The 144,179-nt window shown below is 42.8% G+C and overlaps 8 protein-coding genes across 11 annotated transcripts; 5 read left to right on the forward strand and 3 right to left on the reverse strand.

The window, feature by feature from the left end:
* Positions 1-1,463: 1,463 nt before the first annotated feature.
* LOC139664740 (solute carrier family 22 member 23-like) lies at positions 1,464-12,628 on the forward strand. Its single transcript, XM_071543681.1, has 10 exons — positions 1,464-1,892; positions 3,041-3,144; positions 3,598-3,752; positions 9,198-9,384; positions 9,667-9,794; positions 10,517-10,619; positions 10,818-11,044; positions 11,450-11,482; positions 11,793-11,916; positions 12,199-12,628. The coding sequence occupies exons 1-10, from the start codon at positions 1,464-1,466 to the stop codon at positions 12,626-12,628; spliced, it is 1,920 nt and encodes a 639-aa protein (XP_071399782.1).
* Positions 12,629-14,201: 1,573 nt separating this feature from the next.
* On the reverse strand, positions 14,202-15,951 carry psmg4 (proteasome (prosome, macropain) assembly chaperone 4). The gene is made up of 3 exons (XM_071543688.1): positions 15,672-15,951; positions 14,974-15,049; positions 14,202-14,645 (listed from the first exon to the last, which is right to left on the reverse strand). Exons 1-3 carry the CDS (start codon positions 15,846-15,848, stop codon positions 14,524-14,526), a joined length of 375 nt encoding a protein of 124 aa, XP_071399789.1. The 5' UTR covers positions 15,849-15,951; the 3' UTR covers positions 14,202-14,523.
* A 115-nt stretch (positions 15,952-16,066) lies between these two features.
* bphl (biphenyl hydrolase like) lies at positions 16,067-21,418 on the reverse strand. The gene is made up of 7 exons (XM_071543687.1): positions 21,236-21,418; positions 20,411-20,514; positions 18,138-18,304; positions 17,496-17,649; positions 17,191-17,322; positions 16,609-16,732; positions 16,067-16,477 (listed from the first exon to the last, which is right to left on the reverse strand). The coding sequence occupies exons 1-7, from the start codon at positions 21,316-21,318 to the stop codon at positions 16,387-16,389; spliced, it is 855 nt and encodes a 284-aa protein (XP_071399788.1). The 5' UTR covers positions 21,319-21,418; the 3' UTR covers positions 16,067-16,386.
* A 2,301-nt stretch (positions 21,419-23,719) lies between these two features.
* LOC139664747 (dual specificity protein phosphatase 22-B-like) lies at positions 23,720-30,280 on the forward strand. Its single transcript, XM_071543690.1, has 7 exons — positions 23,720-23,740; positions 23,938-23,971; positions 25,413-25,495; positions 28,156-28,205; positions 28,334-28,408; positions 29,562-29,733; positions 29,904-30,280. The coding sequence occupies exons 1-7, from the start codon at positions 23,720-23,722 to the stop codon at positions 30,048-30,050; spliced, it is 582 nt and encodes a 193-aa protein (XP_071399791.1). The 3' UTR covers positions 30,051-30,280.
* Positions 30,281-31,851: 1,571 nt separating this feature from the next.
* LOC139664739 (interferon regulatory factor 4-like) lies at positions 31,852-38,314 on the forward strand. 2 transcript variants are annotated; one of them, XM_071543679.1, is made up of 9 exons: positions 31,852-31,909; positions 32,108-32,309; positions 33,099-33,285; positions 33,770-33,846; positions 34,728-34,860; positions 35,139-35,240; positions 35,926-36,303; positions 36,980-37,092; positions 37,471-38,314. In XM_071543679.1, the coding sequence occupies exons 2-9, from the start codon at positions 32,112-32,114 to the stop codon at positions 37,630-37,632; spliced, it is 1,350 nt and encodes a 449-aa protein (XP_071399780.1). In that variant the 5' UTR covers positions 31,852-31,909; positions 32,108-32,111; the 3' UTR covers positions 37,633-38,314. The 2 variants fall into 2 exon arrangements, with proteins under 2 accessions (XP_071399780.1, XP_071399781.1); XM_071543680.1 differs by lacking the exons at positions 33,099-33,285; positions 33,770-33,846.
* A 1,958-nt stretch (positions 38,315-40,272) lies between these two features.
* exoc2 (exocyst complex component 2) lies at positions 40,273-75,790 on the reverse strand. Of its 2 annotated transcripts, XM_071543677.1 has the most exons (29): positions 75,738-75,790; positions 67,897-68,054; positions 65,158-65,334; positions 64,784-64,910; positions 62,629-62,742; positions 62,032-62,156; positions 57,718-57,798; positions 56,549-56,694; positions 55,941-56,022; positions 55,686-55,788; positions 54,550-54,668; positions 53,511-53,588; positions 50,986-51,105; positions 50,196-50,320; positions 49,648-49,716; positions 49,362-49,519; positions 49,094-49,215; positions 48,292-48,353; positions 46,375-46,455; positions 46,137-46,196; positions 45,507-45,568; positions 45,332-45,398; positions 44,299-44,415; positions 43,334-43,475; positions 42,148-42,203; positions 41,776-41,898; positions 41,486-41,547; positions 41,051-41,110; positions 40,273-40,903 (listed from the first exon to the last, which is right to left on the reverse strand). In XM_071543677.1, the coding sequence occupies exons 2-29, from the start codon at positions 68,012-68,014 to the stop codon at positions 40,810-40,812; spliced, it is 2,850 nt and encodes a 949-aa protein (XP_071399778.1). In that variant the 5' UTR covers positions 68,015-68,054; positions 75,738-75,790; the 3' UTR covers positions 40,273-40,809. The 2 variants fall into 2 exon arrangements, with proteins under 2 accessions (XP_071399778.1, XP_071399779.1); XM_071543678.1 differs by lacking the exon at positions 53,511-53,588.
* A 44,133-nt stretch (positions 75,791-119,923) lies between these two features.
* Positions 119,924-121,684, forward strand: foxq1b (forkhead box Q1b). The gene is made up of 2 exons (XM_071543682.1): positions 119,924-121,360; positions 121,391-121,684. The coding sequence occupies exon 1, from the start codon at positions 120,151-120,153 to the stop codon at positions 121,081-121,083; it is 933 nt and encodes a 310-aa protein (XP_071399783.1). The 5' UTR covers positions 119,924-120,150; the 3' UTR covers positions 121,084-121,360; positions 121,391-121,684.
* Positions 121,685-126,388: 4,704 nt separating this feature from the next.
* Positions 126,389-130,780, forward strand: LOC139664743 (forkhead box protein F2-like). 2 transcript variants are annotated; one of them, XM_071543684.1, is made up of 2 exons: positions 126,389-127,860; positions 130,104-130,780. In XM_071543684.1, exons 1-2 carry the CDS (start codon positions 126,885-126,887, stop codon positions 130,274-130,276), a joined length of 1,149 nt encoding a protein of 382 aa, XP_071399785.1. In that variant the 5' UTR covers positions 126,389-126,884; the 3' UTR covers positions 130,277-130,780. The 2 variants fall into 2 exon arrangements, with proteins under 2 accessions (XP_071399785.1, XP_071399787.1); XM_071543686.1 differs by having other exon boundaries at positions 126,389-127,837; positions 130,087-130,780.
* The last annotated feature ends 13,399 nt before the right edge of the window (positions 130,781-144,179 follow it).

Genomic DNA, 144,179 nt, shown 5'->3' on the forward strand with positions numbered 1-144,179 from the left:
ACACACAGAGAGACAGTGTTTGCTCCTCCCTCCTGGGCTGCAGGCTTTTCTAATGCTGAGCGAAGAATCTGTCACTCCCTTGAGCCTCAACATTGTATTTCAAGGTCAAAGACTCACAGACTCAGGTGGGACTACAGTCACACCAACAGACACATCAGTGTTACTGCATAAACTTAAAATCCAACTTTCAACTCTGTGGTAGGTCCGTTCTTTCCGTGTGACAACCCCACTGTGTATAGTTTATGTTTTTTGTAGCCCATTGTAAGAATGCTGATCATTATAATCGAGACAAATTGATGCAGAGGAAACTGTGGTCGTTTGTCGCCCCCTCGCGGTTGCAATGGCTGTACATCATCCAAAAAACATAGGCATCCACCTATTGTCTCCGGAAACGAATAACTAATTATGCCTATTTTTATGGTGCTAATAAAAAATCTGATATGACGCAAAACATCCTACGTGGGACCATCGGCAGACACAAATCGCCCTATAAACCTTCTCCACTATTTCCAGTTAATCCCCATCCTAAATCATCTCTAATCGATGCAAAACGTGAATTGTTGCGTATTCTCATAAGCTTTATATTATTCATTCGAGAGGGCAGAGGCTGCACAAAGGAGATCATTGTTGCCTGCAGATGCCAGTCAGTGGTGCAGTCGCCCTTTGAAGACTCTCCAATCCCAGCGCATAGCACGACCGAAGGAGGGCGGGGTTTGGTGTTCCTCCAGCCCCTGCTCCAAGCCCAGTTTTGGCACCGTAACCCATTGACTAGCCGGCGACAAACCAAGCAGCATTTCACCGTGCCCGACCGCGTCCCGCAATTGAAGAACTATCCCAAAATGGACCGGCGATGAGTGGGACCTGGGAGACCATGGACTTAACAAACTGCTTGGTTTATTGCGGTTGAGTGATGAGCACTTTGCGTTCGAGAGGTCACAGTTGGGACAGGTATAATACCTGTGGCGCACATGGATGAAGGGATAGTAGATGTTTAGTAGACCCTGATGTGGATGAAGTTGCTTAGATAGCCATCATATTCCACCTACATATTGCGTGCAGGCCTACACCAGTTCAGTCCCATATGGATGGATCCTGCAATAGGACTTGTACCCATGGAATACAAAGACCATGCTGGTGAGCATGCCTGCCTATCCGAGTCCACACCTCTCAGGCAGCTTCTCTGCAGCCCTCTCCTGACAGAGCCCCTTCGCTTGGACATCCCTTGGTCGGTTCGAGCACCCTCGCCATGAGGGCGACTGCACGGTGATTCGGTGCGTCTGTGCGGCTGCACGGTCCGGGGACCCCTATTTTGCACGGCTTTGTTGGCTACATATAGGATTTGACTGCGCTGTGGGATTCCTTTGTGTCAAAGGGTTTTACGCAGAGTGGACGGACGGCAACAGAGCGGGGGCTTTGCTTAGCCCGCTGTTGCGCCCAGCTGCTCTCTTTGTGGCCGGGCCGTGATGGCAGCCGGCCGGCCGGAGGCGCAGGACCACCCGCCCGAGAACGGCTTTACGCCGCTGGAGCACCCAGCACCCAGGCTGCTACCGCACATTGACTGCTCGGTTCTGCCGTCTCTCGGGGGGTTCGGGAAACATCAGAAGCAGCTCGTGGTTCTGACATGGATACCGGCGTTATTCATCGGGTTTAGCCAGTTTTCGGATTATTTCCTATTGGCGCAACCCAATGGCACATGTATACAACCCATTGTGAACGAGAGTAACTGGACAGTGGCATCCCCGCCGGTGGCCGTCACCGGTGGTGCGCCCGCGCTACATCTCAAAGGCAATGGCACCGGGGAGGGATACGGCGACGGCAGCGGTATGCTGTGCGCCTGCGAGGAGTGGAGGCTGGAGCTGCAGACGGGACTTAGTCAGAATGTGGTTACCAAGGTAACGAGTGTGCACCAGATAGGCCCACAGTGCAAAGCAGAGTGTTCACAGTAGGCCTACTCCTCCTCTCCTCATCCCCATCATCCCCATCATCACCATCCTACGGCTTCATCACGGCCAGTCTCAATTTAGTGCAGTGTTGTAGCTCTGCGGAGTCAGACCCAAACACAAACACAGTTGATTGACAATCAATTACCCACTGGCGTCATTATGAGAGGGCAACACTGTGTGTGTGTGTATGTGTGTGAGAGTACAGAGAAGACTGTAGTAGATGTCTAGAGCTATGCTGTAGCCTATGTGTTTTTAACAGGTCTTTGCATGTGTAGGCTATTCTCCCTCAGTGTGTGTGTGTGTGTGTGTGTGTACTGTATGTCTGTGTGTGTGCGCAGTGTCCTGCCTGTGCCAGATATCTGTTTTCTCAGATAATGCTGGTGCTAATAGCCCGCAGATAATAAACCCATTACTGGCCGTGTCTGTTTATCACACACACCACCAGCCATTTCACAACCAAAATGATCAGTCATAACCAATAATCATCTCTCTCTGCTCTCTATCTCTCTCTCTTTCCCTCTCTGTTGTACACAGCTGGAGGCTCAGTGGGGTGTAGTATAAATCATTGTTAAACAGCAATACTATTTCACACGCAACTGAATTGGCATGGCTGGATTCTTTGCAGATATTGCGCAGGCGTGCACACAGACACACACGTGTTTCAAATGCTGAGAGCTGTTTTAAATCAACTGCAGCAGTGTGCGCTGACCCATGGGCTTAGAGGAAAGAGTGCAAAACCATTGATTTCTGTTATTATAGACACACGCCCACAACCACACACATCGGCCTACTGCTCTCTCTCTCATTTGCTCTTTCTTCCCCTCAAGATGCACGTTTGAATATTTCACAAACTGCATATCAACCTTCATGAATTATCAAAACAGTGAGTGAGTTGGAGAGCGAAAGAGTTTGACAGACTTCTGAGGAGATGCTCACGTTTCCCGTTGCCCTCTTAACATTTAATGTCTTAGCTGTTGTGGGTGAAAATATTCTCTCTAATTTTACACTCTTTCCCTCTGATGATGAAGTTGGCTGTGTTTCTTCACGTTAATCTCTTTTTCTCTCTCTCATCCTGTCTCTCTCTCTCTCTCTTGCAGTGGAACCTGGTGTGTGACTCGGCCTGGAAGGTGCACATTGCCAAGTTCTCTTTGTTGGTGGGCTCCATATTTGGCTACCTAGTGATGGGTGTCATGGCTGACTGGTACGCTGCCTCCTCCACTTCCATTTTGTGCCTACATACAGTATATGTGTTAGCTTTAGGCCCACTGTTGTCTGCTGTATTCAATTCTCTCGTGTGCCAACTGAGCTGCCGTGTGGGAAAGAGCCGCTGCATTGTATTTAGGATCAGTAGCTATGGAAACAATGTAAAGAAATGTGCAGGACAGCGAGGCCTCGGCTCTGACCTACCCCAGTGACCTACTGACCCCCCTAAACCAGGAAGTCCACAGAGTCTGAAGGGAACAATGACTGGAATGGTCTCTTCCACCCGCGGCTACACATCAAAAGGTTCTCCCCTTCTTTGTCACAACCTTTTAACGTTTTGCTCCTTATGTCTCTCTCTCTCTCTCTCTCTCTCTCTCTCTCTCTCTCTCTCTCTCTCTCTCTCTCTCTCTCTCTCTCTCTCTCTCTCTCTCTCTCTCTCTCTCTCTCTAAGGTTTGGTCGTCACCCAGTGTTGATCCTCTCGGTGCTCTTCATGCTGGTGTTTGGTCTGACTGTTGCCTTCTCCGTCAACGTCACCATGTTCAGCACCTTGCGTTTCTTTGAAGGCTTCTGCTTGGCGGGTCTCACTCTCTCCCTGTATGTGCTCAGTAAGTAGACACCTCCAGCTCCTCATGCCTGTCTGCTTCTCAGCTGAAGGCTTTCTGATCTATCACACACACACTCTGCCCTGCCCTATCCCACTCTCGCATTTTCCCACTTCTATCTCTTCGCTTCTTCTCATTTTCTTACTTTGAATTCTCCTCTGTAACTCCCCCCCCCACCTTCTCCCTCCATCTCTTGCCTCTCTGTCCTTGTTGTTGGCGCTGTGGTGACAGTATTGTTGCGCTCCCGGCTCTTTTGTTGTCACATCCCCAGCTCTGCGCTGGTGTGCCCTGCCTCACTCTGCCATTGTGTTGACTAATCTAATCAGCGGTGACTGAGGAGACATTGGCCAAGGTGTTCAAAATGACAACTGTCACTGTCTGGTGAAAACCTTCTTTAAAGATCTTCAAAATGTCAACTTTTTGAGAACAAAGAAAAACAGCCTTTTTTTCAGATTGACTGCCATGCATTTTTGAGTTTAGTGGGTTTTGAAAGGGTTTCATAAGATCAGTTGGGTTGTAGAATTTTCTTAACCCATAGAGGAGCATGGAAACCTTCACCTGATGTTAAAACATGAAAATCACCAGAATTGGAGATAGGGTATCCATTTCCAGTTTTATGTTTCTTTGTTTTCTGAGCTATGGCTGGCATAAGGACATGTATCCCCAAACTCCACCCCCCAACGCACACCCCCCATACTACGCACTATCCCCTCTCCCTGCTTCTGTCCCCCTCCCTTACCCTTTTTAGGCCTCCTCTCTATGAACAGGCCAGAGAGGGATTAGTCATACATTATGCGTGGGGCAAGGGCAGACTCTGAGGTTGGGTGGAGGGGCCTGTTTTGTTCCTCTCAGCAGGAGTTCCCGATAAATCTGCAGAACGGCTTCTAAAAACAAACAAACAAAATGGATGCCTCTGAGGCGCGTGGTGAGAGATTCCCCGAGCTGAATTTAATCTCTGGTGTATGCAGCGGCAGACGAAATACACATAATGTTGTGTTTTGTGGTGTCTGCCCTTTAAATCCAAGTCACAGGGAGCTGTGCATGTAAGAGCGCAATGGGATTTTGTATCTGTACATAGCAGAGTGTGTGTGTAAGATGAAACTGAGGCTCTGTGACAGAACAGTGGTGGGAGCCATAAAGGGATTCAGTGTCAAGACTAAGATTAAGAGGAATTTTATTGATCCCCCGGGGGGAAATTGGGTCATTGCAGCAGCAAAGAATAAGGTATAGATAATAATACAACAATTGAAGATGAAAGATAGAATGTCCTTGTCATGTTGATATAGAGTTCCTATTGAAAGCTCTTGTTTAAGGCCTTGTCTCAGGTCATCCAACAAAAGCCCCCGAGCCTTATATTTTGTGTGTGTGTTTGAGGTTTTACTCCGATGGGAGGCTGACAAAGCTTTTTTTTTTAATTTAGGTTCCCCCCCCATTGGGTAGAAACTCTTTAGCTTGGCATTTTTTTCACTCGACCACGTTCGGTCACTGTATCAGCACGTTCACTGCACTTTTAGACCAGCTGACCAGTTGCCTCCTCTCTCTCTGTATCTATCTCTTTAGCTTGCTTGTTCACTCACTATCTCTCTCTTTCATGTACACACACAGACACGCACACACACACACTCGGCTCAGCGCGGTTGACAAATTTGTCTCCTGTTATTATGGTTAGTCTGTTTGCAAAGCGAAAAATACCTGTAATGGGATCCAATTTTCTTCTACATTTCACTCGCCTTTGTGTATGTTTTCAGTGTTGGCAGTAATGGGGAGAAGTGAATGTGTGTGTGACAGTGTGAGTTTGCTATTCATGTGTGAGAACAGACTGTATGCTTGTGCTTTGATGTGCAAAATACAAGGTGTTTGTGTGAGTTGAGCGAGTGCGCATAGAGTGGATGCATATAGTAGGATGGTGGGGTCAGCTCACTGCCGCAAGCTGACACACTTTGAAGTGAACTCAAACTATGACAGGTATGACAGCAGATAATAAAGGCACACTGTAGAATAGGAACACATTCCAAGCTTCCAGTCCACAGATCATCAAAGCTTGAACATATACTAATACATGACCTGGAAAGAAATGCAACCGTGTGTCTGTTTTTGACTGTTTATTCTGCCATTGAAATGAAACATTGCGAGCGCAGAGTGGACAGTGAATATGAAATGTCTTATTGCCCTGTTCCTCTCCTTATTGCTTGATAAGAGAGGAGAGGGACAGACACAAAAGAAGTAATGTTGATTAAGAACAGAGGCGTATTGTTCTAGAGTCTGTTATGGATCGGCTGCTGTGTGGTAAAAGGCTCTGGTAGGTTCTGGTAACTAGTTTGGGTCGGGAAACATACCAAAATTAAAATGTAGCATGCATACATATTTTTGGATGATTCTATAATGTGTGTGTTTTTGGTTACGCTTGTTCCATCTGCCTTGTCATCTCTGTCTCTCAGTATTTCTGTCACAGAAATACTCTCCTTTTACTCTCTAGTTTTCCCTCCCCCCGTTCCCACTCCACCACAGTTAAAGCAGAGCTCTCTGAATTTCTCTTTCTGAACTGAGCAGCTCTCTGACCCTTTTCCCCATTCACTCCATCCTTTTTCCCTGCCTCATTCATCCCACCTCCTTCTCTCTCTCTCTCTCTCTGTCCTTTTATTCCCACCGGCACTTGCAGCCTCACTTACTCATTTTTCCGAGGCTCATTTAAAATCTCTCATCGTTTCTGTTATCTCACTGCAGCACACAGTGTATAATAAACTCCGCTGGAGGTGGCAGGAATAGCGCTAGTTTTCTCTGCTAATGTAAATGTGTTTGCGTGTGTGTCGCATGTGTGTGTTGTGGATACTGTGTTGTTACACCAAGTTTGCATTGGTTTATTAGTTTGTAATTTAGCATCTCCGGTGGGACCTGGTAGGATGCTTTCCCTTGTTTTTTATTTCTCATTTGAGCACATAATATATGCATGTAGATCCTGTAATCCTGTAAATTTTACTATCATGCCTGTTTGTTATCCAAGCTCTTATGGAAGGTTCAGTGTTATCATGTTAGGTATCTTGTTCATACAAGTGGCTTTTGGGAGAGAGACTGTTTGATGATAAACCTTAATCTTGGTAGCTGAGGTCATGGGGTTTGCAAGGGCCCAAAGGAATAAAGCTTCAGCTGCTTTTCCAACAATATCTTTTCCTCATCCCCTCTCCTCTGCTCCTCAGAGACTCTTAGGTAATGATAGAGACATGCAGTGTGTGTGTGTGTGTGAGTTGTTATGAGGTAGGGGGATGGCTAATGCTGACTCAGCTGGGGAAAAGTACTGTCATGCTGTGCCCTTCTCAAGCCCTCTATCTGTTTCCCATCCCCATCTTTCTATGCAGTCATCCCTCTCTTTGTCACACACACACACACACACACACACACACTGCGTCTCTTACTCTGAACCCATGCTGTTAGTAAGCCAATTGTCCCTGCGCCCCATTCTCATGCCCCAGGCAAGGTTAGCCAGGGAGCAGCAGACACGCACAGTGCACGCATGTATGTGTATATGGATGCATGGGGGTGGGGGCGTGGGTTGTCAGCCATTTGATATGAAAGATTAGCCTGGCCATTAGATCACACCGTCCTCGCCATCATCTCTTTGTTATGCTTCCCTCCCCGTCTCCTTTTTATTTTCGCCTTTCTCACCCTCTGCAACTGTTCACTTTCAGCTGCAAGACAGTGGAAAAGCTGCTTGGTGAAAGGAGGAGGAGGAGTAGGAAGAAGAGGAGGAGGAGGAGAGGAACAAGGGCATGGAGGGGGTAGAGGTGGGGGATGGTGGCTTACAGAGGGTGAGAGAGCCACTTCAACCCTGATGAGCAGGAGGGTTGAAGAGAGGGAGAGAGGGGGGGGTGGATCAGCCCACGGGGGCGGGGGGGGGGGGGGGGGGGGGGGGCAGTGAGATAATCAACACAAGAAGAGCCATTCTCCCACTCAGCTGGAACAAAAGGTCCCTGCCTGTGTGTGTGTGTGTGTGTGTGTGTGTGTAGGTGTGGATGTGGATATCCCAGCAGAGTTGGCGAGATCAGACACCTCTCCAGAGAGTTTGGGAGTGGTTTTGTTTTTCGAGGTTGGTTTAGGGATGGGTTGCCATTGCCAAGGTACAAGGAGTTTTTCTCTAACGTGTGTGTGTGTGTGTGTGTGTGTGTGTGTCTGCCAAGGGTTTCCTACTGGATCTATCTGATGCCTATTGACTGCTTTAAACAGGGGTGCAGCAGAGGTTCAGCGCTATACTGTTTGGTAAAACAGACATGCTGACAGTCAGACACACACACACACTCTGTCTCTCTCACTCTTTCTCATCCAGTGCTTCAAGTCAGACAGAAGAGAGAGTATAGAGAGAGGAGCTTAAGGATGAGTCACTCTGGGGGTCAGTTTAATTTCCTTCCTCTGTTTTGGTTCCTGCAGGGAGGGTTTTGGAGACATTAACTTAGTCTCTAGCACTGTACATCTGGGACAGGAGAGAACAGAGGTGAAGGGAATAGACGGGGAAGGGATTTCCAGTAATACCTTCAATTTTTTCCCCTTTCAGCCTCCTGCCTTTTCACTAACTGATTCATTCTACCTGCTCACTGCCGTCTCCTTGCCATTTCTTTCTCTTATCTTGGTAGCTTTATCTCATCTCTCTGTCTGTTTCTCTCTCCTCCTCTCTCTCTCTCTTTCTTTCTGTCCTTTTCTCTCTCTCTCTTGCTAGTATTGGGCTTTATTATTATTCCTCCAGTGATTCCACTGATGAATGGAGGGAGTTTTTCGTCTCCTCAGGAGGGGAGTCTCATTTGTATTCTGCCCCTTGCCTTACTTTCTTCTATTGCCCCCCCTCCCATCTCCGTCCTCTCTCTCTCTCTCTCTCTCTCTTTTCCTCTCTCTCGTCTCCACAATAAGAAGTGACAGTACATGAGCTCTGGTTATTGAGTGGGCCTCCCTGCATCCCCGCTCCCCCCCGTTGGTCACCTTCAAAAAGACCTTGCCATCTGGACCAGGCCATCTGGACTGTACCATGTTACAGGCAGTAGGGGAGGAGACAGGAGCCCAGTGGGGAAATGAAGGGAGGGTTACAGTGAAGCGCTCTCAGACCAGCTGAACCCTTTAGGAAAGCTTGACAAGTAGTTTGTCCTAAGTTCATGAGAGGTCTGGTGTTTAACTCGTGCCTTCTCAAGGGAATGTTCAGCAGCGGATAGTGCTCAATAATTTACAGAGGAAATTCGATATTGGCCCCACCATTAAACAAACACACATCAAGTGCTTCCAGACCATTACGGTTGTCGTTTAGCTTACCGCAGTAAACAGACACACATTTACTTGTCTTCACTCTTCAACTAAAGCTGAACATATGAATTCATACCAACACTTTAAGGGTCTGTAATTTCTATGTAACATTCATCTCTCCCTCTGTCTGTTTCTCTTTCTTGTCTCTCTCCCTCTGTCTCTCTATTTTAGGGATCGAGCTTTGTTTGCCAGGCTGGCGTTTCTCCATGACCATGGTAGCCAGTTTTCTGATGGTGGGCGGGCAGCTATTGATGCCAGGGGTGGCTGCTCTCTGCCGCAATTGGCCAGACCGGGATGATTGGCAGGTCCTCCAGATTGTCATAATCAGCCCTTTCGTTCTGATGCTGCCCTACGTCTGGTAAGTCCCACCCACTGAGGGAAGCCACTGTGGGGGGGATTCTTTGCTATCAGAGCCAGGCAATGGCTTGTACAGTACACACTTGTACTGCACAGTAGTGCATAGTACTCGGCACACTCTGTTTCGACCAAGACACAATACTCCCTTTCTCCTATTGTCTTTTTTTCTTCCCCCTTTCTGTCTGTTTTTCCTTCTTGCTCTCACAACATATTCTGTTCTCATCCTTCTTCTGGTTCTTTGTCCGCTCTCTTCATGTCCTTCCCTGTCTCTCTCTCTCTCCAGGATTTTTCCCGAGTCGTTGCGCTGGTTGCTGGCCACCCAGCACTACAGCCGGTCCAAAGCCATGATGCTGCGCATCGCCAGGAAGAACCAGGTTGACATGACAACCGAGCCCAGTGGGGTTCTCACAGGTGAGGATCCATTATGTTTTTCAGTTTATCACATTAAAAGATGATTACGCTATTAATGTAATATTTTCTGCTGCTTTACTCATTTCATTATGACAATTCTCTTAAAGCATTTATGTTGCAGCTGCAGGCCTCATGGTGTGTGATGAAATGGACATGCAATGAACACACACATACACACACACTCACACACACTGCGACTCAAAGATGTCCTTGCCATATGCGCACACATGTAATACCTTTCATGCAGTATCACCCGATTGGATCATATGATGAAATATGTTTGCAATCATACATACACATACATGCTCCCCTGCAAAGATCATGAGCAATTTCTCACTGGAAGATCAATAAAGTTGGACTGTCAAAACCCCTAAAAGCCATTTGTAGTCTTCAAAGGCACGACTGATAATTGCCTTGCTGCTCATATTTTTGTGTTTCACTTACATCTGTCCTCTCTCTGCCTCCAACCCTTCTACTCCCCCGCTTTGATATATGATGTATTGCTCCTGCCTGTCCCAGTGGCCCAGGATACACTGTAACTGAGGTGTAATGTTGTGATAGACGGCCAATGAAGGAGAGCAAAGGGACCACCTATGCTTGTCTAGCATACTCTCTTCTCTGCGCTAGAGGTGTGAAGGGTGTGAAGTGTCCCCCGGTGCCTGGTCTCTCATTTCCTCCTGAAAGGAAAGGTCTCAAGGTGTGCGTTTCATGTTTCTTATCAGAGCTGGAGCAGGAGCTGCACAAGAAACCCCAGAGGACCTGCATTGTCAAGATGATGAGCACCAGGAACCTGTGGAAAAACATTGTGGTGCTGTGTGTCAACTCGTAAGTGTGCTGTGTTTGTGGGTGGGTTTGTGCAATCCCTTCGCTAATCAAAGCCAGCATCTGTTAAGAGAGCATGAATTACACATGAGCTCTCCTCCCAAGAGAGGAATATAGGCAGGCGTTTCTCTACTGTACATGTATGTCCTATGTACCACCTCACTGTGCTCTTGGTTACTGTTTGTTTGTGTGTTTGCACAGATTGACAGGTTATGGGATCCACCACTGCTTTGCCCGCAGTATGATGGACCCTGAGGCCCAGCCGACAGCTATGTGCCACACAGACTATTACACCATGGCTGGCATCGCCGTGGCAACCTGTCTGGCGCTGTGCCCTGCAGTGGGGTTGATGGGTCGTCGTGGAGGGCTGCTCACTTTTATGATCATCACTGCCCTGGCATCACTGCTACAGCTTGGTTTGCTCAACTGTAAGTACAACACACAGAAAAACAAGACAGTGAGATAAATAACAAAAGATATTCAGGAGTTCTGTAGGCTATGGACAAGTTGAGCTGAAATGCAACAGCAAACGTAGCTGCTGTCACAAACTCTGCATGCTGCCCTCATATGTACGTATGTATCCATTAAAACATTACAAATTGTAGTTGTAGTAACTTTCAGTCTAATAGGAGCGTATCCCCTTCCCCCCATTTTTGACCTACATCTGCTGTACTGTATGTGGTCATTATTTCAGGCTCCACTGGTAAACTGTTAACGGTTCTCCTTAAAGGCTGTCCTCATGCTTGTTTGCTTCTGCCTTGAGCCTCCCTTTGTACGCTCTAACATCATGTTCCCTTCTCTTCTCTCCTCCGATGCTCGCTAATGGAATCTAGTGATTGGGAAGTACAGCCTCCGCCATGACATAGGTACAGTTGGAGTACGGGGAAGAACCCACTTGCCATCTGTAATTGCCATACAGGATTGCTTTGTCTTGTTGTAACCTTGTGATACCTGAAGGAATTGTTGGATAAAATACTGAAAAAATAAATGATCCAATAAAAGAGTACATGATTCAAATAAATTGACGGTTGGCCGAGAGTAGCCTAATTTCAAGGTCACTTAAGCACTCCTACAAGCGCTAATTTGTTCCCTAGGCATCATGATTAATGTTGTTGTTGTTGGTGCGTTACGCTGTGATATTGGTATGCTGATGTTTTGTTGTCCTTGTCTGGATAGTTCTGCGCGACACTCTGAACAGGAAATTCTCTGTGGCCTTCTCCATCATTGGCATGTTCTCCTCCCACGCTGTCAGCACCCTCAGCATATTCTTTTGCGCTGAGATCACTCCTACTGTCATCAGGTGAGCTGGATGTGCACAACCACATAAAACCACATAAAACCACAGTTATGGGAGCCTCATGACTGCCATTATACACATCACTGTTAAAGAGAGTAAGGCAGAAATGCAGTAGCTGAGTTTTCGTACTACAGTTGCCTGTTGGCTCCATCTTGTGGTGCGATTTTGACAAGCGAGTACACTGCCTCTTGACCATAAGAGTGTCTACTGTTCGTCAGATCCTTTGTTTGTGGTACATCTAATCTTACATTTGATAATACATTCTCTCTCTCTCTCTCTGTGCAGGGGTGGAGGGCTGGGCCTGGTGCTGGCGAGCGCCGGCTTCGGCATGCTCACTGCACCCATCATGGAACTCCACAACCAGAAGGGCTACTTCCTGCATCATGTGATCTTCGCCTGCTGCACTCTCCTGTGCATCATCTGCCTGCTGCTGCTGCCCGAGCCGCGGGGCCAGCCGCTGCCGGAGAGCCTGGCCGACGGAGAGAGCTTCACCCGTCAGACGCTGCTCCACCCCGGGGAGCAGCACCTCCTTCTCACCAAGACTGACAGGGACTACTCCCGCGTTCACGACACGCCGCTGCACCTGTCGGCTACCGGGGGCGCCACAGTGGCAGCAGCCACCGCTCTGGCAGCGGTACCCGCCTCGTACGCCCTGGCGACTGGAGGAGAGGTGCTCAGCAACTGCACTGTAGCCAATGGGGTGCGAGCATCATAGCAATAGTCTACTACTGCGCTATTAATTGCTCAAGCATTAAATTGATTGGGTGGTACTGGGTTATTGAGCCTGTGAAAAACCCACAGGATCCTTTTTAGACAAAACCAAAAAAAGAAAAAACAGAATTGCTCAAATGACCCAGATGGACACTTGTTTAGGGGAAATGAAACGGTGATAATAGTAAAAGATTTGTGTAGTTTGTAGTGACTATGATTCACAGTTCATTCAGGATTTGCCAAAAAAAAAATTGTACTAGACTGAGTTTATCTCAAGTCAGTGTGTGTTAATAATATAAAATGGTTTCAGAGGTGTTCAAGTGGATTGCTTTCACTGTACTAGTTGTATCCGCTCTTTCACAGAGTGATTTGCAGGCAAAGAAGAGTAGACAAGTTGACAGGCAAAGAAAGTAGAGCAGACTAGCTTTCAATAATGTGTGCTCTATGAGTTTTCTGTTCGTAGTTTGACTTGAGGATTTCACTGCATCTTATAATTTTTTAATGAGTTTTTTTGCACTAAATGTCAAAGACACAATCAAGTGTTTGTGATTTTCAGCCAACACATTGGAGATCCAGGGATTGGCTAAACCACTACCACTCTTTTGCATGAAAGGGCACAAATGGATTTACACATGTATCTTTTTCTTCTGATTTGTGGTCCCTCTACCAGAAGTCCAATGTGGCACTTTATCCTCGGAAGAGAGGTCAGTGTAAACACTTTTGAAATTGCGAGCATTACTGCTGTTGGTATGGGTGTATGATGGTTGTCTGATGTGATTAACAGCCAGAGGCCTAGGCAGAATGCATGAATAGTCTATGGAGACTGTGGGTAATGCTAAATGAATCTGAGAGTTGAACAGACATTAGAGTGACCAGTTTACTATGTCTTATGACGCGTCTCAGCATCTAAATGGCTTTATCATGATGGTTCTGTTCTTAAGATACAATGTAATTTAAGAAAACCAGTATTTATTTTGTCATGCTGCCAAGGGCATTTTGTTGCTTGAAATACCTCCTTAACTTAACTAGCTAATATTCCACCCCAACTTTCACTCCTTGTTCTCTGTACTGTGGTAATGTTATTGGTTGTAATCCTGTTCCTAGGATGTGTAACTCTAGCCTGACAAAATATTGGTTGGCCCTGCCAGAAAGCACAATATTTATAGCAGTTTTGAAAACGTTTGTGAAGATTTAGAGTAGAGCAGCTTGGTCTGCATAGAACTGGCCTAGTTGTGATTAGTGTACATTTGTACAAGACCACTTTACTCTGTATGTATCCCTTAGGACTGAATAAAATTGTAAGGTATGTATTTATGTGCCATTCAATGATAATGTATGGACTATCAACCTTACTTTTTTAAGATATGAAGCACATCGAATACATAAACCATTTCATAAGCCATTTTTGTCCAATAATACCTGGACCCACAAATCCATGTTAACATCCTCCATATTTTTATCATGACATACTATTTAGTACATGGCACGTATTTTGAACACCTTGTATGGTTTGCTAGTTTGTATGTTTTCAACAATGGAATACTTTGAGAAAAAATACTCAACCACTAATGCTGTTTTCTAAGTGTTATTTTTTTAATATGATGCATTTGTACAAAAAGCCATAGGCCTACATGTTTTGATAATAAACCACTTAATTTATTGATTATGTCAATAAATGAACACTTGATGTGACCATTTGTGTTTATTGTGTTGGTGCATGATTACACAATAAGAGTATGTACGTCTGGAGTTGCTTAACTTTCTTGAAAAAGCATGTAAGTCCAATCAAGTAAGTGACAAAAGAATAAGAGAAGGACCAGCCATGTTGTCCTCCCTCTTGCATGTCTTCATTTCTATACAAAAGTGAGCGAGAGAAAGAACTCTATAAAGGATCAAATGTTAAAAGTGTTCGGGGTGAAGCTCCAGCTCCTTCTTGATCCTGTTTTCCACCAAGAGAGAGAGATTGGAGTCTGTCACTGGAAGACTGTAGCTCACAAATACTTGCTTTTTTGTCTTCTTAGCTGCAAACCAGAGAGAATGAGACAATTATTTCACAGTACAACTTGGCAAACTAACTCTGATAGGCATCATACTAAAATGTTTTGCTACAGTGTACTGCCAGGGTTATTTATTGCAAAAATCCCCATCAAACCAATCCCATCAGTCTGGGAAGTTGTGGAGACCCAAGATAATTACTTGCTCTCTCTCTCACTGCATCTAGGGTAATATTCCACAAAAGATGCGTACTGCAGGGACCATTTGACAATTTAAATGGCTCAGCCTTTTAATGACTTGTCATAGGCTGCTACATTAGGAAGCACAAACAGATACAATGTCATACAACATTACCTAATCTCTGTGCCAACGAGTTTGGAGCGGTATTTGATGGATCCCCCATGACTAATGAAGATAACGGCATTGAATCCTGCAGACGGAAAAACAAGCAGCTGTTAGTCTCTCTGCAAGGGAACGAATCATTAGCTTTGACAAACAAAATAATGTTAATTTTGACTCTTAATATTTTTTTATCTTAGCCCAAGGGTTCCCAAACTTTTTCATATCAAGGACATCATATCATTATATCATCATCATACATACCATTAGACCACAGACCCCTATTGGATAAGAATTTCTCCCAGTGGGCTTTGTTATTTGCCTCTACTGTTGGTGGGGAGGTAACAGTGGAGAGGGTGAAATCTCTTATAAGTTATTCCAAAACATTCTCTCCTGCTAATAGCGCTTAGTCAATGAGATAGGCTATTTTTGAACTAATCCTCATTTTGCTGGGGAACCTATGGAGCCCAATCCAGCACCCCTGGGTGTCCCCTTGACCCACTGTGTGATGTGACATTTGGACCCACACCTCGATACAGCCAATTTAGCAGAAATCCATCTCAGTTGTCTGAAGGCCCCCCTTTATCCTTTCCCCCCCCACTAGCAGCGCACCTACCTCGGACCCTAGTTGTGGAACCGCTGCTTTGTTAATGAGTTTAAAACATTCACACACTTGGGTCTAGCTACTTGTTTTGGTTTGGTGTTTTACTTACATATTTGCTGCTCATTGAAACCGCCAAGTTGGACAAGACTGGAGTCGACCCGACCCAGATGAAGAACCCGCCGCTAAGCTTCATGACATGGAAGTGTATTACTTGCTCCAAAATCTTCTCAGAGAAATTGTGCACCGTAATGGCTTCCAGCGCTGCTCCGTTTTCTGTTACATTCATGTTGTTGTAACGCTAGCTGTGAACATGAACACTACTTTAACTCGTGCGTCGCGCCAGTAAACAGTAAAGCAGCTACTTCCTGGTTTGTGTGCTGCTGAAAGAAAAACGGAAGCCCAAAGCAATCGATCAGAAAGCAATCGATGTTAGAGTTGACGACCGGCGTTACTAGGCAACACTAGCGCGAGGGGAAAATCCTGAACTATAAAACACACACTGCGGCCTGCTATGCCATCATATAAATTTAATTCAAAATTAATATATAAAGTAAATACTACATATAGGTGAGGAAAAAATCACTCTGCTTGTGATTGAGCTCCATGATAAATCTAATATAAAAACATTACAAATTCTAATTTAATAGGCTAAAGAAAATGTTATTGTTATAGAAAATGAAAAATGTTGCATCCTAGACAAGGGATGAAAAAATCACCCCGCTTATGATTGAGCCCCATGAAAGTAGAAGAAAGTACAATAACTGACAAAATAAGACAAAATCAAGTGTCCAATAAGTCATCCTGCTTCTCCTCCTTTCAAACTGTCAGTCATCCAGAAAGTCTTCCACCAGCTTGTTGAATTCAGCAGCAAACCTCAGGTGAAGATTGTGTTTTCCCTCTGGCATCAGATGTAATCTAGATTTGAAAAAAAAAAACTATTGTCAAGCAATGTCCTTCATGTAGAATTTTCTTGAGTGTGAAGTAATTAACTGAGTGATAATACTGTGTGTGTGTGTGTGTGTGTGTGTGTGTGTGTGTGCTCTCACCGTGAGCCCTTGATGTGTTTGAGGAGGTACTGTGGGTGGAAGCTGGGCACCATGGGGTCTTTCTCTCCATGAATGATGAGGGTAGGACAGCTGATCACAGGCAGAAGCTCCATGCAGATGCTCCCTAATTGGACAACATCAAAGTAAACATACATTTAGTTTGGTTTTTTGGCTCTTCTTTAAGTGACGTTTTGTTGAGTACTAATCTTCAACTTATTTAGGAGACTCACAGATGTATTTCCAATGTGTTCCTTGTGTGTAAAAGTAGTAGCAAACAGGTGACAGATGTACACGTTCATAAAATATTTTTCATGGGATAAGTTGCTTCAGTCCAGTGTTTGTTACTACACACCCCCTGTCTAAAACATTATAAAAACACAGTATTTATAGGTTACATAGTATGAAAAGAATATTCCAAATCTTACCAGCATTATCAATAAAGCCACATGGCATGATGCCTAGACAATGTTCCCAACATATTCCCCTTTATCCCATGGTTTTACCCTTTCTGATGGTTTCTGGTCTCTAAGATCACTCAGCTTGACTTGTGGTATAAGCTTGTAGCAACAATGAAATGAACACCTTCTGGTTTGTGGGCAAACTGTGCAATCCCATCCACCCAGGCCTCCCAGATCTTGGGGAAGAGCTCTGCACCATACATCTCCTCCATGGGCTGCCTCATCCTCGCACTCCACTTAGACACATCACGGATTGCTAGGTGTTCCCACACAAACCCATGCACACACACACACACACACACAATACACACATTATAAAACAGATTATATAACTCACAATTAACATAATTATTCAAGGTTGATGACTACATCAGCAGTTACCAAGACCATGAAATACACACACTCTTTACTGCAGTGGAGTTGTGGTACCATTGTAAATGCTGAGGTCCTGCTGGGAAACATAGGCGTTGGATCCCCACACTACCATCTTGTTGATCAGGTCAGGGCTCTTGGCTGCTGCAATCAGAGCGGTGATTCCTCCATCACTCCATCCCAGCAGAGAGAACCTTCCGAAGCCCAATGCCTGCCAGGGACATGACAAGCATACTGTACAACGCTAACTCACTGTATTTGTTTATAATCATAATAATGTGACACTTCATTGATCCTCATAGGGGAAATTAACTTTTTGTTTGTCCCTCTCGAGGTCAGAGTGCAGGGTCAGCTACAGAATAAGGCCCCTGGAGACAGTAGGTATTTAATGATTTGCTCAAGGACACTTTAGCAGGACGGATGCTGGCCAACACGGCCTGAACCTGGGTCCTCTGGGTGAAGGACTGTCTCTATAGTTAGGGGGTGATTTAGAAATGAAATGAAATTGCTTCCTATCTTCTCATTGCACATGGTAGATTGATCAAAGAGCCAATTTGCCAAAAGGTCACTATAATACTTTAATATATAATATTGAGTGCATCCTTTAGTAGGGCTTAGTAAACTATGCGCTTCATCATTCAGATTGGTATTTAGAAGGAGTTAATCATCACCCTTAGCTTGTCAATAAACTGACTAAACCTTCATTAGATCCACTGCATCCTTCGCATCCCTCTCAAAGAAGTCTGGGGGGAAGTCTCTGTCTGGAGGACGAGAGCGTCCATAACCGCGAGGATCCCAGCCCACCACAGTGAAGCGTTCCTTATTCATAGACTTCAGTTGAGGTCCAAAATCAGTCTGAGAGCTTCCTGCAGTAGGAGAGCCAAAAACAGCAACGGTGCATTTGTTGGTCTCACTTGGAGGCTGCCACCATAATGTGTTTTAAAATATATTTTACATGACATGAGACAGAGATATGTGTGTGTTTGAGAGAGATAGAGTTGTCACAGACTGCCACCAGGGGCCCGTTCCATAAAGCGCGCTAAGAAAACTGGGGATTAAAGTCCAAAACCTGACTTGAATGAACCTAACAAATCAGTCGGGGCTAAAGCGGTTCCATAAAGGTCGATTCAGGTTCACGCAATCAGACTAAGTCGAGACAGGTTCAAGTAGTCAGGATAATTGCGTGTGCACGCCATTCTTAAGCAGCCCGAGAGGTCGAACATGGATTACATCGATACACCATGGCAAAAAGCAATGGTAAAGAGAGAGCGGCGATGTTCACTGCCACCGAGCAGCGCTTATTAGGAGAAATACGGTATATGAAGGAATGAAACATATAATAACCAAAAAAATGTAATGCAGCTGCCATAAACAAAACAAGAAAGAAAGCCTGGCAAGAAATTGCTGATCGATTGATTGCGTAAGTAGCAACTAAGTTAAAATGTAATAAAATATTTTGATACAAACAAAATTAAATCTTGGGCACAATACATTCAAACAGATAGTAAGAACAGAAAACCTGTAGGTTATTAAAATATCTTATACAAGAATACATAGATATTAAACCTCAAGGCTGCAAATGTATTCATGTTTAATATATACGTATTTAGGGTGCGATTTGCCGGGGGGGGATTTCCCCCCCTCTGCTTTCGATTTCCCCACCTCTGATCATGAAATGCAATCGCAGGTGGGGACACGCTTTCCCCCACTCTCTGGCATGTTTTATTCTGTCAGTGAATTAAATACATGTATTTCTCCAATATGACAGTACATGGCGCAAACAACTTCCAAATAAAACGCATGGATTATAGAAGGTGCGTTCTTTCCAGCTCATAAATGTGCAGAGCTGTGGATAAAAGAAGGGCGACCGAATGTAAAAAGAGAAGGTCCGTCATCAACGCTATCTGTTTTGCTAAAAGAACGGTGCTGACTGGCACACAGCTGGCATCACCTGCGGGCCAGACGCATAAGCCAAAGCAGCCACTGTACAGTATTACGCACAGCCATTACGCACCGGCACCGCTGTATATTTTGAGCCATAATGGCCCGATTGATCACACCAGTAGGTCTGATTTATTATCTGATGTGCGTTATTCCTATTCCCACATTACTGTAAGATATGGTGACAATATGTAAACCTATTTACTCCACTAGAATAGAAATCACGCTTATGTAGAAAAGGGATATACAGTACTCATCAATGAAAGCACACGCCATGACTGACAAAGAACGACACATGGGTTGAGGTCCTTATTTATAGACCTTTACTGAATTGATTGAAAAACCATACACCCACTAAACACATCTTTACAAGTTTACTTTTTGACATTGTTTTAAATGTATTAATCAATACATTAACCAATACATTTTTAAACATGGTTTCCTATCGGGCAAATACAACATTTCTGGTCAATATAATTTTTTGCAATTGTACTGTTAACTATTTATGTAGCTATTGTCATTCTATTGGGGTAATTTGGATTGAAACATATTTTATGTAGCATAAGCCTAGACGTTTGATATCATATACCATATAATTAAACACGTAGGTCTATATCTTATCATTAATCATTGTATAATTTATTTAATTTATTATTTATTTAAGTTGATTTTCTATTAACTTAAATTTTTTGACTGATAGTGGTTAATAAAGTAAAATAATATGGCAGCACGCTAGAAAGTCAGTGGTAAAATCATGGCTTTCCCGTCGGGTCAGTGCTACAGGAACTCTGGTTAAGCAACAACTCAGGCTTAGCCTGACAGTTAGCCTGCCCCGGAGCAGGTTAGTTTCCCAGCATAAGTTGCCATAGTAACTGAGCTTGAGCTATGTTGAACTTGCTTTATGGAACCGAATCAACTGAAAATGAGTCAGACTAACCGAAAGAAGCCTGGCTTATTTGGTAAACTCGCTTTATGGAACAGGACTCAGGTCTCTTCTCTGCCCTTAAAAAGAGACATGTTGTTGTATTTACCCAGAGCTCCAGGAAGCAGCAGGACAGCATGCTTCCCTCTGCCGGTCTGCTCATAGTACAGATCCACTCCATTGACACGTTGTCTGCCTGAGGTCACTGAAGAGCTGTGGGGAAACAATACAAGTACAGTAGACTATGGCAGAAATGATCATGATGATGGAATAGAATAGATCAGAATAGAATCTCCCTAGTCAATGGCATCAGGTCGCATTTGACAGTCAGTCACACTGAATAAGACAAAACAAAACAATCCCTTACAACAAACAGCAAACCTACAATACATTTTAGGTGGATGCTGTACAAATATGACAGCAAAACTATAAACTATATTTAGTTGATATCCTTTTTTTTTTTTTTTAATAATATCCTAATATTATAATATAGGAAATACAAAAACATTAAAAAAAAAAAACATTTAAATATTATACAAACATCAGAGCAAAACTTAAACATATGAAGCAGTTACTATAGTCAAAAATGGACCACATACTATAGTAAAACAGTGGGATTAAAACAAATACCATAAAGTAGCCTATCATAAGGTCACTTTAAACTCACTGTTGAGTACTACAATAAGTCCCTATGGGAGAATTATAAAAATGTTATACTATTTCGTGCATGCAGAGTGTACAGTATTGTCTAGGTACACTACGCCATCTAGTGGATTTAAATCAAATAGCTGGACTGAGAGAAAATACTCATGCACGACGGGCCAACATGTCGTACAACGAATAATCCTACAGTGGCACTCAGTGGTCAGAGTCCATTTTAGAAGAAATGGTCTAAATATGCTCACTTTGCAGCTATCACATAAAAAACAATTACCAGTACGGCTGGATCCCTGTCATGACTGTCTTGATCTCAGCTCTGTACTTGCAAAGACGTCCTCCTAGTAATAACAACGCCATTTGTCAGAGGTGCAGACCGACACGGAGCAGTCCTCGTACGCAATCCTCCTGTGTAGTTTAAACGAGATTGAAAATCATTTACTTGCACGTCCACTTTGTTTTGGTGAATGCAGCCAGCACCAAAAACAGTTTGGCACTTTCCACAAAACGCTTATCGAGAATAAATTTCGTAGCGAAAGTACTAAAACGAACCGACAGGTAACATTCACATAAAAGCAAAGCTTACGTGAGTTAATAAATATACTGTAGGCTATAATATGGCTTACACTCACGTAGAGACAAGCAATTCCTTTAGAGACTCACAGTGTCTAGCCTACACAACGGTACTTTATAGTATTTTTTAAACCTCCTATGGTGTCATTATAATCCTATATATTATATACTGTATATATATTAATACTATCGGCCGATATTAGAAGTTAGTTAGTTAGTTAGTTTATTGTCCCCGGGGGGAAATTCTTTTCCACAAAACTGTACATCACAGGGAGAACCGACAACTCAGCAGCACATAGCCTAATAGTGGCGGGCAAAAACAACATAAAAAGACAAGACTCATAGTTCCCGTAGCGAGTCACCCTGTTTAGGGCTGCTATGGCTGCGGGTATCAGGCTTTTGCCAAAGCGAGCCCTACTGCACCTCAGGGTCCTGTACCTGCGCCCAGAGGGCAGTAGGCTACAGTGAAGTGGCGATTGAGTGGGTGTGTGATGTCCTGTGCTATTGTATTTGCAATGCACTATACCACAAACTGTCGCAGCAGAGTATGTGCCAAAAGGTACTACTATAAGTGGGACTTATAGTAGGCTATGGCAGTGGTTCTCAGCGTGGGGTCCGGGGACCACCAGGGGTCCTTGAGGGGGTTCCAGGGGGTCCCCAGCAAATTGATGAATTGTTAAACTTTCATTAGTTAACACAAATAGAGAATGTAGAAGAATGACAGATAGTGATGGAATTCTGGACAAAAACATATCTAGCAATAAATTTGGGTCCGAGAGACAAAATCTCATCAAATGGGGGTCCGTGGCCCTAATGTGGACTAAATTAGGGGTCCTCGATATGAAAAAGGTTGAGAATCACTGGGCTATGGTATAGTTTTGCTGTGCCATTTGTATAGCATGCCTATTTATTTTAGGATTAGTTCCTTTTCGAAAAGGTTGGACCCTGTTAGTAGGCTAGTTGCTACAAACTTGGAAGTAATTCCTGAGGTAATGCCTCTCCTTCCTCTTTTTACAGTCTAATTTAATCATCAATCATCTCTCACATCCTTAACTGTCTGTACAATACAGTAACTACCCCTCCCTCCCCCCGCACTTTCCCTGTGTCTCTCTCTCACACACACACACACACACACACACACACACACACACACACACACACACACACACATACTGAACTGCACTGATGTAAGTATTTATATGTATCACCCACTGAAGTGTAGGCCCTATTCTAGTGTTTGTGTTTATCAATGGGGTTGACCTGTTACCCACGATGAGTGTTCAGATCTAGTTCTCTGAGGCAGGCGGCTTTTTGTAAACGCCTCCACGCTCCTCTGCCTGTCAGTGCGTCTGTGCTGTGCCACACATTCAACCACACACAGGAACAGAAGACAAGACGGGGCTGAGCTAAAAATACCTCGCTTCACAGTGATGTGATGAAGGTATAGCAAAATTTACTGGAACTTAGATGATTGTTGTACATTCCATTGAATGTCCACTGAAATGATCAACAACAACAACAAGAGAAGCACAAATCAGCACATAAATAACATAAGATACATGGGGGAATTACTACTCATACGGCAGCTGAGTAGTATCAGCATCAGACTATTAAATGTATAGCCAAATGGGCATTTATTCCACATGGCGTGTATTTTACACCTTATATGGTATAACATCGCTCTAGCCAATGGGCTATATCGACCCTCTGTTGGATCTGTCCTCTGCCCTGAGCTGCCAGAGTGGAGTGGCCCTCAACCATCTTTGTCTGGTTGGTATGTGCCTGTCCACCGTCCCATGACTTACGCCTGGTCTAAATATAGGGTGTTCTGCCGCTAAGGTCACATTACGTCATCCCAACCAGCATATTCTCAATCAACTTGCACTCAGGCCGCGAGCTGCAGACTTGTCGAGAGCTTTATTATACCTTAGATCACACAAAAAGTCTTTGGAGGAGGCTTGGAAACTGCCTGCTGAGACACAGCAGCTAGTGACAGATTATCTCCCTGTTGAGAGGGCTTGACTGGAGCAACAGGCTGCTGGAGTGCTGGATCTTCCTGCTTTGTAGTATATATACAGTTTGAGCAACTTGAACAACTTGGCTACCCGGTGGAAAATGGCCAAACTGAGGTGTTAAATTGGTGAACTATACTAAACTTGATGTGTTTGCTTGAGATTTTTTGGTGGACATGGGTAATGGAATCAACAAGGTACAGTATCATATGAGATGGAATTGTATCACTACACTGTAAGGATGATAATATTTGCAGCTGTTTACATTTGTTTGCAGCATTAAAGATTAACTTCAACCATTCGAACCTCAATTACCTATTTTACTACTACATTCCTATTCTACTTTGACGACTTCTGCATCCTTTGCTAACCTCAATTTCTACTTCACTTTTAGGTCCTGCCGGATCTTTACCTCGGAAACTTCAAAGGTAAATTGTCTTGCTCTGTGTACTTTGAGTATAGAATTGATTTATCATCAGAAAAATGTAATTGAGTGTTTTTCAGTTCCTCATATGGAGGGGCATGTGGTGAGATGCTACACTGAGCTCAGTTTCTATAGAGTGGAGAAATCACAATATGGAGGAAAATGATTGAAATGGTGTATTTTGATGTAAAACGAATGGAAGAATCTTTTGTCGACTGTGTGTGCGTGAGTGTATTTGTGCATGTGCGTGGGTGTGGGTGTGGGTGATGTCTTTGTCAGCAGTTGGAGAAGATAAATTAATTTCAAGGGTTGCTGTTGGTGCAGTGTGGGAGGGAATGCCCCTTAGCATGGGGGTGTCCCTTATGTGAACTGTATTCCACATATTTCCAAATAACAGCAGATCAGCGATTAGGTTGTTTTTTCTGTGTGTACACGAAATGGAGACTGCACAGGTAATGTCTGAAAGCAACAGATACATTATTGTAGAAATGTAATGTTCAGGGAATCGTTGCCCTATAGGAAATCATGGTTCTTTATCCATTACCTTTCATGCTATCCTGATGGTTGAACTTCATGTATCGATTTTGTTGTACAATCTCCCTATTACTGTGTTAATTTGTGTTTTCTGTGTACAACAGCCAGAGTAAATATGTACGAAGAACAGCTTTGCGGTGTAAGGTGACGGAAATAGAGTACATCTGAAAGCCAGTTCTCTGTCACCAGCTTTAATGGGATATCAGCACCTCGAGTCCCGTAAAGAATATTCATCTCACACCCAACACACTGCGGGACATGTGCTGCATTATCTGACCTATGAATGAATGACTTAAAGTCTTACATAATCTGATTGTATTCCTCTGCAAGTATTTTAAACATTTATATTGTACATTAGCGTTCAGATACATATGCATTTTCCCATTATGTTGCAGGGTTTGATTTATATCTGACAATTTATATGAATTCCCATATGTGAAATGGGATTTTTTAAATTTTATTTAGTTGACAGGCAGGGTCTTTTGGAATAAGCTTTATTTTCATCCAGTATTTACAGCAAGTTTATACTCTTCCGGTCTTGCATAGGTCACATCAGACCTATGCAAGATCAAACTTGCAAAGCATGAGAAAAAATGCCCTAGGCACATCTGTCCTAGGTAGAAACATTTGGCTTCCTTTTAAGGAACAAAATTTGATTAGAACATTTACTGTTTCTTGCTTTTGGGCCAAGCTGTTGGACTGTTTTAGAAACACTGGTTTTCCGGTTTTTCTTTCAGTTCAAAACAAGAGCAAACTTATTAAGCCATAAGGTCATATTTGCTTGGGAGAGATTTGGGGAGGGGGGTTGTTGTTGGGTAGAAAACGCCTTATTTAGGCGGGACCTGTGTGGGGCGATTTGTGATTGACGGCAGAGGAATATTTGCGATTTTTCAGTTCTTTTCAATCTTCAGATGCACGAGACAGGGAGCTACTGGCACGGTACAACATCACCCACATCCTGTCCATCCATGACACAGCTGCACCCATCCTGGAGGTGAGCGTGTCTGTGTGTCTGTGTGTGTGTGTGTCTGCCTGCCTAGCCCGACCTGACCTCGACACCCGTCCAGCCACACACTCCCCGGCCTGAACATCCAGGCTGATCACCAGTGTTACGACCCACTATGTCCCCCCTGTTCTGTGTTTATTATGAAAGGCCAGTGAAGGATGGCTGGTGTCCAGAGACTGTTCTGGAAACCACACTGTCTTATCCGTCGACTTTATGACCTTGGCCTTCACCAGAGGTATAATTACCTAACATCACAGTCTTACTCAGTGGAGATCTATTACAGTATGAGTCGTCACTCTAGATGTGTTTTGAAAGGATGACTAGGAATAGAATAGGTAATATGTACTAGGTAATATGTAATATAATATACTTTACATAATAGGCTGTTTTTATGATAGACACTGAAGTAGATAACTGGAATTGATGTGAAAGTCAGACCTTCTTATTTTCTATTTTGAATGGAAAGTCCTTCTGACTTGTAGTATCAGTCACAAGACTGGGAATTCACCAAATTTCACCTGCTAACCAAGGTTCTCTGGCTGAATGCGATGCTGCAATATTGTGTAGAATCCTATTGACAATTTGAAAATTTGCATGCTATTTTCAGTTAATGTACAGTAAGTGACTGAGAAGATGTAGCCAAACTGACATTTTGTACAGTAGAGCTGTTTAGCTCAACAGTCAGCAATGTGAAAGATTTGAAAGTGCAACTTCATTTAAAGGTTTTGTCCTTTCATATGTTGCTACATTTAGATGTTGCGATTTGTGTATGAAAGAGCGGGAAAGGTGTGTTTCTTGTGCGTACGTGTGAAGGAGAGAAAAAGGTTCTCACAGATCTACTGAGAGGAACCTGAGGGAGTGAGGTTTGAAAGTAGAAACCTGTTTTCAGTGATTTTCACTTTGTAACACAGAAGTGTTTTTATACAATTTGTTAAAACTGCGATATGTAGTTTTTGGAAAGGAAGTATATTGCATATCGTAAGTATCCTGAACACATAAAATGTTTAAATGGTACTACCGTCCCAACACAGTCACAACAGATAGAAACACCTTCTGGACCAGCAGTTCACCTTACTGAAACCTTTTTATTTACTATTTAATAATCTATTCATCTGATTTTGGATATGTTCATGTCATTTGAGTTGAACAAAATTGTTGCATCATGGGATTTTTCTCTACCTGCTGCTGTTTGACAATTTTTTTGGAAATCTTGAATTCCGCTGAGTTCTTCCATGTCCGCTTTCACAACTTTCATCTTTTCTTGTTGAAAGCAAGCCTGAAAAACATGCCGAGATTTCTGTACACTTTCTCCATCCATGGGAGAATGCCAGTGTGTTTTCACAACCATTACACTGAAGAGAAACAGCAACTTTGTCTACAGTATCACTACCCAGACTGGTCAACCACCAAGATGTTTAAAAAGGTTTTGGCCCCAAATTATGTAAAAGCCTTCAGACGCATGTTACACTACGCCTCCATTCATTAAGCATCTCATTCTTTCGATATTATGACATCAGTTATTAATTATATAATCAGTATAATATCATATAGGCCTAATATCAATTATAAATATAATGACACAGTATGTATGACACAGCTTTTAGAGCGCTTTGGCATAATGATGACTCAGGTCTATTTTACCAGCGTGGGCTAATGGCCAGATGGATGGTTTATTTGCATGACTAACAGTCAACCATCTGACTGATTGATTTCTTGGAAGAAAGCGTGGTGGTTCCTGAGAGAGGAAGGTCTGGTTTGCAGCCACCAAGTCTCTATGGACGGACGTGTCACTTATACGTTACATCAGTTCACAGTGATCATATACAGTAAATATGAACAGACAATAAAACATAAAACCTTAAATGCACTGTGCATTTAGCCACAACTTCCAATTAATTGTAGTCAGAGATTTGTTTGATATGACTTGTGTCTGTCTGGATTGGATCCTACAGATAGTATCACTGACTCACTGTCATGATGAGTAGTGAGAGTGAATGCACAAAGATATAAGATTTATCAGTTTGTTGGTTAGTATAATGCAACACCCTCTGTCAAAAATGTCGATTTCTGATGCAAGAGTGATAGATGCATGGCGGATGTGTGCATGTATACTGGTGTGTGTGCATGCGTGCATTTATGCCTGTGTGTGTATGTGTATGTGCGCGTGCGTGTATGTTGGAGTCTGTCTGTGTATGTGAATGTAAGCTGACCTTTGTCGAAGACTCCCAAAGCTCAGTGTGTCCCAGAGGGCTCAGGGGCTTTCGCAGAGGTGCAGTCATACCGGGACAAGGTGGTTTCTGTCCACTGGGGCTATGCGTGTACCATCAGCTGCCAGGTGCACATTGCAAAAACACACACACAGGCATACATTAAAAATTCGTTATGTCATGACCCCCCAACTACTGAGCTACAGGGCCAGAGGGGGCAAGGCTTTCGGGGCCGTCCCTTCTGAGGTGAAACAGGAAGCATGTAGACCCTCGCATTCAGGTGGATGACCTGCCATGATAAAGACCCTCTCCAAACTGTTCTGCTATTACATACTCGGTCTGCCCTTTGTTAACGTCTGACACCAACCTTTGCACAATAAAATAACATTAGTAATATTTTTTTTCTATATGGGTCTAAACTACCCGCCCTTCCCCCCATAGGACATGACCTACCTTTGTATATCCGCTGCTGACCATTCTAAGCAAAACCTGTGAGTATCCTGTATGTATAGAGATTCACTGTATGCCCACAGTAATGTTTAAAGGTTCTTCAGTATGTTTTTATTAATTTTTATTTTAATATTAATATTAATATTATGTTTTATTTTAATTTCATCAGGATTCAGCACTTCAGAGACAGCATCACGTTTATCCATGAGTCCCGAATGAAAGGTCAAGGCTGCCTTGTCCACTGGTGAGTGAAAAGACATCTAAAGCCCCTATTGGTCGGTTTCTTCCTCTTTACTCATCCCAGCGGGTCAATTGTAGAATTATAAGGTTCTATCTGCCTTCAGGATAGTTCTGAGATATTGAGCTTCAAAGTTTTCAGCAACCATTGAGTTAAATGGAGATCCTTTTGTTTTAGAAATTACAGACTCAAAATTCATTATTTTCAAAAAATAACACCGCACATATGTCAACAGGCACTCATCGAATAGGTTCATGTGACTAACTCAGTTTTGACAAAAAGGTCAGATAGAACTTTATAATACCAAGGTCACGTAGTGTACTAATGTGCTATATCTAAAAATCACATGCAAAAACAATTCTCTATTTTCATTGGTTGATCAAGTGAGGACTTCCACTTGAGTGTTGAGCATTTATTTTCTTTGTTTTTCACAAAAAATAATCCTATATCCTGTATCTATGACAGGATATGTCCTGTGTTTTGCATGTGATATTGAGATGATTCTTTGGTCTGAGAGCGGTCTAAAAACCAGGTGAAACTTAGATGCATGGTTTAGTTTTTTGCATACATGCATCAGCAAAATGTAGGGACCTCTGATGCAAATTGAATAGGCATTATAGTGGTGACCAGGGATGTAGTACTAAACTCAGTTTACCCACCTTTTTATTTGCACAGTAGAGTTTATCCACCCTTTTTGTCTAACATAAATCTTTATGATGTAATCTCATAATATATATTATAGTTAAATAGTATCAAACTGTGAGCTGTATGAGGATAGGGTGTTTTAAGGAAAAAATAATGTTGAGAATATAATTGATCTTTGTTTATACTGGTGATTGTTTGCCACATGATGATTAGGGATTATGGTTTACTCACCTTTTTATTTACCACTACATCACTGTGACCAGGACAGGCTTCAAAATTTGGGCCGATAATCAAGTTGAACCTGATTCTTATGCTACTCTCACATCAAACATGCAAAAGCAGGGATTATCCTTTAATAATCATAATTCCAGAAAAAAAGGCAAAGTAGAACTAAAAGTAAAAATAAAAAAAAGTAGAAGTAAAATACTTCTACTTACACAAAACAGAGAAAAGAGCCTCCTAGCCAAAGAAGTATCTGATGATTACATGATGGAAAGTAAAGTGCTGTGTTTAGTGTGGCAGGAGTGTCCCGCAGTGTGACCCTGGTGGTGGCCTACATCATGACTGTGACGGGACGGGGCTGGGTGGAGTCTCTGGCGGCTGTGAGGGCGGCGAGGCCGTGCGCCGGGCCGAACCTGGGCTTTCTGCGGCAGCTGGAGGAGTTTGAAAACACAGAACTGACCCAAGTGAGTGACATCATGCCGTTCTCACTCTCTGTTCCTGATCGCCTGTCTCTCTTTACTTTTCCTCAGGTGAAGACTTCCTCTGTCTCTTACAATCTGTATGAGTTGTCTTTTTTTTTTTTTATATGACTCACTTTTGTTTTTAATACGATCTCTCTGCTCTCCTCCTCCAGTATAGAGCCTGGTGGAAGGACCGGTATGGGAAGAACTTGTTCGATGATGATGAGGAGATCGTAGCCCTTCTGACCCGGAAGTCCCAGGGCACCAGCAATGCCATGGCAACCAGCATCACTTCCCCACTGGCCACAAGTGGCACTTGACCTAATCAGAAAGTCTGCCTGCCAGCCTCTTACCTGGTCATCTCTAACAGATGTTGTCCATTAGTGCTGTCCATCAACCAGAGCAGCCAATCACTGAGACCTAGAGCATGGCTGTGGGAGGGGCCACTGCCTTCACCATCAACCTGTTTAGAGCAGCAACTGTTTCAAAAGTTTGTTTGAGGAATCCTGCGTACATCATTGGCCCTGGAAAGAAAAGCACACTTGTCAAATAGAGGAATGGATTATGTATCGATATGATATGTCGAATCTCATGTTTGCAAATGGCAATGCAATCATGCAAGGGGGATTTCTTTGTCATTATCTTGAGTCCCCTCTGACGTGACATGTTCTTGCCCCCAACTGTCAAAACAACATGCAAGGGCAGTCAAGCAGAACACCAAGGAAATACATATATATACAATCAACTGAGTGAACACAGTTACTTAGTCACCTCCTTTAGCAGCACATCTCCCTCTGTGAGTTATGTTATGGTGTGACTTGTACTTAAAATATAACTATTAAATGACTTTATAGAAAGACAGTGTAAGCTGTTTGTTTTTGTCAGCTGTTAGAATACCTTCAAGTAACAGTCAGCATGATCAGAATCAATATTTACTCACACCACACTATTATGTCCAAGGAGTAAAGTGAAGAATTGTCTTTTAATTTGCTTTGGTTTGGATTAGTTGTTGAAAGGTTGCAGGAGTGCCTCTCAGTCGCTCTATTATAACAAGGGTTCACAGTAAAAGCCTACATTCATTTTCATGTCCATGACCTGGAGTCAGTCAGTGGATTCACACCTGAAGCAAATTGTATTTGTTTACATAAGGGAGCTTGTATTTTATTTAATAAAACATGCATTGAAATTAGTTTTTTTGTTTTATTTCCGCAATTCCCTAACAAAATAGAATATTCCTGTAGGGACTTACAGTGTACCTATGGTGCTCAGTAGTGTGTTAATGATCTTGTATTTTGTAGTATTTTTTAATCTCCTATGATATCGCTGTAATATTCCTATAATAATCCTCTAGGGATTTATAGTGTGTCTGTGGTACTCAATAGCAAGTTTATAGTAATCTCACCCTACTTTATGGCATTTTTGTCTCCTATTATATCACTGTAATAGTCCTATAATATTAATAAAATACTCCTATATAGAATGTGGTACTCAATAGTGTATTTTTATAATAATCTTACCATACTTTATGGTATGTTTTAATCTCCTATGATATCACTATAATATTCCTATAATACTCCTATAAGGACTTATACTAGTGTGTTCTGGTACTCAATAGTGAGTTTATAATAATCTTACCATAGGCCTACTTTATGGTATTTTTAAATCTCCTATAGTATCACCGTAATTGTCCTATAATATTCCTACAGTGTGTGCTACTCAGTAGTGAGTTAAATATTACTGCGCTTCATTGTATCTTTTAATCTCTTTAGTTTATCACCATAATCGTCCTATAATATTCCTACGGTAAATTTTGTTGCGATATAGTACCAAGATTTACCACAGGACCACTCTAGTTATTTTTCGTAAGGGCTACCATTTCAAAGAATTGTTTTCGTCTCCGTCCCATGATTTTCCACATGTGCGGGTGTGTGACAGAGTGACAGAGCCGCTAGCTGACGCCGGTAGGGTTTCCCCTGTTGTGTTACTGGAGATCCGCTGTGTGCTCAGATAAGCTTCGCAGGAGGCAGCAGGTGCTCAGCATCCTCTCTGCTCTTGTCGTCTTGTCTCCGCCCTCCCCCTCCAGCAGGCTATAGGCTAGGATTTAAGCGGGCCCGCCGTAATGATGAGGGCTTTCTGAGTCTGATTGATTTCAAAACTTGACGGGTTTCGAGTTTCACAGGTAAGACCATTTTGATCTGCTCCCAGACACACACGGCCAACTCTGCGTGGGAGCCGAGACTGTAAAGTGAATTTTACTTACAAATTATAGCCTTTGTGCTTGCTTTGATCAATTTAATTGCCAAAAACACACACAGGCACAGCAGCAAATGGCATTGCGTTAGGACTTACGGGAGGTTTTCTGCATCTCTTTGGACAGAGAGATGAACCCTGAAGCGGATTACGGGGGGTCGGGCAGCAGCGGCAACGGAAAACTCCGTCAGTGGCTGATAGAGCAAGTGGACTGTGGCAAATACCCCGGTCTGGTCTGGGAAAACGACGACAAAACTATCTTCAGGATACCGTGGAAACACGCCGGGAAACAGGACTACAACCAGTTTGAGGATGCCGCGCTTTTCAAGGTAGGGACCCGCAATCAGGCGACATAGTAGCGAGGTCTACATGCACCACCGCAGCAGTGTCAGTCCAGACAGAATGACAGATAGGCCTATGACTGTCAGAATAGAAAGGCACTCTCTCAAACCTCATTGTTGCAAACATTTTAAAGTAAGCTAATGCAAAGAACCAAAGTGATAGGCCTAATTAAGGAATAAATAAATAATAAGTAGGCTAAATAAATAGGATCTACATAAATAAATGAACCTGATCAATATATCAAAGACATGTATGTTCGGGTTAATAGGCCTACTCCTGTCAGTGCCCCTGACCAAGGAGTTGGTCCCCGGGCGCTGTAGCCTACTGCGGCTGCCCACTGCTCCTGTGTGTATAGGATGGGTCAAATGCAGAGGACAAATTTCCCCACGGGGATAATAAAGTATACAAATACAAAATAAATGTAACCTAGCCTACAACTAGCCTATCTCCTTCCAAAAAAAAACAAAAAAACAAAACAAAACTGAACTGTAGGTCTACATTCCTTTCACAGCATATATTCATAGCCTACAGGTCTACAATGTGCAAGATGCTAAAATTGCACGAAGAATAATTCAATCAAAAAAAAGATTTACCAGACAACTTAAGGATGTCTGGGCTACCTAATTTTAGTCAATTTTAACGCGTAGTTGTAGCACAACTGGTCCTAAGGGCTGTAGCATAAGAGCTCAATTTCCATTACCTGTTGTCACAACCCTTCTGGTTAAACGTTATACTCTTTAATAAGGGTGGATGCCTTATTGGTGACTTTCCCGCAGGCCTGGGCGCTGTTTAAAGGCAAGTTTCGGGAGGGCATCGACAAGCCGGACCCACCGACTTGGAAGACTCGCCTCCGCTGCGCCCTCAACAAAAGTAACGACTTTGAGGAGCTCGTGGAGCGAAGCCAGTTGGACATCTCGGACCCTTACAAAGTCTACCGCATCATCCCCGAGGGCGCCAAGAAAAGTCAGTCGCACATTAAAACACACGTAGAAGAGAGAGAAATACGAGAGAAATACTTTGGCAGGGAGCCTACAGTTTTTCATTTTTGAAAATTTTTAGAAATTAAATTGCAGTTTTGGCATTTATAATATGATTAGAGTCTTGGTCAACCAAACTGGATCAACTTTTTTTTCTTCCTTATTTTTATCTGGTATCAACAGACAAAGATTATGCTTTTCTGAATGCACCGTTGGGTTTTGATAAGGCTCACTGACCCCTCGGTAAATATAAATATTCTGTTGTAGAGTCAAGCAACCAAACCACCAGTCACCATGTGGTCCCTACAATGCCTGACTTGTTACATTCATGAATATACACATTTGTCTTAGGCTGTGCTGTGAGTGGATTTAAAAAAAAAAAGTAGGCTAATGTATGTACATAGTGTTAGTTGCGTGTGAATGTTTTTATTTTATTTTTTTTCCAATAAACTCCTCTGCTTTGCATTTAGGACCCAGACAGGAGGACAGTCCTTTGAGTCCATTGAGCTATCCCATCCACCCTTCCTACCCTGCCCTACAGACTCAGGTGATTCTCATACAGTGCTGTGAGTTGGGTGGGGTTGAGAGAGAGAGAGAGAGAGAGAGAGAGGGGGGGGGGGGGGGGGGGGATTGCCAACAGAAACACTGGATGAGCCATGTGCACACATGAATGATCTCAGATACACCACATGCTACGTGGGGCAGAATGTCACATGTTATGAGTTATGAGTAATGTGTCTTTACAAGGGTCCTATGGTTGTAGTCTACCGGCACTGACTTCAAGTGCTGTCAGAAATATTCAAATTACGAGTTGAAGGCACATTAACGACCAAAAGTTGGAATTTCCTGTGACATGTGACGTTTGAGCAGCAGAGAGCATGGCAGCCATGTCAACAACTGATGGTAAAAGAGATGTAGACTATTCAGTTTTTATATGATATTGTTTGGAATTTTATGTAATTCATTGGTGTTTTTGTGTATTTCTATTTTCACTCTTAATTTAAAAGTGCATTTTTGTGCGTTGTCCTTTTGGTGTTGAAGACAGCAGCTACAAATAACTTAGCCTAGAGTGTCTTTATATTGCTACAAGACATCATTACTCGTACTCTAACAAATCTAGCTATAGAAAAACCTTTGGCTAATACATAAATTATAACATTAATTACATGTCTGATGCACATTTCTCCTCTTAATTCTGCCACTGCAACATTGAGTAGCTCAGTAATGCTTGATTTCTGAAATAAAACAACAGCCACCAAAAAAAACTACTTTTACCAGGGTCCATTTTGTTATTGTTACCAACCAAAAGCACTGCAGAATTCAGAAGTCGAAGCTTACAAAGAGCACTTGAAGGCAGCATGACTTCTGATGAACTGATTATGATTTTGTATGTTGACCTGACTGGTCTCTCTCTCTTTCTCTCTGTAGATGCCAGGGTACATCCCCACTCCAGAATGGAGAGACTATTTCCAAGAGCAGGCCTCTCTGCCAGAGCTGCCCTTCGCTCAGTGCCCCTATCCCCCTCGAAGCCTGCCATGGCAACCCCAACCCATGGAGAATGGTATGGTGCTGTATATATATCTATTACAGAAAGCATTAAGTGCAGATTCAGTGGAGTAGAATTGTGTTGTGCAAAACATAAAAGTTGAGTGTGTGTCATGCTACATAAGTTAAAATGAGTCTTGTGTGCCTTTCATATTTGAGATATTGTGTGTAAGTGTTGGTAGACTTGACTTATGAACTGCATGTTGGTGTGATGGATGAAGTTTTGTATTGCACATGTGAATCTTCTGTGAGTGTGTCTGTGTTGAGCTCTTGTCCCCTCCTCTGTCTGTGCAGGGTACCAGCTCAAAGCCTCCTTTTATTCCTACAGTGCTGCTGACAACCAGCCCTCGCCTTTCACACTGGACACCAGCATGAGATCAGCAGAGACACTCTCAGGTACACACAACGCACACACACGCGCACACACACGTACACTTTCACTTGATATCATTTTTTGTTCCCTACGCGATGGCCTGATTTGGACAAAATTTGGAGGGATGATGCATCTTCGCGTTCCAGCGTAAAAAAAAAAATACGATTGACCAGAAGGAGGCGCTATAATTAAGGGTCCAAATTTTAAACTTTGAAAGGCCATTGGGCAATTGGGCGTTTAAAAATTACACTGATTGACCTGATGAGGGCGCTACAATTAAAGGTCCAAATTTTATACGCAAACGTGATATCTCAGACACTTCTTGTCCGATTTTGATGAAACTTGGAGGGATGACACATTTTGGCATTGTGTTCTTGCATTTAAAAATAGTATACTGATTAGGCAGATGGAGGCACTATAATTAAAGGTAAAAAAATTCAAACTCGAAAGGCCCCAACTCCTACACTATAAGTCCGATTGACACAAATTTTGCTACATAAATCCAGCTATCCTATCCAATTTTGACGGAATGATGCATTTTTGTCTGTATTTTTGTCTGAGATAGGATGCGTGACAGCACACAAATGACTCCACAGACAAAGACCATACCATAATTTTAAATGATCATCTCAAACAATGACTGCATCACGCATGGGGGACAACATGTTTAGCTGGCCCTAACTCTGTCCCTTTCTCCTACGCCTCCAGACGTCCGCCTGCACGTGTCTGTGTATTTCCGGGACACTCTGGTAAGGGAGGTGACAACCTCCAGCCCAGAGGGGTGTCACATTGCTCCATGCTCCCCAGAGGACAAGCCCTACCTGCCCCCAGGGGGTCCTGAGCTGGTGCCCCTGCCTCTGGAGGGCCTCTCAGCCCAGAGGAGAGCAGAGGAGTGCCCCCCCAGCCCCCCGTCCGCCCTGGAGAGGGGCGTGTTACTGTGGATGGCCCCGGACGGACTCTACGCCCGGCGGCTGTGCCAGGGAAGAGTGTACTGGCAGGGAGGGCCGTCCCCCTATGGAGACAAGCCCAACAAGCTGGAGAGAGAGGTCACCTGTAAGCTACTCCACACGCAGGACTACCTCACAGGTGAGACGGCATGGCGAGGTGGCCTGTGCAGGAACCCATCTAAATAGATTGTACCCTGTTCTAGCTAGGGGACACAAACTTCGTTGTATTGTCTTCAGTTATTCAAGAAAGTGGCCAAGCCTACAGTGGGTCAACAGGACAGGCAAGGTGGTGTAATGGTTAAAAAATCTGGCCCAAAACTAGAACCAGGTTTGATTCCTGCAAGAGCCAAGGTTGTGTCCATCAGCAACCATGTGCTCTGTTGAATTGTCCTAAAGCAAGGCTCTTGCTCTTAACTCCTAGGCTCATTCATTGTAAGTTGCTCTGGATAAATGTCAGCTAAATGTCTAAAAATAAAACTAAGAAAACAAAAGTAAAAGAAAATGTAAATAAACTTTCCATTTATGCTAGTGTGCTCTAGCATAATCAGTTGCTGAAGTAATATCTCATGCTGAAACAGTCACATGACTTCTACACAGACACCTCATCCCCGCCCACATGGCAAAACAACCCCAGCTGTGCAACTCTGTGTGACAGCTAATCTCTTATTTGCATATACTATGTGACAAGGACTTTCCACTCATATTACCCCAAAGGTCATGTCATTTCAAAAGAATTTCTTCTGAATTAACCCTGCAGGTAAACTGATGGTATCTAACCTAGCAATGATTTGATCTCTCTCCCTCCTGACTATCAGAGATACAGGGCTATGGGCTCCCTGGTCGGCCACTGCCTCGGTTCCAGGTGCTGCTGATTTTTGGAGACGAGTGTCTGGACCCGCAGAGACAAAGGAGGACCCTCTATGTCCAGGTCACTGTCTATACTATAACACTAGCTGGTTCCCCGATATTTGACTACTGTGTAAATACCCTTACCTACCTAACTTCTCCCCATAATACTTCACAATCAACACTCCCCAGTGAGATCAGGGCACATATGGCTTACTTTCATTTGTGCCATTTTGCATCCCGGCTGCATGAAACATAATGCTTACTTGCAGGGAAGCAAAATGGCCTCTGCAAAATGTCTGCAGAGTAAAGTCGGGACAAAGTTTTAAGCCTTTCATTGTAAGGGTGGCAATCAAGGATCACTGGCCCATTTCCACCTTAACAATCCAGGCAAAATGGTCATATATTGATCATTACAACACCATTATAGACTAACCTTTGTTACCCTCCAATCCTGCAGGTGGAACCCTTGCTTGCCAGGCAGCTCTTGTACTACGGCCAGCAGACAGGTGGCCACTACTACCACAGCTACGAGCGCCCTGGAGTCACGGACCATATAAGCCCCTCTGAGGACTACCAGAGGGCCATCACGCACCACCACAGCAGTAACCTGCAGGAATGATCTCAGCAGGTTCACATGACTGTTGGAGACTGCGAAAGACACAGTGACAGGAACCAGGAAGTAGACATTGTTCTCTGGATCAGACACAACTCCTCACAGAGACTGGAGACTGTGGGAAAAGCCAAACTAAACTGAGCTTGATATCGGACAATGCTATATATGTAATTTAAATGGCTCAATGGATTGATAGACAGATTTGGCAACAGTTGTGCCCTACTGGGTTGTGTGTGTGTATATGTGGCTGAAACAGAGTTTTATTTTCTTTTGATTTTATTCCACTATACTGTTTTTTCAGGGCATCATGAATATTTTCAATACCGACTATGCAAATGAAACTGACAGCTGTGGTGATTGTATGGTAGGCAATTGTAATGTGTATTTTCAATGACTTTTGTATTTGTTTTTTCCTGTAAATACGTTAGGCTACATTTTCTGTTGTTAGGAGACACTATCAACACCATTTAGTTCTTAAATTATGAATGAAGGGATTTCATTGACTGGGTGTGGTTGAATGAGAAACTGTTGCAGACAGCCTATTTTAGATAAGCTTATTCCACTAGAGACAATTCAGGTACATCATATATTCTTGGTTTCAGGTGACATATTTCAGATTTGCGAATGACTTGTATTGATAAAATCTGATGGCTGTTTGGGGCTTTTTTCAGTGCACATTACCATTCTGAACAACAATAAATGGCTTGTGCCAAAATAATGATTGCCATTTGTCAGTATATGAGCTCTTCAAGTAATGTCAGTGCTGTGTGTGAGTGTGTGTATGTGTGTGTATGCAGGAAGTGTGGTTCAGATGCAGGATGATGCTGGTTAATCAAACACATCGTTATCATAAACAATGTGATGACATCACAAGGAAGAGGTTGGCCACTCTTTCCGCCCTGTGCTGGAGAATGCCTTCCTGGCTTCTACTGACATAATAGATTATGTTTCCACTTCCATGGAAAAGAGTCATAAAACCCCCACAAAAACATGTTTCTGTCTATAATTAATTCACAAGATGAAAAGAAAGATGTCATCATTTGATAAGGTTCCTTGTGAAAAAGAGTTCAGACACTTAATTTGAAAACCACTGCCTATCTTTCCAGCATGTGGGCAAATAATGTGCCAAAGGCCTCACTATTTTGAATATAGAAGACATCAGAGGAAGCGTTTGGACCCAGGTTGAAATAGAAGACATGCATTTAATTTGATGGAAGTACAAGATGGAAACAATGGAGCAAATACAAGTTCAATACCATGATTTTCCATGGTATGTCCCCAATGTGACCTACAGTATGTATACATTTATTACTGATCTGGCTTTCTCCTGATGTTGTGTGCTTTTCTATACCCAAACAGCAGGCTGCAAGACAACTTGTGCTGCACAACAAAAGCTTACTCCACTCTACAATAAAGGCGAAAGCTATCAAAATCTATCCTCCAAAATCTGTCAGTTTGCTCCATCCCGTAAATTCCAACCTTCGATTGCCCACTTATTGCAAAGAAATTGCATTACCCATAGAAAGTCAGATCAAAGTCAAAATGTTTTGCAGGTCTTGTCATCTTGTCTCCTGAATGGAACAGAGTGCTGGCGAAAAACTCCCCTCCGCACCTCCGTTACTGTAAACAGAAAGCTGGTGGAGGACGGATAAGACTTCAGACTTTGAACTTACTTTTGTGAATGAATCTGTGGGTGGACAGAGAGCTAAGTTTAGCACAGAGAGAATCAAAACAACTTCAACCTGCCCTGCAAGAGAAACCAAGACAGAAAAAGAGGTCTGAGATGCATTAATGTAGACAATGACAGAAAGCACGATTGTAGGAAATGGATAGCTGACATTAGAGTGGCATTTGAGTGATTCAATTGCAAGTCGACAGAGCGATTTAAGGGGGAGATCCCTGGTCCATCATGGCATAACGTCCACAGCGTCCTCAGATAACCTCCCACGTGTCCTCATGTCGTACTTTCTCATGTGAGCTACGGGCGTGGCATCTTCTGTCTACTCTGCCTGAGAGACTAAACACACCACAACCGTACCGCTACCTTTGATCGTCCTTGCTCCCACGACCATATCACACTTTCTCTGTCAGTACCTTCTCATGGGATCCAATCACGACCTCTTTTGCGGCCTACCTTGCATAACGGACTACGCCACCCAATTCACTCCCCCACCCTAGACACACCCTATAGTCATTCTCCTCCCAGAAGACTAGACAGTAGCATGCCAGACGACTGTGAGTGAACTGATGGGTAGGATCTTCAGAGATGAATAACTGTGGCAAACTGTTTTGAAGCATGACACACATACACACCCTTGAAAACCAACCGTGTGTAGGCATGCACTAATGCACATTATGCTTGAGTGTGACAGATGGAACTATGGACAAGTTTAAGGACTAGACGGCAACAAATTGCAAGGTCACCATAAGAAAGATAGTTCACTCATTTCGGTATTACATTTACTCATATCCTACCTGAAGTGGCCACCTAAGGTTACCAGTATTATTAATGTATTTTAGAGTAAGTCATGTAGTCACCAGTCATTACTGAAAAGCAGTGAAATCTGTTTATCTGATGGGAAATGGTGTGAGTGTGAAGTCAGTAGTCAAGACAATGGCGCAACAAACAGTCAAACCAAAGCATAATACTTTCAACAGTAGGCTGTCGCATTTTATTGGGCAATTGAGATGGCACAGGACAAAGCATTAACAGCAACTTTAAATCTTCAACAAATCCCACATGTATTGGTTAACAGATGACAGATGAGCAGGCACAGAGACTGCTGAGACCCCAGCTGGTGATTGGCTATGGCCTATATCCCAAAGGGGGACAAACCCAGTTCTTTCTCAAAACCAGCAACTAAACTTACATAGTGAGCCCCTTGCAGACTGTCTAAATGAGTGAATGTATTAGATTAGCATAACCAACATGACTCCACCAGCCAGGGACTGTCCTGGACAGTAACACTGAGATCAACTCATTTAGTGTTAACACGATTAGATGATTAGACATTTGCTTCCAATCTATTGTGGTGCAGTGAAGAATGAAAATGATACTCAAGTAATCACTGAAGAATAACGTGACAACTGAACTGAAAAGATACACTTCAAGTTTATGAGTAAATTGCACAAATTTAGCATGTTACAGTAGTGGATACAGTAGATGAAGATTATACAGTTAGCTCATCTCTTGACAGGCTGGACGTTGGAGGGCTGGAAGCAAGTGAGCTGCAGCTGCATACTGCTCTTAAACTTATTCAACAGCTCCTCCAGTAACCTGGCGAGAGAGAGAGAGAGAGAGAGAGAGAGGGATTTATGTGAAATTATGTGAAATTAATCAATGAAGCATGAACATACTATAAAAGGTCAAACTGGCTTTAATAAATAAACTGGACAAGCATGAAACCCTTGATCAAAGACTCACTTCTTGTCTGCTCCACTGTGAAGCTGGGGAAGCGCATCCAAAGCCAGTTTGAAGCTGGCACTGAAACAAGACACGCAGTTAAAACTTTATTAACAATACACATGTATAGACACAGGTAATCAGAGAATACAACACAACAAAGCCCATGTATTCAGGCAAGCATGAATATATGCATGCCTGTGCACACATGTACACAAACACATGCAAACACACTCACACAAAGGCACGCAAACACACTCACACAAACGCACACACGCAGGCAGAACCAGATTGCTTTCACTTCCTTTCCATAAGCCACCAAGTAACGTAAATAGGGATTGTAGTGAGGGATGTGCAATTACTAAGATTTATGTCTGTGACATTCAGTACCATAAATCATTGTGCACATATGGGTGTCCCTGTCTATGTAAACTTGTGAATGTGTGTGGCGCTTACTTGCTTTCACCACTTAGGTAGGACGCTATGGCATCTCTCAGGGCGCAGAGTTCAAGACGAGCCTGAGAAAGATGCGGGGGGGAAGGAGGGCGAGAGGGGCGGGGGGTGTAGAAGAAAGGACAATAGGACAGATTAAGTCAAGTAAACAATGTCAACGCAACACTCAGTAACTTGAGCTGAAGTACGGCGTTATCAGAAAAAACAGGTAAATCCCCCTCAAGTGCCACAGCTAGGGTCTTATGACTCAAAGTGGCAAACTGCTCTAACTGTGTGCGTGTGTGTGTGTGTACCTGCAGGGCTCCATTTTTGCTAAAGGAGGACACACATTGCATGAGACGACTCATCTCCTCTGCAACTGATTCCACAATTTTAGACAGAACCCTGGGTACCAGCTCCTTAGAAATTGTGAAGACCTGAGAGAGAGAGAGAGAGAGAGAGAGAGAGAGAGAGAGAGAGAGAGAGAGAGAGAGAGAGAGAGGAGGATAAAAGAGACTAAATGCCTGGTAAAAACATAAATATAATAGACTGAAGAGCAACTACAGAGAATAAGAGAAGAGTAATGAGTTAAAAGGGCTAGATAAATAAAGGGCTATATAATATGAATATATAAATAAACTTGACTAGACTTAATGGTCAGTCAGAGGTGTGTCAGTCGGTTGTACCTCAGCATGAACTGTGATGATGTTGACCAGAGCTTCCTTTAGGTAGTTCCTCACACCTGAGAGAGGAGGAGGGCACAAAGAAAATCAACATACAGGTATACTAGGATGATGGATGGCTAAAGGATAATTCCAACTAGAAAATGAGAAATGGTATTTCTTTATTGCTAACAATTAAGTGTCAGTGTAATACTTTATACTGTGCTATGAGGAGTAGCTGATGAGTAGTAGATGATGATGTGCTGCTTGGCAGTTTAAAATGTAGGTACCATTTAGTTAACTGTAAAAAGAGAGTAATAACAAGAGACAACAAAAGACTAGTGAAAGCGGATTTCTTGACTTCTAAGGCCTTGAGCACCCACACACACACATATATCAAGCGCACACATACGCTTCCACACAAGAAAATGCAACAAGTGAAAGTACCATATCCTGGAATTGTGGTTTAGCAATCCAAAATGTTCCTCTTTCTTGCAGCCCAAATAGAGGCAAACACACAAACACACACACACACAGACACAAACCAGAGTTAGGCCATATTTTCGTTCAATACTCCCTTTTGAGGCCTTGTAATAACCTGCTGCCCATTTGAAAATTTACTCAATACACAAACACAAGTGCGTCGCCTCACATCCTGTGCTAAGGTAAACCACATATACACATTTAAGTTTCACCTGGGCTTTAGAGCACATCTGGTGAGCGAACACACACACACACAAACACACACAAAGAACCTTTAGTACAATCAGCCCCACACACCCACAACACATTAAGAAAACAAAGCACAGAAAGGTCATGAGAATCTTGGAGAGACCTGTAGAATCATACTGTATGTGAAAGCCTGAATGAGCTCATCTCAGTTGCAGTTACAGTAAGTCACCAAAGAGAAGTACTGTACACATGACACATATGAACCACAACATCACTGATCAGACCATAGAGACATATAGTGCCCTCCGGAGTTCACATCACTGTTATGCTTCTGATGTTACTGGGGTCAGTCAGTGGTTAGTGTGGGTAATTTCCCTGTGTCTTCCGTCCCTCTTCTCAGCCTGTTTCTCAATGTGTCTAGGGTGAAACACACCATCTAAACACATCTACACATACCAGTTCACAGACCAAGAGTGACTTACCCAGCGCTCTTTTACAGGCTTGCATGTGTGTGTCCTGCGATGAGGCTCTAATGTACCTGTAGGTGTTTGGCAGTCCTTCCAGTCAAAGTATCCAGCGTAGATGCCGGGTTCCAAAGAGCCCGCGATAGGGTCAGCCCATCTCTCGATGTAGGCGTCAAATAGTTTTCCATCCAGATCCCGCACAGCCTCCGCACTCACCTGGCCACAGAACCACAGATATTGTCGTATGCTAGTCCCACTTTTAAGTGCATATTCTGATTGTAACATTCACTTACTGCTGCGGTATTGCTTCACTGCATAGAGTAATTGTTTGAAAACATCATTTAGAAAGAAAAAGGCAGTATTAATAGAGAACAAATGTATGGTAGAAGCATTATGGGGGACTCCTACAATGGCTACCACTGTCTGGTGAGTTTATTTGCAGAATGAAAAATATCGTAGTGGAAGGCTGATTAGGATTGTCGTTAGTTGTATCTAGAGAATATCTAGAGAAACTACTGTAGCCCACAGATGATATCTTGCTTCAAAGCATTCACTTGACAGAGTAATCACAAAAAGTTGATCTATCAAAAAATAACGTTCACCTGTTTACTGGAAGAGCGACCAAACACTCTTTCTTTGCTTTGTGATTCAGCCATTAGTCATTCTGTGTGTGTGTGTGTGTGTGTGTGTGTGTGTGTGTCTGAGTGTGTGGAGAAGAGAAAGGAGTGGAAATGTGGAACTGAGCTTCCAAGACCATGACCTTTGCTCTTTTAAAAGAAAGAGTCATATCTTTGCTTAGAAGACCAAGGGACCTTCAGCATCCCTGCTCGCTTTGTCTTTGGTGAGTAATACTCATCTCAACAAAGTAACACACTTCTCACAAACAGTATGAGCAACAAGACACAGAGTGAAGTATTCTTGCCCGCATCTGAAGTGATTACAGTCATTATAAAAGCATAACTACAAAATTGTAAAAGGGTTGGTAGACATTGGAGTAGTGTGCATGTTGTTAGATAATGCTACTGAGTGCTTCACTAACCCGCGTTATCTTCTCTGTCCCCGTGAAGCCGCGTTTCTCAAAGTGATCGGCCAGGTTGAGGAAGGTGTGTTTCTCCAGGTATTGGCAGTTACTGAGGATGATCAGCAGACGCTGCTCCTACACACACACACACACACACACACACACACACACACACACACACACACACACACACACACACACACACACACACACACACACACACACACACACACACACACACACACACACACACACACACACACACACACACACACACACACACACACACACACACACACACACGGATTCAGACATAAGCATACAAACATTGACAAAAGCACACACCCAAGGAGAAAACTACGCCATCTCATTGGATTTGACCATAGGATGATTATATTTTGACACCCACAAATTATTTCATCAGTGACAAAAATTTCTCTGTTTTATCTTACAATATGGACACACTAGGTGTAACCGAGACTATAGACCTATAGACAACATTAGAGACTTCCATGGGCTCTGTCAATACGCTGATATAAACCAATGCCTATGTGGTAATGACAGTCTGGCATGGTCCTGTATCATGTGTGCTGATTTCCAGCCTGCCCTCTCACCAAACTGAGGGTACATCATGAGTGGCACTAGTCTGAACTCTGGTCAGCTGCACTCAATAGAGGCTGCCGGTCTCACCCCTGCTGCACATGAGAGGCCAGGGGAAACCCCATCTGCACCCTGCTCCATTTCCCTTTACCAGAAGCACTCTACGCCCTACTCTTCCTCCTCCTCCTCCTCCCCTACGCTTAACCCCCTTCACTCGCATCTCAAACAAGTTACAGGAAATGAGGACGTATCTGCTTCCTGTCCACAACCAGGAAACAGCCTGATACCATTTCGTGGTTTGAATGAGTGAGACACTGTGACACGTGTTTGTCTGTTTGTGTAAGAGAGAAAACCCACGCTCTGTTGACGTTGGCAGTCCACAAATGTGGGATTTCAGGTGAACCAACTCTGAACAGGTTAAAGGAAACAATAAACAAGTGGTTCTGCTTACTGGTGTTGGACTGAAGTCCTCCTGAGCACTGCTAAAACGGTCTGGAGAGCCCAGGTCCGCTGACTTACTGAGCGCACACACAGGAGATAGATAAACATTAATACAGAGTCACACATACTGTAATCAAGGACATAAATTTACACACAAAGAAATGCACACACATCCAGACACTTACTGAGATGTGTCAACGTCTCCATCTGTCTTGGTGCTCAGCTGCTCCAAGCAGTTGATGAAAACCTGAATTGGACACATGGGCATGCTGGTCAGGTATGTGGGAAACACCTCATGTATATAGTAGATATATAATAGACTTGGGCACAATGACACAAGGTGCTCCAGTAGCGCTGTTATCGGCTTATATAGCAGGTATAGTGGTGCACAGCAATCTGTCTTAAACTATGTATTGAGACCTAAAATTGCGGGTTCCCACATTGTAACATAACAATAGAATAGAACAGAATAGAATAGAATTTATGTGTCACTCCCATGACAATAAATAAACAAGTTACAAACTGTTTTTAACACAGTTAAAGGTAAGGTAAGGTAAGGTAAATACAAATGGAAAAGGACACATACAACAACACGATAATAAAAAAAAAAGTATAGTGGGCAAACATTTAACATGTTTCATGTGTTTGAGCCCCTGACCAAGAGACACGGTCGTGTGCTTTTAGTTTTTTCAGGATTTCAGGATTATATCCAATGAGAGAATTACTGTTTTCCTGATTGTTTGGTATGCTTCTGACCACATACTTAAACCTAATTTCCCATTTGGGTCGCAGGCTGAAAATGTGGTGGAGTATACCTTCAAGATGGCCACACAGAGCTCTGACGCCTGGTCCTGGGCCTGTTCCAGCTGGAGCACCTGGAGAAAACACAATGTAACACAAAATAACACATCAGAGAAATCCCAATTTCCCCTCAGGGATCAATAAAGTTCATCCCACTGATGACACCAGAGTGTGATTACATTGTACTTTTGTGCTTTGTGTGAATACAATTTGATGAGACAATTGTATGTCTGTTGCATGCAATTATCTTACGCTGATCTCTCCTGGTCTGGTTTCCAGGGGCTCTTTGAGCGACTGCAGCATCTGGACCATGCACTGTTCAAACTGGGAAGGCTGGACAAAACACCACCACCAGAAATGGATAACACAGATTATAAAAGCAGCCCAGCTCCACAATATAAACCACAACTTTTCACTATGTTATGTTGCAAGATCAGTGATCCCTTAAAGCAGGGATGCAAACATGAGGGGTCAGAAAAGGTGACAAAAGGTCTCTGGTATGCTCCTGCAGAGAGAAAATTTAGAACAATTAAGTGTTTAAAAGCCTATTTCTCATAATTTGGAAAATGAGAATATATCAAAAACTAACTTTTTAGGTCAAGTTAGGCTGGGGACACACTAGAGGATTAAACCATTTTGTCCATCCCAACAATCGGGAGGGGAAACCTTGATCTGAGACTTGGTCAGGACTGATTGTCCGCCCAAAATATGTGATAGTGTGAGGGGATTACAGATTCAATCTTAACCACTCTGACTGCCCTGATCATATCAAACATGTTGGATATTTACGATTGACTTCTGACGGATCCTGAAGTGTGTGAGGGTCACAGATTTGTTCCAAGAGTGGAGACGGCCAATAGCCAATTAGAGCCAAATTTACAGGCAGAAAGAAGAGTTAAATTAAAAAGTTATAGTAATGCTAATAACTCCAACCACGGATTTACCCAAATTCTTTTTTGGTGGGTTCTCATGAGATTAGAGTCCGTGGCATCAGTGACATAGGAGACAGCAGGATAATCTCAGTTTTATCATTAAGTGTGTGGTCCCCCATCCTTGCCTAATCGTCTAGTGTGATTATTTTCATGACTCGGAGACAAAAACAATAAAGGAAAAAAAAATACTCGTACAAGTCTGTCATTATGTGTGTGACACGATGCCTTTTCAAAATTAGTTACAACTTTAAAAGTCTTCTAGTCTGTTCCCAGCCATAATGCCACTTTAAAGTCAATCTAAGCGTAACTTAGTTCATCACAGGATGAAGAGTTAAAAACGAATGGGAATGAACAGAGGTAAAAAAAAATTGATCAAGTGCTGTTGAATCCGTTTCCTCAAACATAAGATACAATTTGTAAACGCCTGCATCCCTCCATCCCCCCCCAGGTATCCTTGATTCCAATCGGATACTAATCGTTAATTCCCTAGTAGCTGTGATGGTCACTACAGAATCAATGAAAGAAGTGACATAAAGAATAATGAATAGAATAGAATACAAAATAATGGTGTGGAAAGACAGAGTGAGAGAAAAAGGGGAAAAACCACACACTTTCAGTCTGGCAGCGGGAAACCACTCAATGAGCCGACATCTAGTTGGTAAAATCAGTCTATCTGCCAACATCCAGTTGGTAAAAACGATGATTGTGATTCTGAAAAAAAACATTTGACTCATCTTTCCCTGACTCATCAGTTGGTTGAATAACAACCGCCTCTCTGAATTTATATGATCAATTTCAAGGGAACCCGGGATCAAAATGGCAAATATGGTAAAAAGATGACAAGTTTGCATCCTTGTTAATGAGGTATTTCAGAGTGGTGGAATAAATTCCATTTATGGCACATAGAGCTCCATATCAGTCCTTGTTTTCACCTTTACACAAATTGTGGAAAAGGAGACCATGATCACATTTTTTTCAGTGTCCAGTGTCACATTCTTTAAGAAGAAGAGCTTGTTTACCATTATTGACACAAGAGTCTGAAAAATAGCCTGAATATGAAGGGTAAAAGGCAGCTAATATCGGACGCTGATTGTTCATGAATTCACATAGAGGTATGGAAAACGGTTAAGCCATGTAAAATACCGATAGCAGTTTAAGTCTACGTGTGACCTTTATGGCATAGCTGAAAATCATCATGAAATAAGCAGTGCTGCTTCATGTGGTAATATGACCTTACCAGGCTGGTGATTCCCTCATTATCTACAACCCAGTCCTCCTTCTCAGCAAGTCTCTTGACATCTGAGTGAGGAGAAACACACATATGAATCAAAAGGGCAATTACTTGAAACCTTGGTAAAATTTACTAGACTATACATCTGAACTCAAGGACTAAAAAAAGTCTTCCCATCTATGATCATATTAATACGGGGTCATTGTGAGTAAAAATTATAAATAGAATTGAGAGTTTCTGAGGGACAACCACAATATGAATTAAAGTCAAGGTCTTACTCCTGAAACCACACTTAACTTGGTTTTATAGTAACAGCTAAGTGAGAACCAGGCACCCTTGTCAAAATGACCAACCATGTCTAACCACAATTGAAACCTAGCACTTCTGGTTTTACTGTCAAAACACTTTCTCTATAACTAACCTGGATGTTGCATCAGCTAAAGATAACAGTTGGGGGACAGCGCATACACACACACACACACACACACACACACACACCTACAAACAGACAGGCAAGGTACAGCGCGTGCAAGTTTAAGGAGGTCCACGCGGATTACCATCACATGACCAGCCCAGCACAAAACTATGAACATCGTTGACTGTTAACAAATCCACCAGGCAGTCTATGGAGGAATGCGGCATAAATAGGCACGTGTCCAGCCTGTCTGTCTTGCATTTGTGAAAAGCTCATAAAATTAGGATTATTATAGATCCCCTGTGTTGGCAAGCATCCATCTTACATCAATCATCCCACCATGTTATATCCTAATCTATCAGTCACTGCTCCTCTTCCCTAAGCCCCCCTCACCTTCTGTAGTGTGGAGCAGGGTCACCATGAGGCAGTGCACTCTCAAGTCCAGCAGCAGATCCTGGATGACCTGCAGCAGATCATTAGGGATCTCTAAGGTGGACAAAGCATCATGGCAACCCCTGGAAGGGAGACGGAGGGAGAGGGCGAGCGAGATCGAGGTTAGAAAACGTATGGCAGACATGGAGGCAACAGCTCTTGCATGTATCCATTTCAAAATTGCACACGTTAAATGAAACACACAGATTCAAATAATCAATGAGAGTACCTGACAATGTGTATGACTTGTGTGAGCCAGGGTCCGGTGAGCTCCGTCTTATTCTCCCAGCCCGCGTAGAGACTCATCTCCACCGGGGGCAAGGTAGTGGGGAGGAGAGCCCCCCGCACAAGCTTCACTAGCCGATGGGTCAACTCCTCGATCATTTTCTACAGCCACACACATACACATGCACACACACACAGGATTAGGTTGCATTCATTTTTAAAAAATAACAGTGGTGAGTAAAAACCTCAAAATATCTTATGTGTGTAAATGACATGATCACAATACATACTTTAAAGTCATTCTGTCTCTGTCTGGCATTCTTCTTGGATTTTTCCACCTGGCCCGATTTTTCTCCGGTCTGCAGAAAAAAACAACATAAACATAAAGAAAGACTAATGAAGGTGTACCATATACAAGTAGTAGATTACATTATATTTCACGAACAGTGAGCATACAGTCTTCACAAATTCCAGCCCTCATACAGTCATATAATCTCTGTGCCACTCCATATCATCTGAAAACCAGTGAAACTTGTTATCCCCCACAGATGATGCAGGGAACGCTTGGGCCAATCAGAAACAAGATGCATCATTCCTCCAAGTTTCAGCAAAATTAGACCAATGGTGTAGCAGTTATGGGCTTTCAAATTTCAAACGCTAGAACATAGTGTGAAGATACATCACTCCTCCAAGTTTTGTCAAAAACTTATAGACCAAAAATAATTTTGTTGTTCAAGTGTTCATGACTCTCCCATTGCATCCCATTGCTCTCTTCTGGATCTCAATATAAAGGCTGCCACTGAAGATGCCTCACTAAGTATTCTGCCTCAGTATTTACCTCACTAAAGAGGCTTCCATTAACGTAGGAGATCCAAAGCTTCCAGAAGTTGGGCAGTTGACCAATCACCACATCTGACAGCTTCTCCACAAACTGCACCTGCTGGGGGGTCTCAAAGCGCCAGGCTGGAATAAACACATACGTGCATCCACACACACAGACGCGAACACACACACACACACACACACACACACACACACACACACACACACACACACACACACACACACACACACACACACACACACACACACACACACACACACACACACACACACACACACACACACACACACACACACACACACACACACACACACGCACATTACACAAACCCACTGAGAAACAAAAATCTAAGGTCACTCATCTAAGGTGTACTGAATTGACTTTAAAAATCCACCTGTTAACACTGAAGTGCTGTGGTAGCACAGTGTTGTTGTAACTAAGAATCGCTGAACAAAATATTTAACTTCCTGATATGTGGATGTACAGTGCACCAGACTAAAGTTGGTTGATACTTGTGTGACTTCTACTGTACTGCATGGTGTACAAATGCACACTGTGTTTCCCTTATGCAGCGCTCTTAGGGATCTGCACCGCCTAAACAGTGGAAACCATAATTACGTCACACACAAACAATGGAACGAACGCAAAAACAAATGCACAGACAGCCCAGTGCTTGGGAGGAGCACCTAAAAAAATGCCACTGTTGTGAATGGTTATCGGTATTTAATACAGTACTAGAGAGAGAGAATTATAATGCGCAGAACAGTGTTATAGTGATACATACTGCTGGGGCGTGGCGTACGCAGGCTGCCCCCTCTCTTCAAAGATGCAGTGTGGCTGAGCCTGCTGAGGGCCAACGGACGGGTATCCCCCTCCAGGTCCAGAGCTATGGCTCCAACACCCACTGAGAGACATAAAGAAAGAGAGAGAGAGAAAGAGAAAGAGAGAGAAGGGGGGGGCGGGAAAAGGGAGAAATGAGAAATGAACTCACAAGAAAAAGAAACACATACTTCAGATATCAAATAATCAAATAAACCATTTTCATAATTCCACATTCCTCAATAAGCTCAGCAGGCTTTCACACCAAACAATCCTCCCTTGCCCCTCTCGTCCTTTCTTTATTTGTCTTTTGATCCATCTCTCCCCTGGCCAACAGCTGAGAGAATGTCCCGTTGTTTCCAGGGTGAGGGGAGAGAGCTGTGAGGTTTGTGAGGGCCAGGGGTGATCTGGGTTTACATCGGCCAAACTGGGCTCAGTAATGTCTAATCCTGGTCTGATTATTAGCCAGGCAGCCAGGTTCCACTAGATGGCGATATGGAGCTGCGTTGCAGTGACAAATGTCCAAGTCCTAATGCAACCTCACACCCCTATCCTGATCCTTCTCGGCTAGTGAGATAACTTTGGGGTAGAAGATTTGGAGAGTTAGCAGAAGGGGTGAGAGCAATCTCAAGTGAAAGTGAAACAATGTAGTGTTGAGAGGGAATCAAACTTTTACTACACTGAAAATGAAACTTAAGTGCAGTTTGTAGGCTGTACACGCACGCCTACACAGCGTTTTTGTAAAAGGGAGAAGGATGAGCCACATTTCCAAAACATGTGTCTCACACACAGAGAGAGTGTACTGGTGAGTCACAAACTGCATGGGTGTGTGTTGAGAAATCCCCAAGCAGAAAAGCAAATGCTGAGTGGTCAAGCTGGCTGTGCACACAACACACTAATCCTGTCTCCAAATGTAAGGAAATTCTAAATTGAGTCAGATTAACCTGTAAGCAGCCTCTCAGAGCTCAGAAGAGCAGAGCTCTCCCACAGCACGGATACAGGCGCAGACGCTGACACACACACACACACACACACACACACACACAGTCCATATAGAGCGGTACAGTCTCATTCTTAGAGATGTTTTCCTCTCTTTTTATAGGGATGAGAGCTGCTGTTGATCCAGGTGTCGGGTGAACCCTTGGCGTCCTCAGAATGAGCAACTGTGTGTGTGTGTGTGTACAGTATGGGTTTGAGTGTGCAGGCCTGTAAGACTTCTTTATGTGCTCCAAGTATTCATTATGCTTTGTTGTTTGTAGCTGGTTTGAAGTTGAAGTTTGAAGTTAAAATATATGAACTTCTTTGTGTGTGTGTGTGTGTGTGTGTGTGTGTGTGTGTGTGTGTGTGTTGAAGACTGTGTGTGTGTGTGTGTGTGTGTCAGCTCTGCTCACTTCCTCCTTTGGTCTGACGCTTCTTTGCAGGTCGGACGACTTCCTGTTCCCCAAGGGGTCAGCAACCCAGACCACACACGCCTGCTTTCTGTCTAAACACACACACATATACATGCGTATGCACGCACATGCACACATACACACGCATACACACACAGCTAACGTTCTCCCATTCAAATATAGTGACTCCACACATAATTATGCTGTATCATTCTCATGCTATAGACTATAATTTCTAACACTGATACACACACACACGCATACATCTGATTAATATGCTAATTTAAGAGTAATAATTACCAGAGTGGTACCCACTGAGCTTCAAATCACAACCGCATGTTGTCCAATGCAATGTATGAACACTGGAATCCCTCTAATTGTTCACTGACAAAGCTATTTTCCTACAGACAAAATTTGCTTCTAATTGTATTGACATTGGCAGAGGAAGCATTGTTCAGGAAATAAGAGTACCACAGTTTATAATTGAATTGGGCAGAGTCAGATTGCAATACCAGAGCACGATGGGAGTGTTTAGACATACGGAAGCAACTTGCACTGCTATGCTACCTCACAAGAAAACTGAGATTCAGGCTTTTGTTCAAACAAAGATGGATGGGTCTATTTCACGTTTAAGGCAATTTAGAGGGTAATTAACAGAATCATAGCTACGCCAGAATGGCCTCTAACCTCATATTCTGGACCGGAACACAGCATACACAACATGAAAGAGAAAATTACATCAGTTATGGCAGACATGGCCGGCCCATCAAAGAGCAATTATCCCTGCCACGTGTGATGCTGACAATAGCAGAGAAAAGTGGCTTATGAATGGACTGTGCTGGTAAACGTGATATAAGGGGGAAGAGGAGACGCCAGCAGAGGGGATGGCTGTGAGGTACCAGAAGGGGGTGTCCTGCTATGAGAGGAGGGGTGTGGGTGGGAGTGGGGGAGTATAGGGGATGTGGTTTTTGATGGTGGCTGTTCAAGGGGCTGCTTGGGTTGAGGGATGTTTTAGGAGGCACTGGTTTCATACTTGGAAGAGAGGTGAGCAGCTGAGAGCGGGGATGGATGGGGGGGGGGGGTCGCGACAAATAGCTACCAGGTGTGTGTGTGGGGAGAGGGTGGGGAGGTGGGGCACTCTGTACAGTACGACAGGAGAGGGGACAGGAGACAGCTGCTGCAGAAAGGAGAGAGAAAGAGACAGAAGGATTGTGAGTTTGTGTGTGCATTCTAGTATATGTGTACGTTGTCTTTATGTATATGTGTCACTGGGTGTGTGTGCGCGCACGTGTCTGCGTGCATGCGCTTTTTTTGCGAACCAGCAATTAGCAAAGAAGTCGCATGCAATTTAAGATTCACTCTAGTGTTGCGTTGCGGTGGAATGCATGTGTGGACAAGAGGGGCCATCCCTGACATGATAATCAAGATGGTATTTAACTATGGAAAGGCAGAGAGCACACCAGCGCCGAGATCCATCAACATGAGCCCCGGAAACCACTGTTACCCTTAGCATTAGACATGTTTATGTTCCAGCTGCACTATGTGAAGCAGCCACCCACTCACAATGCACTCTGTATGTATTTGTGTGCGCCTGTGTGTAAGCGTATGAGTGTGTGTGTGTGTGTGTGTCTCTAAGCATGGCTGCCGAATCGCTGTTCTTCCTGAGCGGACGGTTTCACATCCACATTTTTCTGTTGGCTGATTTAACAGAGAAACAGCTTAATTGGGGTTAATTGTTCCAATCCATCTGTGCAGCCGTGAGTGTGTGTGTGTGTGTGTGTGCGGTAACATGTCAGGCCCTGAAACCCAAATCCAAAGCCAATGCTCCCTCACTTTCATCTTATTCATACATTCATGAAAAAATAAACACGCAGGCCTCAAGCAGAACAGGCAGGGAAGAGGGAAGGGGGGAGGGGGGAGGGGGGATGACAGAAAGGGCTAGAGAGGGAGAGGGGAATATAGGCAGAGTATTGGTATGATGGAGAGGCAGCTGGTTTTCTCTACCCAAAGCCACCTTCAGATTCACATGACATCCACAAGCCTGATTGGAAATGCTAAATAGGGGCTTTTCACTTTGTGTGTAATATTAGTCAGCTCAAATGTGTGCTTGCATGTGTGTGTGTGTGTGTGTTAGTCACCTCTCTGGTCATTGATGAACTCTTCCCTGCAGTTTTGCATCAGCTGCAGGATCCACTTGTGCTGAGCGTAGATGCACTGCCATGCTGGGTCCCCTGGAGCATGCAGGTCAGACAGGTACCTACACATGCGCAAACACACACACACAACATCTTAAGAAATTAAAATCAGACCTCCAGACCTCCACAAACACTTCACCCTCAATCATCCCTCTCCCCAAGTTTATTTCCGGGGCGGCACTCAGTGATCTGTGGGATGTGAGATGAGTCACTCCCTGGGCTGCGGCCTGGCTCTCTCGACTGCCATCCTATGAACCCGCTCATTTGTTCCTCATTAGGTGGCATCCTTCAAAACTTTGAGAAAGACAAACAGGCGCAAACACACACACAAACACGCACACACTTACAGACATACACACCCAAGCGCCCACCCCCCCCACACACACATAAATACACAACACACAGCTCCAACACACAGCTCCCACACTATGTAAAGAGTAAACAGGAGCTGAGTGGGCGTTCAGAGCCATGCCTAATGCAGCAGGATGAAAGATGTTGCCGTGTGGTTGAGAGCTGGTCTCTGTGTTCCTGACAGGTCGGTCTTAACAATAATAAACCGGGCGAGACCACAAGTATGGATGGATAGATGGATGGAGGAAAAAGAGGGGAAGAGAAAGACGGGGAAGAGAAAAAAATAGAAACAGAAACAGAGAGTGAGACAGCAGAACACTGACAGGATTAGTGAACAGCCAGAGGGAAGTGAGAGGCAGAGAGAAAAAAACAAGGAAAGTGGATAGAGGATAAGGTGCAGGTAAATGATGAGACAGACAGACAGTTATGGAAACCAAGGAAGTGCGACGAAAGACTGTACTTCATGTATCAAGACTGCATTCACTGTGTACAAATTGCCTGAAATGTGTAAAGACTGTTTGTGATATGTAAAAACTGTACGCAATGTGTAGACATAGGAGATGTGTGAATGTGTATTTGTAAAGACTGTATGAGATATGTTAGAATTACATGAGACGTGTAAAGACTGTATGACATGTATAAAGACTACATGAGATGTATAACAACTGTGTGAAATGTGCAAAGATTGTATGAGATAGCAGGATTGTATGAGCGATGTGTAAAGAGACCTGATGTATCTCTTCTGGTCGTGCAGTGTTGACGGGGTTTGCAGCAGTTTCTCTAATAGGAGACTCCTCAGTGCTCCAATCCTCGTCTCCACCTCAGCGTACACTACACAGAGCAGGGAAACAGGCAAACACACAGTTATTCACAGTGAGACCACAACTCAGGGATTTTACAAAGCCAAGAGTCTTCACTGCTGAGATAAAGCAATATATTATAGATTAGTTGGGTTAAAAACCCTCAGGGGGATATATGTTTACCTTTTTTGAAGACAGGGACCTCAGTATTGCCAAAAAGAGATTTGGCTTTCTCATAGTCATTGATCACCACATCATAATCTCCCTGAGAGAGAGAAAAGGTAATTTAGTTGATATTGCAATGACTGGATAGTACAGGCAAATTAGTACATGCCAAACACTGTGTTTGTTGTACTTGCACCGTGCATTTAAGCCTCTCTAGCACCACCCTCTGGGTGACAGATATCCAAGTGCCTTGCAACGAATATGCATACAGGATGTATGTAAAAGAAATTTCATTTTGAAGTAACAAAATCAAAATGACAAAGGCACGCCCTTTAGCAATATATGCCAGCTTTATAGAGGCCTAATAATCACCGCTTTTATATGTGAGTTGAGGCAACTAACGGAGTTCCAAAGAAGCCAAATTGTTGGTGCCTGCATTGCTGATGCACATAGCTCAGAAGTTGTTTGAAAGCATTACAAGGAGAATTGAAGCCATTCTGAAGGCAAAGGGTGGCTCTATTCATTACTTGATATTCACACATTTCTACGCATTTCTGTTGTTTTGTATACCCCTTGTGTGTGCGTGTGTGTCTGTGTGACTGTGAGTGTGTGTAGTTGTATTGCACCTTCTGGATATTGCGTTCAATGTAGAGTGGCAGGTTGAAGAGAAACTTGAACCGCTGCAGGACATTGAGTGCGTTGCGTGTGGAGTCAGCTTTGTCCTTCCGCCCCAAGACCTCCTGGAACAGAGTATCTGCAGTATCGCTCGCTCCTACGAGAAAGACAGAGAGAGAAAGAGAGAGAGTGAAAGAGGTGGGAGAAAATGAGAAAGGGAGATACTATAAAAATAAACGTCGATACCACATTTCCCTCTTATTACAGGTCTCTGGTTTTCCTCCTGAACTGTATGCTATCTGACCTAGAGACAGGCGAGCAGGAGTGGAGAGACAGAGCTGCTAAGGAGAGGATGACAGCTATCTCTCACTCAGCCAGCTTGGTGGACCCTTTGCACGCTACACCCTGGCTTCGTGGGTGGCCTCGGATGTGCCGGCAGAAAGAAAAAAAACCCCTACGAAGTTCTTTTAATCAAAAAAAGAACACCCCCTCCATCCCTAAAGGAAAAACAGCGTGAGAGCGAACAGAGGAACATTTCACATTTCTCACTCCCCGCTCTGCGCTCTGACTGACGAGTTGTCATGAGGTTGACATTTGGTGGGGCCATTCTGTGATTGGCTGATTGGGCTATGTGTTTGACGTACGGGCTTTTGGGGTAGGAGGCGAGCAGTGGCCTGGGCCCACTGGGCTGTGGGCCCACATGTCTGGGGCTGCGGGGATGAAAGCTGCGTCCGGCTAGGAGGTTTATTTACTCTAGACTCCGGGAAAAGGACCTGCTTATTGACCCTCCATTAGAGGAGTCACATTATCATGTATGAGATGAGAGGGTGGGGACACAGGATCCGCTGAGGGATCCGCTCTCCAATGGGGGCAAGACCTACAAAGGAGACTGAACATACACTGTGTGTATGTGTTTGGTGTGTGAATGGTGTATGAGTGTGTGTGATAATTGGTAGAGGCTGAAGGTGGGCAGCACAGAGCACCAGACTAATCCTATCCTCATAATCACTTTGTCCATTGCTGAGGGGATACTTTAGAGGAAATGTCCCAATAACTGAACTTCTAAGAGATTAACACATGAGGAGCGTGAATAATAAATGCAGTCTGCCATGCCTTCACTAATACAACATTATGGTTAGAATTTCTGTTGGGGGTGGATTCTAGATGAAAGGATGCTTACTGTTGAGTATGTTTTCTAGACGTTGGGTCATTGATCCCTCCACTCTCTCTGTGCCATCAGACTCCAGCCTCTGGTGGATTGCTGAAACAAAAGTCAGTATAATTCATATTGTGAAGCATTAGGACCGATAACATCCAGTGAAATCCACTGAAATAAAATATGATGAATGATAACTGTAGGCATGAAGGCAGATAAGTAGTGTGGAGACAAAAAAAAAGGTTGGAGAGAATTATTTGAGGGTCTCTGTGTGTTATAAAACAACACTCTGGAGTAACTAATGTGCAATTCCGAAAGTCCAGAACATTTTCAATTTCAGGAACCGAAGGTAAAACAATAAACAGCCCCTACCCCAGTGGTAGATGGGAGATAACCTCCGCGGGTCTCCGCCCACAGATGCTGCTGTTGAACCCTACCCGCCTTGTGCATGTTCCCACGCAACCGAAAACCTGACCCTGTCCTGGTGTACTGGATTGATTCACCTGACGAATGACCTAACAGTTTCAGCACCGTTTTGTGGTCCTGGGACATTTTGAGCCCTTCAACCCGGAGGTAATGCAAATCCAAAATGTTTCATCTGTCTGAGAAATAATATTTGGAAGAGGAGAGCTGGAGGCCTGGATGCCAAAAATTGCTGCTGCTGAGGGGGGAGGAGGGAGGAACTCTCAGACGGCTTGTCCCCATCACTTAGCATGACCAGCTTTACACCAGACTGGGTGAAATTGAAAAAGAAGAAATGAGAGAACGAGAAAGAACAAGAGAGAGAGAGAGAGAGAGAGAGCGAGACAGCGAGAGAGCGAGAGAGCGAGAGAGAGAGAGAGAGAGTGGTGTGGCTACCCATATGAATAAATAAATGGTCTGCAGTAGTGGGGCAGCTGGGTGCTGAGAGGGGCAGTGTGGGTTTATTGACAGAGTAGAGGAGAGGTGGAGGAGGTTTGGGAGAGCTTTTCGTACATTTTTGTGGGGAGCTTCAAATACGCACCAAGCGCATATCTGAAGAATGAAGTGAGGAGAAAGAAACGGTGGGGGGGGGGGATAAAAAGGATGACGATCCTCTCATTTCTCTTCTCTTCACTTTCCTACCTTCCTCCTTCTCCCACATTTGTTCCACTACAAACAATGGCTGTTAGCTGAGCTGGGACAAAGCAGAAGGACTGGGAGGCAAAGAGAAGGGGGAGAGTTCTGTAAATAAATATGTGGGTCCATTCTGACAGACAGAAGCCTCAAGGCAGAGGCCGAGGTATTCCTAAAACACACTGTTCAAACATGCCATTGCCTAATCGGCACGGACACTGCTGGTCCTTTCATGCACCTCTCGCTGCTCATCAACCGGCAGCGTGGTCAGAAAACACGGCCAGATGCAGGTTACTCTGAAAAATGAAGACAAAAGCAACGAGACCTGAGAGTGTATATGGGAGAACATGGGATTGATAGGGCTGAACACACAGGCAGACAAAATCACACATATACAATCTCACACGCACGCATACACACACTGCAGGTCTGCTTCTCGTCTCTACACTCCCCCCTTGCCCTGTTGCCAGCTGTGTGTCCTCTGCGTCTGTCACACACTCTTGCTGAAGGGGCGATGACGTCACAGCTAACCTAAACACTAGGTCAGGGTCCGGATAACACACAGCCAGGACCTGAGGAAGAGCTGCAGCTCCTGCTTCACTTCCTGGAACCGTTGAGGAAAAAAAATGAATAAGAATAAAAATACAGTGTCCCTGGATTCTAAAGCTGGAGATGTTTTGACTCCTGCCGGGGCTGGGAGCTTGGGGAATAGGCCCTGGGAATCTGTCATTTTTGGAACACGGTAGCCGTGCCGCTTCCTGCATCACTGGGAGACTTCCTTTTCACACAACAATAAAAAACCTCAAATTTCAACATTTTAGTGGCAACAGCCCTGGCCTCCCTGACAGACTGTCAGTCATTCAATCAGCCGGAGAAGCCCGGTCCCAGAAGACCCCTAGGAGCATGGCTCAATTTGTCACTGGGCTCCCTGACCAAACAGCCCCTACGACGAACCCCTTCCATCTCTTTCACCAGTCTGCTGTGGCTCACATGGAGAGTTTACAGAACCACTTGTTTCCTGTTAAACCGCCTTTGCCTCTCAACGCCCCACACCCTTCCACCCCCCAGTCACTAGGCCGATTGACCAAGGAGTAAAGACCTCACATCTAGGGTGTCTGACCTGTGACATTGAGACCATGAGTAACTTCAGCAGAGTGAAGTTGCATCTCTTCTGCCTCTTTAGGTCAAAGCCTGTCAGGCAGAGCAGATTACTTTAGATGTCCAGGACCAACACTTATATAGTCTCTAAGAATAGGAGTACTGTTCTGGGTCCAGTTCACCCCTTAAATCATGCCCAAGCTTGTGAGGCCATGCAAGAGCTCCCATTCTTGTTTCCACATTAGCCAAAGGCTGACATTAGCTAACTAAGCCTAACAGCACTGAAATGAACAAGATTTGTGGTTTGCTGCTCCAAAAGTCTAAACTGTGTGCTTAAGCACAGCGGGGAACACAAAGAGAGGTCATTAAAGAAAGAAATTGGATCTTGTTGTGCACACCAGCCCTCTGTTTCTGTTGGAGATGCCTAGCTATACTGGAGATGAAGAGATGGAGACAACCAGTGTGGACAAGAAAGAGAGAAAGAGAGAGAGAACCCCATGGATACTGAAGTCAGAGACCTGCTATTTGCTCTAAACATTTTCTATTCGCCTCATTTCTTTTTCCAGATTTGGCTTGTCTTCCCTCTTGTTTCCACCTGGCCGTCAGCAGTGCGCTCGTATTAATAAAACTTTTGACTTTTATGAGAGCCATTAATAAAATTCTCACATGCAGGCAGAATAGAAAATAAACAGGACAGGAGACTAAAAATGGCTTTTAATGGTGATTGAGAGTTCTGGAAGCACTACAGGCTAAACACCAACTTTTTAACACTGCACATTCTGACCAAGGAGAACACACAAACACCCATCTGCACACATACACACAGTTTTGCTAATTTCCTTTCAATTTTTCGCAGCAATATCTCAGGTGAGGTTCATTTGTAATGACTCACAACAACACAGACCTGCCAAACGCAGAGAGACAAAGAAAGGATTCACAGTTTCTGAGACAGCTGTGCTAACTAGGCCTGGCAGTGAGCAATTGCAGAGCCGTCTAGAGCTGGCTGGCTAGCAGCATGCCGTCTGGTATGTCGGTTTGGCGGACCATACCTATACAGAATATCTCCACTTGAGCTATCCATTCTGGGCTACCACTTGATTTTTTATGACTCAGAGCCAACGCCTGGCCAAGAATGGATGTTCTAGAGCTGTAATGAGTCAAAATGATCAGAAGACAGGAGAGAAGAAATTAAAGAATGAACTCCCAAGTCTATTGAGTGAAGTAAATCCTACAGTATGTCACACAGATCACAAAGCCTGAGCATGCTCTCCTGGGTCACAGGTCACTTCAGTCCATCCATGGTGCATCGCTTCCTCCATCACTGGGGACTGTACATTTCCCATTCACATGCAGTGGGGCACACAGTAGGCACGCTCAGTCTGAACGTGAGAATGGCTGTGCATTGTTCCCATTGCTCATATTGGGCCTGTTATCAGCACTATCAGTCCTAATACTCTGGCCTGCATTGTGTTGGGCTGCTCCGTTTATTTAGATTCAGGCACTAACAATGAAAACATTGCCTCTCTCCCAACCAGGGCACAAACACACGGAAAGCAATAATAATAATGACGGAGGCAGAAAAGTGTACATATAAATAGTAAGGGGAAGTAACTGAGTGGCCATGAGGGGAGCAGAAAGTAAACAGACAAAAGTATGAATGATGAAGCGAACAATTGATTTGAGCTACCTGGCAGAGCGACAGCAGTCAGTCAGTCTCTGCTACCTTGAAATCTGAAGGTCAGAGAGTGTGTGTGTGTGTGTGTGTGTGTGTGTGTGTGTGTATCCATGCACAATTAAATACATCTGCCCACTCCCAGGCTCTAAAGGGACTGTGCTGCTGTGAATGACAGGTGAGAGCTGATCTAATTTTAATGAAGGTGAATTAGGCGTGTTGAGGTTGGCTGGTGTTACTGTGGTACAAAGCGGACGGTTCTCACACGGCGCCCAAATGAGCCTCTTTAATCAACCACTGCTCAACCGCATGTGGGGAAAAGCACCGCATGAGACACACACACACACTTTCTAAAACTTAAGAGCTCTATTCTGAGCAGAGCTGAAGAGTGATGGTTCGGAAATATGTGTGTTAATTAAAGCCCATTTGCTGAAAACCCAACAGAAGACCAAAAATGTGTTAATCTTTCTCACCTGCCAGAGCATCCTGGGCTTCAAAGAATGTACTGAGGCCTCCTTTCACATAAGCCAGACTACCTTCATTCTTCTTAGTGGCCTGCTTCTTCAGATTACTGGCTGCCATCCGCAAATGCTCAAAACTGGGGAAACAACAAGAAAGACTATGGAATTATATTTGGGATTCACAATACTCATACACAGCAGACACAAGCATGCATGCCTATGCACACAAACACAGCCACGCACACATTTGTGGTCAGTGTGTGTGCATTTGTCTGTGTGTCAGTGTCCTGAGTGAGGTTTCCTCAGCAGGAAGAAACAGTCACCCAGTGAGGTCCAAACAGAGGCCCCTGGCTATGCTGGATCCTGGGGTCTGGGTTACTGGAAGGCTAAGCAGGAGGGAGAGGAAGCCAGGAGAGTCCAAAATAACTTTCCACTGTCCTAACATGACAAGGAACTGGGCTCAGGGCTTTGGGGTCAGCAGGCTGCCTCGTTTACACACCTAACTCCTTCTCTGGCTCACTGTGTTATGGCAGATTAGAAGGGCCAGAATGTGGGGGTGGGGATGGCAATATTTGGAGTGGTTGAGGTCCGTCTTGATGAGGAGCCTACCTGGTGCCTGAGTGGTTTTCTATGAGGTACCAGGTAGCAGAGAAGTTCTCACTGGTGAAGTCTCCACTCATTCCTGGAAATGTCAGCTCCATGTCTTTCTGCGGGATTTTACCTCTGTGAGAGGACAGATACAAAGATGAACACAGATGGAAAGCAGGAAAGCAAGCAGTCCTCCTTGCACAGAAAGAATACTTTTATTAAGTATAAGTATACTCATTACTTGAATAGATGCAAATATACAGAAGCCAAAGGATCAACCAGTTCAGTGCAATTTACAAACTGTAGCAGAGCAAAAATAAAGAACACACAAAATGTATAATTAGCCTAATGACTGGCTGTGAATGAGTAGGTTTTGGCAAAAGAATGCAATTATATCAATTATAAAGGTTGAATATGATGCTGGCATCAGGTTTTCCAGCAGGGGGCAGCGTGCCACCAAGAGGTACAGAGGCTGGGAGGCCCTGGCGTGGGAAGCGCAGTGTGTGACGCCTGGGTGCCCCTGGAGGACCCAGTACTCATTAGAGAGGTTTGATCTCTACTAATGACCCATGGCCTACATAAACCAAACCCCCCACCACCCACTCTGCAGTCACACACACACAAACACAAACCAACACAACACATAGACACATAGTATTATAGCCCATGCAACAGCAAATGGATATACAAGCATGCACTTGGAGACGTACACACACACACACACACACACACACACACACACACACACACACGGATGCAAAATTGTATTTTTGTAGGTAGAGTTGTTGCCATGGCAAAGATGAGGGTATATAACGACATAAACAGAGGGAATGTGCAACTGTCCTCATTATCAAAGATCAGTGTTAATTAACTCTTTAAAAAAAAATACTAGCTTTTGCTGTGTGCTGAGATTCATGTTGAACAAGGAAAACTTTCTTCTTTCATTAAGAAATGTAAAACACATAACATGCATTTATGTGAAGAAATATTGTCAAGGTTGTCAAATATAGTCCTGGACTGGTTTCCTTCATGGGCCTTGTAGTTTCTTCAGCCTAAGCCAGGTGATATCAGCCCAAGTACTGTGAAAGAATGAGAGTAAACTCTATCCCTAATGTAATTCACTCATCTCCATAGCTGGCACACTATCAAGGCCTGCTCCCACATACTGCTTTACTGATAGAAAACACAGAGGCGGACACAGACGTAGCTTTTTACTACTCAAGCGTGCCAAATTCAGTAGTCGTCTCTACGCAAACTCTGACTACCCGATGCAGTCCTACATTATCATTCAAGCGTCACACCTCCAACAGAGTCTATAGCGTGTGTACCAAAATGAGTGGGAACAGATTTGTGACATCATGAGGAAGAGATTCTCTGACCAGAAATCTTCCTCTTCAGTCATCTCTGCTGAATAATTAGCCAGTGACATCACCACACAAAGATGTGCATAACCACTCCAGTTAGAATACACAGTGGATAGAAGCCCATTAACTACTAAACAGCTCCTCCTATTGAATAGCAAGAGGGTTATTTTATTCAAAAAAGCCTTCATACTTCCCTGTAACAAGTCAACACTGACACTGTTAGGTGTGCTGAGGGTGTGTTCATATATGATTGTCAAATAGAACGGTGTAGATTTAGTATGCTGAATGTTTTAGTGCAACCCTGGAAGGCGGGTGAATGGTACAGAGGGCAACAGCCTGCTTACGGGGGTCTAGTCTCTGGCCACGAGCGGTCACTTGCCCCTGGCCCCTCTAAACCAAACAAACACTAAGCCAGAAATGCCAGAACTTGACAACACAAACTATACATTACAGCCTCTACTCTCCCTGCCAGGCGCGTGGGAGGCGGCACCAAACTGCCTGCAATGAAGGAGTATACATGTGTGTCGGTCGCTGCCTTAGTTCTTTCCAAATCCCTTTCTATCGTCTTTCTCTCTGCTTTATACACAATTATTTTGTTTCCACTCCCTATGTGCAGCGGTTAGAGGCTGTTCAGACATCGCTGTGTTGGCATAATATTTCAAATGCCTGCACATGGGGAGAGTTTGTTTCTGTTTAGGGATGTAAACCATGACTCAATGACTAGAGCGCGTGTGTTTACGGCTGTGTGATTGTGTTGAGGGATTTTTGTGTGTGCGTGTGTGTGCGAGTATACATATGTTCTCGTTCCGTACTTGTCTATCTCAATGCCCAGTGGATTGCTTGGTCGCAGGGAGAGGGGGGAGATGCCTTTGTTGCGGTCAGTCCTCATGTCGTAGTAGTTCATCTCATCCACCCACACTGCAGACGGGTCCAGGATACCTGTGGGACAGGGCAGGCATGACATGACATGTCACCGAGCTCTACAACACATCCCAGATGGGCTCATACACGCACGCACACACATGCACATTAAATACACCTAACATCATACAGTACCATAGGAAAGTGGTTGCTGGTTGCAATATTCACTCTTAACTCTTCTTGTCCAGGCTAGTGACTGTACAGTGAATCATGTCTGCCCTGTTAGAACTATGGTGTTGTTGTGTTGTTTTCGCTTGAGTCTTACCAATCTTGTCCGGCTTGAGCAATTTGAATGAGACCGTGGAGGTGCCGTGACCTCCGGACTTGGTGGTGACAATAATCTCTCCCTTGTCGTCTTTGGCAGGACCCACGCGGCACACTATCTTGCTGGCCGACATCCACTCGGCTGTCAACAGGCAGTTATGGCCGCAGATCGACAGACCTGAGAGAGGAGAGAGGGGAAAGGACTGAGAGGGTGAGACAGCAAGGGATATGGACACAGTGACAGGTCAAATAAACAAGCTGTAGCCCAGAAACACAGACAATCTGAGGCTAGAAGTGCTCACTCTGACAGCATTGGCGTCTTTATCGGCAAGTTTAGTCAACCTGTCACCGGGGGTCAAAGTTCAAGTTGGGGTCACGGTGGGTGTGGGTGGCCCTGACCTTCCTTCCTCTCACTCAGCTCCATCAACCTATCCACAGCCTAACGAGTGTCACTTCACTGCTAAGTGGCTCATTACTGACACACTATGCACTCTCTCCCTACATCTGTCGTCCTCTTTTTAGACCCTCTTGAAAACTATTTGGACACCAGAAGACAGACGGGGAAGAGAGAGACGGAGATTACTTTGACATTTCCAGCCAAGGGAATTTAAAAAGCTTCACGTGTGTATAATCAAACATCATAAAAGCCTGTGAGAGTTGATCAACAAATAGCCCATAAAACCGTGAATAATACGCCCATTAGAGCCCATTTCCTGCCTCTGTTCTCTGCTGGCCACTTTGTTTGAATACATACACACACACACACATTTGTGCATATCTAATTGGCTAATTCCAGGCCCTAGGGACATTCATGGTCAGAAATAGACCCATATCATTGGTCAGAACAAGGCTTGCCAAGTATGGAGCAGAGTGTGTGAGTCTTCTGGACTGCATTCTCCCTCTCCACTCACACCAGAGAAATAGGGTAGAAGAGAAATTGGCGAACAAGAGGGAAAATATCGACATAGAAAAAGCAAAGTATGACGCCGAAACACATAATGAGAACAAGACGGAGATCCACGGTCCATCTGTGTGGCTCTTGGACTTTGAAGAAAAACAACTATATTTTCACATTTATGTGTGTGTTGATTAGCTCTTGAATTTCTCAATCTAGGTGTAGTAATCTAAATATTTGTAGGACCTAAACTAAGTGTGTGTGTTACAAAAAGAGCAGGCAGAGCAATTTGCTAAATCTCTCTATTCCAGAAAGAGGTAAACGTTAAATGTCTCAATCTTAGAACAATTTTTTTTTTTTAACTTTTTAACTTCTAAACATTAGGCATTTTCTTCTATGTGTACTATAAATTCCAAAAGGATAACTTTCAAATTGCAAAATGAAATGGTACAATGGACACAATTTAATTTGTCTTGGTGTCAACAGAAGATTTTATGTTTACATTTTATGTTTATTCTTAAAATAAATATTTAGGAATATATTAAGATGCAATTGTTAACTATCTCTTAGGCATATTATCTTTACAAAACGCCATTGGGATAAAAGTGTTTCATCAGTTTGTTGCAATTGTTTCCCTATGACAAATCCAAAATGCTATTTATAAAGGAAGTTATCGGTGGTCAAAAGAAAAAGTAAATTAAAATGAACCCAAAAAAACAAAATAAACAAATATTAACTTAACATGGGCTACCATTCTGCCCGACCGAGGCAGAATGAACATGACAGCAATTAGACTTTTAATTCTTAAAAAGTCTAAAGTTCTTTGTGCATTAGCAAAGCAATTTTTTTTTTTATTATGAAAGCATTTGTATAATGCAGCAAAAACATGTTTTAATTTTTTTTAAACATCCATGTATGCATTACGGCAAGTTCAAATTAAACAGTTAAATATTGTGAAGATATAAAAAAGAAAAATTTAAATATACATATTGAAACTCCAATGCTCAAAAATGTTTGACAAAATTAGTTTTTATCTCGCTAAAGTTTAGATATAAGGTAATTTTTTACTCAACTTATTAGATTCATTAAGGGAAAATTAAAGCGGTGAAAATGTGATGAAATTCTTTTCCTAAAGAGGAAAAATAAGAATCAGGCCTCCTGTCCCCATACATATCATATAAACAAAAACAAACTATAGACCAGCCTATTTTTAAACATGGGCCCACTGTGGTTTGTTGATGGAGAAGCTAATAAAATCAGAGAATATGACTGAAGTTACACAATATCCTAAATACTTGAGCAGAAATTGAATAATAAAAATAAATCAGTGTTTCCTCTATATACACTCAACACCAGCGGCCCTCTACGCCAGCAAAAGCGGTTTCTGGCCAAAGATGTAGGCTAAACAATAGAAAAAATCATCATCTGGAGTTATTTACAGAAAACAATCAAATGTAAATTACATAATAATTTCTCGACATCTCATTATATATCTATATCAATAGATCAATAGATAGAGATACTGTATACATGTATCCAAATAGGCACGTTTTTTAAACAACAACAGGTACTAAAATTGATACAGAAATAAGCCATGTAGCAAACCTAGACTCATACCCAGAATTAACCTCATGCCCGACAGCTACAAAAACAATAAATAAATACAAATTTTAAAAAATCAAGGGGACGCACTTTAAACACAATTATCACACAAGAATGAATGTCTTCAGTCTCTATGAAATTAATTAATGCTGTACTGTAGTTAACAAAACGAATGTCCAAACTCCCAAAAAGTTGCAAAGAAAAAGCTGTGTGCGTGTGGTTGGTTGGTTATAAATTTATTACCAATGAGGTCGGCTGGGCCTGTACCCAGGTTTTCTCCACGGATGGTGACTTTGGTCCAGGCCGGACCCTCGTTGGGGGAGATGCCTGTGACCAGGGGGGGCTGACGGGCACGAGACATGGTGGCCGTAGGCAGGCAGGAACACAAGGTGAATCAGCACCTGTAGCAGGAAAACCACAGGGAGATAGAGGGTACAGAACAGGACAAGGTTATTAACACAGAACTATACACACTGACAGATCAACATAATCAAATGGTTACACAAAGCGCTGATAGTCTATTGTATCTGAAGTTCCTGTGGTAAACTACACTGACAAGGTCTTCAGGGCAGGAAACTAACTTTTATGTCAACAGGCTGGTGAATCCCCCCCCAAAAAAAAATCACCAGCCACTTCCACTACTTCACCAGCCAACTAGATTTTTAGAACTGGACAGGACCACCAAGGTCCTGTTCAGGATGGTCAGTTACCTACCAAAACAGCTGGCTGTGTTAGATGAACTTACCGGCCACTGCAACAATTTTACCAGCATTTGGCTGGCAGCTAGTGTTAATTTCCCACCCTGAAGGCCTCCTAACAATGTATGCATTGCAGTAGTTATCTCTCAGATAATAGGAAAAATAGAGAAGGGAGCCAAGTATGAAGGAGCAGACAGAGAGCAGGGAGGAAAGGAAGAATGTAAACCTCACAGTGAAGGATAAATAAACCTGGCCTCCCCAATCATTCCACATAAGCCCACACAATACAATACAGATCAGCTATGCGTTTACGGTACCAGAGATGGAGCACCCATGAAAATCAGTTCATGTTGGGGCTGAGTAAAGGAAGAGAAGGAACAATTCCAAATGAAAAAATGAAAGGATGTATTTCAGCAGCACAGATGTTTGCTAATAAATTACTGCCAGGTCTTGCTAAGGCTGACCAATCTAGAGTCTCTAAAGCAGCTTGAGCAAGGCTTCCGCCCTTTTGCTACACAGCCAAAACACGTTCTCCACAAACAATGCAGGAGTTCACACGGACCGGACCTGCAACAAGTTCATGGTGGTGACACCACACACCCGTTGCACCATTCTATGATCATTAACTAACAGTAGATGTAGACAGGGGTCCAATGCAACTTTCAAGAGCCAACAGAGGCTTACTATAAAAAGGAAATCAAAACTGAAGAGGCCCAAAATTGACTGGTAGGCTGGCTTATTAGTTAGAGAGACCCTAATGTTACGTTAAGGTTACACGTTCAATCCCTGCAGCAGCCAATGTGGCCATGAACAACCATCTATCGTGTTAAAGTGTCCTGTTCAGCAAGAAACTGAACTCCCACCAGCCCCCTCATTGCTAGTTGCCCTGGATTAGCATGTCATATAAATGATTAAAATGTAAATAATCTTTTACAAACGTCAGTACATATCATAAAGTATGTGCCATAATTTTCTAAATAATGGTTCCCTTGATTATGTTTGAAATTTCAGACAGAATGGCACAACAAAAACACCACAGCAAAAAAGCAGTGGTGGGATACACATGTATTGACCTAGAAACTTCCACAAGGAAGGACCGTTCTCGGCAACTGTTCTGCCACAGGCTCTCCCCTCGCCTTGACATCCAAGAGATGGGGAGATAACTCCAAGGGGATCTACCTTGTGTTGTCTCTGCTGCCCCGTGCTTGTCAGAGGAAATGGAGGGGCTGTGGATCTGACATGGAAAAGATAAGAGGTTAACAGGCCTAAAACAAGCGCCTGGTATGTCCTTCATCAATCCCATATGTTTGGAGTGGGAGCGGTGAGGGGCAGAGGACTGGGCTCTTATTTTGTGTAAGGGAATTCTGACTAGAATCCGTATGTTTCCAGGAGTGTTTCTACCCTATCCCCCCATCTTGGAAATACACGTGCACAAACACACAGATAGCCTGCCCCCCCCCCCCCTCCACACACACACACACACACACACACACGCTGGGCAGAATGACAGCTCAGCTAGGTTGCGTGCGAGGGGCCCGAGCTGGTGCTGTGTGGTCTGTGTGTATGCGAGTGTGTGGAAGGATCTGCAGAGAGGTCTGGGCAGTGTGTGTGTGAGAGTGCGTATGAGTGTGTGTGTGTGTGTGTGTGTGTGTGTGTATGTGTATGTGTGTGTGTGTGGTCTGGGTGTGTGGTCTCTGGCGCGGGCCTGGGGAGAGCCTGCTGACGGCTGGGATGAGAAAAGAGCCGCTGTGTTTACTTTACTCTGGGGGCTGTGCATGGACACGGGAACACTGCCCAGACCCCTCTCTATAACACGAGCATGCACGCACACACGCGCATGCACACATATACACGCATGCACACACACACAGCAAGTGAGGAGGCTCTTGCACAAGTCTCACGTCACACACCATCAGGAATACCCTGCAAAAGAGGTAATAGGAACTATAACCTGATGCAGGCCAAGGCCTAACTGTGAATGAATTTTTCCTTATAGTAGCATGAACAGGAAAACAAAAGAAGAGGTTTCTGAAGTTCCAACTGGAAACATGACTTAATGGCCGGTGTTTTCCAGTAGAGGGACAGAGGCTATTAACCTCTAGGGGGCATCAGAGGATCCCCATAAGATTATAGCCCACTTGCTTCCAACATGTGTCAAGCCATGTCACACTGTATAGGCTAAATTTAATTAATGACAAAGCAGCACTAGATTTAGCCCTTTTCCTTTCTCGCTTCCCTTCCAACCATGATGCTGTTAGCCCCCACCCCCAACCTTTCTCTCTGTCTGGTAGGCTAATTGGGCTAAAAAGGCAGGTTTGTTTTCCTTGGAGGCTGACTAATAAACAGCAGGGTTGGCCCGACTCTGTGTGGCAGCCATGGAACTCTGAGGTTTGGACTCTCCTTGCAGCACTATGAACAAATTACAACCCTTCCTTGGCTTTGTACACGGATACAAAAGGAAAGACTTTTAATAAAAGATCTAAACAAAACTTTATAACACATGAAAACCATTGGATTTTCACATACCACAATACACCCATATTGCCGTGTTGCATGGTCTAGGCTAGATGGCAGCAATGGATTTTTATTTCAGTTTAAAAAAAGGTCTAAAGCCCAAGATTAGGCTCAGCTAAAAGAATTATTGTATAGCACTATGCTAAAGAGTCGCTTGACAATGAAATACGCCCCGAGTTTCAGGTTCTGCTATGTGGTTGATTTTCCCCTGCTGATGGGGTTAATGCAGAGGACATGCTGTGCCAGGACAGGGGATGGCAGCACACAGCAGGGGTGACTTAACTTAGGTCAACAGCCTTATCTACCAAGTCATCAACTGTCCGTCTTCCGAGGGAAATATACTCACTTCCACTGCGTATGTAGCTTTTCACACCCTCACTGCCATGGAGGGGGTCAGTGTGAGAATGGGGGAGGGCAGGTTGTCATTTGGGGGGTTGCTGAGTTGGAATCAGGGTTTCATCCTACTGATAATAGGTGAATAGATGATTTTTAAGGTGGATCGTACATGAATTTAACAAATGAGTAGACCAAAGGGGATCTTTATCTATCCGACCCACCATATCAACACACTGTAGCGTGTCCATCTCATGAATGAGGCGTTCATGCCTTAGATCATAAGCTGGTCTGGGCTCAAAGGTGACTCACATGTGGCAGTGATTGGCAGGTGTGTGTGTGTGTGTGTGTGTGTGTGTGTGTGTGTGTGTGTAAGAGAGAGAGAGAGAGAGAGAGAGAGAGAGAGAGAGAGAGAGAGAGAGAGAGAGAGAGAGAGAGAGAGAGAGAGAGAGAGAGAGAGAGATGGGCTAAGGGGGCACAAAGGGACCCTTTCAGACAACTCATCACCCCTATCCCCCCCTCCATCTCCCATCAGAGCAGCTAACTCACCACGCCGGCGGCGCAGCACCCCCACACTAACACCATTTCACTCTGTGCTCCCCAACATTACACAAACACCAGATTCCATCAAAGATCTACCCCCCCCAACACCCCTCTGAATGCACAGAGCCAGCCAAACATCACCCTGCCTGAGATGACTTGCCTGATCACACAGGCTGGGCAGAGCTTGAAACAATCCTCCTCAGTCCTCACTCACACCCAGGCCAGCACATGCCTTTGAGCCGGTCCGCAGTGGAGAGTGGCAAAAAGAGCAGCGTGTTTTGATGGAGTCAATAGCCAAAAAATGTCAGGAATCTGTGGCAACCAGATCTTAATTAGATCATACCAATATGAGCTGAGCAGATATTATTTAAGTTTGAATTCATAAACAGACTAATAACATGAGCGATAACCTCCAGCTAGAGTCTGTTATTCTGTTTCCAAACAGATGCTGCAACCACTGGCCAGTCACTCAGTCCTTCCACAATGAGTCAGCATTTCCTCTGCAAGCAGCCAGTCTCAGCACTGTTGAAGTGTCTGCTCTGACAGAGGAGGACAGAGTGATCAGTTGTGTGGCTCTGGCTCTCTATCTTACTATCTTGATGTCTGCCCTCGGGGTTTGTTATCCTTAGTGCTGGCTGTTTGTTTGTTTGTTAGTCTTATGTTGCTTTTCAGATTTAGGCCTAACGAAAGCATGAAGGCCCAATTTCTCATTTAAAAAGCCTGGAATAATAAACAGAAATATGAAGTGTAGGCCTACGAATGCAGGAAGATGTTTTTAGAGGATTTAGCAACTGGAGACAGGCAGCTCTGCTGAATGACATGGCAAATGGAGAGGGGGTTTAAACCTTCATAAACCATGCTATAACACAACTGCCCCTGTTGCTTTACATAAAAACACAGCACATTCACAAGCGTGAGAACCATCCTCACAAACTGTCAGACTGTCAACAATCATAAATCAACATTCATAAATTACAAAAACATTGTTGCCTAGACTACAAATAAACACCTTCCCTAATTTCATGCTGAATTAAAACATATCTTGCTAGGTTCTACAGTGAATAGGCTTAATCCATAAAATTTTTAGCCTGTTTCTTTGAGCTGCTTTGTGACCCTTTCCCCAGCCCAAAGCTCCTCTATCTGTCTGGAGTTCCAGTGTGGTCTGTCCAGGTCTGTGGTCTGACTGGGTCATGGAAAATGGGACTGTGAAAACCAGTGGCCCAGCAATCCTGTCAGCAGGAAGGAGGCTACCAGGTGGGGCAGACTGGGGAGAGCGGACAGGGGTGAGAGAGAAGTGCCACTTCACAAACAAGGCTAGGCCTGACCCCTGTTGCTCAATTCACCCTGGGATCTACGGAGCAGCAGCACTGAGGAAAAGACTCAAAAATATAACCCACCACATTCCACCAAAACAAACAAGCAGGGCCACCCAAATTTTCCAATTAGAGCCCCGTGAGGGGGCAGGAAATGGATCAGTGTAGCCTTACCCGCATCCCCTAGCCAAGGGGTGCTGTCATTTGGAAGGAGGAGGAGGAGGAGAACTGAGATTTGGGGTGTGGAGTAGAGCTCTATAGGCTCTCACTGAAGGGCCTAGGGACTCGCTAGCATGGTTGCCGGTCCAAATGATGGAGCAGCTCAATGACAACTTGTTCCTGGGACATGGGCCTGCCTGCCATCGACCTGTCAATCAATTCCTCACACTTACTCTCTCATACAATCAATCAGTTAAACAAACACACATGGTAAGGTAAAGTTTTCCCTGAAAATGCCTATTTAAAGAAAGTATGCTATAACAATATTTGACAAAAGCACACAGGAGCAGGAATTCTATGCTTAGACCATGTTCTGTTTGAAAACACTACACTTAATGAGACAAAACACTGTTAGTGGTAACTTTAGACTTGCTGACATCGATTGGCACTATATCACAACAAGAGAGGGCTTTAGCTTTAATAAGTAGGCTAAGTAATATTTTAAGCTTTAGATCTACTAGAAAATAATTGTATGTGCAATTGTTCTACAACCACAGCTGCAGCAGTGCTCTCTTGACCTCTCTGACACACACTGTGTGTTTCATTCTCATGTACACAGATTTGCACATCAATTCCATCACAGTTAGACACTGTAGAGCCTACCTAAAATTGCAGGTGCATTAAGTAAGATTTTTACTTTATAGAACAAAATGACCATCACTTAATAGCGGAGTTTGGTAGGGTTGGTAGTCAATACCAATGACTCAACAATTACTTAAAGTGCTGATATTCCTGGCTTTCAAAACTCAATTTCCAGTACTCTGATTTGGACCCTCCCACCTACTCTTATTTTTAACTGCACAATGATGGAGGACAGCGCTACAAGTAAATGACCAGCATCACAAGTATTTTTACAATAGTTCTACAGTATTTTGCATGAATCATGTTGTTTGTTTGGAGGCTACATTTGCTAATAGACAAGAGACAGCATCCCAGCAGAACCAAAAGAAATGTTGTTAAAAATACAATAAAACCTTTAGGTATAAAATGCTTATTTTATTTCCCCCATCCTTAGTGTTGTAAAAAAAAAAAAGCATGATAATCGTAAAAACACGAAATCATGATCTTTCCCGCGCACCATAATAATGCCATCAAAATCTCAAACTGTTGCATTACTAGCAAGCCTCCCAAATTGCCATTTATAGATCACCATAAAAAAGACAAAACATTAGCCCATGCTGTTAGAGACCAATGTTAAAGAACATAGTCTGTGAACTGTATGAATGAACTGTACATTATACACCTCCCTCAAAAAGAAAAGAGAAATTCCCTATGGGGATCAATTAAGTATGCCATTATTATTACTGCATATCAAGCCACATACTGTAATGACAGCTCATCCCCTCCTCCCCCTTCAGTATAGTTTCTCAAAGAGAGAGTGAGAGCAAGTCGAGAGAGAGAGAGAGATATGTTCTACAGGGTAGCTCTGCCTCTTTGAATTGCTGTCACTAAATTGGGTTTCACTGTATTCATTCCAATCTAGCCTTCCTGACGGAACTAACAAATTCCGTGAAGAGAGAATATTATGTTCACCCAGCAAGGCTATTTGTTCCCCCGAAACAAGGAAAATGTATGCAAACAAAGCGGGTGTAAAAACCATGGGTAAAAACAGAGAGGCTGTAGGATACCTAGAGTTGGCTATGTCATTGCCTAAACCCAAAACAAGAGGAACTCCATTCTAAAATCTTAATGGTGCATACCTGGCTGGTAGAACATTACTAAAGACCTTTTACGAAGGGATTGGATACTCTCTTCAATTCAGCATGCATCAGCTGCATTAAGTTTCGTTTCAATAAAAATGTCAGCTTTTAGAATTGGTTGGGCTGTCATTCTTCCTCCACCAAAATACACCGTGGAGCGTGGAAGGCGATAACGAGCAGCGTGAAACAATCCTATTTCAGTTTTTATAAAACTACGTGCAGCTTGGTGCGTCAATTACAGGCCGTATTTAACAGAAGACCTCAGTAACTCGTAAAACGTCTTAGAACATGTTCTATGTGGTATATGGCTTTTGCCACAAGCAAGGCAACATTGAATTGCCAGATTTCTGAATGTAATATAGTGCGAGGTTCTCTCCTACTGACAGAACAACACGTATCAGCGCTAGGCATTGCCTGATGTTAGCATTAGCCGCATCTGTCAGCTGTTTATCTATTATTGTCGACTGAATTAACGTTAACGTTACTGACGCCTAAAGACTCACACACACAATACCAAAGATCCCATCAGAGATTACAGGCAGATGTGTCTCTGCTTTGTTGACAATTTTGACAGCTAATGTTAGCTAGGCTAGCCTGCGTTTGCTTAGCAAGCTAACAAATTATGATCGGGGGGTTTGAAAAGACTGTCATTTGCGTTCGTTGTAACCTTACGAAGTGTTTATATTTCCACCTGTTATGGAATAGTAGCACTGCTTTTCTGTCGACCATTTTAGGGCAAAAACGAACAGAAAAAGATAACTTACAGTTTAAAGCGGCTGGACTCCAGCGAGACTTTCCTGTTTCCTCTATCAACTTCCGGCCTTCCCTCCTCCCTCCGACCTCCCTGTCAGCCACTGCCCTGTGTCACAAGACAGACAAAACAACTGACACAAAATAAAACGATAAATTATCATTATATATACTGAAGTTTGGAGTCAGATTTTTAAATTAATAATATTGTAATTATGCTAATATAGTGGTTTTTAATGCAGGATTTAGTTTAGTCAACTTAGTCAACTTGACGTGCATGTTTTATTTATTGTATAATAGTATGCAAGAAGATTGTATTTAGATACATTCTAATATGAAAAATAGAATTATATTTTTTTCTGACACAAATGCTTACAAATGCATGTACTGTACCCTTCTTTGATCCATGAATCCACATGAATCAACATCTGATTTTTGACGCAGAAAAAGTAGGCTAATGCCTACACGCTGGAAGTTGACATGACAACCATTTATTTCCAAGGAAATTATGTTTGTTATGTGGAAACTTAAACATCCCATTGTGTTGCCATTTTCTCAGAGACTTGTCCAGTACCTACACCAGAGCAAACAACCTATATTATATAATACTTATTCCCAGAACAGACTGACACATGATCTGACTGAATTTCTCCTAGATACTTACAACTGTTTTGGAATGTTTTGCCAATGACTGTGTTGAATTTGTCTAATAGGATGTATTTGTTTTGTGCTTTTGTCTTGAAGAGCTTAATTCCAGTCATCACTTTTGTGCTTAGAGTTGACCTAGGACTAAATGGCACAAAATGGCATTATCAGCCAGTACGTATGCTTCTCTGAAGTGTTAGATGTCCCTTCATCAGAGGAAGAGTGTGAGAATGCTGAGGCCCAGTGGGAGTTTGCTCCTTTCCTCCTCTCTCTTTTCACGGTGCATCACTGAGGTATTTCCACTTGTTCTGGGAAAGGCACAGCATCATTAGAAATGCAACAGAGACCACCCAGGCACACACTAGAATGCTGATACCATTACATTTATCTTACCAAATTGTGCAGGGCAAAAAGAATTTCTGTGATAAGACAAGGCCCAATCCCTGGGGAAACCACATTGTCCAATTAGACGGGGTTAATCTGATAATTGAGGGATCAAACTGTGATCTGGGAGGTTGGCCGCTAATCAGCACAGATGCTGATGCAACACATTTGTCTACATAAACACCAATTTAGGCCAATGCCTCTGGAGGGTCATTTTGATCTTAGTCTCAGTGGTACAGCATTTTTGCCAATGAGAGAGAACAACAGTGGCATATCACACATACCAAGTAGTTCACCTAGAAATCAATGAGTTATTTGATGCACAGAGGGTTCTTGTAGTTTTATATGAGTCATTTTTTGATACATCTTCATGTGAGGTGCTGTATGGTAGAGAATTCTGGGAGAAACAAGATGCCAGGTCCCACATGAATTTGGTTTCATGCCCAGGCCAGCTTCTGTTTTCACAAACATCTAACAGTATACAGGACAACAAGAACCACTCTAATGCAGAGTCATATTGTCCATAACGTCACTACCTTCTGCTGACAGTAATTTAATCAAGCAAGCAACACATCATTGCATAGTGTGTCTTTTAATAGAACAGAGCAGGTGTCCCAGGTGTGCTCCTGGGGGACAGTGATGGGGCCTTGATCCTCGCTGTGACCTCCCACCCTCTGCAATCCACATCCCGTAATGGCACATGCTGCGCTGGCACCATAGCTCATCCCTAAACCCTATTGTTCATTGTTTGTCTTCTCCAGTTTTTTCCCATGGGCCCCTGGCCAGTGAGAGGAAAAGGTCACTGTAAATATTGCACTGAAATCCCCCCCCCCCCCCATACAGCTCCTGAAGAGGGAACAGGCGACCAGTGGGTGAGCACTTCCTTCCTGTGCAGGGCATTTCAACTGTAGTCAGATCCAACAGGAGACATCAAACAAGTATGAATCCATCAATGTCAAAGATCACTGCAGTGAGATCATATGGCTACCGTTGACATTACAGTAACCTGGAGCACTCGCTTGTTTGTGAAGGCACATCAGATAGCACAAAATCTATGAATGTGGCTCAATGCTGCGTCAAAGGCTGCAATCAAACATGGCTGCACTGGAAAGTAAGTGAAATACCAAAGAATATAATGTTATGTTTTGGTAATGCGTTCTCATTAAAAGAACGTTTACCACGCCTATCACGTAGCTACTGTTTAGTCAGTCACTATAACTGCAGCGAGCAATAATATGTTTTTAATGACAAGGCATAAATCCAATCCCTGCTGGTATCTTGCCTCTTGTAAAACACACAAAATATGGATTCCAAGGGAAATTAAGTGAGGCTTAGAAACCCATGACCCATGTGTGGCTAATCACTAGCCTGTAGCACTGCTGTAAATATAAGACGGGGAGATTTTAAATAAACCCCTGATTTTTGGGTTTGTTTTGCTTTTGAGTGGCGCTCCATCTCCTGCTGCTCCCCTTCCCGGAGGAGTCCAGTTCCCTGGGCTCGAATTTTGGGCTCCGGAAATCCAGGCCTGTGCCAGGCTTAGCTTGGAAAAGCAACCAGATAGACACAATGGAAGAGGGAGCGTTAGGGGGAACAGAGAGCCTTTCAGTCTGACTGCTGACACGTTGCTGGATAACACACTCAATAGATGGATGAAGAGATGAAGGGAGAGGTAGAGGAACAATATTACAACAGGGTGGCGAAAGAACATCTGATGTACCCCCTGGTGATACCTCTTCCATGGCCTTAAGCACTGTGGAGACACAGGGAAGAAGGGAGAACAACAGCAGTTAACGGTAAGGGGCTGAAGAAAGAGGGAGGGTGAGAAAGTGTATAAAGGGGTATTTTCCCAAATATGTTCAGGCTTTTACCACCCAGGTTAACATAACATGTCCCCTTGCCCTCCCATAACACGGCTCCTCCTGCCCCCCAGGCCAGACAACAGGCTACTGTGTCTCAGGAGGCACAGTCTGGATCGACCCTGAGAGCCGTGGAGAAGTGCTTTCTGGGAAAAAGTCTAGCTAGCCAACTGAAAAATCCACATGGGTGTTGAAAATGTAAGGTAGAGCCAGCATGACTCCCTCTGCTACAGGAAAGATTTCATGACACATACTGTATTCTGATAAGTTGTTTGTGTAATACAGTTTTATTACGGGCTCATATTGCATTGTCATATGTTCATCCCTCCTTGTGTGAATAATAACAAAAGCAATAAAGCTGAAAAAAGAATAATTTGAAAACATCAGAGAGAAAACAGCTTAGGTCCACAGGGACCAGCTGAAGTAATCGATGCATGTTGCAGTGTGTTTGCTCCTCAGCTCCTCAGATCTCTGATGAGATGTGACAGCTCAGAGTGTGTGGATAACTGTTTGTGTTTATAAACAGGTGGAATTTGTTACAACTCGGGGTTATTTGTGTGCCGGATGGGCCCAAGCCAATCGCAATCAGGAAGAGAATGATGATAAAGTCATAAGCTCACCAGGCTGAGGTTATATGCTCAATTTCTGTTTTCTATTGTCATTGGTCATTGGTTGTAACCTTTTTTGACACAACCCATTAATTTCCACTGCAGTTAGATTGCTTAATTAAACGATGTAGTGCATTATGCCAATATAAAATCTTTGTATTTTCCTTTTTATTGTGCTATACCAAGCTATTCATGCCCTGTTTAGTCTATGCAACTGATGTTTATGTGTATGATATATGCTGTGATTTGTTTTTTTTTATTTATGTATTTAATTTATTTGTGTTATGTTTTAGTAGGTTTTTATTGTGTTAACTGAATTTGTATTATGTGTTTGTATTGTGTGTTTCTGTTGTAAAATCTGTCTGCAAAACAAATTTCTCTGAGACAATACAGTTTGAATTGAATTGAGTTTACATGAAATGTTGTCAAAGTGAGAAAGTCTCACATAAAGGATTTTCATTAAATGATATTAAGACAAAGGAAGTAAACATAATATTTATATGTAGTGAGAGGTAATACCATAAAGTGGGAAGATTCAGTAATTGGAAAAATAGGGGATCTATTCTGAAAACTATTCAAGAAATTAGGAATTAAAGGACAGGATAGGATTTAAAGAAAATAGGATTTGGAGTAAAAAGGCAATATTATTTGTATTTTTTTTAAGCAGATTTAAATTGAATAAGTGTTTTAGTCTTGCTTTCCACTGTGTGAAAGGAAGAGAAGGTCTTAACTCGAATGAGTCCTCTAATGCCACACTTGAGTTTTCTATCCCATGGATCTGTCTATAAGGATTTAACACAGACATCAGCAACTCAATTGGCTTCAGTGAATATTAACTGGACTTATGTGCAGCATATCGGCTCACAGAAAATAGGATTTAATATGTCTTCATTTCCTTTGTGAAGTCAGTGACAATAAGGATACATGCCTTGGCGGGCAGCCTCAGTGTATCCTCAGGACTCTCTTTCTCTCTTCTCTCAATTTGCAGTCAAGAGAGATTCTCAGAAGAAAGTGTGGACTGTAGCTACAGCCCAGAAGGGGGCGCCCAAGAATGTCATTTATAGAACTGGCTGCTCCACTGTGGTCTTGTTTGCAGAGGAGAGACAGAAAGATGTAGATGAGAGGTAAGTGGATAACTAGAGAGAAGTTTGAAGGTTTCAAGATGGTGAAAAGAAATCTGAATGACTGATTGGTGACTATATGCTTTAACTTAACAGGAATGTTCTTATAACTGAATCCCATCCCTGTATTGAGGGAGTTCCTAGTTCCACAGTAGGCTAATGTTTACCTATACATTTACAGTAGAACAAACTATAATGTTAGATAACAATCAGATTTGTCATATGAGATACAAGAGGCATATCATAGAATCTGGTCACATTACCAACATTACATAAAGTCTGTTTACACGATTGCTTCTGTTCCTGATAGATTGTGCCTTGATTGTGGTTTCAGATTGCTGTTTGGAAAAGGTGTGTAGGAAGAGTTGAATTTCTGCACATCATGGCATGCAAACTGATAGAAGTGGAGATTGCAAACCCCTTTCCAAAGTACAGCAGCAACGAAACGTCAGTACATAGCAGGTGTGACCTATCAATCACATTCATATCATCATAGTAGGAATTATTGGGGGGCATATACTCTATACTCTATGTGTGCTGTCGAGAATATGTGTATGTGTATACAAATATGTGTACACAGCATACATGTGTGTGGGTGGGGAGCTTAAGGAGAGAAGCTGTTTGTAGTGAAAACAGTGAGAAAGAAGACACAGAGAGGAAGCTAAACACAGGCTGCTCTTTGAAGTACAGAGCAGGGTAAAGCTATTGTGAACAAGTTATCTAACAAACACAAACAAGGGCCAGCCTATAAATTAGTCTAGCACATACTGATAATCTATACAGCTGATAATGTGTAACACATGTGATACAGTTTAATAAATGGCGCAAGTGTGAATGTAATATATCGTTGTATTATTGTGCGGGGGGTTATAAATTGTACTATTAATGGGTTCAAGGCGTTGAGAGATTTCCCGTCTTAAGTGGATGAGGTAGTGTGGCATACAGGAAGGGAAGGAGCATGTGTGTATAAGGGTGGCGGAACTGCAACGGGTGGGAGAGGGGGGGATGTAAGGGGAACTATAGGATTGTGTATGTTGGAGTGGTGCGGAGTGCGCAGCGGTGCAAATTGAGGTCAGTTTCAGCAGAGTAGCCTTTTAGCTTTGATCCTTCAACTGAACTGGATGAAAGACATCCTGCTTCCCTTGCCAAGGAGGGAGAGAGAGAGAGCAAGACGGAGAGAGAGAGAGCGAGACAGAGAGAGAGAGGCAGAGAGAGAGAGAGAGAGAGTGTGAAGGGGGGATGAAGTTTTGTACATGACAAATATGGTTTGATGCGGCACAAACTGTTACCTCTGTTATGTGGATAATCTCTTATTTTCATCTGTTTGGCCTCTCCTCTGCCAAACTCTGATCGCATCTTCACCCACGCGTTTCTGTAAATCATCCCCCCTTTTCCTGCTAATATAAATCCTGATGGGCTCTATCAATGCTTTGTCTACTTTCTCTCTATCTGCTCTTCCCTCCTCTCTCTCTCTCTTTTGTTTTCCTTTACGGTCTTGTGTCTGGCATTCAAAATCTGAACTTTGATCCTCCCACGACCTGTCAGAAACCGGCCCCCGAAGCCTGAAGCGATCCTGTGTTTGCGTGTGTGTGGCCGTGTGTGTGTGTGTGTGTGTGTTCAGATCCAAGCCCATGACAATCATTGCACATTTGATAGGAAAACCATGACTCGATGGAATCATGCTGTTTCATCCATTTTCTACTTGACTCATCACTAATATGCATGTACTGTATTTGAACACACTTATGGCGAGGGGAAAATCTGCAGATTCCCACTGTGGGTTCCATGGCTCCCAGTCAGGCAGCGTGACAGTTTTTTATGGGACCTCTGGTTGATAAAGTCTGCCTTCCTCCTTCCTCTCTCTCTATTTCTGTCTCTCTGTCCAGGTCTCACTCTGGATATTTTTCTCTTTCATTTTCTCTGTCTCTTTTCATGTCGACCCCTTTGTTTCTCGTTGTCTCTCTGTGTCTCGCTGTCTCTCTCTGCATTAAGCTCTAAGCTGGAACACTTCAAAGTATTTCACCGCAGTGCTTCTACACTGGAAAGAACAGACACGTATGGAGCATAAATGACAGGATGGAAATATAAGTTCAAATACAATAGAGCTCAGGAACAAAGGTTGGTGAGAGCGGAGGATTAGTGGAGAGGTGGGCCACTTTCCTGTGTTTGACACTGTAGACCATTGAGTATACTGGAGGTCCATGATTTTACAGGATGGAGTATGTAAATGTGGAGACAAGGAAAATGTAAAACCATCTGGAAACAGAGTTTGCAAGAAGTGAAGTGAATACATCACAGGTACAATAACGATAGGACATGACATTTTAGGACAGCATGGGAAGTATGAATGTGTGTGTGTGTGTGTGTGTGTGTATGTGTGTAGGCTTGGCTGTCTGACTATTAGTGGGAGGATGCAAATGACAGACAAATCTTGAGAGATAATCTGCCCTGATCTGCCATTATAGGAATAACTGAGCTGATCTGGCATCCATTCAGCTTGAATCCAATCACACTTTGTGGAGGAACAGAACAGCCTCGCATCAGTAAACACTTCATCAGTAACAATGCCTTTGTAAAGAAGAGGCTGAGCTGCAGTGATAGCTTTGTAATAACATAACAGATTTTAGAAGCCCAGCTATACAGTAATGCACAAATTTACAAAGTAATGATGATGTAAATACAGTATAGAGACATGCATGCTAGTAAGGTAATTTTGACATAATCACACAGGATGTCATTGTGACGTGTGAAGTCTGCCTTTCTCAATGAAAATACACGATAAACAATCCAATTATGCTAAAGATAAGCCAATTGGAGTTTAGATTTTTAATATGAGTTAGTTATCAGGTTGCCAAACCTGATTAGATTGAGCAGGTTTATATCTCACAACCAAGAGTAATCGTGCCCCGAGGAGAGAGGACAACATCAACTGACAAATGACCCTTTTTGCATACAGCCAGCTTGCCTCTTCAACTGGTTATGGAGACACTGGCTATATTGCATAATGAGACAAGTCCCAACAGCTGGGAATCTCTCTGGGTCTCTGAACTAATCCTCCATGACAACTTCTCCCCAGCCAGGAAAACACCTTGTCCAATACTTGGCAGAACAGAGAAACAGGTTTTTCTATAAAGGATTAGTCTTCAGCTACTAAATGGTTTGTAAAGCTGAAAATGTGCTCAGTGTGCATACCGGCTGCCAGTCTCCTCTCCTCTCCTCTGCTCTCCTCTGCTCTTCTCTGCTCTCCTCTCCTCTCCTCTCCTCTCAGCTGATGACCTGGACTGGCAAAGTTCAGGGTTTCACTTAAAGAGCCCAACAGGAACTCAGTGAACTCAGAGTGGTGTGGGCGTCCGTGGGATGGGAGACAAGGAAAATCCAAAATCAATCCCCACTCTACATGTAATTGCATTCGGCCCCCACCTCCTGTGTGGAGCAGGAAATGGAATTTGAGGCATTTGCGTTGGTTAATACATTTCATAAGTCGGAGTAATCGGAGCATCATTATAGAGTAACGATTTCCTCAACGCACATCCATCATGACAAGAGTTCAGCCAGCAGACAATGCTGCAGCCGTGGGTCCCTTCAACCTCATCCACCCACCCACCCACCCAAGCACACACACACACACACACATACACACACACAGGCCATGCACGCCACACTGACGTGCAGAGACAACACTCCCTTTATGGGCCAATGAATACACACACGCAGACACACATCAAATAAATTTTGTTAGCATATAGACACTGGAACTGAGAATTCCCTTGATTTATTGTGTAGCTGTTGGACTAACTATAAGCGTTTGGTTTATAGTGTTGGCAACACACACACACACACACACACACACACACACACACACACAGTCACACAGAGGTAAAGCTATGGTGTGATCTTTCAACACCCAAAGAATGCCCATCGCGTGCGATTGCTGTGCTGAAGGCGAGTGCACAGGGAGGTTTCTTGGATGTTGAACATGTCATCCAACCTGTTTAGGCTCATAATGAGGCGACAGTTGGATTGTTATCAAGGAGCGAAACAAAGGGATGATTGAGAAAGGCTGACACCTCAGCGGCTGCTTACTGACCTAGGATCAGCCTGGCCTCAGGCACACCATCAAAGAGCAACATCAAACCTGCAGCTCTCAACAAACTGATCAGAGTCCAACTGAGGTTTTTTTTTTTATGATAAAGCTAATGATAATTGTTGCCATACAATAAATATATCAATGCTGTCTAAAATGGCAGCATCAAACACATTTCAATATACAGAAGTAGAAGTTGAAATCAAACATTTTAACACAATTTAAAGGTATCACTCTAAAAACATTAAGGCACTTCAACTTAAAAACATAAGTTTCCTTGCTGTCTTAAAATTGTGAATTGATTGAAATAGCACTGAATAGTTAGGTCAAAGATCATTAGTTGTTATAATGTAGAAAAACTAGCTGAGTGAACTTAAGACAATAAGTTCAATCAAGCCCAGTCATGCTGATAAGTGTTTACAAGCTGAATGCATTAATTGATGAACTGCATTCCAGTGTTACTTATTCCTGTGAGGAGGTTTTAGTGTGAGTTGCTCATGTATCACATGATTATTACACTGTTTTGCATTAAGTATGTAGCTGCAATAAACATGCTAAGTGGGTACTGCCATGTGTAATAGAGAATGTCTGCTTCACCTTACTGAATTTCCAAAATCTGTAGATACTAAATTTTAACATGTTTTTTTTTTTTTTTTAATCAGAAATTGACCCATGATTCACCTAAGATATACATATAACAAGTCTCCATCCTGTAACTTCATTCAAACCAGAAGAAGAAGAATTTTGCAGGAGTTAAACCAAATGCAATGCATACTGGGAAGTCTGCTAATAAGCTAACAGTGCTTCTCAATAAACTATCTAATGATCAGTTTAGTGAATGTTTATATGCTTTATGTTCTTTCAACTCATAATTTTAAGTCAACTCATGATTATAAGTAATGAAGCTCATAACTAGCACTTTTGAGTTGAAACTGACAAACACATCTATACACATTGTATTAATGGTTAAAGATGAGTTGATTTCACTAAATTGCACCATGAGGTTTTACAGTGTATTTTAGACCTCCTTCAGTACTTTGAATCTGCTAAAACGTCAGTGCTTGATACCACCTTCCTCTCCAATACAGTACTCTTCATTTCCATGTGGAGGACAGCAGCATGGCACCACAGGCTGCAGTCAGTATTTCACTGGAGAGGCTGTGTGGTCTCCCAGTCTCCTGCTATTAGTTTGTTTACAGAAGTTAAAGCTGAGAGCTGCTGAGTGCCCGAGGCCAGCATTCCAATACAGTGGCTCATACAAGCATGCACAGGCACACTCTGCAACGCTGTTGTCTCTCGCAATACAATGTACGCAAACCTTCAGCGCTAAGCACGCCAAACGCCCATTGAGCTTCTTCTTTCGGCCTCTTTCTCTGTTTCTGTCCGGCCCGATGTGTCTGTCTGTCTCTCTCCACAACAATCCATCTTTCTCTCCTTTGTGCACTCAATTCCCCTTTTTCTGGCCTCCTCGTTATTTCTTCAACTTTCACAGATCATTTATTCACTGCAGTGAACACAAACCACACAAACTCTTTCGGTCGTTTTCACACCCCCACACACAAAAACACAATGGCCGTACTATAGGCTTGGACAGCAGGGGTCTGGTCTGTGTGGTCTTCTGAATGGCAGGTGATAAATGCATATTGAAATGAGCCGTTACACATGTATTTGACTGTACAGGTGAGATGTCTCACACAGATAATGTGTCTCTGACATTAATAGTGGGTTTTGTGTGCGCTGTATGTGTGAGTATATCTACAAGTGAGTCATCATCAACCAACTGACAAACAAGTATAGTTCACCTCAGGATAGATGAATATGCATTCATCAAACCAACTGTTAATTGATGAGATGACACGCATGCAAGCACGAATTGTTACTGGCCAACAGCTGCTTAAAATGGTTTCTGTCTGGGGCTAACCACCAAATATGTAGATATAATATATGAAGGGTTTCATTCCAAAATTAGATATCCAACATTTGAAAACACCTGCCCTCACAAAATGATCACGGGCGTGAAAGCAAAACAGATTATGTGTAATTATCAAAGTGATGACTTATTTTAGGAACTTCGGTTTCAAAATAGTTTTCAGTCTTACTAAGGATAGGATCATTTTTGTTTTTGAAATATTGATAGATGAATTTCAAAATGAATATATGGTGTTTTGGAATGAAACCCATCATATATACCTGACATACCACAGCGAAAAGGACGGACTGTAAATGGCTTTTTAACTTTGTAACCATAGGAACAGAGCAATATTGAAACAGTAGTAGTACAGCAATTAGTCAGGGTCAAGGGTTATTTTAAGAATGCTGGTTATATTGAAAGTGCTGTATCAACTGCATCAGGAACAGAATGGCTGTCATTCCACATACTGATAAGAATGCCATTTTCATCCCTGTGTCTTTGTCTGAAGATTTTAGAAGGTAAACCTTTGAGCTACTTATCAGTCCAGGTGTTACACATGTTGACTTTAGTTTGTAGCAAAAGAAATAGACTTGATTTTGAATGGTTACACACCTGAGTTGGTAATGGACTGACTTTATCTAGTTTAAACAGTTCCGTTGTTTGATAGACAGACCTGTTCACACCTAGAAACACACAAGAAACAACACGGCTCCAAACCTTATCTGCTATTGTTCTCTCAAACTATAGTCGCATATAAACTATTTTTTGTTTAGTGTGTTGAAAGATATGTGTGGGAAACTTAGAGGTTTGACGAATCTCAGACCAAATCCTAAGTAAAATACATATAAGAATAGGAAAATTCTTTTTAGCATGTTATACTGTGTTCAGTTCTTCATGACAGCACATAAACAAAGAAGTGATGATCTTTGGAATGTCTCCTCACAACCATTTCACCTGGGTCGCTCCATACCTGAGAGCTGTTGGCCACATTGCACCAATATTTTAATCTCCATTCAAGAGCCATAAAGCTGTCAGCGCATTTAGGTTAATGTGGATGCTTAGTCATTCACACAAAGCAGAGAATTGGAAAGGACAGGCACACCCTGTGCTAATGGCCCTAAATGCCGTTGGCCACATGTATTGCCGAATTCTCCACTACTTGGCGAAGGCACTGGTACATGAACCTTGACTCTGAGGACAACTTTGGTTTCCAATCTGATCTCTCCTGCATCCCACACTGTAACAGTTGCGTTATTAATAAAATCAATGAGCAAAATCCTGCCATTAGCAGGTGCTTCCCTTTCAGTTGCTATAGAACAGTGTTTTTTCTGTGCTGTGCTAAACTTGCAAGAAACAATCAATTACTAGGAATAAAAAAACAAGAATGATCATATATTGGGAGATGACAAATCAAAAACAGACTAATAAACAAATTACAATAAAAGAAAGATTTACAGATTTTTATCAGATTATAATGATGTTTCTGTAATATTTCTGCATAACATTGAATTTATATACATTAGAGCAAAATCAAAATGTGTCTAAAAAATCTAAGCTCGCAAACTGCTGCATTATATAGTGAGACCTCTGAAAACACTATAGCTTTACGATTATACTAGCCTATTCTTGGTTAAATGCCCTTTTTTTGAAAGGTTTACCACTGAGTGGATAGGTTGGCAGAAACCAGGCACATGGGAGTGACACCTACAGTAGTATACACATCCCCATTTAGGTGAGGACAGTCTATGCAGTAATGGTTGTGCTGCGCTCCACCCCGAGGTTCCCCCTTGCTTCAATTTGGCAGTCACAAAAGGGAAGTCAGCTCACACTCTCATGCAACCAGACAAGATTTAGCGGTGGGAAAGAATTGGCATAAAACCAGGAAGATCATCAAGAGCTTTAATGGTGTCCTTGTGGATCAGCTAAGGTGCAGACCAAAAACTTGCAACGTCATTGACTTGAATCCATTTTTTTTTTACTTTTGTCATCCCCTCCCTTTCTCCTGCCACTCTTCACATTATATTATCTAATAAAACAAAAACGCTGAAGCTTCTTAACAGGTTAACTTACTAGCTAGCATAGAGTTAGGTCATAGTGCCTGGGGTGTTAACGATCCCACCAGAGACACAACAGATCTTGGAGACTGACACCTCTATAGTATAGTATGATGATGCGTATATGGTCGTAATGTGAACAGGTATAAACACAATACAGACTGACCATTCGGATGACGCATGACTGATTTCCCCTGGGAGTGCATTTCGTGTTGGGTGATGCACTGAGAAGTCTCATTTATGTAAGTCAACGTGTTAGTGATACGGCAATATGGATGACACAGTCCCATCTCAGATGTGTTTTTTATATAATGGGGATAATTTATATAACGGCGTGCACAATGTGACATGTAACTGACACCTCGTCACTCAGACCCGCTGGATTGTGTAAGTCTCACATGTCCCCAGAGGATGGCTTTGTTTGTGTTGTCTCTGAGTCTCTGTGTCTCTATATTGTGTAACTGCCACATGTCCGGAGGCCTCTGTCTGTAAAATGATTATTTCTATTTTTACCACTTTCTCCACAGCCCAGCAGGCATCATGTAACAAAATAGGGATATGTGTTTGGATGTATATTTGGGAGTTTATTTGGGTTCAGGCATTTAAATGAAAAGTTTTAATAACATAATTAATTAACTAATTAATTAAATAATTTGACATTTTTTGAAAATTAAATTTGAATGATGAGGAAATTGCCTACATCTCTGTACGTGTGTGTGTGTGTGTGTGTGTGTGTGTGTGTGTGTGTGTGTGTGTGTGTGTGTGTGTGTGTGTGTGTGTGTGTGTGTGTGTTGTGTAATAGGTCATGGGAGGCATGGTGGTGGGAGCTGAGGGTGGCTTTTGTGGCAGGTCTCCTGTCTCTCTCTCTTGAGGATGCGTAAAACCTTATGTAAGTTATTGTACATTATACCCACAAACCCTTCGTTAGGCAGAGACACTGCTCTTTAAAGCAAGACTCAGGTTACTGAAATGTTCCAATTTTAGAATTTTTCATGGTTTGATTGATTTCAGCTTATATGCATGCAGCAGCTAATTCTTTCAAACTTTTCATTTTTGATCATGCTGCTTATTCAATGACTGGACAGTCTTTATTTTCTGCAATGAAACCTATCATGAATACTCACTGACATGTCCATAGAGGTGTGTTACGTTACTCAATAAAATACATTTCAATAAGACATAGGCATCCCTAAATAGACATCCCTAAATTGAGATGCGCAGCAGTAAGTGGTTTTATTATCATAATAATACAGATAATAATAATCATAATCATAATCATCATAATTACTTTAAGGTACTCAGACACTACAGAGAATCAATAAAAACAACAAAATGGGAAGATAAACAATAAAAATGCAAGAATTACAGTCATAAGATCCCACATTAAACAATAGTGATGGTTGTGTGGAGAAGCAGGGTGTGTGTGTGTGTGTGTGTGTGTGTGTGAGGCAGGGAGGAAGGGAGGAAGGGGGGCAGGTAGATGAGCAGTGAAGCCATAAAACATGTCTGAAGATTTAGCTTTTGGAAACAGCAGTTCTGGAGTGATGTAGATATGACATAGATTAGATGGTGAATGTACTTGTGACTGTATTAGATGGTAGAGGCTGAGTCTCTGTGTGTATTTGGTCTCTGCTCTCTGTGTGTGTATTTGGTCTCTCCCTCCGCTAACCACAGGGCAGGTGAAGTAATGCATGTCAGTGAACCCACGCAGCATGGCGTGACTGGCAAAGCCAGCTGCCACAGAGGTGTCGAAAACCTCTCTCCGCTCGTTTTTGACTCCGTCCCTGCCCTCAAGCTTTTCTCCTTCTCTGTTTACCTCCCTTTCTTCAATTTTCAATCTCCATTAGAGAGAGAGAGGGAGAGAGAGAGAGGGAGGGAGGGAAAGAGAGATCCACTCTCTACATTACATGCCCGTTCTACATCGTCTCTTCCAGTTAGGTTCATGTGTGAAGACAAATAAACAAACTGAATATTTCTCCTCTCTTCTATTCATTCCTTTCCCCTCCCTGCCCTCTTTCTCTCCTCTGTCTTGTCCCCATTTCCATTCACTCTCGAGACAGGAGGGGAGACAGAGGGGAAAGGGTGAAAGGGTGAACCTGCTGAACTACTGAGCTGAATGAGGGCCAGGACGAGGTGTTCTCTCGTGCTGCCTGTCTGCATCTATCAGTCTGAGCCTCTGACACTCCAGGTGCCCTCAGACACACCTGAAGCACCCTCATACAAGAGACGCTCGCATGGTTCACCTGAAGGACAGAGGAGCAGTGAACTCCTGGTCTTCAATAGATCAGTCAAGAGGGGAAGATGAGGGCAAATTTACACCAAAAACAACGCGTACCTCCACTTAACCCATTTGTGTTTGAGTGACTGGGCAAACAAAGGTTGCAGGTAACACCCACAGCTTATATGATGTGTATCTGCAGTCATTACTCAGGCGTATCTGCTGCTGCTAACAGAAGAGGGCTGACCTTAGCTGTTATTAGTGAGGGAGACTGTGTATGTGTGTCTGTGTGTGTGTGTGTGTGCGTGTGTGTTGATGCATTATATCAATGAATACAGTCAGGGAAGGATTGTTTGGATAGATAAATTAAACAGCGTTCTTATTTGATATCTCACTCCCAGCGGTGTTTGGCCAGACAGCGCCTCAACACATGTAGCTGACTGTGCACAACGAGAGACACACAAACACACACCGGTTATGGGAATGCATGACAAGCCCACATGCCACTCAAAAACCTGCCTCTTATTGTCGGCGGTAATAATGCTGTGCATATGCAGCGCGGGGATGTCTGGCTCTCTCATTGTGTATGCTATAGAGACGCATTCAAAGCACTGAGTCGGGGAAGAACGGGCCTGCTGTAGATTAGACGCCGTTACAGCGACCCTTGCGGCTAATCCTGGCGCGCACGCCACCGCGAACGCTCCTCTCCCAAGACACAGGCTGGATTAAAGCTGGGAGTTATCAACACACGCAGCGCACACAAAGAGAGCGCCATTAACATAGAGAACGACACGAGCTGCTCTCCTTTGTGAGGGGCAGATGGAGCGGAGCTGATGCTTCTGCATAAACAGAAGTCACTGGCAAAGGAGTAGGGAGAGGGGAAACAGACAACAGCGCTGACAAGGAGGTGCACAGAGAAAATTTGTTCTCAAACTCCAAACCTCCATACACAGCCGAGCCATATTAGAATGACAATGGCTGCAAACTTGCTCTTTGTTGTTATTGCCGTCATGCACCCTCATAAACTCTGAAAAACATCCTTTCACATTTATAATAAGATTTTCCCAATTTCCCCACGGGGATCATCAAAGTTTCTTCTTATCTTATAATGACTAAGTGTACTGTAGTGCTCCAAACAACAAAAACAACAATCTCCAGTTGTGTATACACTGAATGTACAAAATATTAGGGACATCTACCTGATACTGAGCTGCAGCCCCTTTTGCACAATCCACATCTCAATTATCTCAAAATTAAACTTGAAAAAAAAAATTCTTCTCTATCTCATCTGCTTCTCTTTATCTGCATGTTCTCCTTTGTGATTTGTATAGATTTAATCAGTGAAATCAATAAGGGATAATGGCTTTTACCTGGACTCACCTCATCAGTGTACTTCATGAAAAGAGTGTAGGCCTACCTAATATTTTGTACATTCACTGTATATGTATGTGTGCATGTATATGTGTGTGTGTGTGTGTGTGTGTGTGTGTGTGTGTGTATTTGTTGAGTCTCCCCAAAACCTCTTTCTCTAACCACCAACATTACAGTAGCCTTGGCCCTCCAAGTACAATCTGACTGTAGCCTGTCACAGATAGCGGCAGCCGTACAGATCCAGTGTACACTATGTGTGTGTATTCCAGCTACAACAACCACTCCAACCAATTAATCAACCGCCCATGTTTCTGTCAAGCTCCTCAGGCTCTTGAAAGTTTGGTGACTCATAACGCTTGGCTGCAACTCGATAGTTACAATGTGTTTTCTCGTTTTGCTCAGATACTGGCGCACATATTCAATATCTAGCCAGGCATTGTGAAACCTGGGAGTATCCCAGCTTCATTAATCCAACTCCCAGACAAAAGTGTGTTGAGACAAATGTTTCAAACACTTAAGCGTTAGTCAACTAATTGACTGAAGTACTGTACCTGATTGACTCATAGTTTTGAGCACTGGCGTAAGAGATTCACAAAGGGCTCGAGTGCAAGAATTGTTATGGCTCCCCCTTAACCAGGCACACCCTCTGTACTCCAACCTACCCACATCATGCAATACATTTTTTTTAAATAATGAGTACCAATTTTACACTATTACTCTTTCCTGTGAGTATGATAAGTTTAACATAAGCACCTCTGAAAACTTGTAAAAGTGCAGTGTGCACCTCTTTATATGCACAAACAGAGATCTACTTGCGACACACACCTTTGCCTTCATAAAATGGGGGGAAAGCAACATCAGCTAGCTAACGGTTAGAGCTACATAGAAAATTAGCTGGCAATAGCATCAACATTAACTTGACAATTTGTTGCTCTCTTGTTGAAACAGTGTCTCTATAAAAGTATAAATAATCATCATCCAGCAGGCAAAGTAGCTATGAACTTTCTAGCTCATGTCTGAGGGCTGGCAGTCAGTAGCCTAAAGGCTGGTGAGCCACAGAGCTAGAGGACGCTAGCATCATCTTCAAAATTTCCCTCTGCTGCTCCTCCCTGGCAACAGGTAAATATGACTAAGGCTTGTATGAATCCATCTTACTTGGGCAGGTTTGCAACGTCCCTTTCTTGCTCACTTTGTTTTGTAATGAGGCATTTTAGCTGGCATTATTAAACTAACCCTAACCTTAACCAAAATCATTTTAGTTGCCTAAACCTAACCGTTATATAAACTTTTTGTGTGACAAACACAAAAAGTATGGCACGTCCAATTCTAATAATCAAATATTTTGTGTCCATTTTTGCACAAACCATTATGGCAGGTTTATTACTTCCCACATGTTTAACTTCGGCAAACATATACAGTAGGTAGATAGATAGATAGATAGATAGATAGATAGATAGATAGATATTGTAGAGTGAAGGTTCTCAATCAGTGTGCTGTGCCTTAGAGCCATGCGTTGGACGTTTGGGTGTGCCTACAGATTATTATACAAGGAAATGAAGGTAAAAAAAACAATAAACATCAATTTAGTTTAATACATTTTGAGTCTTGTCTCATTTTTATTTGCATGTATATACTGTATATGATCATATAAGAATTTATGTATCATTTCTGAATAACTTAGTGTGCCCTGGGTTTTTGTTTCTTGCTGCATTGTGTGTCGCACAGAGAACTGCTGCTGTAAAGTAATATCACACATTTTGATAAAGCTGTGAACTTTGTCATGTGTGGACACAAGCTAATTGATTTACAGACAGTCATTAATACCATTTATCATTGATAATCATGCATTCATGCACCCATGCATTCTTGTATTCTATTGATTGTCGTTGCTCAGAAATGTTCACTGTCCATAAACAAAATGATCATCAAATCATGATGAAATTATAAAATATGCTGAAATATTTTGTTGTCTTGGAAGTATTTTCAATATATTAAACTACATACATGTATTTTGACCATTCAAATCAATGATGACATGATGACAATTTCATATAGCCGAGAACTGGAAGTAGTACGCCTTCTGCTGTATTTTATGAATCACACGGCATTGCAACATCACCAATAAACGTACATATAAATCAATACCTGCTGCACTATAAGCTTATCGGCCCCAGTAGCTGAGCTGTGTGTGTGCCATGGCTTTACGATGTCTACCCTCTGCTGCCTGGCTCCCATTAAAGATTGGTTAACAAACACAGGGCGGCTTTGGCCTTGTGAAAGCCCTATCAGAATTGACAAAGAAACAGATGACCTGCAGGCCCAGGCCAACACAGTGGCAATACACACCGTCAGGGAAAAGTTGCTCAATAAGCTGATAATGCAGCTGATGCTATCTCCAGCTGATTGCTTTATAGCTGTGTAATTCAGGGACAGTTTGTTTTAGAGCTTAGGTGATCAAATATGCCCCGTTTGAGCTGAATGTCACTGCAGCACACAGTGTTTATTTTATAATTTTTACAAGTGCATGAAATCTCATTGTGTATTGATCTCTTTATCTGGACAAATAGAATTGATAGTAGCAGTTAATGAATACTAAAGGTTGTGCGTGACATATCGGCTCCTACGATGTCAGCCTTTTCGAAGCAAAGTCTTAAGTGTTCCAGTAACATTCTGAAATTCTAAACACAAGCATATTGCTCATACTGCGCCTTCACAAAAAAACGTCCTGGATTCGCTCTATACTCTCAAAGAGAATGTTGCATCACAAGCCGTGATATGGCCGTTTATGTAATGGGCCACATCCTGGTCTTAATTGTGTTATCGTGTGAAGTGGGTCATGTCTATCAGTGTGCCACATACCCAGTCAACTGACATAAAGGCCGTCCCCAGAGAGCTTTTACTCCTATTATATAGAAGATCAAGGTGGAGGCCAAAAATGAGAATCCAGAAGTGTATAATGATTTCAGTAATTCCTCTCGCTCTATAGGAGAAAGGATATCGCTCAACTCCACACCACACCAGACCTGCTTACTTCCCCCACTATCAAACACAATAGATGCAGAAAAAAAAATACATTGATCATGTTAATAAGGAGCTTCCTGCTTTCCAAAAGCAAACCTGAAATGCCAAAAAAAACCCCAGCACATTGACTGCTTTTGTCTGTTTCTCCTTTTCCTCTGGGACCTACAGTAATGAGCCACACAGCGTGGGACGATGTGCCAAATGGGTGGCCCGGGGCAAGGAACACCAAGAAACCATCAAGTTTGGTGGTTTGAGTGAGAGCAGGGGGAGCGATTGGTTTGGTTTACATTGAAATTAAGGCAGAGAAATGAGAAACTGCTGTTTACATTCTAGGTGGACTGTTCTCTGTATTTCCATCCACACCCAGGGAAAACCTAAGTCAAAGAGTTATGAAAAATACATCTTGTAATTGAAAATGCGAAATGTGAAACAGAGGTTTGTTTCACTGTAGTTTACAGTTCAGAGTGCAGGCTTTATAGAGTCGCTCAAGGGTATTATGGCATTTGTACAACAGTCACCGGTGCATGTGTACTGGCTAGAAAGCTTTCTTCCACGTAATGTATATACAGTAAATAAGAATAAATACAGGATGGAATCCTAGCTCCATGGTTACCACGAGAAATCCATTTTCGATAAAGCACAGCTATGCTTTATGGGAACTATCAGTATGAGTAGTATCACATTATAGATGAGAACATAAGGCGTGTGGCGAGTGAATGGATACTAGCAAACTGCAATTAAAATACTTAATTCTTCTGCAAGTTATTACTTACTGCAGTGAAGCCTGAGTTTGCCTGAGCCCGTGTTTATTTTTAACAAACTCCCTCAGATATAACAATCACCTTCAGCATGCTAAGAAAAGACTTGACATCATTATTTCTTCATCTTTACACACACACACACACACACACACACATACACACACACACACACACACACACACACACACACACACACACACAAAGAGAGAGACATGTTATCCTAGAAATGTCCATTGTCCCAGAATATTCCTCATAGGTGTGACATGGTGTCTGTGACAAAATGACCGCAGGACATTGTGCGCCTTCAAAAGTTATTATGCAATGGCATGGGGGGCCAGATCTCACCCCTCCGCTGGAAACTGGAAACCCTGTCATCTAATCACCAACAACAGGAAAGCACAAAGAGAAACCATAGTACTCCTGTAATCTGTTGTCATGGCCTTTTTCTGCATCTGCATGTCATTTTGGCAGTGAAATTGTCTCTTGAGGATTTCACTGTCAGTCATATGCACACCTATAGTGGTAAAGGAGGTCACCTCTTGTGGTGTTTCTCACCACGAGAGGTGGGTGTCTCCTTCCAATTAAACCCTATAAACAGACCAGTCCACTAAACCAACCTACTAAACTAAACTGTGAAATATGCAAGAGAATGAACGAATTAGCCTAGTAAGGCATAGGGCAAAATAATTCAAAATGTTTAAATCCTCTTGTTTTGGGTTAATTTAACCAAAAATGTGAAAGCCTTGTGCTGTTTGGCTCTGTAGCAGAAACCAGAATAATGAATGAATATAAAATTAATATAAAATCAATGAGTACCTGTTGTCATTTAATGACACAAAGTTAAACAAACTAGATCCAAAATAGGTACAACTCTGGTACATGGCATGTGGGACGTTATGTCATCATGGTGGCATCTGTCTCTGTGTGTGTGTGTGTGTAAAGACATTCCTGTGAACACAATAACGCAAGAACAATATTAATATTTATCCTTAATTCTTTAAGATACTGAGTTCATGGGTGCCCTGGTGGCTCACCGAGTAGGGCGCGTACCATTTGGCTCAGGCCTTCCCGCAGCGACCCGGGTTCGAATCCGACCCGTGGTCCTTTGCTGCATGTCCTCCCCTTGCTCTCTCTCCCATACCTTCCTGTCTCTCTCTCACTATATCTCTCAAATAAAGCATAAAATGCCAAAAATAAATCTTTGGAAAAAAAAAAGATACTGAGTTCATATTAATTCCACCCATGTGTTATGTGAAACAAGTATGTTGGCATAGAAATATTTGCTAATTAATGCATGTATAGCTTAACTAATGATGTCATTGGCCTATCTGGCTATGTTTACAATAATATATCATGGTGATTATGGCAGAACATTAGGCAGCTCAAGTACCTCATGTTTGTTTTGTCAGAATGCCAATGCTTTAACCAGAAATGTGTGTTTGAATGAGAAGTCATGGGGTTTTCCTAGGAAACACACACACACACACACACAAAGCATGCAGGCTTGCAGGTGCGCACACACGCACCTTGAATGACTACCTCCAAAGGGTGTCAAACTCTATCAGGGTGTTGAGTGTATGTCGATGGATGGCACGCAAGTTTATTTATATATATCATTTGTCTACCTCTGTAATTTTTTTGTGTTGTACTTGTGTGTGTGTGTGTGTGTGCCCAGGTATGCTCTGCCACCTCTAATTAACTTGGTGGAGATGTGTATGACTCAGCAGCAGTTGACAGCATAATCACCCTGTGGCTAACCTGTTTACACGCGCGCATACACACACATACACACACGCATGCATACACACACAAATAAACACACATAGACGTAGGCTGGCGAACCCTTTGTGAACCCCTGGGAGAGTGCTCACTGTGCATCAGGGTGAAACTCTGTGTCTTCCATGGCAAATAAAAGCAACTATAAAACACAGGCATGCCATGACCCATCGCAGAATGCCAGCTTTGGTACATTCCAGCCTATGCGTGTGTTTGTGTGTGTTTGTGTGTGTATGTGTATGTGTGTGTGTGTGTGTGTGTGTGTGTGTGTGCGTGTGTGTGTGTATTTGTGTTTGTCTGTTTGTCTGTCTGCGTCTGTGTGTGTCTGATGTAACCTGGGAGCTCAGGTGCAAACAGAGGGCAACATACCATTTAGAGGTGGCAACCCCAGCCACAGGGAACCAAGGGAATTAATGTTCAAGGAAATTAATCAACAGCTCCTTAACTAAAGTAAAACATAAACAAACACAAACAAACACCTAGGTTTCGCAAAGCAGGAATTTCCCGTGTTTAGACCAACTTCTAATTTCCTTGCAATGAACCTTTTCGATTAGTCCGATACTGAGTTAATGTCTTTTTACATTAGTCCTCAATAATCACTTCCCACAGCAGAGCCAGTTGAAAGCAGGGCTTAATTCTTCAAAATGTTAATAACACGAAATCGCATGTGATTGATTGTTTATCTATAACTACAGGCTCATGGACTGTGTCACATATCTTTTTTAGGCCTTTTTTACTGTGTCATCTACTATGTCTTTTTGTGCATTTATTGTTTTCTGATTTATGTGAAGTGACATGCTCTGCACCTTTTTTAATTCCAATGTGGTTCTACTGCAAATGGGGCATATCATCTTTGTTTGAAAAATAACCATATGAGTTTTGTTGTGGGTTAAAAGAAACAACTGATTAGAATTCTTGGCCAGTGCTGTTTGGCTCTGTAGAGGAAACCAAAGTATCAAATTGATTGTTTGGGATTTAGACAAGTCCTCCTAACACTGAAGGCCTTTCACCACAGCGCTGCCCTATTGCTGACCCTTCTGTTATTATCTATCTCAATCTGTGCTGTATTTTCACCCCTTTCCCATGATAACAGTGGGCAAACTCATAACAATAGTTATGTCTCTCACCTCCTTTACACATCCTCACTAACTGTGTTAATGGCTAAAGCACTGGCAGTCTGCTGTTTGACAAGCAGGAATAGGTGGAAGATGATCTGGCATAGCTACAGATAGGTGAAACAGACTAAAACACTCAAATATGGTTCATGACCTCCACTGGCATGCCTCAACAATCACAGCCTCAACATACTTCATCATTTACCATGAACTTAAAATTTCATCAACTTTACAGTGCCAGAAAGTACCATCAGTTCTGCTAAGCTCTAGTGAAAGTTGTGAATTTGAGAGATGCAGGCAGTTGCACAACATATCTTAAAAGCTAAGTGTGGAGATGAGGAGGCGAGGCATTGAAAAGTTTGCCACTCTCACTTGTTAAAATCTTCCGCTAATCCCATCAAAAGAAGACAAAAGAGGCCGGTGTAATCAGTTTGTAAATAAACGATCAGGCCTTGTTTACCACATGTTGATTATTCTATGAAGTACTGCCAAAAAATTAAAAAGAACAAAGATTAACAGAGACAAAGACAGAGAGAACTTTTAAAGAGACAGAGTAAAGGCAGGGACAATGGCTGATACAGTTCTCTCTGGTCAAACTATGGACCAAGTGCATCAAGGTGGCAGCTGCCTGGTTTGATGTCATTACCTGTCCCACAGTGCAACGCGTACTTATGTCAACATCAGCTCCTGCCAATTTGGAAACCGCTGGAAATACTGGATTCCCATTGTACTGTGGGATGGGAGTAGAGAACATATTGGTGTCAACACAAAACAGCTTCTCCAGGATTCTGCAGACATTTTTGTACTGACTGGGACCAAAAATGCTTGATTTTGTGGCAGCTTTTGTCAAAATTGTGTTGCAATTTGGAGCTTTTTGCAGTAAAATTATGGAATTTGGTAAAAAAAAATAAAAATTGCAAGCCAAGGAAAAATGGTATAAAAATGCCACCAAAGAGATACCAAAAACGGGAGTTACATAATTACCTCCCATTAAGAAAGACTCATATATAATTACTTCATATGATAATAAACATACAGCATCTCATAGGAACAAATGGAAATATGTTAGGGCTCATCCTTTGTTTTTTTCTGAACAGAAAAAACATTGGCTCAAATTTATATCAAAGGAAAATAGACTGCGCTGATTCCAGTCTTTATGAAATATACCTTCACCCTCAACATCAGCATAGTAAGCACCAAATAAAATCAGTCCATTTGAATATGTCTCATGACCCAAGACTCAAATACAGAACTCAAACACATACTGATGATGAGAATTAATTGATGAACAGTCCCATTCTCAGAACTCATTGGTGTGTATTTCACTTAAGAATTGGGTCAAGCGGTTCCATACTATGTGATACAGATTACTGTGCAGAGTCGTGAACACACGTGCACACCCACACACACACACACACGCACATTAGTGTAACCTGCTTTGCACAGGTGTGCTGTACAAACACCATCATCGTTTAATCCTCCCACACGCGGGGAGATAGAGGGAGAGATTTCTGCAGACAAAGGAATGGACAATCTATGCCATAGGGACTTATCAGATATGATCAGATGGAAGCAATGTGTAATACTCTCTAATGAATCAAACTAAATCAAATTAGCCGCGAGGCCCATACAGATCAGCCGTCCCAACAATACCGCCTGTTTGTTTAAGTTTAATGTGGGAGGTGATAACCTTAGGGCTGCTGCCTTGGAAACCAAATAATTTTAGAGTCACGTTGAGCAATGCTTTGACTCAGGGAACTATAATGACAAACTAGGGGATAATCTATGCCAAAATCATCAAACAATTTTATAACCAAAAATTTGGGTGGAGGTGGGGGCCGTGGAGAGAACCTGCTTATGCACACAGAAACTCTGCATGTTGTACAAATACACCTGGAACACGCCCAGTATACATGGCAACTGGGCCCGACAACCACTTAAAACACAACCACAGAAAAGAGGTGTTTGCAAGCTGGTCCAATTTCACTATACCTCGGTCAAGTCTGTCGACAATAACCGAACAGCAAAACATGAACACACAGTGTTAGCCTGTTTGATGTTCCCCGGCTCTTTTTTTTTCTTCTTTTTTAATCTTTCTCTCAATAGAGGGGAGTCTGAAAGGCAGAGTAGAGATGTTTAAGAACACGGTTTGCCGCGGTAAAACCCGCGGATAACAATAAGCGTTTTACACTGAGGAGGAATTCAAAGAACTTGAGGAGAGAAACACAGAGACAATACTTGGCTGTGAAAGAGTGACGATCAGTCTAACATGCTAAATCTCTGCCTTTGTGCCCCGAAGCTTTGATCCCAAACTTCCAGTGAGCCTCTCGTTCAGTCTGTTTGCTCTTATTCAGATATATTAAGACTTTCCATTATGCTCAGACTTCAGAAACAGCCTGTGGTATTTGCTCAAAGATTAGTTTACTTAAAAGCCAAAAAAGGTCCCGAAATCAGAGGAGAAAACCCTCCATTGACAGAGATGAGAGGTAATCTGTGCATGCTGCGTGGCTCTCAGTGTATCTGCGTATGTATGTGGTTGTTTGTGCGTATGTGTGTGTGTATGTGTGTGTGTGTTTGTTAATGTCTACTGCTGTTAGATAAATAGGTGAACATTTTACAGTGTTTGGGATGTTGAGCTTAAAAGAGTAGCATCAGAACAAGCTCTAGGAGCATAACCCTCTCTAGATATTCTTTTATACAGTGTCAAAACACTGTTTACTGAGACACGCGGAGGATAGAACCAAACAACCTCTGAGGAGCTGGAGGCCCGTGGAGCCATTGCAAGTGTGTGTGTGTGTGTATTTAATGTGTGTACTTAAAAGCGTGTGCATTTGAGTGCTTTGTTTGTTTGTGTGTATGAATGTTGCCTACCGCTAGCACATTCATCCAGTGAACAGTCAAGGTTCACTCGGGTCACTGTTGTCCCCTGGGGACACTGAGTGGGCTGACGGTCGGTTGGCCAACAAGCATCGCTGATCTCTGACCTTTCACCTTGTCATATGGTTGACCTTGCCACATGATTGGCTATAGCCTGGGAGGGACCTGAGGCGCTCATGGTTAAGTCTTCAGCACAAGATGACCTCAAAGTCTTCATCACCAGATGACCTCATATGAGTGTAAACATATCAGGGTATTCACATCAAGCTTATATCTCACAGAGCAAAGGATGGCAACACACACTTACTCAGTCACACATAAACACACACAGAAACCCTCACATTTATAGAGGGCATTAGGCATCTGTATTGCTATGAGAGCAAAAACAGGTGATGGGAGGGTGTTAGTGGTGATAGTGCGGTGAAGTGTGTGTTAAAGGTGCATTCCATCCTAACCCGTGTGTGTGTGTGTGCGTGTGTGTCTGTGCAGTTGAGCGGTTGAGCGAGCAGGCTTATATGCATGCATATGTGTGTGTGTTTGTATTTGATGGTTTGCATATGGACAGACACACATACCACAGCCATACTCACCTGTGCCATTAACCTCCGCTCCCCTCAGAAGCTCTTTAGGAGGAATGCGAGGCAAGGAGCGATGTCTCAGCAGGTTTCTGTCTCTCAGGACCTGACAGACTGTGTAAATACAGCAGGCGGGGGGCAGGTGTGAGAGTTCAGCTCACATTCTGCTACACCTAAATAAAAGGCTGCTGCTGTAGATCACGTCTCAACTGAAGGAGTGCAGGGAGTGCTCACATACAGCAGAGACACATGTAAAAACTTTGCGTAGTATTGTACGCATACACACAGGTGTCTTTTGTTTTGCAGGCTGGTTGACTGTACCCTGCGCATGCACACACACACACACACACACACACACAATATCACAAAAACAATCAAAATTTAAAACCTTGAGAGATTTATATAAAAGTCAATAGGAGAATGGGGCAGAAAAACAACTTCGCAACCCAAATTCCTTTGATGTCTTTGTACGCAGGGTCAGAGCTTTCTAAAAGGATCTCAGTGTTATGATCAATTTAGCGCCATGGCCAATGGACAAAGACGATCTTATCGCTCAGATGCTTTCGCTTACAGGGCACAGAGCGGTTACTTTCTGAACCCAGGAATGGCGATGAGAGCGTCTGTTCTCCAAACCCTACCAGCCGTCATAGTCAGGTTCAGAGGTCACAGTGATGCTAATCTCCTGTCATAATTACCATGACAGTAACATTGCTCCTCATAACCATTCCGCAGTCACACAGACTGGCTGCTGACCTCTGACCCGAAGATGACCCGTGATGACCCCTGACTGATGAGCTTGTTTGTTTCACAATCCCCACGTCATTCTGACAGTGAGGCGGTTTGTCAGACAGTCACTGAACACTCAGAAGAAAGAGAAAGAGAAAACAGAAAGGGGGGGGGGAGAGAAAGAAAGATGGGGAGAAAAAGTGAGAAGAAGCGGGGGAGCGAGAGAGAGAGAGAGAAAGAGAGAGAGAGAGAGACAGAGAGATGGTAACATGAGGACAAACTGTACTCTGACATTTGAATAGCTAAATATGTCTTCTTGTTTTCATGTTTGTTTAGGCTTTGGGTAACGGGGTCTGCTTTGTGATCCTTACGTCTTTAAATGGTGTTCACTTTATAAAATGATGCTTCCTCCTTGCTTTTTAGGAACATTACTACTTCAACCCCTAAATGGTTTTCTGCTTCTATTTGAACGATCTGTGGTGTTTCCATATGGAGCCAATTTACCGTTTGCAAAATAATGATTGACATAGAGATCTGCCAATCCGTGCTCAGCATCTGTCTACTTCCTCGAACTTTGTTGCTCCAACACCGCACTGAGAGTACTAGAGTACGGCTTTTGTTGCAGCGGTTTGACTCTTGACAGGGACGTAAGACGGTAAAAAGATGTTGTTGGGGAACAGCAGAGGCGGATAGTAGCGTCTACGGTAGGGTCCATCTTCAAAGTTTGTTGGATATAGCAACAGCAACTAAGGGGGGCGGGAGTTAACAGAAATGTTACAAACGGTCAATTGATTCTTCAGTGTCAGTCTTTGGAACAGTCCCTCCCACACTCACACCAGTTATTAGTTTCCACTTGCATTGCCTGGAACAAAAATAGAACACCATGCTCCACCACAAAACAATGTTCCCCCCACCCCCACCCCCAAAAACACACACACACACACACACACACACACAAGCAGCTGAATAGAATACAGAAAACCAAACATCCTTCCATCCAGCTGATCTACCACAGGCTGCAGTGAGAGGCAAGACTCTCAGCTCTAGGTTTCCCCATTTAAACTACAGCAAAGCCCCCTGGGGCTTCAGAGAGGGTGCACAGGGAGGTGGTGGTGTGGTGTGGGGGGAGGTTAGTGTGGGGGCTAGTTGATGTCAGGGGAGGACCAACAGCAACAGCAACAGACCAACAGCAGCTTTAATACGGCTTCTGAAATGTGAAATGCTTGGGATAAAAGGGATACAAGACAAATTTCAGTAGAGCTCTGACATCAAAGCACTGATATGATCTCATCACTTGTGTAATTTTGTTTTACCAGTGTTGTATCTGCCTGTAAGCCCTGGTCAGTGTGGAGTGCTGACCTTAAAGTCCAGTTAGTGTGTCTTCCTGTGTCTACTGTTGACACAACCCGACCAGGGCATGGGGTTGGGAGCTGAGGGAGTCTGGGGGTCTGGGGGTCTGGGAGTCGGAGCTCTGACCTCATATGACTCACATCCAACTGCACACACAGTCTGAGACCATCTGGGGTGACGGACTCCACTCGGGCTCTAGCTCCCGAACACAGAGAGAGAGTGTGTCCACGCGCAGGTGTGTCTGTGTGCGCGTGTGCACGCGCACGTGTGCAAAGTGCAAATGAGACGATAAGCAATCATCTTCGAAGACAGGGCTCCATCCTGTGATGTAACAGCTAATGACAGTAAATGAGTTCAGTTCTTTGCTGGGGCAGGTCTGTGGCTCCCAGAGGAAAAGAGCCCACGGTCCGCTCTAAGTGCCGTGTTGTTATTTCTGAAGTGAATGGAGTTTGTTATCACAGCTTGCCCCCTCGCTCCCCCCCCCTCCCTCACTCTGCAAAGCGGCAGAGCTAACCCCTGCTGTGTTTCTCATGCTAGACACCACATGCCTGCGCGCACACACACACACACATACAAACACACTAACGTATGTGAACAGAACAGACACACACACATGCACACATGTCTCTGCTGCATACAGATGCATTAAGTGAATCCAAACTGAGATATATTTGAGGTTTGAGTTCCTCATGGCGTGCGACTCGCCTTCCACCGCCATGGCTCTGCTTACATGTTACTTATCTTATCTGCTTATCAGGTTGGCAGACAACAAAACACACACACACACACACGCATGCACACACACACACGCATGCACACACACTCACACACACTTTTTGAGTAACCAGTATTTTGGCAGGTGTTCCCCAGTTCGCTTAATCGGGATAAGATAATCATCCCTTTGAGTACACACACACACACACACACCCACACACACACACACACACACACACACACACAAACTACATCTCTATACAATTTCTTTACTCTTTTTCCCAGCAGAAACAGTTAGTTTGAACAGTACAACACCAAGCTGAGAGAGAGAGAGAGGGAGGGAGGGAGAGAGAGAGAGAGAGAGAGAGAGAGAGAGAGAGAGAGAAGGATAAAAGAGACTAAATGCCTGGTAAAAACATAAATATAATAGACTGAAGACATAGATTGCGAGAAGCGAGAGTGAGGCTGGTTGAGGCTTTTCCAACCCTCAGCACCTGGCTGCCTCTAAAACCTACTCTGCCCTGAAAGAAAACAAAAAACATCAACCAGCAGAGCAGGTGAGGTGCTGTGCTGTGCGTCACTCTCTGTCTCTGCTCTCTGGTTCGCTCCTCACCGCTCCAGTGGCAGACATGGGCAGTCGGTTGGTGGAATGTCTGCATACCAGCCTGAGCCCGCATACGTCAGGAGGTGGTTAGTTGGAAGTTGTTGTTGTTACTGTGTGTGTGTGTGTGTGTGTGTGTGTGCATATGGCATCTGTAGTTTGTGCATATCCAACAATGGGATTTAAGGCTTAACCTCGCAACCAGTGGCCAGAAACAGAACCACCAGATTAGACTATTAGACTATTAGAGGGGACACACATGAGATCATAGACTAAGTTCAGACTGTAGCATTTACAACAGAGACCTTTCACACACACACACACACCCACACACACACAGATATATTGTCAGATGGCCTCATCCTCTTCCTTCTTCCATGCTGAAGTCAATACTCAAAAGTCCTGACAGTCAGCTGTTCTACTTAAAAAAATAGCAATTCATGATTTTGTGTGGATTGCTACTACTGCCCCAGAAATGACTATGTTTCTATGTGTAGATTCAGCCAAAACCTTGTGCTAGGTTGATTCCCAGCAGTGCTCTTGAGTGAAAAGCTCAAGGACTTTCGTCCCGTGGGGGAAATTGGGTGCAAATACCTGCAGGATTAGCACATGTGCCGAGAGCTCTGACGCAAAGACGCAGGGTACAACTATGTGGGGTATGCACCTGGCCTAGACCATGTGGATCAGCAGAGTGTGATCACACCGAGGAGACAGGCTCAGGTGTTTGGAGAGCCTGTCAATCACATCCATGGTGGCCCAGGGCAGTCTGCCACTTCAGTCTACTGCCCCGCTCACTACTACCTGAGCTCTCAAGTTCTGAGATCTCTCCTATATAAACATGCAGCCACATATTTGCAAGTATGTGTGTGCATATACACACTGACACACAAGCATGCACAAAGACACATACGCACGCAGGTTACACACACAGGTTATCGTGGATGTTTATACAGAATGACTTGAGCACGGATCTGATAGGGCTTATCTGATGTGAGAGCACAGCTCATTAAATCAAGTGTGAGAAATTCTCACGCACCTGTGTGTTTGCGTATGTGCATGTCTGTGTGTGTTTGTCTTTTACTACGGCGAGCCGCATGATTTCGTAATCAGAATAAGAAAATGTAGCATATTAAAATCTTTGTCTTGCAAATCAAGTGGCAGATCTTTGTGTTTTGTGTTTCCATACTTGACAGGGGGACTTGCTCTTTCACCAGTGCATTCCTTCAACTGGACTGCCGGTTCCTGTGTATTAGATGTTTGTCCATACCAAGTAAATTAACATACACAATAACAGAATAGAAACAGTTTACGTGCATAGAAATAGGCTTTGTGCATGTTAAAGCTGGATTACAGTGAGAGTGACAGAGGATGATAAGATCTAGGTGCTATGCTTTGTGGCCTCTGCCCATCTGGCAATACCAATTAGCTAATCTTATTTGTTTATTTACTGGATTAGACTGCAGATATTTGTAGCATTACAAAACTATTCTGTGCCCTCCTGGCACAGTTGTCACAGCAACCACCTAGAGAAACTAAAGTAGAACAGACTATTGTCTAGTTGCTTTTTAGGTGCTGGGTTCAGCTAGCACCTCAATAAGAGCTGGGTTCTGTGTGTTCGTCAGTGCTGGCGGAGTCTGGTGCGTCTTTGAGGATGTACACAGAGGATTAGCAATGAGATCCTAGATTGTGTTGAGATTAGACATGTGAATAGGTGTATTTGTACTGTTGCTGCATGTCACTCTAATAATGCATACCGCCTGAGCAGCTAAAAACTGCTAGTGCAGTTGTTGTTTATCATCATCCTCAGTTCAAAAGGTCAAAGATCAAAAAGCAAACAAATTTCACAAACGGTCAGAGTGTGGTATCTTCTATTGATATCTTTATCATGCAAAACTTTTTCACGTTTTTTCAAGTTCAAAAGAAAAAAAATCTAGTTTTGCATTGCCTTTGAACTCAAGGAGTTTGACGTACTCTTAAAAGACACAGGCCCTAATGCACCTCTTTTATAGTCAGTGACTGTCTTTGATTGATTGTTTGCTGGAGTGTGTTTCCATGCTATGCTATGGAGTGTACTGTAGTTGCTCCAATCAGGGAGATCACATCTATGGCCCCACCTCTGTGACGTCACATGCCTCGCTGAGCGTGCCAATAGTTTGAGCTGACAGAAGATGCCCGCATACACTGGCACGTTATTGTCGCATGCGTGATAATCTGGTTACAGCAGAAAAAGAACGGTGATGGGAGCGCTTGATAGCCAGCACCAGCCAGCAGAGCAGAGCTGCTGCACTGAGCGAGCAGTGGAGGTGAGAGGGAGAACTGTGATCAGATTGTTGTTCCATCTCTGTTTCTGATTTCTGGTAAAACATATAGTTCGGTGGAAAACATTTGATCCACATTATCATTTCAGGCCTTGGTTTTTTTTATTTGCTTCAGGTGAAATTTGCAACTTGGTATCACATTCAAAAATCTCTGATCAAAGGGAGAGCTATATCATCTGAGAGTGGGATAAGTGAGACACTTCTTCACAGGAATTCTGTGTGGTGTCAATTTAGCCACAGTGCCGCACCTTGCATGCCAACATAACAGTAGCACTATAAACAAGCGCATCGTTGTTATTGATGGCCAGCACTTCACGCTGGCAGCCAAAGTTGGAGTTTCCACAGAAATAGAAACCTTTCGCCTCTGGATGCTCAGACTGGGTTGGAGCTGCATATCCGAACCGATTCCCTCTAGACAGGGTGGGGGTGGGTCTGACATCACAGGCTGCATTCCTATGTGAAATCTGACAGACTGACAGCAGCCACGCCGTAAATCACCTGGCAAATACACAAAGACACACACGCAGTAAATCCGCACAGGTGTTGAACAGGAGAATGGGAGGGTGGGGGGGGGCTCTAGGTTAAAACCGTAATTATGGGTCTCGTGTTATTTTTAGAGCTGTGGTCGGAGGGTAGCTACCTTGCAGAACAATAGCAGAAACTCCTGGAGAACGTAAGCCACAGACAAACATGTATTCCTTACCTTCTATCCCTTCCAGTATGAGTAATGACAGACTTCATTCATCAGCCACGGTATTGTGGACAAACCTGAGACTAAATAAATGTCAGGAAATCTGAATTAGTCTTGTTTGTGTCCCATGGAGGGAACCCCCTATATCTGGTGATGCACTACGCCATTGATGTCTGTCAAAACATCATTTCAGAAGAACCAGTTCTTAATAGCACACACACACACACACACACATACACACAAAGGCCCAACCTCAACAGCCCAAGACACACGCGATGGCATACACTCAGCAATGACTCAGAGCTATTACCTGACACTATTAAGCATTGTGAAACACTAGCTGGGTTACCCTCAAAGTCACACACTGTCAAGCGCTGTTTCCTCATATTTCAGTGTAATCCTTTCCTCAGACAAAACACGGACAAACAGCTAATGCCCAAGTGTGTTTGGACATGTTGAGCGAGTGACCAGGTTTCATGTGACAGATGATCTGTCACGGTCACAGCACAGAAAACGCCAATGAGCACGCATCTCTTACAATAACTTGGGTCAATGGGATAAGACACAAGATAGGGACAGTATCACACTGGGTGGACAGGCTGTGGATGGGATTGCTCAGCCCCGGGTCAATGTCATTCACTAAACACGCTTGACCCATGATAAGAAAGGCCACAAAAACATGCAAGAGTTATGTAAAACGCTATCTAAACATTGCATAAAGGAGAGGGGTCTGGTGTTGTTAGTGTGATCCCTCACCTGTCTTGAAGAGAGGGAATACACTTGTCATCCACGGTGCAGAGAGAAAGAGAGATAGGGTGTGTGTGTGTTTGTGTGTGTGTGTGTGTGTGTGTTTCTAAGGAATGTATTTTTCCACCCAGGGCCTCAGTAAATCTTAGAGCCATTGTAGCGTGGCCCTGTGCTCCCGACTCCTGCCTCTGACTGCAGTAGCACCCAATATAAACTGTAGGATATAAACAAGCACAGGACCAGTGGTAGCCAGGCCCAGGCTTTGAGGAAAGAGCTTTCAGAGATACTAGATTACATAAGAGTTGGACAAACCTGTCACTTGAGGCCAGAGTTCAATTTAAGACCCATGATCCAATGAACATGATTTCCGTTTGCTTTCCCCCCAGTTAAAAAACTTTAAATTTTTTCTACTCACATCATCAGATTATCCAACAAAAACTCTGATGATCTTTGGTCATTATAATTTATCAGTTCCATTCACTACCTGTTTATGAGGATTTAGGCTTAATATTTGCTATTTTCAATGTATTTGGATGAAGATCCCAGTTTCAACATCCTATGTAGGTGTATCACAAAGTAAAACACTATAATCTAATCATGACACAGATAAAAACTAAATTGGATATGAAAAAATGATGACTTATGTGAAGTTGGACACTGGGATGTGAAAGGCCACACTATTTATTTATTTTACTTTTGATTTGGACCACTGTGTATTGCTTTGCTCTCTACAGTGTTGAAATTCACATATCTCCCAATCACATTTGTATGTGTTGCCAAAATCGTGTGCTGTAACCCAGAAAAATAAAGTCAATCTTCTCTAATTTCTCTGTGCAACAGTCTTCATTTGGTGCCAAACAGCTGTTGTGATGTATCAGCAGAAGTTGGGACCTTTGCCGAGAGATAAAAGGTGCTTTTGAAATAAGGAGATCCCGGGTTGTGATTGCACTAGCGGGCCTCTCGACAAGCGCTCTATTCCTTCTACTCACACATGGACCACCTAGGTGATCTGTTTATGGAAGCCATCCCAGCTTCTGGCCCTGAGCACATTCAAGCTATACATGCTCCTTTTGTTTAAATAAAGTCCATTTATAAAGTCTACTGCACATACAGTATGCAGATTAGAAACAGAGTGAGTTGTCCAATGAGCCCAATGCATTCAATGTGGACATAAAGCAGCTCATTCCTATAATATAATCATCGGGAACATTAAAGGTTCAATTTGCTGTTTTGGATTAACATCATTCTTTTGGTGGGTAACAGACAACAGGAATCCTCTAAATCACTAGTAATCTCAGAAAATGATTCCATGCTGCCTTGAGGTACACCATGTAAACGCTATTCTGATCATAAAAAAAGGAAAGGCAGGTATTATGTGTGAGTGTTTCGTGCGAGGCCGAAGTGTTTCCACAGGTTAATTTGTAGGGAGCAGCTCCCGCTGTTATCACGCACCGCAGAGCACTTTGTTTTGCCCCTGCCGTGAAGAGTGTTTTCGCGCTAACCCAAACATGGTCTATAGTAACAGTGATATTATCTACCTGAGCACGCGGGGCCCACCTGCGGGGCTCTGACACAGGGAGGGAGATGTTTTACCTCGTCTGCACGAATGGGCCCGGAGCGGGGTGGGGTGGGGTGAGGAAAGCAGGGAGGACGGGAGGAAAAGAGACGGAGCGGGGGGGAGTGGGGGCGGAGAGGTGGGAAGGAGGATTTTACAAGCTAACACGCATGATGCTGTTTGGGCAGGTTGAGCCTGCAGACTCGCTGACTTTTCATCAGCTAGTTTTTCTTTGCCTTAACGGCCACACTATAATTAATCAGATGTCTGGGTTGGATAGGCACGCAAGGGCCGGGTTCAAGACCTTTTGTTTGGATAGATGCCTGGTCAGGTGTGTAGCTGTATAAATAGTTACCGCCTGTTTTCTCACAACGCCTTTCAGAGAAAGTTCAATTAGAGTGGTGTGGCAGCGACACATATCCTGACATGAACGAGTCTTACAGTACAGCAATTATGGTTGGCTTCTTTTTTTGCATAATTGGGCTCAAATACTGCAGAGGCATAATCCATTCCACTTGACACTTGATTCTATTTATACCTCCTCTAACCCCTCAGTGAACTGTTAATGGCTTTTTTTCATCTCAACACTGAAATCATTAACCAGCTAAGCTAGCTTTTATGCAAGAAAAGAAACTATAACCTATCTTTCAGCAAGACACTGATTGTGACATTTTACTGAGGAAAGGCTTGGGATATGACCATGCTGCCATGTTAGCAAGTGGTGTTCTTCCACCTTTATCATGGCTCACCCATATTCAGCCATCCCAGTCAGCATGCAGGTGTTGCAGTTTCTGCCTCACAACCCCTTTCTCTTTCGCTCTCTCTCTCCCCTCCATCCATCTGGCTGTCCCCATGACCAAACCTGTTTCTCTGGTATGTGTAGGGAGAGTTAAGTATCTTGCTATGTACTATGGTACATTCTTGGACTGGATGGATCTATTGCCAAAGTTAACAGGACAGGGGCATCCTGGTGGCTTGGTGGTCTAAGGTGCGTACCATGTAAATGCAAGGTCCTGAGTTTGAATCCTTTGTCGCATATCATCCCACTCTCTCTCCCTGTCTTTCCTGTCTCTCTCTAGTTACCCAAGTTAATAGCATACCTGGGGTTCATACCAAAATCACACAGAAGTCAATCCAACTGCTGATGAGGACATCGTCACTGTATTTAAACACTTATGAGTTAGGATTGGACAGATAAATTAAATACAACAAACATAGGACAGATGATGAAAACGTATGGCTCCATGCCTCCACTACATCCTCGTATTATGTTCTACAATTATTTGTTGATGCACAATCCAGATCTAACGTCCTAAAGATTATAGAATCCCAGGATCTGCACTTTCAAGGGTTTTAAACATCTTCTGCACGTAATCTGTATTCCACAACTTTTTCTTGATTATACTGTCATATACTGTATGTTGTGGCTTATATGTCTAATACTGTTATGCTGTCAGACATGCTACAGTATCTGATATTTTATATTGTCTGAAACATATATATAGTACCAGATGGGTTGTGGGGTTTGTTGTGCAGCTAAGCAGCTGCTGTTTGCTCCAGTGGATCAATGTTGAGTTCCTCCGAGCGGACGCAGGACACATTACAGCCCCACGGCCAGCTGGAGGAGATTAGACCTTTTTCCAATCAAACTTCCGATCCTTAATGATATTCATATACAAAATATCACCAGATCAATATCTAATAGCACTTTTTACAAACAGTAACAGCTGCCCAGGGGCCCAGGTTTATAATTACCCTTGCAGTGAGCCATGTAAACTCTCAAAGCACAGAGATGAGAAAGACCTACTTCTTATGAAACTAATAATTTAACTCTTACATTTGATTTCACTGTATGCATAGGAAATTAATAGGATTAGTCTTTACAGGTACTGTACAACACAGATAGAGTATGGTATACACACACACACACACACACACACACAACACACACACACACACACACACACACACACACACACGCACACGCACACACACACACACACGCACACACACACACACACACAAACCAATTGAAAGCACCATTGATCCCTTGTGACCTAAGTGTTGAAATGAATGACTGATGCTTCTGCTTCACAAATTGTTGCTTTTAAAGTCTTTTCTGTGATCAGGAGATTTACTGCTCTCCTAGGAGGTCATTTGTCTCTCTTCCTCTCTGTGTGTGTGTGTGTGTGTGTGTGCACATATGAGGTCTGTCTCGCTCCATGTATTTGTATGTGTATTCTCTCAGCCTCGCACAGCTTACACATGCTAAGACAACCACTGAACTACACTGTGCTGCTGGAGAAGTGCTGAGTGGTGATCTGCCAGTGTAAATCAAAGTCTGGTTCAGGACACAAAGGTGTGTCTAGGGAAGATTAAATTGGACACTCAAGAAATTGCTGTAAAATCCTCTCTTCTCTCTTTAAGTCACAGTAATGTAAAGCATGTTGAATAAAAAACCTACAGGCTAGTCGCCTAAAAACAAGGTAAATGTTTTTCAAATCCCTTTGTCTTGCAAGAAAACAACATTTAAATTTGGACCCCTGGACAAATATGCGAAACAATTACTGCTACATGACACAGTCAATGGTTAGATTAACAGTCAGGAGCATTCATTTACTAGTGTAGAATGTGCTGAATGAGCAGCAAAGGGTTATACATAAAAAAAAGAAGTAAAAAGGTCCAGACTTTAGGCGTGGGCTAGCTATTTAAAACTGTTAGTTGTTGTGATACATACAGTTGAAACAAAGAGGAACTAAACATAACCCACGGATTGATGTTATCAATCAGCAGCATGTTTGTTGAGGTTGTCTGTGGGCCGATTCCTTGGTAACGGCACAAAATCAGTGCTATGCTTGCAGTTAAAGCCCCCAAGCTAGATGTTCCACCTCTCAATCAAAGAAATAAGAGGGGCGGTTAAGGTTCAGACGGTGCAAAAATAGCGCTAGGGAGCCCCGCGGTAGGTTGAGAGGCGGGCGAAGCATCTCGTGCAAACCACTATGCGTGAGTAGAGTGTTTGGATCCTATTTCAAGTTTAGACAGAAAAGGGCTGAACGGCTGCCAGGTAAACAGTGCTGCGCAGGTACTGATTTGGCCCTGTGTTTATGCTTACATAAAAACAGCCTACAGCGCTGCTGAATGGAGCTAGGTCATATCAGCCACGGCGATAAAGCGAGGTGTCTATAGCTGAGATCAATCATTGCTCTGTTTCCTTTTGTACATCACCCCCCCCCCCCCCCCTCCCCCTCCCCCTCACCCCCCCTCAGCATGCGAGGGCGACTCTAGCGTGTGAAGAGTTCAAATGGGCGATAGCGGCAGATAGGGCAGGGATCAAGCCCGCGTGGCCCGCATGGCTGAGGGCCATTGACAGGCACGCACTAACAGCACTAACTGTAACATTTACAGGCAGGATTAAGGGGTTCACTTTGTTCTACTGCTTCCCACTTGACGGGATTATGTTTTGAGTTCCTGTAGACTGCAGACCACCATCTCATCTCAGGGTTTTGGGAAATCTATTCAAAGGCACCTGTAGCTGACTGTGGTAGGCAACCGTGGAATGGTGCAGGCAGTTTCTGAGAGGATAAAAGGATAAAAGCAAGAACACATGCACGCATACACACACACAAACACAGACAAACTCACAAAGATTAGATTTGTAAAAATATATTGCATGTATCGTGGCATTAAGATCCAAGGGGGACCCAGAATGACATCACTGCCTTTGCATGTGATCTAGGTCCCAGAGGTGCCAGCCTGCCTTTCACCTGTGCTTCACCTGTACTTCACCTCTTTCCTTAATTACTTTAATTATACCCTTGTTAGCTTCGTTTATTTATATGTATCTTTTTTTCTCTCTCTGTTGGTTTGGCAGGGCGTGAGCACCTCAGGTAAGAATGCAAGAGAACCCAAAATAGCAACCTGCCACTGCCAACTGACTGCAGGATATGCTGCTCCATTTTTCAGATTTCATTTATTTATGGCTGACATGCAAGCAACAGAGATTTATGTCCATCAAACCGCGCTTATCAAAACTCCAACAGAGTGTGTGCACGTATGTATGCATGCATGTGTGTTTGTTTCAGGTATCCTACAACACATTTTTTCTGCTAGTGCGCTATATGCAGCAGCGGCCTATGAGTGCATCCGATGTAGAACGTTCCAGCAGTATATGTCGAAACAGACGAAAACTCATTGTGGGAACTTTGTTTTTCACTGTACAGTGTTCAGGTGTGCTGCTGATTATATGGACTGGAAGCCCCCCACCACTTATGTTCCAAAACAAAAAGGTATGATTCTAAAGCAGCGCAACAAAGCAGGCAGCAAACGTTTAGAGGGCCGCATTGTTGGGTAATTACAGTAATCACCGTTCAAGGAATAAACTAAATGGAATGTGTGCGTCTTGCTCCTCCACTCCACCGAGCCACATGCACACTCTCACACACTTTCACACCCACCTGAGCAGACAACACAGTTGCAGACGCAGATTAACCCGCATACACATTATGCGCAAACCCCAGGACCCACGCCTGCCCCGTTCAGCGCAAGAATGAGTGGAATTGGTGCGGAATGTCTAACCTTTGGGTCGGCTGGGTTGTAGATACAGTGCCTACCTGTGAGTCCCAGTGAAGCATGTCTACTATCAGTGGGGCCTGTCAGAGACTAGATCTACTGCAGGGAATCTTGGGAATCTCAGCTACGCAGCGCCTCTGTTGCTGCTCCTCTCTGCCCCACTCACGCAGAGCCTGTACTTTGTTTATACAAAGACATGGGGGCTGGACACCCTTCACTCACAGAGAAGAAAGCAAACAAAGATGAGATACAGGTAAGAAGTCATCCAGAGACACGCAGACAAGGGTTAGCGTGTGAGCGCAGACCGCCACAGAGGTGTGGCTATTTTTAGGCGCTGCAAAGGATTCACCCGATGAATTTACATTACTGGAATTCCACTCATGTCAGCACTTAAAAGAGATTTCTCCTGACGCTCAAAGGAGACACTTAAAATCTCAATAGGTATTCTAAAACAACAAGGTACCAATTTTAGCAGACACACATTAACAAGTTATACAAGCGTAGTGTTTTTTTTTTGTTGGCCTCATTAATAGAACAGAGTTGACTCCTGTGCCCCCGTTGACCCAATCAGAACATACTAAGGAGATATTTGTGCTCTTATAACCTAAAGGTACAAGATGATCCTTCTGCAGAGACACTTTCAGTAAATCAGACTTATAAGGAATGATGATCCCTCGAAAACAGTGCCACCTGACCTTGTCAAATGATATGGCATTCCATTATAAGCTGGATAACTGTGTACAAATAGCTAGAAGGTAATGATAAAGTGATACTTTACTGATCCCTGCAGGGAAATTCTCTCCTGGAGCTGGTAGGGATTCAGTGTCTTGCTCAAGGACACTTCAGCAGAGCCGCTATTAGCTGACACAGGGGGTTTGGACCCGCATCCTCCTCACTCCGCCACCCTGCTGCCCAGCTGGATATGATTGAGATGTACTTTAAATTGCCATGTGGGAGCAGCGTGACTGAAAACAGGTGTGCTGCCTCTCTCACCAAATCGCTTCAGCACAGGTGTGTGTAGCCATCTTGGCAGAGCGTGCGTAACCAAATACAGCTTCATCGCACTCACACGAAAACACACACAGGCACGCCTCCCGCCTACCACTACCCATAAGCCAAGCTGTGCAAAATTCTCTTTGTGCCTTGTCAGAGTGTTGTGTAGTGATGGTGATAATGATAGCACACATAGCGCTGCTTTCATCGGCTCGGGTGTCACGCTCACAGTGGTAGGCCTCCTGAGTTTCAACAAAAACATTTGGGTTTTAACTCTCCCTCTGCTATAGCAATGTCCCGGTGAGCAAGGCAGCCGTTTCCAAAAAACTAATCAAAGGTCCTCTGACACAATCTTTTTGCCATTAAAACTGACATCAGCAAGAGTATCCTATCAGAATTGCTTCCATTTTGAATACATAAGATCATTCATGTGGTAGCTATGCTCCTTTAACAGGCTATTATTCAAAGCCACAAGTGATTTTCCAAGAAAATGACTGACAGGCTACAATGTTATTCTACATGAGGGGATCTGTTCCTGACCTTGCTACTTCATTCACAAGGTCAAATGTTTCAGTTTTGTTTGTGTTCAGTTCAGTGCTCATTACATCTAAATCAATTATACTTCTAAGCTTTGAGACCCTCTCAGGTGCTAAGACTTCAGTTCACTATGCAATTACTGCTGACTGAAGTCTAAAGAAGCCTACTGAAATTTGGACTGAAAGTAGATTTCCATGGACATTATTGTGAGGAATAGGGAGATATGTACTTAACACATTATGTATATATTTATATCACCACAAAATTGAAAATTTTCTACAATCAGAGCCCAATCAGTTAAGTCAAAGTGAGAAAATGGTAAATGGACCCAACTCACTGTGCCCATTTACAAACTCATACAAGCACACTTACATTCACACTTCACAATCTAGAGTCTCCTATTCACTTAACCTCATAGCAAAAATGAATTAAATCATCAGGCCATTCATGACTTAAGATGGTTTGTTTTTAATTAACCAATTAACCCTCAATGGAATTCTGTCACTAGACGCCTCTCTCTCTCTCTCTCTCTCTCTCTCTCTCTCTATAATGAGTCAGTGTGTGAGTTCTCTTCATCATATGATCTTTAATCATACGCGTCTTGTGCACCCAAGGTGATAATTAGGTGATAAAATCTAAACATGTAGACACACAGAAAACGCTCCGGATGCCGAAGAGCACGAGCGAGGAAGGATGTCCCGGTACTGCCGGGAACTGGCTGACTTACGTGGGGAGATGACCACTCACCTATATGTTTGGGGTGTGTGTGTGTGTGTGTGTGGCTTACTATATTATTCGAATTCTTCTAGGAATTTTGAATTTTGCTGTGATGTTTGCTTCCCAACATTTATCAGAGGATTACTAGCCTATAGTTCTTTAAGAACTGTGTGTGTGTGTGTGTGTGTGTGTGTGTGTGTGTGTGTGCGCGCACGCGCGCGCGTGTGTGCGCGCGTACATGTGTGTGTGCGAAATTGATATGAGGGCGCAAGGAGTCTGCCAGTTGAACCTATACGCTCAGGTCCCAAGTCCAAGCAGCCAGCGGGCTAAGTGGAGGTGTGTCGGAGAAGACAGTTTAATGATTATCACTGGCCCGGGGCCAAGCTCATAATTCATGTAACTTTCCAACCGCTATCTGCATCGCCATCCCGCCTTAAACGTGTTGACAGGAGAGGAGCAAGTGGGACAAACCCAGTGATTTGGTTTACACGCAGGGGCGTCAGTTTACTTAAAACCTGTGAGGCATGGCAAGGTCCCTGCATCTACTATCATTTCCCACCAAAACGTATATAGCCCAGACCAACTTTCTTGGGACAAAGTTAGAGTGGCAATCACTGATGACTGACAAGATATTATTTGGTCAGTGTGATTAATATGTTTAGGTCACCAGACTATCTTGCAATGACTCACATAGGGAACATTGGTCCTGAATGCTCCTCTGGTGTGTTTTTTTTTTTAAATAGATTTCTGGCAATCTTCGCGTGATCTTTGCTTCCCATTCTAATGCCAAAAACGACAAAAACAGATTTGGACTCACTTAGGCTATAAGGTATGGCAATGACACCCATGCATGTTTACAGTTTTTCTTACGCATGAGCACTAAAAAGGGAGCAATTCTCTAGCTCTTGAGAAAGAGAGAGAGCTCCCTCCGGGTTTATTTGCATCACTGGTTCAAAACGCAAAGAGCCAAAGGTTTGTTTTCTACCCAGACTTATGGTTGCTCCAATGTTTTTCTGCATAGGTGCCGTGCTCCCCTGAACTTCACATGACCTCCCAGGCAATCTTTGTTTTTAAAATTCTGGGCAGCCGCCCTATTTCACCTGAGCTTACATATCACTCATTGTGCGCTTCGTGGAACCCATCCAAACCCATCTAGTTTTTACAGTGCTTTGCTGTCTCAGCACCGCGTCCGCATTACTTCCCCGTTCCATCGGAGTCAATAGGAGGTTGATTTGAGCGCAGTGTCAATCGGGAGACTAACAGGTTAAAGTTAACCGAATTAAAAGCCCTTTCCCTCTCAGTTTGAATGTCTTTCTCTCCTCTGTCTCTCCTGCTCTGGATGTTTGGCTTCGTCTAAATTTTATTTAACCTCAGCATACGCCATCAAAAACAAAACAAAGAAACAAAACAAACAAACAAACACTATAATATTCCCATAGGGATTTAGTGTGTCTGTGGTAGGCTACTCGATAATGAGTTTATAGGCCTTACAGTACTTAATGGTATATTTTTTATTTCCTATAGTGTCACTAATGTTACTATAGGGACTTAGTTTTGCTGTGATATTTCTAGGAACCTGCTATCATCTTAAAGGATTCCTGTACTGTAGCTGTATTTCATAGACGATGTTGTTGTTCCCTGAACGAGCGTCGCATTAACTTGGAGAGGGAACATTGAAGCGGGATTAAGATTGCTGATAAACAGAAAAAGACAGATTCAAACGTCTCTTTGTCATCTTTGTCCTTTTCAATAATTTCAACAATCAGTGCACATTTCTATTTGAACCTGGAATCACGCAGAAATAAATGAATTAACAAAAACTGGCTTTTGTTGTTTAATCATCTTGGATAAGAGACACATTTAGTTTCAAGAAAAGCGCTTGGGTAAGAGACATAGTGTAGACAGATAGGCTAGTTGAAATGCAGAAATAGACTATATGTTATTGTGTGTTCCTCATCCAGGACCTTTTCAAAGTTTCAGGTGCGAGAGAAAGAGAGAGAAAGAGAGAGAGGGAGAGAGAGAGAGAGAGAGAGAGAGAGAGAGACAGAGAGAGCATAGCCTATTGGATCAATTTGGTTGCATTTTAATTATTGTCTTACCTGCCCCCCACCCCCACCCCCACCATGTTTTATTTATTTATTTATTTAACCGCTGGCGTGTCACGGTAGCGTCCAATGGTGTGTATACATATATTATATCCCTCAATCGCTTCAATGGATTTGAGCTGGAAACCCCGCCTGTGGGCCGTCCCTTGCCGAGGGATTATATTATAGCAAGACAAGCGTGTCTCCGGAGACAGATCTGGATTCAGCTGCTACAGACCGGGGCTCAGGGTGCCTCCAGCCCTCCACACCACAGACAGAGAGCCATTTCTGCTTTCAGGACTCCTACACCTGCTCTGCTGCGCTCAACTTCATACATTTTCATCCCCTGATCTTCAGATTTTTTTGAGACGAGATTCCCACTGAGACGAAACTTTGCGCTGCAGTGCTACAGGTGACACAGAGGAGAAGATCAGCCTTTTCGGGAAAATGAAACTTGAAGTTTTTTCTGCGCTCCACTTCGTCCAGAAACCGCTGGAGTTGTGCATGGATGCCGAGGGAGGTGTGCCGTCTCCTCTGTCCGGAGACGAGCTGGGGTCGGACGGGGACTGCGTGGCCAACAGCCCGGCACCTGTCACCCAGAGCGGCGACGGCACTAAGGGGAAACCCTACACCCGCAGACCCAAGCCCCCTTACTCTTACATCGCCCTCATCGCCATGGCCATCCGGGACTCCGGCAGCGGCCGCCTCACCCTGGCAGAGATCAACGACTATCTGATGAAGAAGTTCCCGTTTTTCCGAGGCAGCTACACCGGCTGGAGGAACTCGGTGCGCCACAACCTGTCACTCAACGACTGCTTCCTCAAAGTGCTGCGGGACCCGTCCAGGCCCTGGGGCAAGGACAACTACTGGATGCTCAACCCGCACAGCGAGTACACCTTCGCTGACGGGGTGTTCCGCCGCAGGAGGAAGCGCATCGCCAAGAGGTCCTCCAAGGAGCAGGAGAGCCCGGACATCCACACCCCCAGCGAAGACACCCACCTCCCCGTGCCGGAGGAGAGGGTGGGGGCCAAGTTCTCCAGCTCCTTCGCCATTGACAGCATCCTCAGCAAACCCTTCAAAAGGAGGGAGGATGCCCACGTCGACACAGACAGTAGCGTCAACCCCGGCCCCCGGCTCTACTGGCCCCCAGGGGCGCACATACTGCCTTACACTCTGAACTACCCGGCAGCTCTTGGCCACGCGCATCACACATACCACAGCCTGTCAGAGGCAGCGTACAGCACAGAGCCCAGCAGGGATGCTCTCACATACCTGCAGCACGCATCACGCGGCATGGCCGGCGCAGAGGCCAGCCTCCCCTCGCTGAGGATGCCCAAGGTGCGAGGCGCAAGTTTCCATATAGACTCCTTGCTCTCATAAAGCCACGCCACCGGACTGCTGTCAGACTTGTATCTTTCTATCCATGTGCACTTTTTTGTGGGCGCTCTTAGCTTTTCAGTGCTTTAGCTTAACTGTTTGGGACTGTAGCATCATGCCTAGAAGTCATTTTGCAGTGAATAAACATGGCGTGTTGTCAAGCCTATAGACCTAACTTTTGTGGTAAATAAGACGACGCAAATTAGTTGCGGTTATTACAGGACATTCCACTGTGTGCGTTCGTGTGTGTGTGTGTGTGTGTGTGTGTGTGTGTGTGTGTGTGTGTGTGTGTGTGTGTGTGTGTGTGGAGAGAGAGAGAGAGTGTGTATTTTCATGGTTCATTGGTCATTTCTACTGTATGACGGCAACTAAGTGCCAAATGTTGAAACATAAAACTATTAATCTATTTATATTTTGATGTTTTGTATGACCTGCTGCATAAAATATTGTTGTATATAAGATGTTGTTGCATATTGACCGAGCTGCGATAAGAATCACATGCTCCTCTGTGGCTGCACAAGAAAAGCATGAAAATGCCCTGTTTTCCTAAGATTGATTCATGCATGCCTGGTATTTTTATTAATAAAAACGTGAAACAATGGGACCATGTTTATTGAGTATCTATTACAGACACAAATGGAGAGTTTATTTCCATTCATAGGCTATGTGTGGGATTAGAGTGGGAGGTTTTGTGATCAAAGGTAGGAACCCCCACTGATGTTTTGGAGATACAAGGGACCAATAGGGGAACAAATGAATGAAACCTGTGACTATAAAACAGGAGAGACACCTAATGTAGCCTACAGTATTTTATTTTAAAGGCAAAGATGGGGGAAATGATAAGGCTAGTAGTCTTTTGAAATTCAACTCATAAATCATAAATCATAATCACTGAAGTCCTAATAATAAAATTAAACTGAAAGCCTCATAGCCTAGTATCTGAGGGCTTCTCTTAAACTGATGGCTTCAATACTGACACTTAAGAGAATGTGGATACTGGCTGATGGTATTAAGATGGAATTAACAACCTTATTATTAAGTTGCAATCCAATACACACACACCACAATAACAAAATAAAAAATAGTAGATCAAACAATAACGATTGCATACCAATTATTATTATTATCCTATAATAATAATAATAATAATAATAATAATAATAATAATAATTATTATTATTATTATTATTATTATTATTAGTAGTAGTAGTAGTAGTAGTAGTAATTGTAGTAGTATTAGTATTAGTATTAGTATTATTAGTATTAGCCTATTATAACTACTACTACTGTATTGTTATTATTACTTTTTTTGTATCAACAATCCTATTGTTTTTTTATACTTTTACTTCGTTTATTGTTATATATTTTGTCATAACAATATCAAATGTGGCACTAACCTATAGATTTACAGAAAAATACTAAAATGATTTGGTGATGTAGGATAAAGAGCTTTACCTCGTGATCAGTGGATTAAGATATAGGTCTACTGTATCAAACATTATATATAAACACGTTGAAAGGAAACGAGGATAAAAATGCGCTGTCAAATGTGTCCGAATCGCACCTACCAAAAGAAAAAAAATGCACTTTTTATACTCAGTCCATAAAATAAAAGCATTTTATCAAAACTACTAATTTACTTAATCGTATATGTTATAATCTTAAACATATATGTAGGCCTGTAACTACAGTAGGCCATCCTATTTATGTTTCCGGAGGAGGCTTTAGTTGCTCTCCACGGTGCTGAACCCAACCCCAACCTCACCAGTCGTTTTACAGGGTCTAATAGTTTTCTTATGGCAGCATAATATTCACACAACGTCCAAGCCATGGGTTCTTAAAATATTTTCGATTAAATTCAATCTACTCCTGGGAAATTAAATTAAAATATAATTAAAATGTATCTTGTGGTAGCCGACCAGAATCAGCCCCACGACCCATTTTAAACCGACAGTTTAACACACACTCCTCAATTTAAAATGTAGAATGGCATACAATCCCTGTTATTTTCTTGTTTATTGCCAGTCATTTAAATATAAAATTCAAATGTAAATCTGATTAATTTGCAACGTTTTGTGGAGAATCAAATAAAGGACCTTTCAGTCCTGAGAGTTCTCTTCAAGATAGGCCAGCTAAAGATGCTTATGTTTATAAAATGTAATCACATGACAAGAACAATGGTTTTGAGACGTCCACCATTTGAAAAAGTGACACCTACTCTTACAAAATGATTGATGGCACAAAATGTAACAAGATTATTGTATTTAAAGGATAGTAAGTAATAATAGTGCCTTTGAAGTCCGTAGTTGACAAAATGATAACACCTTTACAGACTGGATCCTCCATATATTTAAAGTTTGAATGATGAAATTCGGGTATTTTTTTCTGAATGAATATATATGGGGTTTGGAAATGAACTCTTCAAATGAAGATAGACCTAATTTGAGTGTAAGCAGAGAGAAGTTTCAAAGCTAAACATTATAGACTGGCAATTTTAACATAGTGTAGTCTTTTCGGAAAACAAACTGCATGTGGGACTATACTTATGCTACATTTGGCTGTGATAAGCTAAAACCGGTATACTCTGTGCAGTGTGAGGCCTTTTGCTATGCAGCTCCTAAGACAGTGTGGCTGTGGCTTTAAACTAGCAGCAGACAGGACAGCAGTGTGTTTCCAGCCTGACAGGTGACAGGTGAGACTTGCTGCTGTTTTCAGGGACAATGCTGCAACCTGCAGGTGAAACGCCGGAACAGCACACCTGTGTGTCGGGATACCATGTGGCTCCATCTATTCCTACGTAGCAACAGCCTTGCCGTGACGTGCATTCTTCACATTTTTTACACAGCCTATCTCTCGATTTGGCCACAGCGTCTACATGTTGCCTCTACTGTATGAAACCGGTCAAGAGAAGACGTCTGTTTTGACCCAGTCCACATGATGCAGCCTGAGGAACTCGGGCCTGTTCCAAGAGTGAATAGCTACGACCCAGTGTTATGAAACCAAACTTTAAGGCAGGCACAATGTTAGGAAGTCCAAACAGTCTGTCACTCCAGCAGACTGAACCGCGCCTGACCTCCCAGTCCCGGAGAGGCAGCTCTAAAGCTCCCGGCACAGCCACAGGAAACGCAGGCGGAGCGCCGAGAAGAAAACCCGAGGAGCCACAAGAATATTAGTTTACCGTTAAGAGGACCTGAACTCAGTATCTGTTATTTTATTTTCAGAATTTTATTCGTATTACATCAAATATACAATTGAAAACATTGGACAAATGGGAGATACCAAATATTAAATAAACAGCATGCTTGTATTTGGATCAGGGGGATTGCAGAATATACCTTTTCTAAATAGCCTATTTGTTGATAGTCATCATCTATAAATAATGTTTTTTTTAGTATATTTCTAATTCGGTTTATTTAATTATCCCTTAATGATATATAATATCATAAATGCCAAATCAATAGCAACATGGCTTTAAGGCAGGTCACTTAGGGCCATACAGGCCTATAAACATTTTTTTTTTCAAAACGGTCTGATATTCTGTGGGGGGAAAAACAATAAAACCTAACCTAAACATGAAAACAAACAAAAGGCCTTGTTATCTCGGCAATAGGCTAATATGAGCTTCCAGCCGTGACTCCAACCCAAAGACAAAATCACGTCACAAAAACACGTCTAAATAGCCTTTGTAATGAACGTTGATCACTTGATATTTCCCAAGGCTAAATAAAGAGCTCGTAATCTTGGTGCGTAAAAGCAGAGGACAGTCTTCAAAGTGCTCTCAGAACAAAGTTTCCTCCTGCAAGCCAAAGCATCCTGATCTCGGCGGGGGTCATAAGTTTTGATGTCGCAGGAAATTTCTGGGGCCGTTAGGTCCTCCAAACTTCTCTGTGTCATGGTGGAAAATGATTTTATCCGTACATCCTTTGTTGTGCAAAGTGCAAAGGTTATTGTTGCTGGTCATTGTTCAGAAAATCCTCCAGGCTATATCTAAACTTAAAAAGGCCTGTGTCGGCCGACGCGGGTCACGTACGTGCGCGCGCGCCGTACACGCATCTGCCTATGTGAAATAATAATAATAAAAATATATGGAAATATTTTCTAAAATCTGCATATTTTTCATTAATGGTGTTGTGGTTTATTTTAATGGCTCAAAACCGCGTCGTACAAGGCCCGCGGGAAGGAAGGGACGCAGTGAATCGGCCTTCATTACATTGAAATATTGTCTATGGACATCAACAAGTAGTGACAAGACACACTTATAAAGCAGCACAACTATTTTAAGCCAAACAGCATCGGCCCAGCGACAGTCAGAAAACGAGATGCTTTTTGCAATGGCAAGACCAAAGCAAGGCCGATACTCTCTTCAGCACGGATGTTGATATTACCTTTATGGGATATATAACTCCATCATGTTGGACAAATCTGTGTGTGATGTCTCCATAGGGGAGGAAACTGTCGACGCCCGCTCGCCTAATTTCGCTTTTCTCTCTCTAATGAACGTGGGGCCCATGGGACCGACTCTGGCCCGGGGCGGTAAGCTGACACTGGCGCACTGTGTGTGGTATCCAGGGCCGGGCTTGATGGAAAAAGCCTGCTTCCACTCATGTCAAAGTCATTTACTCAGAGCAACCCCCCGCTTACACACGCACGGTAAAGACCACCACCTCTCCATCTCTCACACTCCTCTCCCAGGCACGGCAGCGCGACAGTTTGTTTTTGCTATCCTCCGGACCAGTTTTGGAGGAAATTACGAGCAAAATAAGACAAATAACACAAAACGATACGTTCTTGTAGCTTCAAAAACGTTGCGTCCGTCCAGATGTGATGGTATAGGCCCACATAAATGTGTTGGGCATCATGGTTTCATTGCTGGCTGAACCCTCTGTACATGGTGTGCTTGTCTATTCGCTGTATTTCGTGTTAGGAAAATGTTTCCGTTGTGTCGCTTCATGCAGGACTGGGAAAAATCTCGTTTTTTATCTTGCGCGGCTGGCGTGTGGCGCTGTTGATTGGGATGTCTGGGGGAGGCTTGATAGATGGCTTAATTGCGTGTAGTGCGAACTGGAGAGAGGGGGGACGCAGGAGGGAGGGGACGAAAGAAGGAGAATGAGGGGCTTTAACTCTGCTGCAGCGCCGCCTGCCCCAACGGTAAGTGGACATGGGCCAGATTTGGCAGAGGGTGGAGAGAGAGAGGGGAGGGGGGGCTCTATTCGTCACTGATTTCAGGGAGATTTGCAGACGGAGAGTGAGGACGAGGAGGAGGGGTGGGGGGTCTCGCAGAGGGAAGAAAGATTTATGGAATGATAGGTGGTCGAGCTTTGTTTGGCTGGACTGTTGCGCGCACTAAGTCGAGGGGTTTTCGAAGTTTCCTTCACTTTAGGGATTATTAAGGCGGGCGATGGCCACCCGGCGCGCCACAGAGCAGCACTCAGCGCCACTGTGACACCCACTGGAGCCCCTGTGTCGAGCTAAAGCCCTGGACACTGAGTCTCCAGTGGATAGCCAGCTCCCCCCCACACTCTCTTCCTCTCTCTGACAGTGCGTACTCGGCGTGCGTTCTCCATGCGTAAAGAGAGAGTCGTGCGTAACGGGAGAGTCGTGCGTAACGGGAGACAGGTTTCACTCCATTTTGCGCTGGGATTCTGAGGACCACTGGCGGTGTAGCACACAAAGGACGTTGAAGGGACACTGACCACCGGATCGTAACATTTTTTCCTCTTTTCATACATTTCACAGACCATTTTTTTCTCCCTCCCTCCCTCTCTCTCTCTCTCTCTCTACGCCAGTCGTGCGTCAGAGCTGACATGACGACCGAGACCCCTCAGCAACAGCTGGACCCTCCGCCTCCTCTGAGATCCAGCCCGGCGTCCGGCGTCCTGCACCCCGCCATGCTGAGCCCACAAGCCGCAACAGAAAGCTCGTCCACCGCGGTCAAGGGAAAGAAGACGACCTCCGGTTTAAGACGACCGGAGAAGCCACCGTACTCCTACATCGCTCTCATCGTTATGGCAATACAGAGCTCTCCCACCAAACGGCTGACGCTGAGTGAGATCTACCAGTTCCTCCAGGCTCGATTCCCCTTCTTCAGGGGCTCCTACCAGGGCTGGAAGAACTCAGTCCGGCATAACCTTTCGCTTAATGAGTGCTTCATCAAGCTGCCCAAAGGGCTGGGCCGGCCGGGGAAAGGCCACTACTGGACCATTGATCCGGCAAGTGAGTTCATGTTCGAGGAGGGCTCGTTTCGTCGCAGACCCAGGGGGTTTAGAAGAAAATGTCAAGCCCTGAAGCCCATGTATCGGATGATGAACGGCATAGGCTTCGGCACCTCCATTCTACCGCAGAGTTTCGACTTCCAAACGCCATCCGGGACCCTCGCTTGTCACAGCAATAGCTACAACTTGGACATGATGAGCAACTCAATGGCCGGAGGGTACGACGGGTTGAGCGGCGGCCACCACGTACCCCACATGTCTCCGAGCCCCGGATCCACATACATGGCGAGCTGTCCCGTACCGTCCAACGGAGAGTATGGACCGGACAGCAGCAGTAGTCCCGTGCCGTCCTCTCCAGCCATGGCCAGCGCGCTGGACGGCCACTCCCCGTACGCTAGCACATCCGCACACTGGGCGTCCTCCGGCGGGTCCCCCTACATCAAACAGCAGCCTCTAGCCTCCAGCAGCCCCGCATCCTCTGGTTTACACTCTGGCATGTCGCCTTACTCCCTGGAGCAGAGCTACCTTCACCAGAACGGCAGGGACACCCACACCACCGACATATCAGGTAAATCATTTCAAATTAAAATACATACTGTATATATGGTGGATCATGCTGGGGATTATGGACAGCAATAACACATTTAACCCTCATCTAATATCTCAGGGGGTTATAATCAAAGATGCATATCAATAATCCTCTCCATTTCCAGCCCATCTGCCACACAGGCCTAAACTGCAATAAAGCAATCAATGCAGTTGTTTTAGCCTGCGCCAATGGCCTGCAACAATCATTGTTTTAATGGACTGAAAATGCAATTAGTTGTCACATCTTAACATTCAACGAATTTATAAAATATCCCCTATCTTCCCCTAAAATTATGGATTTTCTTGCTTATTCAGAAAGGATAAATAATGTCAAAGGGATGGCTACAATTCATGCATGGATATTTACAAAAACAAATCAGCTTTTTAGGTGACGGTTGTGTGCTTTAATTTAGTTTTATTTTTCTTCTTAATATTTCTAAGTGTACACTAACATTGACGCTTAAACGTGGCCAAACATTTCCAGAACGATTTGACTCACTTTTTATAAATAAATGACAACATAAATGATATATAAACACATAGTGTAAGCCCATACATTGGCCTAAACTTATTCAATAAAATAAACCCCAGACTTCATAAAGATATACAAATATTTGTCCTTCATCAATAGGAGATGGGCTTGAATTGGTGATTTGTGCGCAATATATTTCCATTTCAAGTCTGCACGATGAGAAAACAGTTAAATTCCAGATGAGATCCAATGGAAGCAAGTTTATATCACGCTCTAGGCTATAGGATATGTGCCTAATTAACAAAGTTAGAAAGCTAGAATTACACATGAACACTAGTTTTTTGATCGCTTTAATTCACCTTCCCGGTTCATGCTCATTTAGTTTAACATAACACACAGAGGCTTTACTAAAGTCTAGGGATTTCTCCGAGGCGAATAACCCATGCTGAAGCCCAAAGGGGTCTTGGGGGTTAACTAAACAAAGACTGTGCGGGTCGGACCACACTGAGGAGGATTTCAACCACCGAGTATCCACAAGAGACGGAAGCCCGTGTTAAACTTTACGCGGCGTCTTCAGCCTGTTTAGAGGACAAAATGTGTGGGACTGCACATGCAAAGAAACTAGCCTACTGTCAGTCAGAACTTGTGTTGTCTGTGAAAACGGGCGCAGGGCGGTGAGCTGTGGCCCTGGAGGATTATGCCCGTAGTCTTTCTCTGAAAAACACAGTCACATCTGGAGTCCTTATGACCTTGACGAGCCTGGTGCTCCCCATTTATTTTTCTGTTTCTGGAAGACAGGCTTATTTCGAGACATTTGACAGTCACTGAATGTGATTTAAAATATTCTCGTGCTCTTCAGGAATATCCAATTAGCCTATACAACGTGTTGCTATTGTCTATTAATCCGTAGAAAGAGCTGTGTTAAATGGATGAAAAGCAGATAAAAATAGGCCTACTGCGCATTTTTTGAATTTGAATTAACTGGGATACACACACACACACACACACACACACACACACACACACACAAAGCGGGCATTATTGCGCTGTGTCAACTTAACAGACCACACGCTTGTGGAAGGTGCATGTAGGGAAGATGTCAAAAAATTATTAAAGATATTTCTCCTGTAGTGGCTTATGCAAACAGAAAAAAAACTGTCATCAATTTCTATAACTGACTGAACTAATATGAAAAGGGGTAAGATAGGCCTGGGGCAGCTTTCCTTTGGAGTTGTTGTTTTTATAGGCCTATTATGCTTTGCCCTTCCGCAACAGTAAACCATATTTATTAGTTTCAAAATATTCAAGTAGGGAAACGGAACAGGGTCAAGGCTACCTTTTTTGTAGCCTTCTTGAAACAATTGTCTTAATTGTTTTACTTGTTTACAAATTCAAATTCAGATTCAAATTCAAGGTTAAAGAGAATAAAAAAGTTTGCAGTTTGCTCACTATGCTCAGTAAACACTTTGAAACATTTGCCATATAAAACATTGATTTCTTGTTAATACAGAGTCCAGCAGGCCTACATACAAACAGATAGGCTACGTATAATACATATAGGCTGCAACATTAGAGCCCCAAAACTAGACTTACATTTTCAGCAAATGGAGAATAATAATATAAATAGGCCTAATGATAAAAGAAAATTATTTTCCATATATACCATAATTAATATTTAGTCCTAATGTAATAGGCTATTTATCATGATTGTTTTTAACCCATTCTCAATTTCTTCTCTCCTGTCCATTTAGTGGGAATTCCACGTTATCAGAGCCATTCCTCCGTGTGCGACAGGAAGGACTTTGTGTTGAACTTTAACGGCATCTCCTCCTTCCACCCCTCGGCTGGCGGGTCCTACTATCACCATCACCACCATCACCATCACCAGAGCGTCTGTCAGGACATCAAACCCTGCGTGATGTGAGCTCTGCCCCGGCGCAGTGAATGTGGACATTGAGAGAAAACTTTAAGTCGACGGTAACAATGTAACTGCGTGTCCGTTCGCTTATCGATGAAAACAAACAATCGGACAATTTGTTGGAAGATTCATACCAGGATGTAATACGGTATTAGCTTTCACATGTTTGCCTCCCGCAGCCAAAGTAGCGTTTGGTTGAACTGAGAAACTATGCATTGAAGGAAATGAATGAAGAAACCCCAGAGGCCTACAAAACCACTTTGCCTAAATGTTCCCTGACAAGCGTTTTCTTCTTCAAAAGAAGTTTCAAAAACACGACTTTAATGTGTTTGCTCTTATAACACGTGCAAACAAATATATTCTATATAACTATGTTCTATCCTATTAGAGTAACTACACACACAATGCTTTAGGCTAACATGAACTGCAACAAACTTTGCACTTATTGTATAATCCCTTTGACGTTTGCCCAATTTTGTCTTGTAAAAGGTTTCAATAAAGCTGATATATTTTAGGCTATACACCCAGCCTTCTAGCTTCTTTCTATGCACATTTATATCATGGAAAAGTCATTTAAATGGCCCTAAAAGGAAGTGATTTTTAGACTGCATAATAAACAATGTTCCCATTATACATATATTGTATATTGCTTTCTAGCAATATGACCCACTAGGGTCAGGATTTAGTATTAGACTAGTATTATTCTCTAAAATTAGTGACACATTGCCAAACATTTAATAATGGCTTTCAAAGAAAAATACATATGACAATCTAGATTTGTAAAAGTAGATTTAAATGTTCAATAGCTGGCTCCAAAATAGTTGTTTTGCATATTATCTATCAGTGAAACAAACCTTTTGTTATACATATACAGTGCCAATACCAAGTGATGTGCTTTTAATGATATTTCTGATTGAGACAGGATAATCATCATTAGAGTGATTTTATTGTGAAATGGTTTATAACAAATTTCTGTTTGGGTGTGTCAGCTGCTGTTATACTGAGGGGAAATGATTGTTAAGGAGTATGAAGAAGTGTACAGTGTTACAAGTGTTACGGTTACTTCTGCACTGACCTGCGTCCATTGTACAGTAACAAAGCAATATGCACGAGTCCAGTCCAGAATAAGAACTACACAGGCCAATATCCTTCAAGTAGGAACAGCAGTACACCAATGAAATGACCTGTGTGTCTCAAAAGACCAATGTCCTCTGAAAGTTAGATAATAATGTAAATAGACTTACTAATAGATTGGCCTATTAAGTGTTTTCACTTCAAATATTTCAGTATATTTCCCCATTTTGCATGTTTCATGGCCACCTCCAGCCTGCCTATACAGCTGAAAGTGTTTTGCGTCCTTAGGCAGCTCCCTTCCATGTGGATATCTAGGGTTGCCAACATTTGAAGAAGTCACATAAACAAATGAAACGAGAGGGGCGCATTTATGGAAATGCAACAACATGGTATTTTTAGAGTGCGGTAAACAGATCATGCTCACAGAGAGCTGCCCCGTCTGACAAACAGAAAGCAGACTTGGGCGGTCGCACTTGTGCTACTCCAATTTTTGTCTACATAGCTTTTGGTCATGAATCAAACACAGCATCCTTCATGACTACCATACTTGTATAGATAGAATTTGGCAGAAGCAACTCATATTAAACCACTGACATCATCACAGGTTCTTCTGTTGCTTTCTGTTAAGTCATCACTGAGTGTTCAGTGTCCAAAATGCCCTAAATGTCTCACAAAGCATTTTGAATGGCTGTTTAATATCTCTTACTTGTTGTAATGGTACACTACACAATGGCTTTCAAACAGTACTTTCAAAATATATTTTCTCATGAAGCCTAAAACTGAGTGTATGGGCCAAGCAGGTCAAGCAAAACGCATCCAGTGTTAAGCTGTTACACTACTAGCCTACTAACCAGTATTCACCCTATCTCATGTTACAGGGAAGTGGGAAGGATCTGGCAGCATATCATACATGGTATTTAACAAAATGTGAACTTTCCAGTCAAAAAACATCTGACATTTCACCCAAATAATTTGATGACCCTTTTTGATCTTTAGACCAAACTTTGCATCTTGAATGAGTCTCGGGAAAACACTGCTTTACGCAATGGGTGGGAAGAAGTGAATCATGCTGGTCTCACTGAAGTGCCCTTCCTCTGGTGCTGTGAGGACTGTGGGGTACAACAATATCATCTGGGCTTGGGAATGTCCATGTTCCATATCTGGAACGGAGAGGGAGGGAAGGAATGCATCAGCAATCACATATTAAAAGGAAAAACGTGTTTGAGAAGACTACAAAGTCCTTTCTAATTTCCTTAATGCAGTCCACTATGATGAAAAGGTACAAAGATTACTGCTGCTGGGTTTTCCATGTTGGAGGATCTTTGAGGAGGGCTGGACTTTCAATATACAGGAGTATAGCTCCATCTAGTGGTCGACAGTGAGCTACATGGCTGAGACAGTGATGCATGGTATCATTTCTATAGCAGCACAACAGAAACTCATACTGTACACTACATTACAGTGACAGTAACCCAAAGAAACCAAAAGTTAAAATACTGCAGTTTTTCTCAATTGCTTAAAACACATTTTCTGAAACACTGTCAACATTCTCAAAACTGCAAATTCAAATCCCACAACAGTTTGTACACTGTGCAGCACAACACTATATTTCAGCTGCAAAAGCCCGGAACTCACTCAAAATGTTTAACTTCTGTTTCAGTCCATCAATGAATACAATCAATGTCACCAAAATGAAAGTTCCCTTTATCATTGCTTACAGCCAAGACAGGAAAAATATATGACACATTGTACCCTGAAAGTGTTTTCCTTTACCTTGTACTATATTGAGTCTGATACAGTAGTCTACTGTAAAATACACTCAAATTACTGTCATTTTCTATGTAGCAGACTGCGTAGTTGTCAAGCTGTCAAAGATTATGATACAAAAACACAAAATTCCACAAAAATAGTTATTCACAGAGTTCCCATTGTGCACAGTACAACACCAGATCACTGTAATGTATGTATTATATACTCTATGTGTGTTCAGTTTATTGACTGTTGGTTGTACAATTTTACATGTAAGGATTTGCACAATTAACCTGAAGCTGCTGACGTCAACTAGTGACTAACTTGCAAGTTAGAAAATAGCACTGACTGCAATGTTAACTGTCAGTTATGTTACAGTAACTGTTGTACTCACATTTTTGAGCTGGTTATCAACCATTCTTTTTCCAAGTTTTGTCAGTCATGTCATATTGTGGGCGTGCTCAGTGAGATCAGCCTTCCCGGGTATGATACACCTGTGCATCCTCCACCGAAGGAGACTTCAGGAGCAGCTTCTCTTGTCTCCTCCACTATTGGGACAGCAAGCAACACGGTGGAAAGGTGGAGGTAGAGGATGAAAGGAGGAGGTAGAGGAGGAAAGGAGGAGGTAGAGGAGGAAAGGAAGAGGTAGAGGAGCAAGAAGGTAGGGGAGGAAAGAAGGTAGAGGAGGAAAGGAGGAGGTAGAGGAGGAAAGGAGGTAGAGGAGGAGGAAGGTAGAGGAGGAAAGGAGGAGGTAGAGGAGGAAAGAAGAAAGGTAGAGGAGGAAAGGAGGAGTGATTTTTGGAGCTTTGGGATGTACTCTATAAGTAACTTCCATCCCCTGCATAACATTTTGTCTTTTTAATTATGTACTTTTACAAGTATGGAATCCTATGTTTTCTTTCTATGTCACACATATGTATGTATATGTACGTTTTGTGTTGTACTAAGGACGCGAGCCAGACTTGAGTCACAATTTTAATAGCTTGAGACTTGACTTGATGCATGAAGAGAAGACTTGAGACTTGAATTTGACTTGTACTTTGATGACTTGAAAAGGTTTCTAAAGTCTTGAGAAAAGATCTTGTGTTTGTGTAAATAACTTGGATTGAAAGTGATGAGATTTGTTCCACCAGACGACTGAATTTAAATTCTGTTTTCTGAATTTGTATGGAATGATTACATTTATTGAAGTTGAAACAGATTATAGAAATCAAACTTGTGATGCTCTTACCAAGTTTTTATACTGTTATACTACTATAGACACCTCAGGTCTTTGCTCTTACATATTGCAAATTGGTTGTTTTGAATTAAATACTTGAAATGCATAAATATGGGTTTATTATACAGGGCAGTGACAATGGGGCCCTCTGCTGACCTGGACCTCTGTAATAATCAAATTCCTAAGTTTGGCCTGAACAGTTTTAAGCCATTGTTGAGAGCATATTTTTGTCAGGTTCTGCCATTGATCTCATTATGGCGTACATCTGTGGAAATTGCCAATTGCCAACTGTGTCATTTGTATTGCACAAATGTCTGTCCTCTAACAACCCTTTTCAGTTTCCAGAGGAGTGTTTTTGATTGATTTATAGCTTTAAAACCAGCTTCTTTGGCCTTTGTGGGGATCCTTGGGTCTTGAAGTGGCCATCTTTGGTGTCATGGAATATATTTACTGATGACCATGCAATCAGTTTTGTAACCCTGACAAAGGCTATAACCGAAACTTGTGTTTTTGATATTGAGTTTTGTCTGTTGTTTTTCCAAGAGAGAATTATTTCATTATTTTGGGTCACTATGCTGCAAAGGAGTAGCCTGGTGTCCAGCCCCAGTCTTCAGCACTCTTCAAATTTGCATGGCGAATTATTAGGAATCGCCATGCAAATTCGAAGAGTGCTGAAGACACCAGGCTAGCAAAGGAGCTAAGTGATGGCACAAAGAGCAGAGTGTATTTTACAACTTGTTTCATAAATTCATAGAGCCCAACTGGAGGAAACAAGACTGAACAACATCAACAAACCAGGAAGGAAGACCATGCTTTATTTAATGAAGTGCCTAACTTAGTTATGGACAGCCATGTATGTGTCCCTCCATTACATGCCATTATTAATTTGATTCCTTTCAGTCTGAATGTGAAGCCCTCTGTGATGAAGCCTGCAGCCCAGGTGAAGAGGAAGGCAGAAGAGCAATTGCTGCAGACGTAGGTCACACCCCTCAACAGCGCCTCCACAGTCCCAGAGGAGCCACTGCAGAAGAGGCCCCCGGAGGCCAAGTTTGGCTGCGTCCCTGGTAGCTCCCGCATCCAGCGCTGCCGCCTCCACCCCGGCAGTGGGCGTCTTGGAGGAGCGCCTCCACGACCATTTAGTCCTGCACCCCAATATAGAGGACGACCTGCTGCAGGAGCTGTTGGAGCTAAGGGTTCCCACAAGCAGAGGCAACATCCTACCACACCTTGTTTGCCTGGTGCCCAGTAAAAACATTAAAAATGTTAATCTGATTATGCTGTGCTTTTGTGATAACATTGTCAACTGAGCACTAAAGGTCAGAACTTCAGAGTAAGTGAATATTCCAAAATGGATGTTTAGGATTGTTGCATTAGGATTGTTTTTGTCTTCATCAGTTTTGATGTGGTTTATTCCACTCCGATCTTATGGAGTGAATCTTCTTTCTATTTTTGTAATTTTTATTGCTGGACTCTACATTGGTCTTAAAATGTATGACTGAAATTATATATATTTTTTAACCCATGGTTTTATTCAACAGCCATACTTTTAAATCACTGCTATCTGGGATAACTTTTGTAAGTGTTCTTGTCTTACTCTGTGAATGAACAGCTCAGGGACTGTTTCTGATGTTTGTATGATCTTTATGTGTTTGACATACAGTATACACCATATTTCAATTCAACAGTGCTGTTTAGTTGTGTGAACCCTGATGTATTGTTCTTTTGTGAAATCTTAGCATTGGTTTATCAGTGTGGTATGAGAAAAGATCAACTTGTTAATTGGGTCAATGCTTTACTGAATCATTTAGTATGTTAGATCACTGGAACAGCTGCCATGTGTATTTCATGCTACGTAGTAGGAATTAGACCATGTCTAGTCAAAGCAGATTAATGGACACGGAAAGGATCAAAAAATGTTTAAAATCAAAACTCTTCTAAAGCTTTGATTTATGAAACGGTTACCAATAAACACTTATTACTGATAGTATATGGATAGTCTCTATGTGTCCTTTTTTCTATGTGTGGTTATTATTAGACCATATTTAGGGGTCTAAGCACGTAATGATGAAACCCTATTGTATTTGCTGGAATTCTTCTTTTTTTCTTTCTTTCTTTTTTCTTTCTTTCTTTCCACTAAAAGTGTCTGCAGCTCAGAAACTGTAAGTCCTACAGCAACCATATTTGGCAGGTGAGCTCCTATGGCTCCCCACTACTCAGGCAAGGCAGCCCACGCACATTGATTAGATAGTGGCGCTATAACAAGCAACTTTACGTTTTGGCCAATAACTTTTGAAACGCATGTCGTAGAGAGAAAATTCTTGTGTCCATAGATTCTGTGGAAGGTGCTGAGTCCAACCCATATATCACTTTCAATGTCCACCATATTGGTTTTTCAGCCAATTTTGAAAACTGAGCATATGGTAGATTGAAATGTGCAGCCGCAAATAGTTTGATAAATTGACAATATGATATGTTCAAGATAGTTTGGTAAATCTTCATGAAACTAAAGCTAAATTATGTCTGGACTCTCAAGATGATGTCTGTAAAGCCATGTGTAAATTGATTCATGTGGGGCACTAGTACAGTTATAATATTCTTTCTGAGGCTTTCAATATTGGGGTGGACTATAACCTATGATCTATCACTTGTCTCTTTGTTTTATTTCCCCACTCTGAACACCAAGGTGCAAGGCAGAGTGGTTAAGCTCAGGTTTTTTGAGCACACAGCTGTGAGTTCTGGTCCCAGACACAGTGTGAAGTTTTGAAGTTTCATGAAAGTAAATCAACTGTGCAGAAAACTCATAGCAGGTGTTTGAAATCATCTCTCAATGGCAAAATACCCGACTGGAATCACTGATTGGGGTTTAGCCAGAAGTTTCAACCCAGCAGTGCAGCAGCAGTTTTCTGGCCCATGTGATTTAATATTGATTTATTTGTTAATGACGTATAACTTTATAGTTACTGACTCTTCATCTATAGTCATTAGCACTGCCAGTAGGCTGCAGTATGACACTACTTCTCCGTTTAGTTAGTTTCTCCTCAAAACTGCATAACAGGAGTTTAGCTCACTAGGTAAATCATCAGCCTCTCATGTGGACAATTGTGGGTTCTAATCCAAGCTTGTCCTTTCCAAAGTCATAAGTTTGGCCATTGCAAAAACCTTCACCAATGTGGTTGCAATGATAAACTTGATAGAGGTCACCGGCCAACACAAAATAAGCCAACAGAATACACCCAAACACTACAACTTGTGTGTTTGGGTGTATTCTGAGAAGTGAGCCTGTTGACTTGTGCATTTTGCATGTAAGCATTTTGTGTTTTTAGGTAAGACTTCTACAAGTCAGTTCTTGGCTCTTTGCATTGCATTTGCAATTTGAACGTTTGTTGTGAAGTTTGACTCAAAGGAATCACAAAAGAAACTATAATAAGCAAAACTAAATGAATCTCAGCTGCACTGCCTTCATTTGGAATGCTGTAACATTTTCCAGATGAATGACAGTGTTTAAACTTTTTTTTAATTGGATCCTCTCTCATGTCTGTGTGGAATATGAGAAATGTAATTCACACAGGGAGGAGGATGCAAAACACACACGTGCTTGTACACAAACATAGACACAGACACACACACATGCACACCCATACACACATACACATAAACGCATGCACACATGCAGTTCAAGGGTCATTACAAATGTTTGGTGATTCGATGCATAGGCTATACCACCAGAATATAATGTTCATTCAGAATATAATGTTAATTTTGAATGAATACAGTAAGAGGGTAATGTAGTGTGATGGGAGGGAGTAGGAGCTAGATATGATAATGATGATAATGATGGTGATGATGATTAATATTACTATTATTAATATTACTCTTAGTAGTAGTAGTATTCATATTGTTATTATTATATTACTATTATATAGGCTTACTTGGAGAAAACTTATGTTTTGTAACTAACTGTTACAGATTAGATTACATCAGAATAATTTAGAGCTGAAAAGGAAAGAAATAGGGACTTTAAGTTACTTTATCTGTACTACTAAATGCAAACCACTTTGACTACTGTATATTTATATGCATAGTGCATAGAAGAAGGGAAATCTGTTGATATTTATGCAAGCATGCATCCTGCTATTAGTGATTAAAATAGGTTGTCATCCTCTCCTACATTCTACAAGGCAAGCAACGTCAATCATTTCCCTCCTGCAGCAAACTGCAGTCATATTACTCTTGTGGCATGTTGGTTGTCCCATTCAACTTTGGTTCATCCCAGGCTGAGGCTGGAGGCTGAAGGCTGGATATAAACAAAGATATTAGCTGTAAACCTTAACATGTCAAGGTATATCAGAAAACCCAAAGGGTGCAGTTTGCCTGTCCAATCAATTCAACAACACGACTAACATAGCAGAATTTTTTAAATAAAAAGGTGTTGACATGGCCAGTGTCATGGCCGTGTTCACATGGCCAGAGCTTGATACAATAAAGGATAAGATCCACCCTTCTGCTTCATCTTTCTGCACCTCATTGGGTTTTCTACGCCTCTTGTGGCACTCATTGGGTTTTCTACGCCTCTTGTGGCATGTACAGCAGTGATGAAGTGATCAGTTTAAAATGTGGGTAAAGGTGGGTAAACGATAAATAAAGAAGTGGGTAAATTGTGTTTAGGTGGATTTACCCCTAACACAGCTGAGCCAATCATTGGAGAGCTGGCACCCACATGCTGCAATGCCTGAGTGACATTTTAGGACCATTTTGATGTTTTAATTCTGTCAGAATTAAAGGAATCCTTCTCAACTGATTTACTGTAAATAGGTCAGACCCTGATAAAAAGTCCCTCTGTTCTTTGAAACAGTTGTGGTCAGAGCTCTAGGTAAACATCTACACACAACCAACCTAACCCTAATGAAAAAATAGTCCTATATATTATATATTACACCTTTATTGACAGTAGCCCTTAGGAATCATATAGCCTATTTCTTTTTTATGAAAAGGGGTGCAATGTGTTGGTAGAACTTTTTTTTTTTACAATGACAGGGAAAACAAAACCTTATATTAAGGTGATATAAACGTTTATCTCCAAATAGGCCTACCACTCTCATTAGCAGAACATTGTCCATTATTGAACATCTTGAACATTTTTATGATGTTAGATCTGAACGTCCTCCTTTTCCACTTGTTTTGCAAGACATGAAACTGAAAAAAAAAAGTCTCCACTCCATTAGACAAAAACCCGCAAGATCTACTGACAACGCTGCGAGGCCTAATATATTGTAGTTTCTAACAGTAAATGTTAAGTGGAAGGTATTCTGCAAATACTAAACAAACTGTTGTAAAAACAGTTTATAAATGATTTTAATTTGGGGCAAATATAGCCTAAATGACGGTATAGGCCTAACAGGAAGATGATGTGATTATTTTATAGCCACTTTTACAGAGTTATTGAATTTCGACAGAGACAAATAAACCTCCCACTGCCCAATTTTCATCTAACCCAAAGACAATAATTAAATACTGCGTGGTTATTCTCACGCAGGACAGTTATGCAGCAGTAGTTGTATTAAATTAACAACAACAAAAATCTTCCTTTATTGGGGACTTTCGGAGACAATCTTATCCAATGGGTGTACGTGGCCTAATGTGTGAATGTATTTGGGGGTCCTTAGATATGAAAACAGCCACATATTTCATGTTGTTCGTTGTCCGGTCCTGTCTGTCCAACTCCTCCAAACCCCTCCAGTGTTGTGTATATGGAGCCTCCGTGGCCTTGAGCGCAGCTTTCCGGGCCAGAGAAGCTCCCTCTTCAAACCAGACACAGCCGGCGCACTCAATACAAGATAAATGTTTTGCACATGGGTGATTGGCAGTTATTTATTTGAAAACCAATCCCTCTATGCTCTTCGGGCTTATGCGTGGGTTTGAGGTCCTGGGTGTTTTGAGTATTTTGGAATTCTTCTGTGTTTAATTAAGCACTTAATATAAACACTGTTGATGACAGAGTGAGGTGGAAGTGCCCGCAGGAAATTCATATCCAACCCCAGAAAAGAGGGAGGCTTTGTTTAAAGTAATACAAGACTAAAAACCGATTGAACGAAACCGATAAAAAAAGTTGTATTATTTTAAATTTGAAAATTGAATTACAGCGAGAGTTCCCTGCGGAGTTGTGCGGTAATATCTGCACGTACTCGGGCTTGGTTTATTTTCGACTTGCTGCTGATGATATTGCACGTGCATCAACGTGCCAGTAGATGGCGCTATGGTACTATATCAATAGGCTACGGATTCCGTTTGCCGTCTCACACACACACACACACACACACACACACACACACACACACAGACGCACACGCACACACACACACACACACACACACACACACACACACACACACAGTTCAGGTTTCACTACAAAAGTTTGGTAATTCAATACAAATGCTACCAAAATATAACCGTTTGAATAAATATAGTAAGAGGTTTACATGGGGAGCTGGGGCTAGATATGATGATAAGATAAGATAAGATAAGATAAGATAAGATAAGATAAGATAAGATATCACTTTATTACGTAATCCCCTTGATGCCACCCCCCCAGCACCCCACAGCAAAGAAGAGATGGTGATGATGATGTTGATGATGATAGCTAGAAATGAAAACGAGAAACAATAGCTATAGTTGTTTTACATTGCAGACAATGAGAATATATATTTTTTTTTACTTTTCTACCGAATCACCCAACCTGACACTGCCAGCTGACTGCAGAACTTGCTGAGTTTCAAGTCTGAAACAAGATGCAATGGTGATTTATAGTCAACAGAGTACACACACACACACGGCACACTGGCAGACTCCTGATAACCTGCTCCCATCAAGTGCACTTGTACGTACTGGCCTTTGGGGGGCGCTATTGTGTCATCTATTGAGGAGAGAAAAGTCTCATATTCTACATCAAAAGAGCTTTTGAATCTCTTTATAGGCTCTCCGTAGGCCGCGCTGGGCTCCCCTAAAAAAGTATCCTACCTTGTTCTCAGGAGCCATTTCTGTGTTTAAAAGTTGTCCAAAATAATTCAAATTAATTGTACTTATCTTAAGCATCCATCTTTAACAAGCATAACAATTCAATATAGTCCTAAAATATCCCTATAGGGACTTATAGTTTCGCTGTGATTTTTGGATAGTGTCCTTCTAGGTGTTTTTCATTAGGGAATTTCAATTCCACAAGATAGAGAGACATTTCCTGTAGACATGCCTGGTTCTTTCCTGAACACTGGAAACATTTTTGGTCTGGTGGTGGTCAGATGGCCCGGTACCAAACTAATAGAGACGACATAGGGGATGACCTACAGTAACTGTTACAGGGACTTTTACAGGGACGTCTTCAGAGAGGAGAGGAGATACTATGCTAACTGGGTGGTGGTGGTGGTGGTGGGGGGGGGGGGGGGCAATCAGGTCGTTTTTCTTCGCTTGCAAGACAAAGGAGGGATCGGGTTGTAGCCTACCTCTTATGTGTATTTGGTTCATATTGAGTCTCCTGTGTGAATGAAAATCGCCAAACACAGTTGCACATATACATAGTTGTTTTCTTAAATTCTTACGAATTCAATATGCACAAATGTACAGTATATGCCAGTGGCAATAATAATGATAATGATAATGATGATCATAATAATACTAATACTAATAATAATACTAATAATAATAATAAACTGCATGAGATTTTTCCAAATAGTTGTTTGCATTTATTCCCTCTCCAAAACGTTGTGGTTTAATATGGTATTGTTGTGGTAGGCCAAATCCACAAGGACTTTAATCTACTGAGCTGTTTGGCTCAGCTGTGTCCAAATAAACGTGTAGTGAAAACTTTCGTTTTTGATATTGTAGTGGTTGAATTTTAGGCCTAAATAGATTTGTTAAACTTGGTTAAGTACTGCTGCGCACATTGACCAAAGGAGAAATGGACCTGCCTTATCAACTCTGTGTGTATGTGTGTGTGTGTGTGTGTGTCTGTGTGTGTTTGTGTGTGTGTGTGTGTGTGTGTGTGTGTGTGGCTGCGGGTCGTAATGTACAGTGAGGACATTCCCCATTTGTTAGCATTATCCTTTTTTTCCCCTTTTTTTTTATACCAACAACATCCCTGTTGATATAACAGGCTTAGGGCCCACACTCTAAAAGTATCTGAAGAAAAACAGCAGAAACCTCTCTGTTCCTGTAAGAGAGCACTTCAGGCCTTTGTTAAATTTTTCAGGAAAATCCCTTTTGACATTTTAAATCATGCAGGCAGAACTGTTCCAAACTTCTGAAAAGATTTTATATGTATGCTCCATTTATTACCCCGAAATAACACTCACAAACAAGCATTTTCTTCTGCTGAAACAATTTCTTGGACAGAATCCTTAACTTTTACAACGACAAAATATGCAAGATTTTTTCTGCATAGGTCTACAGTTCTATTTAAAGTAAATGCGCGAACATCTCAAGAAATTGTATTCAAATCTAAATTAATGAATAAAACTTAGAATTAGAAGTACAAATTAGAAGAAGTAAAAATTAGAAGTACATCATAATAAGTTTACTGAACATTTATTAGGCCTATCCGTGATAGCCTACAATAGAAAAGGTGGATAAACTATGACCTCCAGTCGGAGATCATCATAAAGCAACCAATCACCAATATGAACAACAATTATTTATATTTTCAGAAAAGCATTATTTGATGTTTGTTCCTCTTATTTACCCCTATATCGCCATATATCTTCAGTTTAGCATAAATGATTACGATAATATACTGAATATGAATATCTTGATTATGAATTTACATCACAAAGATTTATGTCAACTTAAAAAGCTGGATAAGCTCTATTCCACCCTCCACTGCATCCCTGTTTATAATGAAATATCAATATCTACATTGAATTTGTAATTTAAAGAGGCTTAAAACACAGGCCTAGTAATGAACGCAGTATAACAAAACCTAATGCTCTCTAAAGGTCTGGAGGGATTTTAATAGCGCTGTTAGCACCCGTTCAGTGTCAGTGACATTTGGAGGAATTGTTAAGTCTCAGCTTCAAAAATCCCACCTCGGTCTCAGCAGCCTCTCACACCCAGGGAAGCTTTCTCACCCAGCTCAGCCAAATGATCTTCATTTAACCTTTAATTAGTCTCCCCATACCGCCCACTGGCACTGTCGGGGACCAAGAGGGAGGCATCCGCACTCTTTCATGTGCCTCTGTTTGTTTATTCAAAGGTTGAACCGCAGCTGATGATAGTTCTCCAGTGTGGAGCCTCATTAGTTCATTTGGTGCTCCTAATCCAAAATATCGAATGTCCTCCACTTATTTGAGCCTAATAGCTGATTAAATGATACCAAATATTTTTAATAACATACATTTGTGCTCATGTTAATTTTGTATTGGGCCTAGGTTTATTAGGCTTTAAAAGATTGCAGGCCTTTGTCTGATTTCACCCAAATATGACAGAACTTTATGTCCTTGGTGAATTTGTGGTGAGCTATTTTGGATCATATTCACATTTACGCAAACCTTTGACATTTCAGAGATGAAGAAGAGGGCAGACCAATTTAGTCTGGCCATACAGCCTGCCAACCCATTATCACTTTCTCGTTTTCAAAATAGGCAATCGAGATGGTATTTTATAGTTTACAACTTAATAAAAAAAATGTAATAATAAATTGCAACGTTTGAAACATTAAATCACTTTTTGAGCATAACAGTGGCACACCCTTAGCAGCATTATAATAATCCCATGTCTGAATTTAACTAGGGAGACAGGGAGAGGGAGAAAGAGAGAGAGGGAGAAAGAGAGAGAGAAAGGAGGGGGGAGGTACTTTTTTTTTGCTATGCAGCTTTTCCACAG

This window comes from Centroberyx affinis, unplaced genomic scaffold (assembly GCF_046629955.1).
Source record: "Centroberyx affinis isolate AG114_WGS23_722 - 3 ecotype Tasmania unplaced genomic scaffold, CSIRO-AGI_Caff_v1 ptg004364l_1, whole genome shotgun sequence".
Taxonomy (NCBI): Eukaryota; Metazoa; Chordata; class Actinopteri; order Beryciformes; family Berycidae; genus Centroberyx; species Centroberyx affinis.

Bases quoted from the DNA above. Each gene is read 5' to 3' on its own strand.
- LOC139664740 (XM_071543681.1), top strand. From the start codon at position 1,464: ATGGCAGCCGGCCGGCCGGAGGCGCAGGACCACCCGCCCGAGAACGGC. The intron at 3,145-3,597 runs GTACGCTGCCTC...TCTCTCTCTAAG, and splicing joins ATGGGTGTCATGGCTGACTG to GTTTGGTCGTCACCCAGTGT. The intron at 11,917-12,198 runs GTGAGCTGGATG...CTCTCTGTGCAG, and splicing joins ATCACTCCTACTGTCATCAG to GGGTGGAGGGCTGGGCCTGG.
- psmg4 (XM_071543688.1), bottom strand. From the start codon at position 15,848: ATGAATGTAACAGAAAACGGAGCAGCGCTGGAAGCCATTACGGTGCAC. The intron at 15,050-15,671 runs GTAAGTAAAACA...TTCCGTCTGCAG, and splicing joins TTTCAATGAGCAGCAAATAT to GATTCAATGCCGTTATCTTC. The intron at 14,646-14,973 runs GTAATGTTGTAT...TCTGGTTTGCAG, and splicing joins CTCGTTGGCACAGAGATTAG to CTAAGAAGACAAAAAAGCAA.
- bphl (XM_071543687.1), bottom strand. From the start codon at position 21,318: ATGGCGTTGTTATTACTAGGAGGACGTCTTTGCAAGTACAGAGCTGAG. The intron at 17,323-17,495 runs GTACCACAACTC...GGGAACACCTAG, and splicing joins GGACCTCAGCATTTACAATG to CAATCCGTGATGTGTCTAAG. The intron at 16,478-16,608 runs GTGAGAGCACAC...TTTCAAATCTAG, and splicing joins AAACACATCAAGGGCTCACG to ATTACATCTGATGCCAGAGG.
- LOC139664747 (XM_071543690.1), top strand. From the start codon at position 23,720: ATGGGTAATGGAATCAACAAG. The intron at 25,496-28,155 runs GTGAGCGTGTCT...TTCCCCCCATAG, and splicing joins CAGCTGCACCCATCCTGGAG to GACATGACCTACCTTTGTAT. The intron at 29,734-29,903 runs GTGAGTGACATC...CTCCTCCTCCAG, and splicing joins AAAACACAGAACTGACCCAA to TATAGAGCCTGGTGGAAGGA.
- LOC139664739 (XM_071543679.1), top strand. From the start codon at position 32,112: ATGAACCCTGAAGCGGATTACGGGGGGTCGGGCAGCAGCGGCAACGGA. The intron at 32,310-33,098 runs GTAGGGACCCGC...ACTTTCCCGCAG, and splicing joins AGGATGCCGCGCTTTTCAAG to GCCTGGGCGCTGTTTAAAGG. The intron at 34,861-35,138 runs GTATGGTGCTGT...CTGTCTGTGCAG, and splicing joins ACCCCAACCCATGGAGAATG to GGTACCAGCTCAAAGCCTCC.
- exoc2 (XM_071543677.1), bottom strand. From the start codon at position 68,014: ATGTCTCGTGCCCGTCAGCCCCCCCTGGTCACAGGCATCTCCCCCAAC. The intron at 46,456-48,291 runs GTAAGGTCATAT...TGTTTTGTCCAG, and splicing joins ATGAGGGAATCACCAGCCTG to CCTTCCCAGTTTGAACAGTG. The intron at 40,904-41,050 runs GTGAGTCTTTGA...CTCTCTCGCCAG, and splicing joins CACAGTGGAGCAGACAAGAA to GTTACTGGAGGAGCTGTTGA.
- foxq1b (XM_071543682.1), top strand. From the start codon at position 120,151: ATGAAACTTGAAGTTTTTTCTGCGCTCCACTTCGTCCAGAAACCGCTG.
- LOC139664743 (XM_071543684.1), top strand. From the start codon at position 126,885: ATGACGACCGAGACCCCTCAGCAACAGCTGGACCCTCCGCCTCCTCTG. The intron at 127,861-130,103 runs GTAAATCATTTC...CTGTCCATTTAG, and splicing joins CCACACCACCGACATATCAG to TGGGAATTCCACGTTATCAG.